Here is a 110,349-nt window from a genome sequence, read left to right as displayed (position 1 = left end):
AGTATAGTTGCTGCTGCAATAATTATTAAACTATGGAATCTTGTCCTTCTGTCTTCCTGCCACCAGAGGGCAGCATTTTCCAGTCTCTCAGTGAGGGAATCTCTGATATAAGAATTGTCTAACTTTTTTTTTGTTATGTAAATTGCACTTAATGCTTTAAGTAAAGTGATTAAAAACAAATGTTTCATTTTAAGGATTCAAATCACTAACGTTACAGTGGAAGGTATCCAGATTTGTAAGATAACATTTTACTGATCCATCAGGATTTAAATGTTTGATGTAACTCTCATGAGTGACTTGTAAGGTACCAGCTCTATTATCCATTACTCTGAGGCCTGGGGAAGCAGCTCGCTATTATAGGAAGATCAAAGTAACTAGGGAATGTCCCCACACACTGATAGACAGTTGCTTCCCAGCTTCACAACGTATGCCCATTCATTTGTTATTTGGACACGGTCTTTATTCCATCTCAGCGTTCCTTCATGATGAGACCAGTCAGGATAAATAATCATCCCAGCACTTCATCGAGGGAAGACGCCTCTGGCACACAAAACACTGCCATCGTCTGCCACCAGGACCGATGCTGATCTGTAATTGTGGGCCGGCGGGGGGGAACTTGTTGTTATTTCAAACAGCGGAGACCGGTGGGACTGTAAACACACTTAAACTGGGGGTCTTTTCAAGGATTTCTTGCATCATTGAGATACTAACAACATAAGTAACCGGACTGGGTCAAACGGCAACAAACACAACACACATGCAACACACCGCAAATAAAGCACCTAACATAAAGCATAACATATGAACATGAACATGTTGTGATGGAGATGCAGGGGATGTGAATTGTACATTTGTGAGACTCTAGTGACACCAAGAGGCCGGATTGACAAACAGTCATCAATTGATCATCACAGCATCTCTCAACCAATCAACTAAGAGCCATATCACTTTAGATTATAGCTGGAGCCCCAATCTGCTCTTATACCTTTAGTCCCTGTGGTGTGGAGATTATGATATTTTAAAGAAATGCTGTGTTTGTGTCCAACATTGCATGTTAGTATGTGTCAGTTGCTTAGGATGAAGGTATCTGCTTCACAACAAAAACAATAATATTCCTGTTTGCGTGTCAATGAGCTGCATTATCTACCTGATCTATCGGCCCCAGTGTAGTGATACGAATATATGTCATAAGTCACTCACTGGTGACATTTTGAGATCTCACTTTTCTCCATCTATGTTTCCTCAGACTGAGACCAGGGTCCTTCTGCGGTGGTAAATTACATTTTAAGACCTTCTTGAATCACAGGCTGAAATTAGGTGTGGAAATGGGAGTAACATATTTCAGGTAAACAATGTCTTTTCACGGGGGCGGTGGTGAGCACTGCTGCCCCCGGGACCTGGGTTTACCTCCGGCCTTGGGGGTCGGCCCGTGTGGGTTGGCATGTTCTCCCCGTGACCGTGTGGGTTTTCTCCGGGTTCTCAGGTTTCCACCCACATCCCAAGACATGCTGCTTTGGCGGATTGACGACGCTAAACTGCAGTGGGCTGGGCTGGGCTCCGGCTCGTGGTACTGCATCATACTGGATGAAGCAGTTATTGGTGATGGATGGGTGTCAATGATAATAATAAATTTTGGAATATTTAAAAAAATGGCAAATATGAAAACATCCCGATATAAAGGGCAGTGTTCGTCTGAACTAATCACATATACAAATCATGCAGGCCATTAAGAACATGAGAACATTAGAAAGTGTTCAATCAAGAGGAGGCCATTCAACCCATCATGCTCGTTTGGTGTCCATTAATAACTGAGTGATTCAAGGATCCTATCCAGTCTGTTTTTAAATGTTCCCAAATTTTTAGCTTCAACCTCTCTGTGTGAAGAAGTGTCTCCTGTTTTCTGTCTTGAATGCCTTGAAGCCCAATTTCCATTTGTGTCCCGGGTGCGTGTGTCCCTGCTAATCTGGAAAAGCTCCTCTGGTTTGATGTGGTCGATGCCTTTCATGATTTTGAAGACTTGGATCAAGTCCCCACGTAGTCTCCTCTGTTCCAGGGTGAAAAGGTTCAGTTCCTCAGTCTCTCAGTAGGACTTTCCCTTCAGACCTGGAATAAGTCTGGTTGCTCTCCTCTGAACTGCCTCTAGAGCAGCGATATCTTTCTTGAAGTGTGGAGCCCAGAACTGCACACAGTATCCAGATGAGCTCTAACTAGTGCATTGTACAGTCTGAACATCACTGCCCTTGTTCTCAATTCTACACTTTTGACAATATACCCTAACATCCTGTTTGCCTTTTTTATTGCTTCCAAAAAGATTCTCCTGCACAACAAACTGTGCTCAAAGGACAACTCAGAAGAAAATTAATTTCCACTAGTGAATATTTCTGCTTTTGATTGACAACTTTACAACAAGTAATTAAATAAATATAAATCATATAAATAATTGAGTGTTTAAATACTTAAATACTTTCACAGCAGGTGTTTATTTAACTGTGTGAGCTCAGAACTGAATGTTATTTCTTTCAACCACAACATTTATTTGCATTATTTTAACAAACACAGTGTCGTGCGTCCCTCTGAACAGTGTGGAATTGATGTGGCATCTGGGCATCTTAATACTGCTTTTGGAAACTCTCAGCTTCACTTTACTTTACTCCCCGATGTCCTGTTTCAAGCATTGATTCTTCTGAGAAACTGTCCTTTCATGTCTCAAGTACTAGAGAAATCCTCCTGGTTCGCCCCAAATAATATGCTCTGAACTATATCTTAGTCCTAATGTCCCTCATCAGTTCACAAAGCACCAATGCATGAACTAGCTGAGAAAAAGAATATATATCTTAGAAACAAAACACACATGTGCCGTGCCAGTTTTTTTATTTTAATAGTACGTTTCAAAGCTAGAACTAAAAAAACAAAGAGACAAATTAGACTTTTGTCTGTTTCTCTTTGTTCCAGGAGTGACAAAGCACTGGATGGAAGCCAGTAAGAACCGCAGAGAGAGACGATAATTGCAGTGTTTGGAATTCCTGGGAAGTGGTTATTTGCTGCACCTGCGGACAGTTATTTTTCAGCAGGAGCCTCCAAACAGGTTTTAGTCACACAAATATACACTTAATATCTTGGCAAGCTCTCTGATTAGCCAACCAGCAACATAACTGTCAAGAACGGCAAACTTGTACAAGCGCAGTTAGATACTTTTATATCTTTCAGGTTGGAGATACATGACTATATAGATTACACACATTTTTAGTGATGCAATTTTAATGGCAAACACAGCACTTCAATATAAAACACAAACAAACAATTAATTTTCTGTGCCTAATCTTCTATCATTCATTCATGTTTAAAAACACTTTGCCTTAACTCAGCATCTCCTGTTTGTGCTTTATTGCAATTTGAACAGAAGTGAGAATGAGATTAATATCTTCCGTTTAAAATGGGCAGCTTTTACACGCTTATGAAAATTCAAACTGGATTAATCTGGGCATGAAGGCCAAGCTATTGTGTTTAATGCCCGGTCACGGATTATCGTATTTTTACTCAGGAATCACTTTCTGAAATCCATTAGCTGTAAACTTTTGACTCTGCCCCCCTTGTCTCTACTTGTACGGCTTGCAAACTGGAGGAGACAGAGGAAGACTAAACAAAGCTTAAACAGCTGCCTCAAATTTGTTTTACAAGGCTAGTTTTAACTGAGCTACCTGCTGTGCACCATTGAGCAGGCGTTGCGAAATGGAAAGCAATAATGCAAGACTGTGATTTCATTTATTCAGAGCGATTAGACACACTTTGCATACCATATCATTTGCTTGTCACCTAATGACTGACTAGCTTGCCTGACTCATTAGTACTGCAGTCTAATGAAAGGAAGAATGCAAGGATAAAGAAGAGTTGACGGAAGTAAGATGCTGTTTTGCCTCAAAGAAATGTTGTGCAGAAACGCAGGCCCAGCTGCAGGTGTTCTTCTGACAATGTGGGAAGTGGTTAGGTTCCAATTTAGCAGAAAATTAAGTACAAAAAAACTGTTATTTGTGGGCGAAAGATACTCATCCCAGGCAATCATCCGTGGTTTAAATGTAGTAGATGAGCATTCAGCTGTCTTTAGCATGACTTAAAACAATTAGCATCTTGGGCTGCATTCAATTCCATTGTATACTAATTATCTCTAGTTTATTCTTTCCTTGGAAATCTTTTTTTTCCCCTCCTTGTGGTATTTATGGATAATTTACTCATTTAGATATAAATCCCTTCAGAATACATAATGCCATGTGAGAACTGTATACTGATAGATGTGAAGTGGAAAACGCCGGTTGGCAGCTCCAGTTGAGGGGGTTTGTAAATTCAAACTACCTACTGATACCGGTGATAGTCAGTCAACTGTTTACAGTAAATGCAAGGAAAAGGGGTGAGAACGTGATACATGTACAGTGCCTTACATATCAAATCTATGCAACCCCCGCCCCCAGACAGATTTGTATTTGGATAACACCTCTTTGGAAAGCTCTAAATCTTGAATGTTGTGTCTCGCTGCGTTTCTTGTCGCCGCAGCTGGTGTTGAGTCATTGGCACAAACACTGACAGCCTCTTGTGAGAAGCAGCTCGTCCTGCGAGGAGCAAACTCCCTTTGACGCCTACAGCACCGTTCCATACAGATCTGTGAATCGCAGTGTCTGTCACAGGTGGACAACATCTAATCTTTTTCATTTTCCCTGGAAGGATGAAACGGGCTGTGTTGTCGACAAAAAGGTTTAAAAAGTCTCTCTCTATATATATACACACACACACACACAAAGATCTACACTTGTTCACTTCAAAGTAATAATAATTAAGTTATGATGCATTAAATGGATCTACGTGTTTGTGTGTATGCAACTGCTCAAATGTTAAATGTGTAAACAGTCAAGGACCACAGTGTGGCCAGGTGTTGGTCTAATGTTCAGGCCCGACTGTGTGAAAAACCTGCAGATCGCCTGGGACTCTCAAACTATCAAAAACTCACTCAACCAACCGAATCCACTGGCATTTAGAAAATATGTTTATATACTAGGTCAGAATTGTCCTCTGTCTTATGTTAAATAAATATGGCTTTAATAGTGTCAACCAAAATGTGTTCCAGAACTAGGATTATTAAATATAAACATATTATATTTTATGCAAATGGTTCATAATAATAATTAATGGCGGGGAAAATGAAGGAAATGTTGTTTTCATAAAAAATCTGTTCCAAGAATGTAGGAGAGGAAATCGTCTGTTTTCTCTGTATCTTTTCCGCTCTTAAATTCTTGGAACCGATAAAAAAAAGAAAATAAATCCGTTGTTACAGGCTGGCAGCTCCAGCTACAGAAATAATAGACTTACGTGCAATTTAAAGATGGACCAGTAGGTGGCGCTCACATGCTTTGGAATATAACGACTGTTCTTTGAAGTTCTGCGCACAATTGAATCCTCTGCTTAATAAGACTGTAAATTCAAACAGACATATGTAAAAACGGGTTTAAAACATTTCAAATATATCATTTAAAAATGTGGTAATGTGGGTGTGCAAATGTGAAGGTTTCGCACTATGTAAGGATAAAAAAAAGATTTGAAGATTAAAACATGGTTTGAAGGGATAAATAAATAGATACACCAACAAACACACAAATAAATAAAAGGATGTGTAGGCTAGGGATGCAGCCGGTGCAGTTTTAATCTCATAAGAGCCTGTTTCTGAGGTCAGGAGGGGATTAAAAGTAAATGTTACCTTGTGGGCTGAGTCTGGAACCTTGACCTTGAAACCCCTTGTAATATTTCATAGAGGACTTGATAAATGTGCATTTTATTGATATAAATCATCTGCTTTAAGCTGATGTCTTGGGGATTTTAACCCACGGGCATGCACAATATTGGACTTACAAACCTATATGAATGTACAACAAGTAGTATCTCGATACTACATTACAGCACAGTGCTGTGTACTGGTAATTCAAGAGGTTGTTAAAAATATAACTGATGTTACATATTTATTTTACAGAAAAACAACAAAGCTCACTGCAGGGGAGTCTTCCTGTGATAAACCTGATACAGTCACATCTAACATCATATATTGTGCTGTTTACAGGACCAATATTGCTCATCATAGCTAATCAACTAAACAAACCTCAATATGAGAAAATACCAATATAAAACAATGGCCGAACCCTGGATTGCATTGGTCCTAAATGTATATATATTCTGCCAGAAAGCACACATTGGGGGAATCACAATATTTACCCTGTATTGTGGAAGCTTTCTTCAATTATCCACTTCAGTGTGTGCATTTAAAACGTTCTCCGACAGTGGGAATGCTGTCAAACCGAGTCGAGGCCAGTTGGTTTTACTGCGCAGTTCATTTCTATTCACTTCACATTCATTGCAGCTTTTTTTCTCCTTCTTTTATTATGGCAACAGCACTCACATATTAGCTGCACATTAAAAACATGAACATGCTTTTGATTTGATTGGGAACTTCACACTGTTTTTGCTGGCACCATATATACATTAATCTATGGCGAGGAACAGTTTTTTTTTAATCCAGCATGGCATGTAATTGAAGGTATCCTTGTACGCTATATTAAATGGGTTTCTCAAGCTGTGCTCTGCGTTTCACACCGGAGTGTATTAGTATTCAGCCGTACAAAAGGTCAATGTCAAACCTACCTCATTTAAAAGTCAATAGCAAATGTATACATGATCTCCGAGGAATTCCAATTGTGTCTCTTTTGCGACACACATTGTGTGTGATTCTATTAGCACACCTGACCTTATCTCCTTTTAATCTGAAACCTTTCTTAAAATATGCCCCCCCCACTCTGAGAACTACACAGACCCCCTTGCCCCTGGAATTAAAGGCATTTGTGCACTGTTTGAATGGGAGTAGGAGAGAATTAAGTAACAAAATGTGACACAATACTGTGCTACCCGTTATAAAAGGAAGAAAGGGAGTTTGGTGTTTTTTATGTAGGCCTCATACAAGCAATTACACATCTAATTTCTGGGTGGAAAATTGTCAGTAGAGCATAAGAATAAAATCTGAATAAACTCTGATTTGATTTGGTTATATATAACAGTTTAATATCTTTGTTAACATGTTTTAACCCTAGTTTTCTTTTTGAGATATCTTGGGGAACCTTCGTCCAGCTGTGGATCGATATGGCTGCTGGTCAAGGCTGATCCTCGGCCCAGGATTTCTCCTCTCATCCACAAAGTGCTCCTGCTCTGAATCAGTCACATGGTCCCAGTGTTGTGTGTGGCTCCAGAAAACAAATGTGTGTGTTTGTTTTCCACATCCGACCAACTATTTACTGATGTCTATAATGCATGTGTACGGGGCTAGGGTTTTTGTCCAGCACATCCCATGTAAATCGATTAATACAATTATAAGCATGTCTCTGCACATAACATTGTGACAATCAGGGTGTTTATAAATTATAATTACATGTATTTCTCTTGAATAGCTCTTCATTCTCCCTATCAGCTCATCTTAACATATACCAGATAAGTGAATGATCTGCCCCTATATCGGGCTTGTCCTCAAAAGCACCTGAAGGCACACAATCTGTGCCGACACCCACTGACACACAAACATGGTTGTAAAGATTTACCCGCGAAATTACAGAGGGGCGGATCCGGTCTGAACACGGACTGATCCATTCTAAACACATACGAGGGGGTGCTCGGTTATATATATTATTCCAGTGTAATGCACTGGGGTACGTTTGCATAGAGAAGTAGAAGTAATAATTAAATGCTAATTTTAAAATAGTACAATTGAGAACAAATATATAGATGTTGCAGATTATTCTCCTTACAAAGTAAATGGTACAAAGAGCAACCCCCGTGGCTGTTTGGTTTCCGGGTAGTCTGCCCCTATTGTGTTTCAAGTGATTCTTTGTTGTGGGCCGGTTCTTCTCGGGGTTGCTGTTGTTGTTGAGTTGGAAAGTTAAAATGCCGGTGTCGGTGAAGGTGAGTCGGTGAGACAGTCGGGTGAGAGAGCTGCCGATGTTTAAACTCGTCTGCGGGTCCGGGCTGACCGGGGGGCAGCGGCGCAGCTCGTGTTGGCGCGAAACCGCCACGTTGTGCAGCTCGCGCGGCGCGGCGCGGCACGAGCCTGTGTTAAACTTCAAGCGCCGCGCGGACTCGGCCGTGTGTTCGTGTGTAAACATGTGCATGACATACAACACGCGTGTGTGTATTGATGTAACTGAGCGACCATGCCGGTGTAGTTGAGTTAGACACAGACCGCACACGCCTGCGGGACAATGCGGTCTCTTCCAGCGCGTTTGCAGGTGGTGTCTGTAACAGTTGTGCATGGGGTTGTTGTGTATTGTGTGCATCGGACATGTTTGGTTTTGAACACGCTTACGTTTGCATACATCGTCGATTCACTTGTCTTTAATTTAGACGCTGCAGGCCTGTATAAAGCTATATCCTATAGAGAATTAAAATACACGATAAAACAAGAAACGTTGCGTAATAACTATAGTTATTCAGTATTACAGAACTGATTACGGCGAGACTGCAAAACTTTTTTTCTGTGACGATTACGTTGCATTAGCCCATCTCTATTTTTCTCTCCCACTTTTTCCCTCTTTCCCTCCCACTCTTCCCTTCTTTCTCATCTCTCTTCCCCTCCCCTTACTCTTCCTCCCCTTCTCTTTCTCTACCCCTCTACCCGCTTCCCCCCCCCCCTCTCTCTCTCTCTCTCTCTCTCTCTCTCTCTCTCCCACTCCCTCACTCCCCATCCCTCTTTCTTCTCGTGACAGACAAGGCAGTCTCTGGCTGAGATCTTCGAATCCCCAAGCGATGAAGAGGACTTCGATGGCTTCAGAGCCTCTCTCCCGATGGACACGTCCTCTGAAGACAGCAGAGACAGTCTTCAGTCCCTGGACCAGGAAAAAACAGTGAGTTCCTAAAAGCGACGCAATGCACCATGGGATTGCCGCTGGAGCAGAGGGGCTGGTTTAGCTCAAGGCAGCCAACACAACCACCTGCGTTGGTCAAGAAGGACTGGCACGAACTTGAGTACGGTATCCATGTATGCTTGCGTGTCATTTCCAGGACCCGTGCTTCCGGTCCAAGTACATCACGGAGGAACTGCTGAAGATCTTCACGGAGGACACGGACACGGAGGAGGAGGAGTTCGAGGGATTCACAGAGGCGGGGCTGGAGCTCAACGACTGGATGAAGTCCATGGTATGGTTCATTACGTCAAGATCAACCTGTGGCTGGTGTGATGCTCGTTGTGAGGGAAGACTTTGAAAATGTCAGCATACAAACAGCTGTACAGATCCTGCCTTCGTTTACAATAGTGTTTGTGTTGTTGTTGTGTTTGAATCTGTAAGTTTCTGCAGTTATAGTGTTTTCGGTGACGTTTAACATCACCGAAAACACTATAACTGCAGAAAGTTACAGATTCAACGCTTGAATCTGTGAGTTTGACTCCTTCCTGTGCTTGCACCTTGCAGTCCATGGACTCGGACGAGAGCAGCGAGGAGGACACGGGCTTCTGCTCGGACGGCGAGCCTGAGGCGCCGGTGCGGAGGAGGAGCTCGGGCCTGTGCGTCGCCTTCAGGTTCCCCACGAAGAAGAGCCAGCCGGCCAAGCAGCCCGAGAGGGAGAGGAAGCCGGAGTCCTCCAGGACCGACGGCCGGGGGCGGAGAGGAAAAGCACAGCAGGCCGATGCTTGGTCCGAGTCGGAGGAGGAACAAGGCCGTGGGGGCGGCCTGAGTGTTGCCCTGCAGAAAAGGGCCAATAACATCAAGGAGAACAAGGAAATGGTAATGTACCGTCAGACTTTTTTGTTTGTCTGTGCTTTTTTAAAGTATATTATAGTTTTAAGTGGCAGTTCAGAGGAGAGCAGCCAGACTTATTCCAGGTCTGAAGGGAATGTCCTACTGAGAGACTGAGGAACTGAACCTTTTCACCCTGGAACAGAGGAGACTACGTGGGGACTTGATCCAAGTCTTCAAAATCATGAAAGGCATCGACCACATCAAACCAGAGGAGCTTTTCCAGATCAGCAGGGACACACGCACCCGGGGACACAAATGGAAATTGGGCTTCAAGGCATTCAAGACAGAAAACAGGAGACACTTCTTCACACAGAGAGTTGTCACAATCTGAACAAACTCCCCAGCGATGTGGCTGAAGAGACAATTTGGGAACATTTAAAAACAGACTGGATAGGATCCTTGGATCACTTAGTTATTAATGGACACCAAACGAGCACAATGGGGCGAATGGCCTCCTCTCGTTTGTCAACATTAAACTGTAAAATGTTCTTCTCATGTTCTTGAGTGTTTTTTGGATGATTGACAGAATTATTTTGTTTTCTACAGCTTGCTAAATTGCTGGCGGAGTTCAATTCGATGCCTGAGCTGCTGCCCATGAAAACCCCAGCAGTAAGTACTTTCTCTGCTTTCAAGTTCATTTTACACACCCCCAACAATACCTGTGTCTGATTTGGGTCTGTGAGTTTTATCTTTTCCGTTTCTCTTTAAACCACCTAAAAGTTGTCTCCAACTTTTTCTACTCAGAAAAAGAAGAAATCCCCAAAGAAGCCGGTCTCCGAGGGGCAGAGTGGGCGCAGGAACCCCACCCGCAGCGCCCGGCCACCCGAGCACTTCGCCGTCGAGATCTCGCCCTCCAAGATCATGGAGCAGCTGCAGGGCATGCGCAAGAGGGCCAAGATCAGGAAGAGGCTGCTGCGGGTGAGGACGAGGGTTTTATCCTTCCCCTCCAAGGTAGAGGACCCCCAGTGCAGGTTCACTCGGTGACGGTGCTTGTTGTGTGCAGGTGAATGAAGATGTGGACGGCGGGGACCCCCCCAGGAGGAAGCACGCCAAACGCAGGGAGTCCCGCGCAGTGGAGGACATCACTGAGGACGATCTGGAGAACGTGGCCTACACCAGCAAAGACAAGATCTATGATAACGTTCACGTAAGCTCTCGCTTCACTTTCAGCTGCTTCATTAGAAAAGATTTAGACGCCTCCTGGTGTCACACGTCCCTGGAGAAGTGAGGTGTGTGTGGAATTGAAAATTGACTTGGTTGTGTTTCGGCCCACAGGGCAGCACGTGCCACCAGTGCAGACAGAAGACCATCGACACCAAGACAGAGTGCAGGAACCCCAACTGCTGGGGTGTGAGAGGCCAGTTCTGCGGGCCCTGCCTGCGCAATCGCTACGGGGAGGACGTGCGCGAGGCCCTCTTGGACCCTGTGAGTACCGGGCTGTGTGTTTCCAGCACAAGAGCTTTAACGTGTAGCTTTACCGTCCTGAAGCGTGATCTGGTCGGGTCTCGGCAGCTTTCATACAGTGTTAGGATGCAGTTTATTTTATAAACGCTGCGTGGTAATTCCGACCCAGATTAGCACTCGCCAATGACAAACCAACGGTATTTTGGGGGTGTAGTGCAGGATTAGTGCTGGTCTAGGTCTGCAATATGATGGTGACCAGATTAATGTACAGAGCACAATGCATTCCTCTGTGACACAAATGACGTGCGTTGCTGAAATGGAATTAAAATAGAGGTTTGTATACATCAGAGAGGTCCTGTCCAAAAAGCTTGGTCCTGACTTCTTAGGATGGGGACTTCAGCAGCAGACGAGTTATGGGGAGGTCTGGACAATGCTTGGCCGTCTGTCCTTTTTTTGTGTCATTGTGTGTTCATATGAGCCGTTGTGTTCTCAGATGTGGGTGTGCCCCCCGTGCCGAGGGATCTGCAACTGCAGCTTCTGCCGTAAGCGGGACGGCCACTGTGCCACGGGGATTCTGATCCACATGGCCAAATTCTACGGCCACGACAACGTCCGAGAGTACCTGGAGAGGTGAGCGAGCGATTGTGCAGCTTCACTGTTCATGCTTTGTTAAACAAGCTTACTGTGGATTATTTCTGCACCTGCTTTATTGGTGACGGGGTTAAAGGTGTGCTGATTTTATTTTATGTCTCCCCCCCCAGTCTTAAGAAACATCTTGGTGATGAAGACTGACAATGAACCGAGCTGCTTAAAGTGAAGCCTTCATTGGGAGTGAAGGAAACAACCTACAACTGATGGACATTCGAAAGCAAAGATTGAGCCTGGCCTTGGAGCTTCTTACGATGCTTTGGCACAAATAGTGAATCCTTTTAAGAGTGTTTTAGTACAATCACTTTTTTTTTTATGCAGTAGAAATAGGATTCTCACTTTGTTTTATCTTCCTAAAAGACCCATGGAGTCTATAAAGCCTCTTACTATTTTAGATTAGAGAAATGGACAAATGCTGTATTTTTCAAGGGCCTGCTGCACTTTTTCTTCTCATTTTAGCAAATGTTTTTACTTGCAACAATTCTTGCACTTTTTGTTTGTCGCAGAAATTCATAATGCTCACTTTTTTTTTGTGGCTAAAATTCTGCTTGAAGAATAATGAAGCAGCTGTTTTTTCTTTCAATAGGGAAGGTGAACTTAATTGTATGTGTGTGTATATAAAAATCTATATATAAGGAACAAGATAAATCCAAGGTTTTGTAAACTTCAGTTTTTCAATAAATCCACAATTTTCATAAAAAAAAAAAAAAAAATCTTTATTAAAAATCATTGTTACAAAAACTGTGATCCTGGTGCTAGGGGTGGGGTGGGGTGGGGTGGGGTGGGGTGGGGGGGATTGATCAGAATTCAATTAAGGAAATTAAACGGACAAGAGCAGCGCCACTCCTGCCAGCACCCACTTGGCCGGCTTCTCTTTGGTCTTGAGGTTGAAGGTCCAGATGTAGGTGGGTCCGCGGGCCTTGGTCTTGTAGACGGGACACTCGTACACGTTCTTCAGCTCCTGCCGGTCCAGGGGAATGGCTCGGAGGTACAGCACGGGCAGGGCGGGGGTGAGGTCTTTGAGCCGCGCCTCGGCGATCATGCCACTCTGCATGTCCCAGCGGGCGCCTGGCCGAGGAGACAGACCGAGACACTGTTTCTCAGATGCTATATTTACACCCCTTTATCACACGGTAACAATTAAACATTTTTCAGTACATTTTCAATACCGACCCTTTAGTTTTGAGTTAGTTTAAATGGGCGGGATCCTATTCTTTTCAGTTGGTATGATAGGTACTTTGCTTCTTACCCTCCATGAACAACCCATGAACGTAGGCTCCTTCTCGAGGCGGATGTCCGTAATCCTCCTTAGTTTTCTTGGTCACGTCCACCGTCAGACACATCTTGTCCAACGGCCATTCGTTCCGGCGCGCGATGCTCTGCATTATTGCTGTAAAACAGAAGACAGCTGAGAAGAGGGAACGGTTGGAAAAACCTCTTTGTCCGAGCAGATGTTGCGATGCCTCAGAGTCTAAACCTTATTCTGTGCTCAGGAATGTGACTCCCTGAATCGAGGCACGGCATCTCCTGTCCTCTAATGGTAAACAGCTATTGAAATAATAAGCCCTTTTAGGGACCACAGATAATGGTATAGTTCCAGGCAATTCCACAGTTAGACACCAGCCATGTCTCTGTAAGGTGTTGTGTGAACTGCAGTGTTGGACTCACCAGTCAGGAAGGACTGTGGGTTGAAGAAGCCAGGGAGCCAAACCACAGCAGGGAGGACCAGGTCCTGAGTCCAGGTGTCCAGCTCCCGACAGCGTGACAGCAGGTCATTGAACCTGCAGAAGACAGACAGACGGACACCCCTGGGCTCAGACCAATGCTTGCATCCGCTATCGATGAGTACTATCCGATGTATAAGCTCATGAGTTACCACTGTGCCAGTCCGTATGTTGACGGGTACGCCAGCCTGGTCCACGACTCGGGCACGTTGTCATAAAACAGCGCCGACTGCAGAGCTTCCATTTTAGAGGATATTGTCAGCTCTCCCTGAAACGAAAGAGAAAATACAATCACGAGGGTTATACACACTTAAATGAGAGGAATGCGTATTCGACAGGTCACAATGTGTGAGGATCACGTGGCATTTACTCTGATCTGACAGACATTGATTGATTTGTAACGTCTTGTTTTGGCTGATCAGCTACGTAACTTGGCTTCTGAAATGTCTGGACTGTCACCCCTTGCTGTGGCTGCTGTTTTAAACAATATTGTTATAGGGAAACTGACTAGCTGCAGCTCTGCTTGTTTCTTGATTGTCCTCCAATAAAAGTCACAAATAAAATAAAAGGTTTCAGTCCAAGAGTTGAAATATTATGAGGCAATCAACTGAACACAGAGGATTTATGTTCCTTGTTACCCCTAATGTATGCTGCCATAATCAGTGCAGTGTAAGCAATCCAGGCACTTACCGTCTAGCTGTCAGCAAATCTATACAATTTGTAGTCACACAAAAATGATACAACCCAGGGTTTGCCAGATTCCACCATTTCTTACAATGCACCAGCTCCACTACACCCACGTGCCGATCACTCACCTTCAGTCCCAGGTCCAGCTCTTTAAGCGATCTCCTGATCTCCTCAATCAGCAGATTCATGCGCTCGCACTCTTGGAAACACACGAGGATGTACGGACTGCGCTCGGCCGTCTTGTGCATGACCTCCTGCATGTTGAATTCCTCCGGGAGCTTCTCCAGAATGTCATCAAGAACAGTTTTAACCTTTAGAAGGAGAAACAAATGATGAATTCTGTTTGTGTAGAAAGAAAGACAGCGTGTCATTATAAATAATCAGTGTGACAATGAAAATCACCACATTTCTCTCTCCATGCATTTAGTAACAACACAACAGGAGAGTGTGGGCCAGTAATACTGAGCTGTGCATTTCAAATGGGATCCACACCAAGTAGGCAAGGTTTGTTATGTGGTTTGCGCCTTTTTAACACCAGCTATTCACACGTTCCTTCACCGAGACACGGGCTCCGAACTAGACCCTCCATGCTAGAAAGAGTCGGTGTGAGTGATGCGGTCTGACCTTCTCCTCGGCGCTCTCGGCCACCCCTTCCCCCGCAGAGGTGACCCGGGGCTGCAGCTCCAGCAGGGTCCGCAGCAGGCCGTCCGAGGTCACGGTCAGGAAGTCGATCTCGGCGTTGGGGTGTAGCCCGTACAGCACCGGGCTCTCGGAGGGCAGGGTGTCGTCCACGTACTGGTGGTATCCGGCGTAGTCCAGGTTGGGAGGGGCGAGGAAACCTGGGCAGAGGAACAGCTCCCCCTCCAGCTACAGAATCGATGCACAGAAACAGCATCCATTTTAAAATATCTTTTTCCAGACGGGCTTGATCTATAATATCTGCAAGAAAGTGCTGAACGATATTGCCAAAGGTGATTAGATTTTGTTTGAAATCTGTGTACCTGTGACTAATCAATATAAGAAATATTCAGAGATATGAGATTAATGCTGTTGTGCATCCTGAAACACATTGATTGATGGCTGATAGTCTGCACTCTCCATGAGATTCTCCATGAAACCCAGACAGCATACTTTAATATTTAAGGCCGGTCTGAAGAAGAGTTTGATATTTGAGCGGAATCTGAGTCCTGTAACTGATTTAAAAGAATCTAAATGTTCTGGTTTTTCAGTGTGGATTTTCATATCATAAGCAGGCTACATTTGAGCGCAAAACCCATTAATCTAGAATACTTTATAACAGAATTATGAGGGGAAAATGGGACATCGTAAGATGTGTCTAAGAAGTACCATTAAATCTTGAATTAAATAAAGTATTACATGTTTTTATCTGGAAGGTTAATGCATTATGGATAACCAAAATACAACCACGTTCTTTAATGCTCAATTAAATTACATTTCAGAAAAAAGTCCTGCAAAACACAACTGTGAATAATTACCACTGAAATTTTGCATATGAACGCAAGTTCTGAAAACAAAAGTGAATCTTCTCAGCAATATTTTGCAGGATACCAGAACTTTGCAGTAGAGGGTGCTGTAGGCCTTTAGGAAGAACCTCTGTACCGTTATTGAAGTGAAATATGGTCTTGGGGAAACGTTACCCTAAAAAATGATCTATCGACCAGACTGTGTCATATTGTTCTGTATAAGCTAGTTTTTCACACTCTGTATATATAACAGATTGAATGGATAGATGTTTTCGTTAGTCTGTTAAACATCAAAGGAAACAAAGGCTTCTTCTGCGTCTGTCCTGCCCAGGTCACCACTTGGAGAAGATGGTCAGTCAGTCCCCAGCAGGGCTGCTCTTAAAGTGACAGCAACGTTACCTGCTAAAGTCCAAAATCCATTCGCAGACACAACTGAAGGAAATATCAACACCCTTCTGTTTTAAATGTCTGTTGGTATGTTGTGGGCTCTCAAGATGCATTACATTCTTGGACATATGACATCCAGTACCAGCTGAAGCCATCAGCACAGAGGGACCAAATACCTTCTCTTATCATTATCAATAATCTGCAGAGGCCCGAGCAGATAGTTACCATGCTCGGGCGCATGTACTCTTCCAGGTAGCTGCGGCACAGTCTGCGGTCCCAGTCGTCGGTGATGTGTCCTCCGTACATGATCTCTCCAAACAGATAGCACAGATCCTCCCAGGGGACCTGCGGATGCGACAGGGACAGAGCTGATGAATGCCCTTCCGCAATATTCTCTCTGAATTCAAATGTGTTGTTTTTTTTGCTTTTATCAGCAAAATATTTTCCCCCGTAATAAAGTAGCAACCCCGTGTTCCAATCATACTCTGGAAGCGACTGAAATACAAATGCTTTTTTGCCATTAGTTATATCTATTATAGATGTTTCTTGATGTGCATTCTTATAGAAGTAAAACAATATATCCGACTCCAACTTTAATAAAATAAATAATGTCCACATATACACACGTAAGCAGAACTAATTTGCTCGACCTCAGCTGGCAATTTGACTTCCGCAGTGTACACATGCTATTAGACGCACATTGTCTCTGATATTGTTCCGTCGTCTTGTTCTGCTTGTACATCCACTGGAACAACCCGTCGCATTTCCATAATCTCAGATTGAAACTGATATGTGAAAGTCACAGCAAGGCAACGTCCCGCATTCATAACAATGACAAATCCGGGCAGCGCACAATCATTTGTACCTGTATTGTTCTGCAAATTGCTTCCATCATCAACGCTAATTGCAGTGATCATTTATGTGGTGTTATGAACTGTCACATTTGCTGCATGTAATTACATTTGAGCAAATGCTTCATTGCCTGCCTAATGAATTCTCTGTATATGCACATGCAAGTTACTGTTTTGTTAACATAATGAAGGGCATTTATTCTTAGAGGGAAAAAATACCAACAGGAAGTAATTGGTTGGGACTCGAGCTATATTGGTGCTTAGAGACGAGCACTGTGATACCTGCCGAATCACAGATTGGAAACCAGCTCTTCCCTTTCACTCTTTAGGGTACGAGGTACGGATAGGCCTGTTTATGATGTGTATAGAGCTGCACGCATTGGTGTAAATTAAAGTTCTGCAGCTACGTAAAGAAATGTTAGTTTCTTCGGTTGCTGGACCAGTTCGATGTAGCATTGTCTTTTGATTCTTATTTATCAAACAAATTGACAATGATAAATACTACTTACAGTTTGTTAGCTGTTATCCGTCTCAATCCACTCTCTCATCTCTCATTGGTGTTAATTCTGGGAGAGCTCGGTGTCTCATGCCTTACTTCATGCTTCGGGTTTTAGATCAATATGTGAAAAAACGATGGCCCCTAAGCTTATCCTAAATGGTCTAATTTTATTAAAATCTCCTGGTCTTATTAACTAATGGTCACTGCAGGAAATCATTAGAAGAGAATCTTTTTAACTTGACCTAATTAACTCTGACTACAGAGTAAGTCTGAAAAAACAACAACCCTGTACACTAAAACATCACAATTAACTCTGCAAGGCCCATTTGCTGTCCGGCATCTTTTCTGAAACTAGATAGATACTGGATATCAAGTCTGTTCAGGTAAATCCCAAAGCACCGAGAAGCCGAGGCCTGGCCACGAACACGGAGATATAGCTTATGTGACGGCAGTACCAGCAGAAAGACGGGACGAGAACGAGGCAGTCTTTTTGAGAGAGCAGAGAGTAAGTGCTTCTCAGAAACATTTACAACTCACTGCTGGAAATGGTTCACGTTTACGATGGGATTAGCAAGTATTCACATTCCAACATGTCTGGGAGTTAGAGACGTTAACAACTGATTGCACCAACTCTGTATATCTGGCTCTGCTTCTGTGATGAATAAACCGCTTGAATGCAGGCTACGTGACTTGGCTCGAGAACAGAACCGCTGCGATGTCGAGGAGCTCATACTTTGGTGTTGGCTTCCAGGTAGTTATAGAGCACGTTGACCGAGATGGTGAGGTCTCCCGTGTTGAAGGGGTAGCTGCGGTTCCAGCCTTGAGCCCCGAACTTGCGCCGCTCGGCTACGCAGGCGTGGAAGTAGCAGAGAGAGAACAGGATACTCTTGAACTCCTGCTCTCTGGCACACATCTCCAGCGTATCCTGCCAACAAGAGGACATCAGTCACCCTGACAAGTCCACCACCGAGGGAGTGAGAACACATTATCTCGTGTAGTAGAGGTTACTGCGCTTGCCATAACCTGCTGCAGTCTGATTAAGTAAGTAAAAGTAAATCTGATTATGGGATGGTGTAAAGTTGCATAAGACTGGTCCACAATAATCTGAAGGGCCAGTGCTATATATTCCTGAGCCAGTATGTGCTAACCTGTGCTTAATTAACATCAGGCAATAATAGCAATGTGGTTGTAGCTGATTAATGTCATTTCTGGCATTGGTACAGGTTTGTAGCACTATCAGATGAGTCCAAAAACTCTCTCTACACTAAACCACAGTGTGTCAACCTTATCCAGAGAGAGTTTATATCAGCCTTGTATGTATACACGCATACATGTATGCTTGCCTGTGATCTGTAGAGGAAAGAAGCTCATTTTAATCAAGTCACTTGCTAAAATATTGGAAATCAAAGTAATATGCTTCTCGGAATTGATACTAGCTTCAGAAAGTTTGCCGCGATGAAATAATGCTCTTCCTTCGCAATCCAAAATTGTTCTTCTGTTAATAAATAAATAAATAAATTAAAAGACTATTATGATCTGAAGTCTAATCTTTTAATTGTTCTCCATATCCACATGTGGTTTGGGAAGCTGCGGCCGAGTCATTCGTTCCTGTCATTTCTCTCTCACAGTAGGTCTCACCTGGTCAAAGTTGTACAGGGCAGCATGCAGGTTAGCCAGCATGCCGGTTGGTGGCTCATTGGTAATTTTGATGGAGTTCTCCAGGATGCCCTGAGGGATGATGTGCTCCTCTGGGCTTCCTGCAGGCTCCGCGCTGATGAACACCCTGTAGTCTGGGTGGCTGTTCTCACTGGAGCTCTCCAGTAACTTCTCCAGAGTGCCCAGCCACTTGGCCACCAAATGAATATTCTGTTCAGAAAAAGAAAGGAAAAAAGTAAACAACTTCTGGGTGACAAAGCCCTCCCCCAATCAACTTTAAACAGTCCTAAAACTATGATTATTACTTATGTTTTCAGATTGTTGTAAATAATGTAAAATGAACCCGTGACTCCTAAAAAAAAATCTATGGGAAAACAATATTTAATAATAAATATATCAACGTGAAATTGATTGTTTCCACACGAATACTGTGTGGTTCCTTTCATGGGACTGTTGGAATTCAGTAGAGATATTGGTCTTTATTGTGTTGTGGTTACTGTACTTAGTGAAAATGGCCTGTGTTGTACTCAATTGTAGTCGTATTTCAGAAATGATATTGGTCTATACTGTTATGCACTATAGCTCCATGTTACTCAGTAGGAAGTGGCTGGTACCTGCAGGATGACCCAGTGTCCTTCTGTTGATGCCTTCTCCAGGGCATCCTCTGCCACCACTTCCTGCCCTTGGCCCAGAGACACGTTGTGCAGCTTCCCCAGGTCAATAGTGAACCCCAACTTCTTACCTACGTGGAGGAAGCGCGCATTGTGTCATTGTGCAGCAGCATCCTCTTCTGATCCTATTCACCATCTCTGACATGTTTTACGGAGCAAAAACACACTTAACGTCAGGTAAAGCATCACAGCTTATAAATCTGTAGATAAGACACTGGCTACACACCAAGGGTCTCCACATCCATCAGAGGGTTGACTCCGGGGGACAAGATGAAGAACACGGGGGTGGCAGGACTGCTCTCCTCGTAGGACTTGTCGAAATCCATTCGCACCCCCTCCACGTACTTCGAGCCCATGCTTTCCTCCACATAGTTTCTATACAAACAGGTCACAGTCACAGTGTCATCTCTCTCGCTCTCTCAGATTTAATAGCCTCTCAGTGTGGAGAAATCAATGTCAAAAAGGGGCAAGTAACTGAAGCACTTAAGGGTTTTAATCAGTTTCAACTTACAGTATGAAAAAAAGGAAGAGATACACCTTTCATCCTCATAAAAACGAGGGCAGAACGAAAAGACGGAGTTCTAATTTGCCTGGGAGGAATGTGCGATGTCCTTTTCGAGCACCTTTTTAAAAACAGGGATTTATCTCTTTAATATAAAAAGGAAATATTGATTTTCTTCGTGGAGAATTTATGTTCTAATAATACTCAAAACAAACTGCAGCAGTCGAGTCAGCCCTGGTCTGACAGTGTTTTTCCTCCCAGCAGGAACAGGCAGTCACAAAGCAGCAGGCGGTGCATTTAGCTTTACAGCACACCGGCCGCCACGCTGGGCATCAATCCTGCGAGGGGCCGCGGCTGATTCAATCATCTCATTTCTCCACAAGTGACTGTGCCACTTTATTCAGCAATTTCTTTCTTTCCCTCCATGCTGGAGAAACTGGTAGTGACGCTACAACAGATTGGCTGACATGCTGGTATTTGCCAGCGGTGATTGTGATTTAAACACGGCTCAGCTGAAGAACACTTTGGGAAAGAGTCGCACTATTTATATACTGTTCCATTTACCACCAAGACTATTTGGTGTCACTGTGTGACAGAAGGCCCCCGTTTACCTGACTGCATATGTCATCCTGTCAGGACGCAGGGCCCGCAGCATGATGAGTTTCTGCAGAGAGCTCTTGTTTTTCCATTCCTGGGGAAACCTCTCCTTCTCCGGACACTCCGACTCCACCAGCTTCTTCCAGCGCTTGGCGGACCCTTCGATATCCCTGTCTAGCCCGCGGAACTCATCCATCATTGCCATGCTCTGCAACACATTGGTCACCTGTGCGTCAAAGGCTTTCCCTTCCCTGTCAAGCCTTCTGTTAGAGGCTTGGCTGGCACAGCTATTTCACTCTCTCTGCAATTGCTGTTCATGTTCACATCAGCACTGTCTCACTGGCAATCAGAGGCCTTTTCTATCTGACCTCTCTTCTCTATTTGCTGTAACGCATTTTCAGCATAAAGTGAACCTGGATTGCAAACAATCCATTGCAGCAATAATTGAACTTTCATTTGAATTCTCCTATGCCTACCCCACCCTTTCACAAGTACCTCAGACTTAACTGTTTTATTTCTGCACTTGAATTAGGAGGTATTCGTAGTACTGATTGTATTTACTGCACTTTCACTTTGAAATGCTTTGAAAAGGTTTCTTGTGGAAACTGTAAATCGCCCTCTGGGTAAGGGCATCTGCTAAGGAATAAATAATAATAACAGTAAAGTGTAATGAGTATATCTGTCAGGGTCCTACTATTGACATGGAAACAGTTAAGCACTGATGAACGTTGACAGGCTATAAAAAGCATAAAAGCCAGCCCAGCAGGTATAAGAACTCAGAAATGTGAGGAAATGGACATCAAAGTGTACAGACTCTAAAATAACTTGGAGATGAAATCACGACTTATTCCTGTTGCTTGAGTAATTCTTGAAACACCCCCCTTATTCCGAGGATCGTTTCTAATAACAAGTCAAGGAAACATTCATAATAGAGCATCTGTACTAATTAGACCACTTAAAGAACTGGTGTACTGAAGCCAAAATTATACAGTTTATACAGCTGTCAGGCTCAGGAAAGCGAACTGTCTGGCACATTGATCTGTGTTGCCAACAGGGATCACTGGTTCAAGCCCTTCAGATCTCATTCTTAGTATTTCCAATGATGTGAAAAAAACACAAACAGGAGGAAAACTCAGAGAGCCAGATCTATATTACATGAAAAACCGCGGAAAGCTATGGAGGTCAGGCGGTTTACCTTGATGGCTCCCCAGGACTGGGGGGACAGGAAGTCTAGTGGGCTCCGGCTGCTGTGCTCGATGGGGAACCTCAACAGGAAGTCCAGCTCGTGGGGATCGATCGACTTGTTCACCAGGAGGATCTTTCACAAGACAAATCAATGACATTACAATTCAATATAAATAAACAAACAAACACACCAATGAGTCAGGGAAACCCCAACAAAAACAAAGATTCTGCTTCCTTTTCTCATGCTCAATTATTTATTCAGGTACATTAAATCTTAAAAAGCCATTCAAGTCTTTATGTGGAATTTAACTAAGCTAAAAAAAACATTGTCACTCACATGGACAGTTAAGTAAATAATATTAGAATAGTGTAAATAGTGTAGTGTAGTGTATTAGCATTCTTCTTCTACGTCCGATTTGCATGAACATGAAGGACACTGTCGAATCTACGGCGAATGTTAAATCTGAGATACAAAAACATTATTAAAAGGAGGATAAACGAAGAACAATGTGTATTTAAATTATGTCATAAAGCCACACCTCCTCTCAACAGACATAACCTAAAAACTAATGGAAAATCTTTACTGAACAATAATCAATATAAGTGAATGGCAGCTCCTTTGATCAGTTTTAGCTGAAGTTAATACAGGACACAAAAGTGCAGTGATTGATGGTCCTGACAGAAATGAAGATGTCTTCTCACCTGGAAGGCGGTCTGAGACAGGAAGGTTAGTTTGTCTCGTTCGAAGAGTCCCCGGCTGGTGTAGAGGAATACTGAGTAGGTGATGCACTCCATCAGGGTGACAACTCTTTCCTTCACCTCCTCCGACTTCTCGGCACGCTCGATGGCTTTGTGGAAAACTATATTGAAGGTCTGACACAAGGCCCACCAAAGAAAGGGTTGTATAGTTAGTGCCGTTTTTGCCATGTTCTGTAGTTAATTAATAGCCACAGTAACTGGTCAGCTCAGAAGCAAATACAGAAAGCAGCAGGAGACCCAATTCAGGTCTTTGGTGTCATTGGTTTGGTTGTCAGTCTCTTTTGAAAGGACATGATTAATCCATTGCTCCCCAGAGTCCCATCTGTCCTTGTCCAGAAGACACCAATGGTGGCAATGGGTTATGAGGCGGTATGAGGGAAATAAGGGATCCTTAGTAAAGGAAAAGGTCTAGAAAAACACCAAGAGGCAGTGTAGAAGTGTTGTATCTGCTGCTAAACAAATTACGTCCTATGTTGTCGTCGTCGTCCCCCACCCTGTCGTCATACCTTGAGGGAGAACTGGTACATCGGGTTAATCTTGCTCAAGTCATTGATGATGAAGTACAGCACCGAGGCCCTCTCTGCGGCTGGTCGGTAGATTTCCCGAGCCTCGTTGATCTTCTTCTCGTTCTCTTTGGCTTCGACTACCTGCGTGAGGAACGTCGTCAACATGCATCAGAGCTTGATAAAAAAAAACAACGTGCCCCTGGTTTGAAGTGTGCAGACGTCAGCAAATGTCCCCACCTTGCTCTCGATCTCAGCGGCCGTCCGCTTGGTGCTCTCCAGCTTCTCCACCAGCACCGTGTCCCCCAGGAAGTTGCCCTCAGCGGCAGACAGCCGGGTGAGAAGCTCATCCTCCAGCCTCTTCAGCTCGATCTTGAAGTCATTCTGCTGTTTCGTCAGCTCAGACTTTGGCATAAAAGACACAATGAGAGCTGCTCACAAAGATCACTGGAGCGAAACCCAGATGCCCACCCACCCCGGCATTTAACTAAAAACTGACAAAGAATTGTTAGGAAAGGTTAAAAGGCCTGAATGCACTAAACATTTCCGGCACTATCTTATCATATCATATCATATCATATCATATCATATCATATCATATCATATCATAGCCTATCATATTCTACGCCAAACATTCACCGTACTTTACGTAAAAACATTCTGTAAAGAAAAATAATAAACTATGTGCCAGAAAATGTTTATTTTTCTTTTCCGGCGCTGTGAGGACGACCCTGCCTCACCTTGAGCTTCTCCAGGTCCGGTCTCTCGGTGCTGACCACCTCGGCCAGCAGCTGCTCCTCCAGGCCGCCGCGTGTCACGGTGAAGTTGATGAGGGTGGTCTGCGCCTGCAGCTCGGGCTTGTAGTGGGGGTTGGCCAGCTTGGTATGCAGGAGGAGACGGAAGCCACGGCTGTATTCGCACTCCTTGTCCCCGATCTTGATGTACCTTGAGGTTCAAAGGCAGAGAATGATGGCAGCCATTCACCACATTCCCTCCGCAAACCAGTTAATCTCTTGGAGCTCGGAAACTGGTGCCCAGGTGAGGCTCTGTACACAAGTGTTGTACGTCTCTACCAAGGGTGTTTGCATACAGACTGTATGAACTGTATCAAAACAACTGTTGTCAAAACTGTAGAATTGAGAACAAGGGCAGTAATGTTCAGACTGTACAATGCACTAGTTAGAGCTCATCTGGATACTGTGGACAGTTCTGGGCTCCACACTTCAAGAAAGATATCGCTGCTTTAGAGGCAGTTCAGAGGAGAGCAACCAGACTTATTCCAGGTCTGAAGGGAATGTCCTACTGAGAGACTGAGGAACTGAACCTTTTCACCTGAAACAGAGGAGACTACGTGGGGGCTTGATTCAAGTCTTCAAAATCATGAAAGGCATCAACTACATTAACCCAGAGGAGCTTTTCCAGATCAGCAGGGACACACAGACCCGGGGACACAAATGGAAATTGGGCTTCAAGGCATTCAAGACAGAAAACAGGAGACACTTCTTCACACAGAGAGGCGTCACAATCTGAACAAACTCCCCAGCGATGTGGCTGAAGAGACAATTTGGGAACATTTAAAAATAGACTGGATAGGATCCTTGGATCACTTAGTTATTAATGGACACCAAACGAGCACGATGGGTCGAATGGCCTCCTCTCGATTGGCCACTTTCTTCTTATGTTCTTAACGTCCTAAAGCATATGGGATTCTAGCTTTTGCATTTTGAGAGGCTCCTTAGGGATTGATCTACGCTTTTTATCTATTTCCACGAGAGGAGAAAACAAACAGCATATTGCGGTGGTGTCAAGAAGACAGGTGAAGCCCACACCACTCCCAGCATGTTGTGGTTTCAAGCTTAACTAAGAGCAAACGAACTAATGGCGCATTCGAAATAAAATAGTGGGAAATAATCTTCCCCAAGTCAATATCTAGTATATTCATTTCATTTAAATGAAGATTGCCTGAAGCCTGGTGATTTTAATTTTGGTTGTAATTACCCAGCAGCAGTCAGCAGATGCCCATTTTATGGCAGCGGTTGCTACAGCATGGGTCAGGTTCAACTCTATATCTTCACAACACAGAATTAATGTGCTATTGATAGAACCATTACTAGACCAAATTAAAGTCTGAGCTGATGGATTAGCCCAGGGGGTTCTGTCAGACATGAAAGGAATAATTAGTATTCATTACTTCACACTCTACAACATTCCAATTATTAATGAACTTCAGCTGTTGGGCTACACCATATCCATCACTAGCAACTTAGCAGGCTTTATTAATCAAAGGAAAAAACAAGGTACTAGGTCATCTACAAGGAATAAACTTATAATCAGATTTACCAGTAGGAATTGTCAAGGTTCGGGGACTATGACCGGTACAAATGCTCAATGAATGACTGCAGACATTTAATACTCTCACTCATGCATGTCTTTAAGGGGGCCAGCAACGACATATAATTTTTTTTTCTCCCCCCTTAACATGATGAATCACCCATACAAATTAGTTTTATGGAAAAGTGGAAGTCGTTGTATAACTGCAACTTCAAGTGAGGAAGAAAGAAGAAAAAAAAAGTAATTCTTAGCATTCTCAGAGTTAGTTATGATCTTCCGGCAAACATTTCCACTTCTTTTGACTTATTTATTACGCCTTTTGCAAGCAGCGCTAGGACTAACAAAGATTGAAAGGGAAGGTTCCTCCATCCAGTGAGCCCAGAAATATCTAGGTTAGGTTTTTTGGTCCAACTTCAACAGGTGAATTCTGAGAAGCATTTTAGCTCCGAAATGGAAGATCCCAGTTCAACACAAAGGTTTACCCCACAAGCTGAAGCTGCAATCCCCGTAAACTCGACAGACCAGCACTCGCTTCGATGACAGCGCCTGGAAATGCCGGAAACTCTCCGAGCATCCATCCTGTGGCGCAACAGCAACAGAAGGAGGGCGTAGCAGCTCAGCCCTCTTATTGAAAGAGGCTGAGAGGTGAGATGTGGCAGGGAATACTCCAGCCCTGTTCAAAGTCTGAGAGGGCTGTTAAATACACCCAAATGGCAGCCACACTTAGTGCCGCATTCATCACGGGCATCTGAAAATAAGATCAATAGCTCTGCCTCTCAGACTCAGCCCCAGTGCTATAAATTTCCTCACGATCTTCAAACCCTCCGATTGTAAACTCTTCAGTCAAGTGTTTCAACTCGACTGTTTCCAGTGGCTTATTCTCCTCAGCCCACACAACACTGATGCCCAGCCATCCCTGAACCGGTGACCTCGGCCAGGCTTGAATATTTTGGGAAACAGATTGGAACATGCCATATTAAATACAACTGCGTTACTAAGACAAGCCTTTTCAGTGTGGAATTGCAGTCAGGGTTCTGGACTCTGGAGCAGAGGGTTGTGGGTCCAGTCCCAGGTGGGGGACACTGCTGCTGTACCCTTGAGCAAGGAACTGTACCCAGAATGCTCCAGTAAAAACCCATCTATATAAATGGGTAATTGTACGTATAGTGTAACAATTGTAAGAAGAAATGGTCTATGAAGAAATATAACAATCTAAATGTGTTCAAGTACTCCAGAATTATAGTCATTCAATGTAATACTGCTCTCATCCTTAGATGACCTACTCACATATCAGTCACAATATGACTGATAATCCTTGTACTCAAAATGCATAATCTTCTATAAGGATTTCCATAAACTGACAAGACAGCCATCAACTACAGAGAGCTGATAAAAAAGTCTCAGCTTAAAAAATCATTGGATGATCTCTATATCATCTGCATATTTATTCCATTAGCCATTCAGCCATTGTTATTAATGTTTTCAATCAATAATAATAATAACAACAACAACAACAACCAAATAATCACATATATTGGTTTCTCAATTTTACCAAATTGTAAGGTCTATAATCTCCTCTCCTGTTATTCAAGGGACCTGAAAAAACTACTTAGCCAGAACTGTTATTGATTCTGAGACCATCTTCAGTCGGGCCTGAGAAGGAATAGAGAGGAGTTCAATGTCCTTTTGAGAAGCTCTGAAGCGGCACCATCGAATCATTGACAGAGTAAGTACACGACTGACTTCCACAGGGGGCGCTCCTGAGAGTCCGACACATTTCCTTACATCCATATAGGTTACTGTGGATCAGGCAAGACCACATCTCGGCTGATTCGATGTCTTCTGTAGGATCAGGGTGAGAAAGAAACTCACTCAAACTCAGATGCTCACAACTTACCTTCCCTTTTTAATAGTGTTTCTCCCCAGCAGTGGATCCAGAACGGGGTCCACGGTTTCCTCCAGGTTCTCAATCAGAACGGTCTCCCCACAGGCCAGCGCTCTCTCTAGGGTGTCTAGGTATCTGGAAATAACAACAGTGATTTCTATATACTCTCCCTGGTGAAGAACAGGGTATAAGCCTAATATTTTAGTAATCCTGAAGGTGTAAAAAATATTGCATGCTATCTCCTATATACAGATGGATGACAAATTAAAGGAAAAACCAACATAGCATCTCAGTAAGGTGTTGGGCACCACAAGCCGCCAGAACAGCTTCAATGCTCTTGGCACAGATTCTACGAGTCTCTGGACTCTACTGGAGGGATGAACACCATTTGGGGTTTTGATGATGGTGGTGGAGAGCGCTGTCGAACACGTTGGTCCACAATCTCCCATAGGTGTTCAATTGGGTTGAGATCTGACTGTGAAGGCCATAGCTAATGATTCACATCATTTTCATACTCATCACATCATTCAGTGACCCTCGTGCCCTGTGGATGGGGCATTGTCATCCTGGAAGAGACCACTCCCATCAGGATAGAAATGTGTCACCATAGGATAAAGGTGATCACTCAGAATAACTTTGTAATGATTTGCAGTGACCCTTCCGTCTAAGGGCACAAGTGGACACAAACCATGCCAAGAAAATGCCCCCCACAGCATAACAGAGCCTCCAGAACCCCTCACTACAGGGGTCAAGCAGGCAGGCCTGTATCGTTCTCTTGGTGTCGCCACACATGCACTCGCACACTTGTTGAGAACACAAGCCAGTTGAGCGTCTGTGTGACTGAAGCTCCGCCATTCATGCCCCAATAATGACCCCTCTTTCAAAGACTCTTAGATCCTTTCCTCTTGCCATCTTGATCCAAAATCGAGGTCAGCTGGGCCTGCTCAGCATTTGTATACATGCCACAGAGCATGATAGGATGTTAATTGCTTAATTGCATCATGCAGTACACCTGTTTGGAGGCATCTGCATTCGTTATGTTCCTCCACTAATTTATTCAGGTTTTTCCTTTAATTTGTCACCCATCTATATATAGATATTCTTTACTCTCTCTCTCTCTCTCTCTCTCTCTCTCTCTATCATTAGTTAAATTAAGGGTTCAGTGAAGAGCTCAGTTGGTTGGAAAGCCAGCAGACACGGACGAGCTCCAGGACCAGGGTCTTACCCTTTCTGGCCCAATCGCAGCACCCTCAGCTCAGGGCCGTATTTATTCCTGATCCACTTGATTCCCTGCTGCTGGGGGTCGATCATCAGAGGCCAGCGCTCACAGTTGGCCAGAATGGCCGCGTTCTCCGTCGACATCCTGTCACTCGGCAAGCCTTCGTTATTCCAGGCGGCCACTGTAGCGTCGTCTGTCAGCATTGCGATCGGATCTAGGCCCTCAGTTAAAGGGATAGGCACCTAAAACCGGAAGAGGCACACATCTATAGACAACTGGGAGGCAACCTTGGCCTGGATGGCTTGTATAGAGTTCCCTTTTGTTGGCCAAGGTTGTCCCGGTGGTTTTTGTTTATTTGGTATCTCAATTTTACATTCTTCTTGTATCTTCGACAGCTTTTTTCTCCAACACTAGATAAGTACAGAACCGAGGCACTCAATATATCAACGTCCACTCGCCTTCTGAGATTTCAAGAAAGGGATCCACATATTCTCCAGGAGATCCTGCCGATAGGGCCGGGTGAAGGAGCCGACGTAGGACACAAACGCGGCTGTCAGCAGGACGTCGCCGCAGACTGTTTTCTGTTGGTCTTCAAAGAGCTTCACTGCCTGGGCCCAGCGCACGTTTTCAGACTGCAGGACAAACGCAGAAAACAAAAAGATTAAGTGTGGTTCCCAATCGCCATCTGCTGAGGGACACAACTCTGTATACTTTGATGGTGTTTCCGTGAAAATGCTACATTCCTCATTACAGTTAAGGGTAAACAGGGTTCATTTCAAATTATGGATTTAAACTGACAATGGTTCAAATGGTATTAATTAACATAATACGCTACTGCTGCAGTAAAGATTCAATAGAAACTAGCATATTCAAAGACTGTAACACTTTGTTGTATATTATATTCTTGCAAATCGGAATTTATCAATTTGAACAATAAAAAACTAATATTTTTCCATTTACATGCTTATGCTGATCACTTGTCAGCCAGAAAATGCATTTGTACAAAATACATTTGATATCTGTCCTCCCTGACAATCTCTGGTTTATATGATATAAGCAATACAATATACAAATTCCCTAAAATACCTGTGAAACTTTAAGTAAAATTTCACTCAGCTTCAATTTAGCATTCATTTAAGTCTTCAATAATGTTAACATGACACCTCAACACAATAAATCACGAGTGACAGAGGCTTACAAGGGTTTAAGAGCCCGAACATGTAGCATAATAAATTTCAAGACAGTTAAAAATCACTATCATTTTATCCTAATGTGTTATAGATTGCCTGTAATATCATTCTGTCTGGGGTGAACCATTTTTAATTTTTAACAGCTGTTCAGGTTTTGGAGTAACTTAATGATTAAATATAAACTGTCTGATTTATTAGTCTAAACACCACTGCTTCCAGGTCAATGCCATATAGACAAAATCATTTGTCTTGATACATTTTAAAGCCCTACTTTAGCATCCCAAGCTTATTTATTCTGCAGGACGAGAAAGTCTAATATGTAAAATTGGATATCTAATAGAAAGAATGCAGTAATTTTATATTAAATTTTGTGGATCAATGGTAAACATTTTTGGAATCTTATGTAAATTCCACAGCAACTAAGAAAAAACATTAACATTAAGCCTTGTTTTTTTAATTTGATATTACAATAAATATGCAATTTCAATTTCAAATAGTCAAATAATGTATAATTTTCTTCACTGTTCCTTGCTATTTACTATAAATCTCTTTAAGATCAGTAACTTAAATACAGCAGAATATAAATAGAAAGATCAGCACTATGTGAAGAATATTCCTTGAGGTCATTTAAACTTGATTTCAATCTAAAAGGAGGCAAATATACTGCATTGCATATGATCTCTAAAAGGCATTTTTTGTATGTTTGTGTTTACATGTAATTGTTAGACTGTGTGAAACAACGACACAGATCTTGATTATCAACTGTGCACTTTTAATCCAATGCATGTGCAGTTCAAATCTGGTGAGGTTTCGACAGGGGTGAAAAACAGAATCATTTCAAGGAGGCAAATGTCAGGTTTATGTCGGCTATTGTCGAAATCCAAATCCCTGTGCTGTACAAAATACTGCCAATAAGAATCGCTATCAGTTTTGAAAGTTTTCCCCTCAATCACACCCCTGCCCACCTGCAGCCCAGTGACCAGCCGGTTGGCCAGCTCGATGGTGCGGTTTGTCCTGGTCACTTCCTCCTGGCAGCGCAGCTTCTCCGCAATGGCTTTCTCGAACCGAGACGTGAGGCGGGACAGGTTTGCATCCAAATCCTCCGCAGAAACAAAACAGAACAAACGCTTAATGCAGACAGACACGGACACAACACTATTTCTCCCGCCACTCAAATGTATTATTCTTTAAAGATCAGACACACTTGCCATGACAACCCTGCCACTAATATAATGTAAGATAGCTTTCAAGGAATAAACATTTTATAACATGAAGACCTATAAAGCGGTTGTTTCTCTAATAGCCGCTACCTGAACATATTTTATTTTCTACCCTGTCCATTCTGAATGCATGTAGCATTGTAAACCTGTAATGAGTCTCAGTAAATACTGAATTCCTGTTGTACTTTATTGATTGACAAAGGCACTGGAATCTCCTAATCCACTTAGTTAATTACCGCAGTACCAACTTTCATCAGCTTGGGAACAAGTAAATCAAAGGTGCTGGAGAGGCTTGGTTAATTAACAGTTGCCACAGAACACGGGTCACTTAGATGCGGCTTTAAATACATGAGCTGATTTCACAGGGATTTGAGGAGCTTTAGAAAATAAACATTGGCAAAGGTTAGAGCCCATCACAGATCATTAACAAGGATGACTAGTTCCTATTTTTTGGGGCAAATATGTGGTATTACTTCTAGTCAATGTTCTATACACCAAGGGCATAAGACCATGCTGTCTCCAGTGATCACTCTAGACCATCTTGACTGGCTCAGTGTGCTAATTACACAGACATCAGTCAGATTCTTACAACAAGTTTCTTCCTGATGCTTTCCAGCTTCCCCGTCGCCATTTCCAGCTCTGTGTTCGCCTGGGACAAGGCTTGCCTCTTCGGCTCCACGTCACAGAAGACCTGTTGACAATATGCATTAAAACGTTTATGATAACCCTGCAGAAATTACACATTAACCTCACCGTTCATTACATTCATTTCAGCAGTAAGCAACTGACAGTTAAACTTCAATTTGGCACAACAATAATATCTATAATGCAGTCAATTCAAGAGATTCATTTGTGTGTGAAAGTCTTCATCATCGTCAGATTGAGCGGCACCTCGTAGTACTTGACGATGTTGATGACCCAAGCGCACAGCCCAGCTGCTGCGAAGGACTTGGTCCGGACGAGATCGGGGTGGAAGTCTGGTTTGTTCAGGTACTCCTCCTTCGCCACCTTCAGGCAGTTCTCGTGAATGCGTTCCTTATCGTAGTTTATGAGCGCCTGGAGAAAATCATCCACCTTTGGAGGGGCGGGTGTTGGGAGAGGGGAAGAAAACAAATTGGCACGTATTTCCTTTAAACAAACAAATACAACAAAGTGCTAATTGGATTTTCTGCCTTTTTTTTTTAACCATGTGTTCAGTTAAGTTCAATGTCTTCTAAAAGTTTTCCCTGCTCTCAAAAGAGACGACATCACATTTGTCTGTACTTCAGACTGAGCATTTGGAGAGAGATGGGTGTACAGGGCCCAGGCTTCATCAGAGAGGACAGAAATGTGTGATGAGATTCCAGCGCTAGGTCACCTTTCCCATGAAAACTTTAGCTGCCTTCCAACTGCGGTCTTTGGGCACCCTGCCTCTGGGAGCCAGCAGCACCATCACGACGGCCACGACGTTGGTAACGGCGATCGGCGGGTTGGGAAACGTCTTCAGCTCAGTCAGGTTTACCTGAAAACAACAAAAATAATAGTTCGGCGTCTCAGACCCCCTCCAAACAAACAAAATATCATGAAGCAAAACTGAGATTCACAATGTATAAAATCCTGTCTATCCGTGAACAATGATAGTCGCAGGATGAGGAGTGATGATTGGGGGTGGGGGGGCATGAGTGCTTTTATGCAAAAAGTCTAATCATGTGACCTCCGCGGGGCACTCACAGCTCGAGCCATTGTACATTCTATCTTAGCAACCTGCAGGCGAAAGCAGACAATTTTCTTAAGGCGCATTCGATGACCTTTTCAATTACCAGTGCTGCTGAAACTCTGAAAGCTACTGATTAGACAGAGATTGAAAGCTCAATGTGTGGCAAACATTTCTCCGGAAAGCCGCGGCAGAGCGATTGCGATAAAAGCATGACTGAACACTTGTTTGGCTGGGCTTGTCCTGAGAATCCAGGGCAGCGACTTGACGCTCAGTATAATAGTAATTACTGACATGCTTCCAGGTTGTTCCACACGCCTCCACATACATTTGTGCACAAATTAATATTATTATTTTGTGCCTCAGCTCGTGTTGCTGCGGTACCTTGTTCAATGTGTTGAGCGCGGATGTGGCGGCCACAAGGGCTGGCTCAGCTTTGGCCAGGTCAGTCTCACAGTCCTTCTGCTTCACAGACACCTCAGCCTGGATGGCTGCAACCTGCCGACAAACGAGTAAACTGGATATGACTCATCACGTTGTCACTGTGTACAATGCAGTCATACGCATTGGCTAAAATAATATATAAATCAACAAGTAGAGGATAAAACAAGAACACTTCCAGTAATGAAATCTGTACGCATTATCTAAATGGGAGAGACATTACTATTCTCCTCTTTGTACGTTGTATTCTAGGGTTTCTTTTCTCGTGATCACTATCATATCAAGGGGTGAATTATACAGATGAGTGTTTCCGAGCTGGACAGTGCATTTCTAAATTAAGCGTATTGCATATTCAACTAAAAGCCGTCAGGGTTCCGTGTGTGAAAAGTCATGGGCGTTCACTGTAAACTTGCCTTCTGCTCCTCTTCGTCAGCCGTGTGCTTCTCGTGACTCACTCTCTCGGTCTGCAGCCCGATCTTGGCAATCAAGGCCTCGGCATCCTGGTTCTTCTGTGTTAGCTCGACCTCTTGAGAAGCGAGTTTGGCTTTGAGATCCTCGACCTGGAAGAGAAATGCTCAAGTTACCTGTAAGATGCTTACAAAGAAACCTCTGAGCAATGTAGGTGTTTCCATTCAATAATAATAATAATGTTTTGAATTATACTGTATAATATATAATATTATATACTGTATATATACTGTATAAATATTGTCGAGATGAATTGACAAGTTAGTAGTTAGTAGTTGGGCATGGTTTACTGTTGCGAATTAAACGAGGGGAGTAAATTAAAATAGTTACACCGAGTATTAAGGCTGGAAGGACCCAATGATGAATGCATCCAATAGCGTGAATTGAATCCGAGTGACCCAGGTCGAAGGTGACCCAGCACATTCGATATAACAATAATGAAGGCAAAGGTCGTGTCAGGAGTGTTTGATTGTGACAGGGCTGCTGTCAATACATTCAACCAGTTACTGAAAACCTGCAGATACAAACAGAGAGCTCTAAGATCATCGCTGGTTTCCACATTCTCTATATTGAGATCATGTTGATAGCTGTCGATGGCGCGTGAATCATGCCTGTAGGTGGTAGAATGCACTGGATATCGAATTTAACATTTAATATACATGAACGTTTCCTATTGAATGATTCTAGATACTTCTCCACAGTTCGGTGCCTCTATATATTATGCCGATACATGTATCTTGATTTAAAACAGTGTTATGCAATCAGTGGCCTGTAGGTGGCGCACAGTACTAAGCAAAAATGAGATTAAGCATAATGGTAAATAATAGCACCTTCAAGTCTGGATGGGCTTCCTTCTTTTTGTGTTTCTTTCTGAAATAAAACCGTCTGAAAACTACTAGTAAGACTGCAATGGGTTAAGACTCTTGCACAAACTAAATACATTGAGAAAATGTTTCCGGGTTTAATACTTGTACCAGGGATTTACAACGCGGAGCAGGAGCAATTTTTCAAAATGTTTCACGCCGAAAGCCTCAAATTAGATGGGAAATGTTGGGAAGCAAATTTTCTGATTGTCTAATTTGATCTGTCCACATTTTTAAAAATTTTAGGAGATTGTCCGTTTCTATGTTTTCTGACACAACACATTCCTTCCAGAATTAGAAAATTTTAGTTTATTACAAAATATGTATTTATTTTCTATTTGAGCATATTAGGTTTGGTCTTTAGACTAAATGGCTCTTTCAGTCTTTCTTGTTTCATGGCGTTCAATCGTTTGATGGACTTCTTGCAGGTGGAGAAAAGTCAGAATGATATTTCATCATATTATAAAATATAAATAATATTTTTTTTGCAAATCGGTGATATCCCTTTCTTTCAATAATTATTATACGGTTAATTTAATTTGAGCTGGACTTGGAGCAGTTAAAAACAATTGCTACTCCAAATCCCTGACTTGTTACACAACAAAGCACAAAGCATAACAGGAACGGATAGTGGTTGTGGCAGTTTTAGGATGTAAACCATTTTAATTAGAGGAAGAAATAAATACCTTATAACTGGAGGTTTATTCACATTCTACCGCTAAAATGAAAACCAGTGTCTTATAAACATAAATGCACTGAACCTGTGCTGCTGTTGTCTTTAACTTCTGGATGCCGTTGATGAGACGCTCCATCTTTTGGGAAAGTTCCTGATGTTTCTTCCGCAGCAGGTTTCTGTAGAGGGTGATTTGCTCCAGAAAGCTCTTGGGGGTGGTGTAATTGTGCCTCTTCTCATTCTGGCGGTATTTTTCACTCGTCTCGTTGACACTGGTGTGAACGTAGGCCATGAAAAGACTAATGGATTCCTGGACGCCCGGCTGTAAAAATCAGGAGCCAAGCACAGAGGCAGGATTAAGTAGAGTTTAACATTGGGAGCTTGATGGGCCTTGAAATATTATCTTCATAAATTCTGAATTCATCTACAAGTTTTGCCATTTTATTTGGATAGCCTCGACTTACTCAATCTGAAATTTAGGCCCTGCAACCAGAAATGATTATACTTTGACGCCACTGTGAAAATAATGTATTTTACCCATGACATGCAGATTGTAAAGCAGGGCGCTGTTTACATTATCCTCTATGTCCTCCAACTTTTTAAACTTCCCAAGCAGCAAGTTCCCCCCGCCTGCTAATGATTATTTATTGCGTGATGTTCGAGTGGAAGCCGGTTTAATTAATCACGAGCTGTTAGAGATCAATTATTAAAAAAACATGGACACCAAATGAGCTAACGAAACAGACAAACTTAATAATAACAATAATTCAGAAAAAAAAATGAAAAGAAAACGCTCTACGGTTCATACGCGAAAATCGTTACTACGATTTGACACAATAGTTCATGATTGTGATGCACGTGCACCCTGAAACACAACTATGGTGCTCACATAGATTTTTTGATTAAGACTCCAATTATTAATAACATGTTTGGAGTTTCATAATTAAACTGAAAGGCACGCATGGGATCTATACATTGATTTTTGTTTTCGTGTACGAGTCAAATTAAAATGAACTTTAACTGAAATACTGACAAAGCGTCTCATTAGCCACAGCCCCGCCGAAAAACGATAACTAACATCACGCAGATAGCAGTGACTTCATCGTTAAGTCCTGCCATTTGGCCCTTTTTTGGTACTTTGTGAGAGAAGCTGAAAGTGGCCTGAAAGACGCATCTCAGAGTGATAAAATAACTATTGTCACCCGGCACAGCATGGTGGAGGCACACTCCGGCAAAGAGCAGATGTCTGTAATTCAGTGTGCTTTCAGGCAACGCTGGGAGTCCTTTGATGAGTGGTCTCCCCATCACTCGCAATTTGTCACTTCTCTTATGAGAAGGTCAACAGTGACAGCACTGCGTGCAGTTCACGATGGCAGGGAACCGGCGGGCTCTGACCCGCAGAGTGCTGCCCACAGGGGAGAAACACAGCACAACCTGCCCCACAGGAAATAAGCACAGGGATTAGACACGATGCCTGCACACACACACACACACCATAGAGGCAACAAGTATGGGAGTCTGGGGGGCATCCTGACTCTCTCACTACATTTTCAATCAGCTCCAGTCCGTGACAGACGCATTCAGCTCAATAATTGGCTGGGTAAAGTGGAGACAACAACAACACATGGTAGGTAAACACGTAATTTGTGAAGCTGTCCTTTGCTGAAAGCCCGAGCATGTAAAATTAGTCTAGCAAAGCTGTACTGTACGTGGAAACACAAAATGCATCAATATGTTATACTTTAACATTCAATATTCTAGAATTTACAACATTTCTATTATTTGTATTCCTGACCTTGAGACTCAATGCTTTCTATGTGACAGATGAAGTCAGAGGCGCTCTGGCTAAAAGGATAAGCAGCTATAATTTGCTCGGCGCTCAATGGCATTTCTGCTGCCATCTGACCTGAGAGGCCACTTGAAAAAGGCCCGGCTGGCAAACCGGATTGTACAAAGGTCAGACCCCAGCGCCCAGAGACGGCCCCAGCGGACCCCCTGCCCCTGCCTGCCAGAGCATCGTTACTCTCTCACCCCCCCCCCCCTGTGCCGATTTCACAGTATTGTTCTCGGGGCCTGAAGAAGCTGTCCATTAGGGGTTACTGACGTGTGGTACCTCTGTCGTGTCATTTGTCACTTTAAAGTGCAAGGATCCTTTCTAGCGAACTAAAGAATTGTGTGTAGCGAAAATGGATGATTTCATGACCAGCTTTACACTGACCTAGTAAACATGTAGTCCTTCTGCTTTTAAATATGCCAATTAATTCATTCTCATTAGGGAATTGTTTCAATAATAAATACAAAAGTTTAATTTATAATTAACATATAAGTTGCTGAATGTTTGCTGTGTCTAAGCAATTCATAGGAAAAATGATAGTGTAGCACGTTTTATTTCTATAATTGTTGGATTAATATATATCTATGGAAAAAAAAGAATTGCCCATTCAATAGAGACTACATTGACATGCCTTGAACAGATAAACTGGCCGATGTCATTTTTGCCACAGTGGAACACAAGACTGGTCTGTGAAATCAGCTGTGAGTGATTTAAAAATCTCAAATTCATTTAGGGGCCCTAAATCCTAAGACGTTCAGGGTTTTCACTTGCGAACAGCAGCCCTCCGTCGCACTGCAGATCTTTCAGCTTCTTATTTCCTATATGAGGGAAACTCAATGGTCCTTCTGATAACTAGATGATTTAACTGTTATCCACTGTTTAGATGTAGGATAATCCTTTGCAAACCAAGGCCAAGAGATTGACAGTTTATGGCCTTATATGCAGAAAAAGTCAGAGATTAATTATTAATTTTTATTCGCTTACAATTAAAAACAAAACGTACAATAAGCAAATATATCAATCAAAAATATATGAGCATGAAACATCATAACAACACGGCAAGTTTGATCCCTTTTAAACTCCTGCAATGATTGGTGATTGCTAGATCGTTCATTAGCACTATCAATGCAGAGGACCTGATATATAATATATCAATAATTAGGACAGTCTCACCTTCAGCTGGCATCTCACTCTTTCGATGAAGAACCTCCAGCAGCTCTCCCTGCTGTCCAGCAGGCCCAGGCCGCGCACCTCATTCCTGATCCCGGCGACAATGGCGTCCACCTCCTCCTCGCTGAACAGCTCCGGGATTTCACCTGCACAGAAGATAGAAGGGTCCCAAGATAAGATCACGGATGTTGGGGAACCGGCTTCCAAAATGTGGCATTAGTGCTAAATCCCAAATTTGTTTTAATTGTATTTGCTTCCTGTTACAGAGAAATATGTATTGGAAACTGGTTATGTATACAGTAGAACATAGATTACAATTCAGGCCATAGTGGGGAAATTAGATGATTGGCGAGTTTGCTGAAGCTAAAATGACCAGTAGTATTTGGATTCAGAGTCCAGTTCCCGGCCTTTTGTTTCACGGAGGGGTCAGACTTGTCTGGTGAGCTGCACAAGCTTTTCTCCGGGTTGTGTTGCCAGGTTGCACCCGTACTGCCTCCCAGAAGAGGGAGCCCTACCCTGCACTCACCTGACGCCAGCAGGTCGTTAATGAGAACGAGGAAGCGTTCATCGGGAATCTGGGCATCTGTCAGCAGGAACACAGTGGGCAGGTTCTTGGCTCCCGTCTTGATGTACAAATTGGCCAGATCCACCTGAAGGGACAGAAGTTAACCGTTCCTGGCTTGTTCGAGAGTTAGCAAAGAAAAACAAAAGAATCACGCACAAATCATCACTATTAGTCAGCGCAGTCTGCGGCGATTATGAGGGATTAGAGCCGTGGACGATGCATTACGTTCGCCGCACTGCCTGTGGGAATTTGTGGAGCGACTGCGTTTATGGTATAAAAGGGACATTCCTTCATGGGGCATAATTAACCATCATTCTGACTTTTTCTACAACTGATGAGAAGTACAGGACCTGCCCGATCAGGCATGTATTGAAATAAGTTCTCGAGGGCTCTAATAACATGTGACAATTATTCTATCCACATCTGGTAATAGAGTAAACAGGACTGAATAAGATCTATAGCTTCTGAACAGTCAAGAAGCTATTGATTGGGTGGATGCTGTCTAAAAGGAACCCTGATCCATAATCATTAATCAGGAAGCCGATGATATGGACCTCAAAGGTGTTTAGTTGTTCGTATTACTGGATATATACATTTATTCTTTCATTGATTAACTGAAAGGATGGGAACATAATTTAATGTTTTACTCTACGGGTGTTAGTGGTTTTCTTTTGGTACCTTTCTAATGGTTGAATTGGAAATGAAACAACAACAGAAAAACTCCTGAATGGACAGGGTTAAATATACAGGGATTGCAATGGTACGAGAGAAAGCAGGTGTTACCCTCAAGTCCTGGATTGTGTATCCCTTCCGCAGGGAAATCTGAAACACGTACAGGGAGCTGATATAGGCCGCCAGTCGGGACAAGCTCTGTTTGCCGCTGCCCCCTACGCCGACCAGCAGAGCGTAGCCACGAGACGCCTCCAGGATGCGGCTGATTCGGCAGCTGACAACACAAGCGCCAACAGAAGAAGCCTTCAACAACCAAGACCATCAAGAATGGAAACAGCCCTTCGAACCAAAACAAATCTGTGGTTCTCCCTCCCTCACATGACCTGGGATTTTTAAGTTCTCAGGGGCACAGGGCAGGTCTGATATTAAGAGCAAGGGGGTAATTTTCGTGAGGAACAGTTTGGTTACAACAATCAACAAAAAATGCAAATGAACTGCTTCCAAGCTCCAAACCTTCTGCTCACACGTGGACCCAAAAATCACGTAACATCACGAAAAAGCTCCAGTACACCTACACATGTTGCATAGCGTCCTCAAACAACACGAGGTCCATGGCAGCGTTCATTTCGTTGTAGTTTTCCAGAGTCTCAGCGAGGATTTGCTTCAGCCTCTCCCATCCAGTGACAGGCAGGTAGCGGGGATCTCCGATGCCACCGGCGAAGTGGCAATAAATTAGAGGCCTCTGCACTAGGATGTGATCCTCCACACCCTTCCAAACAAAGACACACTCATTTTATAAACTGCTCATCCTGGGCGGCTAAGACTATCAGCCCTGCAGCTAAAAGGCAGTAAATCACGGGGCGCCAGAGCTGCCTGTACTGTACTTTCTGAGCTAGCAAAAAAACATATATGTTTATACGGTTTGAAAAAAAAAATAGTAGCCTTTTACTGCCTACAAGACTGGGATAAATCACAGGAAGACAGAATAAGACTGAGTTAATTATATATCTACGCATAATGGGGGTTATATTTCTCTTTTTTTTTAAATGCACTTGTTAATTGCACACATTCAAGTCCTCGTTATAAAGAAGAGACATCGGAGATAGCTCACACTTTTTGTTAAGGACTATTATTGGCAAATGAAAAAAAAATGTCAGTCTGGCTTTTAGACATTTTAATGGACTATTTCAGCACTGAAGCCCGCGACCAGGGAGTGCTTTTCGATGAAAGATGTGGACATTTTTTCTAGATGCACTAAGCACAGCACAAGACATTTTGTTCTTGGCATTCTTTCTGAATAACAAGGAGATTACGAAACAAAACTTATGCCCCAGAAGTCAACTGCAGAGAGTTTTGAGTCGAAAACTCTAAAATACACATTTCAGATCGCTGTGTGTGTCAGTGCTTACTTCAAAGTGCTTGTGTGCCGCGTCTAAAAGCATTTTGTGGAAGAGCTCAGAGTCCTTGCTCTCCACCAGCTTGTCTGCGTAGACTCTGGATGACTCATGCAGCCAGAGTCGGATGAGATCGGCGCTTTGCTTCAGACAGTCAGCGGAAGAAAACAAAATGCCCTGCAAACAAAACCCCACAAATCAATAAAATGCATCACAAATACATACCAAGAAATGCCAGAGGTGTCCTCTGGGGGTCCACTATTATATGCATAATGAAAATTCTGTCCTATTGAACAAGTTTATTTGTATCTTTGTCTTCGGTTACCTGAAAGATGTTGGAGAGATCCCGGAGGTTGAAGATGTAGTGGAACTTGACCGCGGTGGGCAGGAAGTTCTGAGCCATCCTGTGATGGAGCCAGATGGCAGCCTGGACCACCGCCGCGCCCGTCCTCACCACCGCCGGACTGAACGGGTGCTGCTGGAAGTGGAAGCCCAGGATCTGAGTGTAGATGGCATCAAGAGCGACCAGGGAGGGGAAATTCACAGCAAACACGGCGAAATGTCTCTGCAAGGAAACGGGGGCGCGTTTAGTGCCGAGGACTGGGTCGGGTACTGAAAATGCTTAATGGATATCATCATTCAGACAGAACCTGCAGTCGGGGATTGACGGTGAAGCTCCCAGCGGTCGGATTCATGCAGGCAACGTACTGGCAGTTGTGAATTTCTTTCAGGGTTAGTTTGTGTCGATCATACCTGAGAGGAAGAAGAAACATGAAATGCAAAGTCTGGGAAATTTATGTTTTTCTTTTACATACATCAATATATACAAACACACTCACTCACATACATACAGTGTTTGAAATGGTGACAAATGTCTTATAAAGGAGTAGTGAAACTCCCCAGTTATTTTATTTCTGACAGGTACTTTGTTTCCAATCATTTTCAAATGCTTATTCCTGAATTTCCTCTGATGCCAGCCAGGCATCACGCCCACCCGGCGTTCCCCCTCACCAGTGCCTGTAGTCTAGGTGCTGTCTGATGAGCGTGTGGGGCTGGACGGTGCCATAGGCGTCAACTGCCGGCATGTTGAGGTCGTCGATGAAATAAATCAGCCTTTTGTTTCCCGGAGGGCCGTAGTTGCGCCCCGCTTTCTTCTCCAGGGGATTCTCAAGGACCTCTTGAGTTCAAGAAGAAAAAAAAAGTGTCTCTGTCTCAATGTCCTTGGGGAGGATTGTAAACATTATTGAACTGCATTCACAGGGATTTTGGATTTGGATGTACAGTACATGGCCTTTAACAATGGCATCCTATAGCGTAGCCTACTTTGCAGCATGGCGGATGTGGTGTAGTAGTTGAACGGCACTTTGGAGACCATGTAGTCTTCGGACAGGCCGGACATGGTGTCTCCCACTAGGGCCGTCTTGCCCACGCCAGCGTTCCCCACCAGCATCACCGGCCGTCCCTGGTCCAGCAGCAGGTCCACGAAGAACCGCAGGCGCACGGTCTCTGAGGTGTGGACCAGCACCGCCTGAAAAACACACACAGCTCCTGTGAGCGCCAGGCCACATTGTATCACACTGTGGATTTACACACTTCCACCACCAGGGGGAGTCATGTATAAAGGAAAGAAAGTTCAGGGCCACTTTTAATGTTTGGTTTTATTTAAAAAAAACATGGCAGTTACTTTATACTTGTCTTTATTTATCATACAACCTTGTAGAATTTTTTTCCACCCATGAAGTTAAAATTAATAAAAACAAGATAATTTGGATTACACATGTTCCTTTTCTGTAGTTATTTTGGGAATATTATTTCTTCCTTTGATTAATAGGTGAGTACAGGACGTATCCAGGTCTGTGGATTGACCTGTGTTCAATATCAGACAAAATGTAGAAAAACAGCCAACATTAAAGAATAAAGTTTTAATATTTGATTGATTTTATTTACCTGCAAAGAGGTTTCTGGCTCCATCACAAACCTCGGGACTTTGTCACTCCAGGGTAAAAACTTCCTTGTCTCGAGGTCAAGATAATAGTCGAAAACTGTGCCCTGGGATGGGAACTTGACTGTCTTCATCTCTTTAATCCACCACTGACTGAATTCAGCCCTATAGTCAATGAGCTACAAAAGAAAAAGATAATATGATTATCTGGTGCCGATCCACAGTGTAAAATCCCTTCAGTCACATCATGCAGTTCCCTTCATTAGCCTTATGAATATGGTAAGTCTCTGGCATAACTAAATTATTTTGGCGAGACATATAAGCTTAAAACACCTCAGTCAATTGAGCTCCCACTAGACATAGCTTCTGGCAGTTGTGTTTCTCTACACAGTATTCATTCTTGTGTTTATTTCATTATGACATGTTTTTATTTTTATTTCAATGTCATAATGAGCTCCCTAAGTGAAGTACCTGGTCCTGATAAACGGCTCCACCAAACGCCCAGATGCTGGCGAAGACAAAGTAAATCTCGTATAGCTCTCGTGGTGAATCCGGGGGCACGTTCTTGGGTGTGAGGAGACAGTCCAACAGCGAGCACAGAGTCTATGGTAAAAAAAACTGCATTTTACTGCGTGAACACTCTCAGGTGGACCAGTCAGGGTTACAGTCTGATGGGGACATTTCAGTCATCAAACAGCAGATGAAAGCAGTGGATGTTTTAATGTACTGAACACAGGAACCCCAAGGGATCGATCCATCGTGACAGGAATAGCACTGGTAAATACTTAGTGAAGAAACGGTTTAATTACCTGCTTTGTCCCGATTTTTAAATTCATAGATTGATTTCATATCCTATCATAATATTTTGGTATTTTTGTGATTTCTGTTTGGCTGGTAATGTTCCATTTCCCCCCAGTGTTGTAGCGCATTGCTTCTGCATAGACCTTTAGGAGATGGAATAAAAAACTATCCACTGTGGAAAAAGGCTTCAGTCTAACATATTACTACAATGTGCTCCACAGCAACATGCCTCCCCCTCAAACTCCTCTTCACAGCCTGCTCCTTCACAAGCTTTTTCATTTTACTGGAATTACTTATACAAGACACTCATATGGCTTGGATATTAATCGAGGAAACGCAGAACACATACAAGAACTATGTGTTAAAGTGTTCAGGTGATTTTATTTGTATTATTCTTATTCTTTTTACAAAGGTCGGTAATGAAAATGAGTATCATCGCAAAAAGGCTTAGCGCAGTCTGGCTCTGGCAGCCGTCCCTTAACACCAACATTTACATTTGAAGTCCAGTCAGCGGCCGACTCCCGCGGGAGGCTGAGTACTCCACTGCGCTCAAAACGGGCATCAATCAAGTGACAGCGGCTCTCCGGCTCAGTCAGGCGGTGATTTATGAGAAGGCCGCGTACCTGAACCATGCTGTTCTCGGGAATCGGAGTGATCGTCTTGAACGCGCTCCTTAGCTGCTCCAGACACGGGGGCACATACTTGTCAAATAGGATTGTCAGATTCGCCTTCTCCGACTGCTGGGTTCTGGTGTCAATCCAGCTGGCCACATATCTGGTGGCCACAAAACAGCAGCATGAACACAATACAGCGCTGTGAGCACACACGTGGCAACACAATTGTCAGCTGGTACAAACCAGCGCTGAGAACAGATGTGGTAGCACAATCATCGGTTGGCATCATAAGAGCCATTTCTGCAACATAGCTTTGGCTAACCCTTGCTAATTTGCCATCTTAAACTCTTAATTACTGTTTTTTACCGGCACAATCCACCGATTTTTTGCAGTGTGTTGATTAATACATACTGGCACACACAAGGAACAAAATGCTATGTAGAAAAGCAAAGAATAATACAATATAACTCTACTTTTACATCGAATATGGCTTACATACATTCTTTTGGGCACAATTACTCATCATAACAATAGTTTTCTTTCATCTGTGATTGCCTGAGTCATTTATCTCCTGGATGTGTCAATTCTAATGGAAGAATAAAGTATTGGCCTCAAGGAGCAGGAAACACACAACTGATAACAAACCCAATCCATTGTGCCTCTGTGAATAACATCACCTTGTTAACAAACTTTGTAATTTATTATTTTTACTTACTTACTTAAGGGAATACCAGGGTGTGTAATTAACAAAAGAAAAGACATAAAAAATGACTATTTTACAGACAGATACAAATGGCGCTGGTTTGATTAATCACTTGACATGAACAATCCCCTCTGGCGGGCTGTTAATGTGTTTATTTTCTGTGATCTTTATGGGTAGAGCCCCCAGCCATTTATATGCTATTAGTGCTACTGTACCTCTGGGTTCAATTCTTCAAAGCTGCTAAAACATTCATTCTATGTTGGCCGTGTTAAAAGTGACTTTTCTATTTCATGAGTGTAATTCACTTTTGCCCCAAGAGCAGCAGACTGTCTCTTTGAAAACAGTTACGCTTTGCATCTGCCCACACTGGTCAAACATCGCTGCACCCTTAACACAGCATACGGAATATTTTCAGGTTAGTTATTCCCGTCCTAACTGATGTTTTGTGGGAAAGATTATTCTCCCTCGACTGAAGGAGATGGCATCAGTGTGAAATGACAATTATTGGATGAAATGTAACCTATAAAAGTGACTCACGGATTCCAGCCCAAGTCCTGGGGGTTCACGTAGAGGATGCCTGCCCTGGAAACCGTAGCCGGTGTGGCTGTCCTTAAATGGCTGATTTCAAAGACCAGTCTCATAGGAGGGGTGAGGGGCACACGTTCATTGCTGGCAAGGGTCAGGACCTGGGAGATAAAGTGGACCATCTATGACATTTAGACCAACGACTTGCATTTAGTTTCCTCGCAGTCGCACCATGAACACACCCGAAGAAGAAGATCGCGCTGCATCACTCAATCACCTTATTGTCGTCCATGACCGTGTTGAGTGACTCGATCCACATGGGGTCTATATCGCCGTCCAACACGATCCACTTTGGCCCGTCGTGTGCAATATTGGCCTGCTCACGCATCAGACACGACAAAAGCCCTGAAACACAGAACGTCATGAGAGACTCTGAAGCAACAAACGATTCGGTCCAGTATAATTCCCTACATCTTCAAAATAAGTATGTGGGGGAAAAAACAGCCTAACAATCTAGACTCAGTCCTCAGTCAGTTCACAATTGATCAGAACAAATCAGGGATGCCTCCCTGTGCGTTTTCACTTGCCATCTTTCCACTCCCTCGTGGCCGGATGTATGAAGCCGAACAGCTCGCCTGTGGTGACGGCCTTTGGGTTCAGATCGTTCCACACAGGCCGCCTCTTCAGATTCGAATACGTTTTGTTTAAGGTCTTTAAAATCTGCAAAAGAAGGAGGCGTTCTTGTTGGTATGGCATGGTATATATATGACAAAACCAATGACTGCTAAGACAGAACATTAAAACATCACAATCAAACTTAAAGCCGAAAGAGATTACAGTACAAAGACACTGTTTTTCCAGAGTGATTTAATTTTTCAATTGACCTACCTGGCTCTTTCCTGTTCCTGCATTTCCCACCACAAACACCGAATGACGAACCGCCAGGAGCTCCTCCAGCTGGACCACCTGGCAAACACACAAGCACCACTGAGACTCAGCTAACTTCCCTGGGTATGATGTTCAAGTGCCTGATTATGAATTAGCTGCTATATAACATATTAAAAGCAGTTAAACTCTTTATATTATATATCCAGAAATCCAAGTAATAATTTTATTAGCTCTCCTTTGATAAGTGCTGTGAAAGAAGCAAAGACCAAGACAAATTCACACCATAACATGAAGAGAAAATATTGCAATCAAATATGATGTTCAGGGTCGTATTAAATAAATGGCGGCTTATAACCCTGCTGTACATCTTTAAGAAGGGTGTAATAAAGCAAATAAACCCATCCAGGACCATCTCAAATCTCTGTCCATGTCAGGCCGAAGGGATTGTATGCAGGAATGAGCTTGGCTGCTGTAGGACTTAACGCGGCAGGAATGACATTGACTTGTTTAGATGCTGGCAATTCTCCTGTGTCTGTGGTCAGCCCCAGGCAAGTCTAAGTGGATTTGTAAAAGACACAAGCGTTGCCCATTAATAATCTTATCTCCTTAATGAATGAGATGGGTTTATTGTTGCCAGGGCAGTGGATTTAAAAAGTATAAATAAATATATAATTGATCTTTCTGAAACAGCACTGATCTTAATCATTAAAGGTTCATCAAATTGGTCGGGTAATTCAATTATTTGAATTATTTGAATCTAAAGTGCAGAGATGGTATTCGGAAACCAATTCAAAGAGGTTGTGAGGATTGAAAAGGGTATTTCACTCAAATATTTTCAGTGGTGAAGTTGTGTTAACGCTGACATTTGTCATTATTGCCACTGATCTGTACTTTAAAGAACAGGTGAATGTCAACGTGATTAAAGATGTGTAGAATTGCAAACGGAAAGCACCGGGTTCAGAGTTCACTGGCAGACAGAGATTATTTATTTTTTCACAGTTGTTTTTGTGGCTGCTGGTATCCACTGGAAAAAATGTTAATCGCCCAGACTCAAAGACAAGCCTTCAGGGCAGGAAACAATTTCTAAAGCATGGTGTCGTTCCCTTCAGCCTGACAAGTCTGTAATTAGCAGCGGCGGTTTTCTCAAGTGCCGCAATGTGATGGATCGTACTTTGAGGATGAAGCTCTCCTCTGGCTGCAGGCGGAGGTGCAGGGTGGATTGCTTCACCATCTGTTCAAACTCCGGGTCCCTCTTCCTCGGCACGTCCAAGGCAGGGAAGAGATCGCCGATCAGACCCATAAAGATGGGGACATCGTCTGTAACTATCTTGGGCAGATTGAAGTCCCTGAGAGCTCGCATCAGAACCTGGGAAAAGGCACAAAAAAGCTTCAAAAGTTACGGGGGAAGGAACTCAGCGACACCCCGCTCCTTCCCAGAGGCCTTTGCTGCACTCAAAACCCCGATTCGGCTGTTTACGTGTCAAGCCGAAGTGATTGTAATCAAAACATTTGGGCACTTGTGCTCGGTATGATGGATGCCCGCTGAGATAATGTGGCATATTTAATAGTGTATCAAAAGACAGCCTATTTTGGGCCAAGCATACTATGAAGCTTTCAATGACAGCAGTTTTATTTTGGCTGCAGATTTGTGGCAGACTACGCTGCAGCCCAGAGCCTTGTGGCTAATTTGTGTCAAAAAAACCTGTGGGATCTTTCACCTGATCTTCTGGTCTGTTTTTGTCTCCTCTTCTGAGGGAACCAGCAACAACCAGGACTGACTTGACCGCCCGCAGACCCCAGTCGTAATGGTCCTGAGAGAGAAAAAAGCACAGAAGCAAAAACACAAAATAAAAAACTAATCCACCACCGTGAAACACATGAGAAAAATGGCTCCTATAAGGTATGAGGAAGAAATTAATCAAGACTGTTTGCACTGTTTGGAGTTCTTCAGCAAATCATAAAGTCTTTGGTATTTGTCTTTCACTGTGAGTTTAAGTTAAATGTATGAATATGACATCCATTAAAAAGTGCAATTACTGACGTGACATCAGCATAAATGAATGACAACACTCTCCTGTCATTCCGTTGACTGATGGAAGGTTCAGTTCTTATGACCACACAGATATATACATGGAATCTATAGATATGTTCTAAAGAAAACCTCCTATTCACAAGGTTAATTGAGTTTAAACACCTATTGTGCTGACAATCATTATGTAATATCTTGAAACAGGCATACTTTGCATATAACTGGATAAGTCCCCAGTGCACAATATAGAAACAGACGCAGGCAGAACAATATGTTACTGCGTTCTGGTCCTGCCATCACCGCTACCTGTTTTGAGAGCAGTTCTTTACAGAGTGTGTACAAAGTGATGAATTTCCTGGCCAACAGCCTGGCGTCAAGGAAGCCTTCAGCAACAAGCATGATCTCACAGATGAGTTCGATGTCTGGGACCACCATGGCACATGGTCTGCCAAGAAAAGGGACGTGACTTTACTGCTGCTTTCCCACTTAACCAGAGCAAGAGACATGGAGTTCAGTCTTTATTAAACAACAACAACAGCAAACCAACTCTAGAGTGAGACATAAACCGGCAAGACAAGGAGAAACACACAAACCAATAGCTTCACAATTGTTTCAATGCGTTAATTCATAAGATCAACGTGTGACAGTATTATGTGACAACAAAAAAAAGAAACAGAGCCGGGTTCCTGTGGAAAACTGTGGCATTGCTCCTCTGAACGATACACACCTGAAGAGAGCTTTGAGATTCTCTGGGAGTTCAGTCCTCCCCGCGTAGCCAGGATTCATAGTGATGAAGATGCCTACAGATGCCTTCAGAGCAATGTCCTCCCCAAGAAACACAAACCTGTGGAAGACCGCAGGTTATAAACAAAGGAAACTCTCAATAATCTCATCCCACTACAGCGGATTCTGTTTGTATTTCGATCACACCCACCTCTTCCTCTTATTTCGAATCGCATCCTGGATGGTCTTCACTTGAACTGCGACGACCGACAGCACCTCCACGGAAATGCGGTTGAACTCATCGAAGCATCCCCAGGCACCGGTTTGAGCCAAGCCTTTGTAGATGTTCCCTATGGACTACAAAACAAGTTCAACTAGCTCACTGAAGTTGAAGAATAATTACTATAAGCTCTTTTGACGAGTTATACCTTATAGTCCATTTGCTCAGAGCAGTTAAACACGTACACCATAACTCCCAGCGCTCTGCCCAGGTCTTTGGTGGTCTCGGTCTTCCCCGTCCCGGCCGGGCCCGCTGGCGCCCCACTCATTGTCAGGTGCAGGGATTGGGTCAGCGTGATGTAGCACCTGATCATTTACAGCCAATAAATGCGCTTGAAGTCAACAACAGAATTCAGGAACTATCTGAAATCTTCATCTCTTTTGTAAGAGTTGTTAAAGGCTAATAACGACTCCTACGAAAGAGGACTCTCTGGGCACCCTGGGCACCTACCGGTCAGTTAGAGGTGTGATGACCAGACGGGGGGTGTTTCCTAGGTACTCGTAGGAATACAGGAACTGAGCGTCGCAGATGTTGGCAAAGCAGTGCCTCGTCTTGTCGTCCCAGCGGTGCCGCAGCTGAGACAGCCAGCCGAACGCCTGAGAGCTGGTGACCTGCGGGGAGACACGGGCGGTCACCTTGGTGCCCACTGTACACCCCTCACTGTGCCAACCTCACCACTCACATACTCTCTCTCTTCAGAGGTATTGGCCAGGCCTAACCACCTTTTTCTTACTCCGAGATGATTAGGTGAAAATAATGCAACTCCAATTTGTGTTTTGGGGACATTGCAACGCCTGTTTTTTTTAGAAATTTCGAATGCAAGGGTTCCGTCTCATTAATTAATTTCACCTTCTAGACAAGGTCACGGCCCATTAATTTGTGAGGATGAGCTTATAATGTGCGTCTGGATGCAGCGCAGTCTGGTAAAAAGCCAGTTCACCTTCTGAGCTATAAGCTTGGCGACCACGTCCCTGGCATGGACGTCGATGGTACAAATGGTCATGATCTTCTGCCGGTCTCCCGGGGTCAGCTCTCCCAGCAGCATGCTAATCAGGGCATTCAGCTGTGCGATCTAAACACAAAAACACATTAAGAAACAGACAACAAAACACCATCTACATTCAAAACATTTACAGCATGTTTGAAACTCAGAGATATCCTATGTTCACTGTTCCTCTTTTACATTTCACAGATGGCCTGTCCAATATTTCCTGGCTCTCTTTCCTTGTATTTACGTTTTGGGAAAATGTCTTTCTGATGCTCATGGTGTCTGGCTCATCCCTTTCCCCAACTGCCGTATACAGGCCTGTCGCTGCCAACTTCACATCTGACTGATCTGTGCATCGGGTATAGAGGCATCTGACCCCAGCGGTGTCCCGGGTGAACAAAGCGTTACATTTGCATATGGGAACAGATGAGGTCACGCATTCAGATCTGGCTCGAGGCAAAACAAGGATGCACTTCATTTATCAGTCTCCGTAATATGGGCTTACGTGTAAGTGTGTTAAGTAGGGGATGTGAACCCTTTTTCCTCCGGCATTGTGAACGAGATGTACTACCAAGATTCCATCTGCTCTACGGAGACTAAATTCTGAGCAGACCGCATCTGTCAAGAGGTGTCAGTCACTCATATAACCATAATAGTACCTCCATCATTAAATAATTTAAAGTTGTGCCACATGGCTGTATTTCACAGGGCACAGAAACTCTACAATCCTGACATTTCAGGTGTTAAGCCTTCCCCATTGTCTTCAGCTCACCTGCTTCTTGTTGTAATCCTTGAGGGCCGTTTCAAAGCCCTCCTCCAGCCGTTCGAACACTATCCCCACATCTGTGCTCCACCAGACCTGGGAGCTGGTCAGGGCCACCTGCGCTGGGTAGTCGAAGAGCCACTGCTCCCTGGGCTTCTCCTCATAAGCCGCCACGGCCTCGCTGATGTGGTGACGCACGGTGTCTCGCATCGTGTCCTCCAGGCGGTTCAGCCAGGCCTCCACCTTCCCATAATACAAACAACAGTCAGGATCCACAGAATTCTGCCGCACTGTCTTGCTTATGGATTAACAGATTATACTGGTAACCGTGCAATTATCTTGTTTATAACGACTGCGATGCAAATACGATCATTGCAAATCTGGCACACATTCACACACACACACACAGATATATGTGACTGTAAAAAGACAACACAGCCACATATCAAATCTTATAAAAGGGACACACTGGCTCCTGCAAAACTAAATTATGTTTTTCACCACTTATTTTTTCCTCTTACACCAGATGGTGCTGCACAACAGGGAGATTTCCACGGCAACAAGCCTTCGTCTGGTATGCGCAGTAATTACAGCTGCAACACCTGCATTTTGATTTAATCCTTTTCCGCTGTGAGAGTGAGAAGCCGAACCCGTACCTGACCGATGCAGTTGCAGGGTGCCTGGAAGGGAACGTGCTCTCTCTCTTTACTGAACATCCCGATGGCGAGGCTATCGGACTTCACTCCTTCGCTGCTGTCAAACTCTAAGTCGGCCATATTGTCAAACAATTTAGCAAGATGTCTCGTAACCTAAGAAATAAACAAGTCGTTATTTTTCTTCTTAACCAGAACAGGTTTTTATTATTCAAACTATTAGCCTACACATCAAATCTGTGTGGCAGGACAGAAACTGTACTGAGAAAGAAACATCAGCACCCACATCCCCTCCTCAATACAGTCCAACATCTCCCACACCTGATCTTCTCACACGGTTGTCCTACCTCCTTGGGCTGCGTCCCTTTGGACAGGATGTCCAGTAAGTCAGCGGATGAGACGAAGTAGAATCGGGGGAAAGCCAGCCTCTTGGTTTCTAGATACTCAGCCAATGTCTTTTCACACAGGGCCAGCCTGTAGCAAGGACAAAAACAGTGTGGTGAAGAGGAACGACTGAGGTTTGTGGTACCTGAGGTAAACTTCAGCAGTCGGGGCTGTTTAGACATTAGGTTTTCAGGTAACAAACCTCTTCTGAAGATCCTCTAGTCTTTCAAACAAGTTAGGCTTGTTGGTTGCTTCTATGACGTTCTTCGTTTGGGCACTTTCAGACATCAGCTCCTGTGAGAGACACAAATAAGAGGGAGAGCGTTGACTCAACACTGCACTGACCACCATTCGATGATGTAGCACTGGCATTACGTTGAGGTTAATAAAGAGAACCACGTTTGCTCGAAAGCTCAGTCTCGCTACCTTAAAGTCAGCATCGATGCTGTCAAACCTCTCGGCGTCTCCAGGAAGCTGCCGGCGGATGTCTGCGGAGCCGATGAAGATGCTCTCCAGGTGTGCCCAGGTGCGCTGGACCTCGAGCCAGATGAGGATGACAGAGTCTGCCACGGTCAGCTTACTCTGCCAGCAGGACACCTGGTCTATGAAGTACTCCACGTACTTACTCTGCAGAATGGCCTGCAGCTGGACCTGAGAGACATTGTGCATTATAAAAAAAGCAATGTATTCCTTGTGCATCTGGAGTTCTCCTCTCTGATTATGAATAGGTTTCATATTGTGCTCCTTGCTTCAGTCGCTAGGTCAGTCACTGCATCTCCAAGTCCTTCCATTGACCTATATTGAAATAAACTTCGTGCATTAAGAATATAGTACCTGATTGTCCTCCAGCGTTTCAATGAGTTCCTCGTCTGATTTCAGGAGTGGTGTTGAGGTTCGATAGTGGTTTTCATAGTTGAACTCCATGGTTGTCCACGTCTGGCTGATCTCCATGAGAACCTGTGATAAGACCTCCAATAAACCAACACTGGCAGACAAATGGCTGAGGGCTGAGGATTAGGATGCCAAATAAAGAGAGTTGTTCTTTAAAGAAATTTAACTTAAAATGTAAGAAATTAATATATCTTAAACAATGTTAAAATTATGCATTATCCACTAATATTAGTATTGAATAAATCAGTACAAATTAGAAGCACTAGATATTGCTAGATATTAAAACAGCACTACATACGCAATAATATGAAATACATTATACATTATATTCATATCTGAAATAAATGACTCCAATAGAAAAATAACAAAACCAACAGATCTTTTTCAAACAAAACATGAAACAGAAGATCAAACGAAATTTCGTTTGGGACTCTGCATTACATTGACATTGAATGTAATCTCAAAATGAGATTCACACACTTTCATTTGCATTCAATGTCTTTCGCAAAACAGAGAATCCCCTTTATACTGTCAGCAGGATTCAGGGCACGGATGACGTTTGTCAAAATTCCCCCGATGGGATTAGGTTGAATATGGAGACAATACGCTTCCAGGTAAACAGGCTGCTCGGACTGCAGACAGTGGTTCAGGTCAGAATCAAACTGCTTACTGCTTCAAGTAGCCCAGAAATAATCAGATCAAACCAGGTTGGGCCAAAAGAAAAAAGAAAAAAAGTAATACGACTGAAAGAGAACCTTCTCGATGCCCATTTCCTTCACTGCTTTGTCCACGATGTTCCTCACTTCCTCCTCCACCCTGTGCAGCTGGAGGGCTAAGAGTTCGGCCAGCGTGGTGTTGTTGGTCATCGTGAAGTCCACCTGGATCAGAGACAACAACCAGAACAATATTAGACAGCTTCACGCACACACGCAGCGTAAAGGATGTACTGAATCACAACCACAACACACAACGTGCTACTGTGTCCAGTCACTTTTAAGCTTTGCACGTGTGTTTGAGTAGAAACACCTCTGACTTCAATGAGAAGAAGTACGCAAGCCACAATGATCCAGTCAAAGAAATTAGGGAAACACATGTTTTGGGCTCACCCCCGTGGCGCTGATGAGCTGGGCCCAGTGGCGCTGGCGGATGGCCGGGTTCTGCAGCTCGTTGACGGACCGCAGAGAGCTCACCAGATTCTTCACCGTGGAGTCCAGGCCGCTGTACACATCCCAGCCTCGTACCTCCTTGTCCAACGCCCTCATTTCCTAAAGAAGCATGGGAGCACAGACAGAGAGGACATTCGACCGGCAGTAACAGGACTTCTCCGAGCATCTACGCTAATACTGGATATTAGGTTGTTTCCAGAGTTACAGCAGCCCAATTATAACTGTCACAGACGCAGTGCAAGAGAGGAACGGAATCTGATTACCTAATTACAAATGTTACATGTACCTCATGCAGTAAAATATCACGTTAACATTTGAATGCACCAATATATACCTTACGAATGATTTATATTTTGTTCATTCAGTATAATCTTTTATTATTAGAATTTAAAGTACAGCTCAGGTGCTAAAGTGCTTCCGAGGGAACACTTTTATTTAGATTGTGTTGTGCAGCCTCTCAGGGGACAGATACACATGTCTGACACAGCCTAAATATGCCGCAGTGAAGTGCGTATTGATTCAATGCCGTCTGTCAAACACGCAACGCACTGAATCAACTCAAACTACACAATGGCGGCAGCAGGCGGCGTCACTCCACTCGGAGCATTAGTCCAAATTATATGTCATGTTCCATGAGGAAAGTCGGAACTGCCTCCTTCTGTAAACAGTGAAAAGGCTTTCCGCTCTCTCAGGATTGACATTTGTGTCATTCAAGTGACTGGGGAAATTACTTTAGATGGGCTTTCAGCTCAGACTGACAGGAACAACGGGAACCGACTGTGCTCGCTGAGAAATGGTCCGTCACAATAATGTTTAGCTACATAATTACGACTAAGTGTTATGTGTGCTGCGCAGGACGGTGAGAGTTGAATCAGCTGTGAGCGATGACTTCCTCGGGCCGACAGTGTCACTCACCTTGGCAAACCTCCTGAGTTCCACGTCCATCTGTTCCACGTTTATCTCTCTCCACTGAGTTTCAGTCCATTCGTCTATGCTGCACTGCAAGTACAAAACCCCACAAATCAGGCTGGTATTCACAGGCACTGCTATGAATGTGTCAATCTCTTTTTCCTTTTGAAATCCTGGAATCCACACAAAACTCCAGTATCAACTGGACATTTTTTAAGCTGTTAGTGATATATATTGGCAAATGAAATAATACTGCAGTTAGACCTCAATGGCATCCAAATGAAGTGAAGCAAAAAACTGGAAACTCACCCATACAAATATAACAATATCCCACAGCTCTTTCAGGAGCACAACTTCTCGCCGGCAGAGTTTAAGTTGCCTGTAATCTGGAAAGCTCACTTCAAACAGGTTACTGGATTCCTGCATCTCAGCCATTTCTTCTTCCAGTATCTTAATTTCTGTGTTTGCCTGCAATAAACATTGGTCTTTTCATTGGCAAATAAAGGTGATGTGATCTGTGAAGTCATTCTAATGGTGTTCCCAAGGTTTATACTGTCTAACTCGGACTTTAAAAGCACATGTACAATATAAAAAGAAAAGATTACTTTTTCCAGAAGAAAGTAGGGTTCCTGAGAATCGTAGCTGAAAGGAGCTTCTAACCGAAATCTTTCCCGGAATTCACACTGCTTCACCTACGGGAGGAAAGGATAGAAATCAATCACGGGGAACACACTAATATTAATGATGGTTCCGTTAAATTAATTACTTACATCGAATGCCACACATTTCCTTCTAATTACTGACACCTCAGCTGTCTGGAGAGGAGCAACTTCATGCTTCACAGACACTGCAATTTTCTTGGTGTTGTTCCATTTCTCTGGCAGTTCCTAAAAGCACCGAAGCCAGAGAGACAGTGAGTCTGGAGAGGGAGCTCGGCAAAGAAGATTATAACTTTGTAAAATAATCTTAAAATCGTCTTGATGCTACCAAATCAAGATCAGTAGAGTATTCTAAATTAGGAATATGAGGAATAAAAACAAAGGGACAAATGTTTATTTTTGTGCCCTCTGCTGAGACTCATTAATTGCACAGATTACCAATTTCAAACTGAAAATAGGTGAGCCAGTATGGGTTTAAATTGCAAACCTAGCAGCTGTTTGTAACCATATTTGAGCTGTAAATTACAAGCAGACATTTGACTGTGTAAGACATAGGGCAAGTGTAATGTAACTAAATTTGGGCTTCTTCGCTATAAGAGCCCCAATGTATACAGTGAGGGGGAAAAAGTATTTGATCCCCTGCTGATTTTGTACGTTTGCCCACTGACAAAGAAATGATCAGTCTATAATTTTAATGGTAGGTGTATTTTAACAGTGAGAGACAGAATAACAGCAAAAAAATCCAGAAAAACGCATTTCACAAAAGTTATACATTGATTTGCATGTTAATGAGGGAAATAAGTATTTGATCCCCTATCAATCAGCAAGATTTCTGGCTCCCAGGTGTCTTTTATACAGGTAACAAACTGAGATTAGGAGCACTCTCTTAAAGGGAGTGCTCCTAATCTCAGCTCGTTACCTGTATAAAAGACACCTGTCCACAGAATCAATCAATCAATCAGATTCCAAACTCTACACCATGGCCAAGACCAAGGAGGAATCAGCCCAGAACTACACGGGAGGATCTTGTTAATGATCTCAAGGCAGCTGGGACCATAGTCACCAAGAAAACAATTGGTAACACACTACGCCGTGAAGGACTGAAATCCTGCAGCGCCCGCAAGGTCCCCCTGCTCAAGAAAGCACATGTACAGGCCCGTCTGAAGTTTGCCAATGAACATCTGAATGATTCAGAGGAGAACTGGGTGAAAGTGTTGTGGTCAGATGAGACCAAAATCGAGCTCTTTGGCATCATCTTAACTCGCCTTGTTTGGAGGAGGAGAAATGACCCCAAGAACACCATCCCCACCGTCAAACATGGAGGTGGAAACATTATGCTTTGGGGTGTTTTTCTGCTAAGGGGACAGGACAACTGCACCGCATCAAAGGGACGATGGACGGGGCCATGTACCGTCAAATCTTGGGTGAGAACCTCCTTCCCTCAGCCAGGGCATTGAAAATGGGTCGTGGATGGGTATTCCAGCATGACAATGACCCAAAACACACAGCCAAGGCAACAAAGGAGTGGCTCAAGAAGAAGCACATTAAGGTCCTGGAGTGGCCTAGCCAGTCTCCAGACCTTAATCCCATAGAAAATCTGTGGAGGGAGCTGAAGGTTCGAGTTGCCAAACGTCAGCCTCGAAACCTTAATGACTTGGAGAGGATCTGCAAAGAGGAGTGGGACAAAATCCCTCCTGAGATGTGTGCAAACCTGGTGGCCAACTACAAGAAACGTCTGACCTCTGTGATTGCCAACAAGGGTTTTGCCACCAAGTACTAAGTCGAAGGGGTCAAATACTTATTTCCCTCATTAACATGCAAATCAATTTATAACTTTTTTGAAATGCATTTTTCAGGATTTTTTTGTTGTTATTCTGTCTCTCACTGTTAAAATACACCTACCATTAAAATTATAGACTGATAATTTCTTTGTCAGTGGGCAAACGTACAAAATCAGCAGGGGATCACATACTTTTTTCCCCCACTGTATAGTGCTCAGTGCCTCCACTTTATAGTTTTTACCTCCAACTGATTGTAAATGTGGTCAGGCATCCTCTGCCCATAGCTTTCCAACAGAACAATCGTCTCCTTCAGCGGCTCAAAGAGCTCGTCTGTGGACACCTGGCGGTCCCTCACAGCCAGAAGGAAGCCCATAACCTCCACAAGGCCATTGAAGTCACCTTCATTTAATGTCTTTGTAAGACTTTTATCTGTTACTTTAATGAATTCTTCTAGTTCATTAAGGCTATAAAAAAACATAACATTAATTAAAATCAATGGTTAATGTTAATTTATTACACATCAATATAAATATATAATGAAAAATGAATTATATCTATCCTTTTTCATATTAAAAAAGATTGAAATGTTATTTAAGATTATGGTATCAAAGCAAAAAACACTAAACTAAACTGTGGTCAGTCGTTCATTGCACATCATTGCAATTGCAGATTAGTTTCCTAAACTATACCATGTGGTGACCAGTGTCTTGGCAATCATCGCCTCATTGACAGCCAATCAGTGGATCAGAATCCTCTGCATTAAAAAAAAAAGTTTACCTGTCAGTGACGTATGTTATTAGATGCTCTTTGAACATCCAGCTCCATTTTTTGACAGTATTTAAAAGACTGATTTTGAAGGACTTTATATCCACTTTGAACCAGCTCTCAAAAACTTTGGAGTCTTCAAACTTGCTGATGTGGGCGAACATGTTCTCATAGATGTCAATCTGTGAAGACATTTAAAACAAAAAAAATCACACACACATCACATTATTCCACACACTATCTCAAACTTCTCCTCCGTTTGCCAGTTGAGTTCAAGTGTTCCCACAGTTGTGTTCTTGGGTGTATTAAATCAGCGTGGTACGAGTCGGGATGATAAAAGCAGAGACGTCACCTGGTCTTGAAACTGATCAAGAGAGGGAGGGTTCTCGGGAAAAACATCGTCTCCGTACGCTTCTATCTCCTCGCTGTGGAGAACATGTCCATAGAGGAGAAACTGCTTCATGAACTCGGCCCTGTCATCCACCCAGAGGTGGGTGTAGATGTCAAGGGTCCTCCTGTAGTCCAGGGCTTTCTTTATGACATCATTTACTCTGTCCATGACCTCCTGCCTCAAGTCCAGCAGGTCAAGCATGTCGTCCATATCTTGCTGTTAAGACAACACAAGAGTTAGTTCATGTCATTGAGGTCTGAAGTTATTATGAAGACTATTCTCTACTGGGCTTCATTTTATCTTGCTATCCAAATTATTAAAAATAATCTGGACTGTTCTAGTGTGCAGAAAAAGCGGGGACAAATAAAACATAATTTGCCCTTAATAAATATAAAATAAAGCGTTAAATCTGGGGTTGATTCCACTAAACATGACCATGAATTCACCAGGGCCTTTACCCGGTAATCATCCATTCCCAAATGGCCAGCTAATCTCTTCATCTGCGCCGACATTTTAAAGGTGTCACTCAGCAGCTCCTCCATGGTGTCGTAGAAGCTGTCCCCGGCGTCCTTGTCCAGAGAGGGCCGGAAGGTGATCTCCGGGGCGCTCAGCATCATCTGCGCCTCGAACAGCGGGGCCTGTCTGAGGATCCCCTCCGTGTTCTCGATGAAGAAGTCCAGAGAGCACAGGATGGAGCTGAAGAAGCCTTCCACCACCATCTCGTCCACAAACTCCACGTAGGCCTTCCATGCGTCAGAGGAGGGGTCGGCACAGAAGAGAGAGCGGTTTTCCTAAAGCCACACATTCATGACAGACCGAAAAGGATGACAAATGTATGGGTGAACCAACAGACAGCGAGTAACACTAAGTTCTCTGTACATTAAAAACACAAAGGCTGAATGGTGCTTGAATATATTTTACCTCAACGAGCGTGTGGATGAGTTCTCCATCCCGTTGTATGGCGCTATACCTCTTTGCCAGTCTGTCCGCTCTGTCCTCCAGGTAGAGCAAAGCGTCTCTCTTGTTGTCCTTCCTAGAAAACAGCACCTGCTCACTCCAGCCCCTCATGGTGCTCCTCATGGTCTCCACATTGTCCTTTGCCCTTTGGACGCGGCGCTCCAGGCCGTGCACCGTGTCCTTCATGGTGCTGATGTACTCCCAGCAGCCGTGGTCCCTCCAGGTCAGCTCATCCTCAGCAACGCACAGTCTTTCGTCAATCACCTTCATCTCCTCCCAGATCAGGGGCAGCTCCACCTCCAGAACAGTGGTTTTCAGCTTGTTGTACCACTGAACCAGCAGCTCCAGGCTTCCCATGTACTTTGAGGAGAGATAAAAGAAAGGAGGACTGTTTTAGTAAGCTGTAAAATATCGGAGCATTGATAGGAAATAACACTAAGACCAAGCATCCTACTCGATCCAATTCGAGCGCATGAAATAAAACACATTTTTGTTCCATCTCGATTAAACTGGGACCGATGACCTACCTTCACGAACATGTCTCTATTTTCAAACATCACCAGTGCGGCCGCGGGAATATCTGTCTGGTGGAGTATCTGAAGGTATTGAACGTCTCTCAGAACAGCGACAAGCTGCAGCGAAGACAAAGCAGGTGCGGTAAGTCATTTGCCTTGTTTGCATTTGCATCGAGTTTGTGGCTTTATGAAGGTCACTCTCACTATCAGTCATAGGTTACAGGTCCAAGTCTAGAGGTTTGGTTGGAACACAAGGTCTTCTATCATTGGGATACTGCCAATAATTTTAACATGCATTCCTTTACTACTGTTTCTAACTGCTGGTGAAAAACAACTTGAAGACAATTCAGCGTGCACAGGAAATACAAATACAATCTCATGGTGTTTGCATTGCATGATTTGGTGTAGTATTTCTGGAGGTGCACTGCACACACTATACTATAGACATCATTTCCAGGAACATATTGAACTCAAAAGCCTCCTCAGCCATTCTTAATAGATGCAGCAAAGAAAGCCTCCACAACCACAGCCCACACTTATTTAAGAAATAAAGCAATATGTAAGACAAGTAACTCATGTGAAATAGTTCACTGGCACTTCCATTGTGGAGCATAAGAAGTGGACTATATAAGAACATAATAAAGTTTACAAATCGAGAGGAGGCCATTCGATCCATTGCGCTCGTCTGGTGTCCATTATTTGTTTCTCAAATTGTCTCTTCTACCACATCGCTGGGGAGTTTGTTCCAGATTGTGACACCTCTCTGTGTGAAGAAGCGTCTCCTGTTTTCTGTCTTTTCTGTTTATAACCTTAATCTCCAAGTTACCTTCGGATCAAAATTGACAGACAGCAGGCCGCTGGTTGAGGCACGTTTAATTATCGGCTGATCCAAGTTGAACTGGCAAATCTCATCGACTCCCCTTGTCCAGCTGGTGTAGACCTTGTCTTCATACTGTTCAAGTAGGGTCAACATCTCCTGGAACTTCTGATGGAGCTGGTCTGTTTCTGCTCCTTCAAGGCTTCTAACGGAAAATACAGACAAGCTCTATCAAAGACTAATCCCACTAGTGGCCTCTTTAGTGACCACTTAAACAGCAGCGTTGCAATATCACAGATGAGGTCACAGATTAGACCAGTAAACACTTACGGGTCATGAAAAAACTTCAGGTTAGTCCACGGTGTTTGAATCCTTTCCTTGAGCTGACTGGCCCACTTTAGTGATCCTGACATCAAAGGCATATTCTTGTTCACCAGCCCAGCCCCATTATCCATCTAGATAAAAGATACATATAGAAAAATACCTCCATTTCAAGCATGTATAAAATGCAATTTTTTAAGCAGCTTCTGAATCGAAATATAAACATATATGCGACTGAACGGAAGTCCCCATCATGGTCCTATTTACCTCAATGGCTCAGCTGAAAGATTACAAAACCCTTGTCCGAAAAACAAACTCACAAGCAAGAAACAGGGAATGCCCACTATTTGGACAGTTTGTTTGCCACACAAACAGGACTATACGATCATCTAACCATTGCTGGACTTTATTCATACCACATGTTTATTCAAAGAAGTTGCACAAAGCAAAACTCGCATTGGGTACGGAGTTAATTGTCATGGTTTCCTTTGCCTGCACTCTATAGCCGGCAATTTAAAATGTAAACATCCTGAGAAGACGAAAACCTACAGGACAGTAAAACTAGAATCATTTATGTTGTTCGACCACACAGGAGCAAGCCAATAAGCAAATGGAACAAATGCAACTTTACATTCCTGCTTTATTTAGTTTGACGTATGGCGATGCTGTTGTACAGTACATTTAATATAGAATAACCTTTGCATGGGCAATGTTTTAAAACAGACATTCAGGCTAGATCTCCTGTAATGCAATGCAATGAAGATGCCATTACCTGTTGAATGTGGGAGACGTAGAGCTGTTTACACATTTCAAGTTCCCGGGAGAAGAGCTGCAGCAATTGTGCAAAATTGGGACTAAAAATCTCCTTGATAACAGGTCTCTCCAGGAAGCAGCCGAACACAGCCAGCAGCTAAATCAGATCAGGATTTGAATACATTTTATTTTCATCATCTTTGAAGGAGAGGAAATCTTTCATACTTATAGATGTCAGTAGAGAGAGTATTTCAGGCAGAGAAGAAAAAACTATAGACCTGAAACAGTAAACTCTTTCCAGTTTCCAAACATAATGATCTCAAGTACGTTAATTTACGGGAGATGAAACAAGACAATGAAAGACATGCTTATATTGTGACAGGAACTCAAAAGTTTTATGGCTCTTTAAATAGATTAACCTTGAATGCCGATTCCAGCCCGGAGCAGTCCTTAAAGGCCAAGTACAGAATAGTGGCAAGGCGTCGGTCGAAATCCAGAACTTTCTCTTTAAAAAGGTCGTAATCTTGTTCAAATTCCTAAACAGAGAACACAGCTGGGTATGCAATTCAGCGGTTTGAAACAGCCATTAAAAATAATCAGGGAATCAAATGTGTGGAATAAAATGCAAAGCATAGTATCTGTGATTCTGTAACATCCCATTTATAGATTATAATTTAGGTTAGATACCAGTTTATGCTCCAGCTCTAATTTTAGCACAAATCAATATCCAGACCTGATGCATCAATAACCTGGCTATTTGACACCCATCCCTCTTTTTAAAGGCACTATATTTTCCACTCTGAAAACAGGAACATCAGATCGAAGGGCAAAACAACAAAGCTAAAGATGTAATCAAAGTTTGTCTTTTTATGACAAGATACACCACTTGGACCTGCCTGCATGGTTTGTTTTGTAACAGTAAGATAACAGGTTGGCTACTGTTTACAAGCTGGTGTGTTTTTCGAACCGATGCTCCCAGCGCCGATAATTCAATAGTTACCTACAACAAAGATAAGCTGCGATTGGGAAGCGGCCTGTCACAGTGCAAACCACAATCTCTACTCGAATCAGTATATACGCAGATCTCATAGCCTGATATCTTTCTCACAGCTCACCGCCCCTAGCTTGGGGACTCCATCTCTGTAGGCGGTTCTTAGAAAAAGGAGAAGGAAGCCGCTAATGAAAAAAACAAAAAAAACATACCAGGCCAAAGCTGAATGTGAATCTCACAGTTTTTCAAGCATCCTATTGATGATAATGATAATGCAGGGATTTGTGCCCCACCATGACCCTAACTCATACTATAGTCAAATTGAAACCATTTGGCTTCACACAATAATAATAAAGTATTAGAGGAAGTAGAGGAAGCTGATTTAAACTTGATTAAGAAAAGCCTCTCTAACCCTGATTAATGTGAACGAAAGCACTTTAATATTTAAGCTGGTGCACCTTTAAATCTGTTTTTGTTTTAGTTGTTAATTTTGAATAACACCAACTATCTGACTAACCTGGACCCCGGCCCAGCCCTATCCTGTGGTACTGAAACCTCACTGAAATGGTTAGGATTTAATTGCCCATGAACAGTGTAAAACTCTGTTAATGTAGAGGTTATATTTCTACCGTCTAAATATAGACCAGATGAGTGGCTGTGTAGGCGTAGCTTCATAGTGTTTTCAAAGTAATATAATAAAATGTACAGCACCATTGTTTTCAAAAGCATCAGTACGAGTATGACTTACTCGAACAGTATTAAAATAAGAGAAAGTTTCCCAAAGGTGTCCAAATTAAAAAAGTATTGGGTTTAGCTACCTACTGAAAGGCACAGCACCTATAAACCTTTCAGGACTGGAGCTGCACAACCCTGCTATAAGACATAATCATGGCCTTGATTAGATATAGAGATCTGACAACCCTGTTGATTCCTCCCATTCACGTTCTGATCACTGAAAGACCTAGATAAGCGAATGCAAAAGCAACGTCAATGCAGTGTGGACGTCTCCAGCGTAGCCCTGACAAAAAGAATGCTGTCAACAGTGGACAGTAGCATGACTCACTGAAGCTTGACGGTAAAGCAGATATGTGCAGGGTGTATATTTTATACACACTCAAACAATCCTGGTCAGCAGGCAAGTTTGGACAAGTCCTAATCACTGCGATAACAACTGAAGTCATTTGAAGGAACAATTTATCGCCTCACTATTTTGACTACTGTCATGCCTGTATTTGAAATTATTCTACAGTCTGATACACATACATCGGCTACCATTCACAAAGAAGTTAACGCATATTGATGGACTTTTTACACCTTTGTAGACGGAGAGAAAATAAAGCACAAACGCTTTACTGCGTATTGGGAGGTTGTGCAAACAACCAGGGAGTCAAAGTCTGTTACTGACCCTGTGCGTTTGCAGCGCTATCAGAATCAGTCAAAAGCATAAAATTAAGTTACTATGCTACTGTTGATACAGAGGAAAGGATCTGTTTATGTGCATTGTGTGAACAATTAGGTTTTTATTTTTGTATAGTTCATTCAACAGCTAGACGATTTTCCTTTTCAGCAAAATCACCGGAACGCAACAGTGAACAACTCTAGTTTTCAAAGGAACCTTAAAAAATACATTCTGAGGTTCACCTACATTTCCTCATTAGTATTCATATCTGACAACAACAACGACAACAGTAAAAATGATTTAAAATTACCTGACATTTATACTCCAAAGGGTTGTAGTCGCTGTCCTTAAACACTCTGCAACCGTCAAGGAATTCCTCATGCATCTCGCAGACCTGCTCACTGAGCAGCTTCCCTTTGATGCCTCCAAACTCCAGCTTCTCCAGCTTCTGGAAATCCAGCATCGTGGTGAACAGGTCCTTCATCCACACAGACAACACAGGATTTGAAGTACAGTGTTCGTATAACGTCATGACTGTATTGAGTGTTTTGAACGCACGGCATCCTCTACCTACTCTCAGATCTGAGCCGTGCGTTGAAGATTCAAGTGACGTTACCTGCACTTGCAGAAGGCGAGAGAGAAACCGGTCGAACCGTGCAAACACCATCTGGGAGGGGAAGTCCCAGGACCGGGCCTCCTGTCCGCTACTGTGTCCTGCCAGCTTCTCCCTGTAGCTCACAAAAGTGTCCCTGAAACATCTGAGCACCTTCACAGCCACCTGGACTTGCTCCAGGGACTCCTCTGTTTCTCCTTTCAAGAGGTCTTCCGGCAACAGGTAAACTGTGGCCTGAAATATAAAGACCACATCGAAAAGGCCTTCACTTTCAGACAGCCATCCAGTACATTTAACACTGCACTCCCAGTGTGAAACTTGCAATTCATCTACTTTTTTTACACTGAATTCAGACACCTACTCCAACGGTGACCTAAAATTTAGCTTGTCTAGATGTTATTCTGATGCAAACACCAATCAGGGATGGGTTAAATGTCTTCTGTTCAATGGAAATGGTTTGCAAATATATTTAAAACAATCTTTTTTAAGATGTTTAAACCCATGGCTGGGCTACCTGGTCAATGAGAAGATTGCAGAACTCCTGCAGGAGGACGACGATGCGCGGCGGAGTGCCGTAAAACCGGGAGTGGGTCCAGATGAGGGAGAGGGTGTGAAAGAGAGGCAGGATGAGGGGCCCGACCCGAGGAAACTCCTCATCCTGTATCAAGGATAGCTGCCTGTGCAGGGGCCTCAGGTGTAGCTCCACATCCTGGGCCTCCACCAGCGCTGCAAACACACAACAAACCCCCCCCCCATCATCTTCATCCTTCCTCTAACAATACCATACTTTGAGTAGCTCCCCAGAATATAAACCACAGTGTCACTTCAGACACATTGTACCGCAGCTGTTTAGTGAGTTAAACACAGACAGTTATGGGTGTGATGTCTACTTCCTGTGGACAGTGTGTTTTTAAAGTAACGTGGGAGCTGTCTTACTCTGCAGGGTGCAAAATAAAGAGACATACGAGGCCTTACCATCAGATACGTTCTTCACAGTGGTTTTGAATGTGGGATAATAGCTGCTCTGGGTCAGTTTCAAAATCTTCCCCATCTTTTGGACAACAGGGCTTTGAAGCTAAAAGCAAATGGAGGAGATAAAATTCAGGGGACCAAAACACTAATAAAAATTCAAAATCCACTAGTATTTGACTCATAACAGATTGGCCTATGTCTTATAAGAGACGTTTTCTCCAGTAAACTTGGCATTGCACACCTGCTCATGTATATTGTGCAGGTTCTCCCTTCGCGAGTGCCAGAAGTCCAGCTCAGTTCTGGGACCTGGGTCCAAACCCTTCAGCAGAGGGGCAGCGGAGTCCTCCTTCAGCACATCTCTGACCTGGTGGGTCCACTTGATCACCATGGACTCGATGGTGTGAACCAGCGTCCTGTCATGGCAATCTTGCCTGCAGTGAAAAGGGGAAAATACAATTATTTTTGTGATTTTTGGTTAGGTCAAAGTTTTGATTTGGTCGAGGCTTTTGGTTTAGTTTTACCACCAATTTGTCTCTCTCCTCTGGATCCGACAAGACCGATCACTTTCATCATTATTATTATTAATAACCTTCTCATATGGTCTATGATACCTGTCATACATACACAGGAATTAAACATTTTACAATGACACTGCAACACCGATCCGTTTTCCATACATGTTGATGTTGTCCCGCGGTGCGTCTCCAATGGTGGCCGTCACCGTTGGAATAGGAAGGATTGTGCGTCCAAAAACCTGCCCCTTCACAACCGACACCTTGTTCTTTAAATTCTCCACATGGCGAGACACATCTTGGGAAATGAAATAGGGCCACGCCTCGTGGTTCCTTTTGTTGGACAGTACTGGAACAAAAATCTAGACAAAACATGGAAATGTAAATCTGTAGGGATTTTATTTCAGTCCATTGCATATTCCTCCCTTTTTTTAATTATGGAGAAATATTCCCAACTACTGGCTGCACTAATGGATTTCATAATCTCATTTCTAGTATTGATATTCTTATATATATATATATATATAAATGGGCCTGGATTATGTTGCCTTACTTATCAATCACAAATCTGGAACCTGCTGCTGACATGTGTTGCCCTTTTTGCATACCAGAGATTTCTGGTTTTCATACACAGCAAAATGCATTATTTACAAGGGCTGCTATAACACATTTGGCTTCTGTGTAAATACTCCTTGGTTTTGTCCCTCTAGACCCTGAAAGCCACTTGATTGATTAGACAAATACCAAAGTGCTGCTGAGAATCATAAATCTGCTTTGATGGTGCCAGCAGCGGAGAGTTGACTCATTGTTGCTGTTCTTCCATGGCAATACGCACACAAAGAGGACTGCTGTGAAAACGTGTCATAAATGATGTTGTGTGTTTGTTGTTGTTGTTGTCATCATTATGCTAATGTGTTCCATTCTTGAAAGACTGTTAACAAATCTTTAACACAAAAAAAAGCCACCGTTGAAATGTTTTATCTTAGCAAAGTCAGCAAAGTAAAAGTCTTAACACAAAACCAATTTCAATGGAACAAAATGAAACTTTCTGAATCACACTGGTTCCAGTTACCTTTTCCACAGAGGTGGACACCTGCTCTAACAGCGCCGGAGACATCATCCCAAAGAGAAGAGCCTTTCTGTAGTCGTGCAGCACTGCGCCTGCTCCCTTCTTGAGAACATACACTGCTCTGTGCTTAAAATCAGCAGACACCTGAACAGCCACACAAATGGGTTACACACATCATGAGCTGTCAGAGTTGTAATACTGATGTTAATTATATTTAAAAAATACAAATTACAATCAATTTATGATTAATTACATTTTCATAATTTTAATCTAACTATATTCCAAGTATTTGATCAGCATCTTAACCGCACATTCGCCTCCTGTGCAGCAGCCTGAAGACCTGCCGAGGAGATATAAAACAGCAGCATCTTCCCGGCGTCCTGCTCCAGGAAATCCTGCAGCAACTTCTGATGCTCCTCCAGCGCGATGTATTTGTCCCATTTCTCGGATTGAATTTTGAAGCACTGGCAGATTCGGTGGGCGACGAACTTCACTCGGTCGTCCTCTGCAAAACGGGGCACCTCTTCCTCTCCCTCTTCCGTCATTTCGGGCGGTTTTTAAGTTGGGGCCGGGGCGCACAGCTGTTTGCGCAGTTACTCGTGTGCCGCCCCGGGCTGTGCTGTTGCAATCTGTGCAATGGCCGAAACTGCAGTTTTGATGAATATCTAAAGGTTTCGTCTCCCTTAGGTAGTAACGGGGCTGCCGTGCTGGGTGGGAGGTCTGGGCAGACACAGTGCGCAGGGCGGAGGGAGGCGGGGTTGGCGGTGTAGCGTCTGGTTTCCTTGGAGATGAGATTGTAACTCTTACAGCCTTATCTCAGCACGAGCAGGACACAGCACACACACATACAACACACTACACACTACACTACACACATACAACATACAACACACTACACACATACAACACACACACTACACTACACACATACAACATACAACACACTACACACATACAACACACACACTACACTACACACATACAACACACTACACACATACTACACACACTACACTACACACATACAACACACTACACACTACACACATACAACACACACAATACACTACACACATAACACACTACACTACACACATACAACACACTACACTACACACATACAACACACACAATACACTACACACATACAACACACACTACACACATACAACACACACTACACTACACACATACACTACACACATACAACACACACTACACTACACACATACAACACACTACACTACACACATACAACACACTACACACATACAACACACAAACTACACTACACACATACAACACACTACACACTACACTACACACATACAACACACACACTACACTACACACATACAACACACACTACACTACACACATACAACACACTACACACTACACATACTACACACATACAACACACACTACACACACTACACACACTACACACATACAACAAACACTACACTACACACATACAACACACTACACTACACACATACAACACACACACTACACTACACACATACAATACACACACTACACTACACACATACAACACACTACACACTACACTACACACATACAACACACACTACACACACACAACACACACAACACATACTACACACACTACAAAAACTATACACACTACACACACACAACATACATCACACACACACACCACACAACACTACACACACAACACACACCATACATCACACACACAACACAACACAACACAACACAACACAACACACCCCCTGCTCTCAGCACAGCAATCCATTAGGGGGGATTTACAAACGTTGGAAGCAGCCAAAGGTCGGCACGTCTGTAGTGATTTATGTGTGGTGCTTTTCTCTTTCTTTGTAATGAAATGTATCCATGTTTGCGCTACAGTACTTCACAGTGTGTCGATTTTAAATAGACATGCATGTTCAATAAGAATAACCACGTATGTAAAATGCATGGTTACGTCAACTGATGGAAGGATGGCAAAGCACAACAACTACAAACAGATAGATTTAAACGGGTTTTATTAGGTCACTTGCAAATATTATGCAGGCAACTTTTTTCTTTTTTTTTTTCTTTTTCTATTTTCTTTCACAAAACACTTTTGTACAAATTGGTTTTAAAAATGTCAATAAACAGAAGCCTTTAAGGCTCACCTGGCAAAAGTCATTATTAAACGTCATGGTGACACAAACAAAAGTTTTAGAAAAAGATTTACAAATGAGATGCTGCTAGAAAATATTAAGGAAAATCATTTGTCACACAAAATATTACCCAACATTTCAATTGTTTGGTATCAATTATTCTGTTTTAAACAGTTTTTTGTGTTACACATAATTGTGTAGGAAAAGAGCGAGTTAAATTAAGATGCTATAGTTACATATATAAAAAACCACAAAGTTAAAAATTATATATCATTATATAAACTGAAATAAAACATGCTGCACATAATTTCCTGAATAGGTAGCTTACAATACACTATAGCTTTTTTTTCAATTTGCAAAGGCAAATAATAAAATAAGGATAAATAATAAAATCGGCAGAACAGCGTCATCTAATGCTGCCAATATAGGACTATAACTGAAATAAGTTCTCCATAAACTAACACCTACAACAACACTGGAACGATTTATTAGAACATCATAATAGCTAGATGGGCCTGCGCTAGGACGAAGCAAGACAGTGGCATCAACATTGCGACAGGAAAAGGAATGGGGGAACAAAACATAAACGGTCATTTCGATCGACATTATTGCACACCTGTGCCCAAGTCTTCCCTAATCACGGCAGCTGCTTTTTCTTGATGAATCGGGCACTGCCTTACATCCCTTTAAAGACACAGTAGTGGACTCTGAACGCTACCTCACAACCAACATCAGATTCCTCACAGGCGAACCAAACTGGGCGTCTGAAACCCCCTCGGTCTCAGAGATTCGGTATCTTGCGTATTTATATTAAGGCAATGTAGTTCATACTGTGTTACTGAATCGGTTTGAACAAATAGAAAAACAAAAGCTCTCGTGCTCTCGCCCTCGCTGGAAAACGAGAAAATAGCGGTTTTCTTTGTTAATTTTTTTTTCTTCCATCCATAGCACAAAACACAACGTATATTTTTATTCCACTGATGTAAACATGATTTCAAAAGATTGTCTTAATAGTTGCTCTTCCTCTAAAAGTATCAAGTAGCAAGATTGTTTCTTTAAAAAAAAAAAAAGTACATATAGTATTTAAAAAGAAAAACCACTTTCAATAATCACTACCGAGTTTTCTAGAGACGAATGCGTCGTTTATAAATCTGACAATTTCATGTGCTATTTTTTTTTGTGTTTGGACTAAACACTAGACCATAACTGTCACACGCCCCTAGTGTGTGATCTTCTCTACACCAGTGATGTCATCAGGGGACAGACTATACACTTAATTTCTCTGCTGTTATATTTTGAAATAACCTCGCCTGCCTGTCTCTACTTGTGCCACTCAGTCGTAAGAGTGAGGTCCATTTTGACACAGCCCCCTGTACATTAAAACAACCTATGAGATCCCAACTAGATATTTTACTTTTTTTTGTGCATAGAAACAGATTTTCATCCAAAATGACATAGTGGCATAAACTCTACACAATCCCCCCGATCGTTGTGCTTATCCGACCCACACGTATAGACATCTCTCTCTCCTGTAGGATTTTCTCTAGACTTTCTGAATACATACTTTATATCTTAAACTCTTATAAAACAAATTCTGATGTGCATGTGTTTTTTTTTTCTTTTTCAGTCCACTTTCAGATCTTGAAAGGCGTGCGGCCCGAGCGGCGTGGCGCTAGAACTCCTCCATGGCGCTGGCGGCCGAGGGCGTGGCGGGGCTGGAGTCCTGCGAGAGCGAGGCCACGGTGACGATGCGCGGCGAGCCCAGCACCTCGTTCACCGTGGCCTCCATGTCCTCCGTGGTGACGATGGCCAGTGCCGCGCCCGCCTTTTTGTTCTGGTGGGTCTTGATGTGCTTGGACAGGTGGTCGCTGCGCATGAACCGCTTCGAGCATTCAGGGCACTCAAACCGCTTCTCACCTGCGCACAGGGGGACAGAGCAGCGGCTTGGATTGTTTGGTTTTGAGCAAAGTGTTCAGTTTGTGTGCAGTATTGTGCAAGGTGTGTGCATAAGGGCAGTATTGTGCAGTAGAGCAGGGAGTGTGCAGTATTGTGCAGTGTGTGTGCAGTAGTGCAGTATTGTGCAGTGTGTATGCAATAGTGCAGTATTGTATAGTGTGTGCAGTAGGACAGTCAGTGCAGTGTGTGCAGTAGAGCAGGGCATGTGCAGTAGAGCAGTCTGTGCTCTCACCAGTGTTTGCAGGGTGTGTGCAGTGTGTTGTGCAGTGTGTACAGTACAGCAGTATTGTGCAATGTGTGTAGTGTGTTGTGCAGGGTGTGTGCACTACTGTGCAGTGTGTGCGCAGTATTGTGCAGTGTGTGTGCAGTACAGCCCTGTCAGCGCTCTCACCATTGTGTGTGCAGTGTGTTGTGCAGGGTGTGTGCAGTAGTGCAGTATTGTGCAGTGTGTTGTGCAGTATTGCGCAGGGCGTGTGCAGTACAGCACTGCAGTGTCGTGCAGTATTGTGCAGGACGTGTGCAGTACAGCACTGTCCGCGCTCTCACCAGTGTGTGTCCGGCGGTGTCTCTGCAGCTCGTCGCTCCGGGTGAACCTCTTCCCACAGAAGATCCAGTTGCAGACAAAGGGCCTCTCTCCCGTGTGCCAGCGCAGGTGCGCACGCAAGTGGGACGTCTTGCCGTAGACCTTCCCGCAGCCCTCTATGTGGCAGATGTGCTGCTTTTTCTTCCCCGGCTCACTGTTGTTCCTGCGAGGAATCACTGGTTTTAGTGTTTTAAATCACGCAGAGAAACTTACAGTTAAACATCTATTTAACCCTCTATACACTATCACTGAGCTCTCCACACTAGGGACATGTTTCAGAGGCGAATCGGGGAAATCAACATCAGATCCTGTAAAAAGGTTTTCTGCTGAACTCGTGTGTGTTCAGAGCGGAATGCAAAATCAAAAGCAACAATAATCCAAATGAAACGTATTGTTGTTTGACCCCAAGACGGCTCTACAACCACAGCTCTGCAGCGTCACCAAACTCAGACGAAGCAGATGGATCCCACGTTGGTTTCAATCGACTGCGACACTGCTGGGGCGAGTTGTAAATATTCCAGCAGTTGTTTTATTTAGTTTTTTCGATGAAAAAACATATTCACTGACTGCGTTTACATGCAGCCTAATATTCTGTTAATAATCTGAATAAAGTCCATTCTAAATAAAATTCCCTCATATAAACACCTCAGTCGGAATAGAATAACCCAAACGGAGCCGCTCTGAATGAAATGTAATTCAAGTGTCGACAAGCGTCTCCCCAACACACCCTTGTCCTCTTCAACGATGACCAGCAAAAACACTAGCACACCAGCCCGTGTCCAAAGCAACCCGCCAGCACTGACCCAGGCAGGGATACTTGCCTCCCCTCCCCGTCTCTGCAGTTGGGACAGGAACACGCCACCCTCCGCAGCCGCTTGCTGGGCTGGCCCTCCTGGTCCGAAGCGGGCTGGTTCTGCTGGATCTGCACCTGTGTGATCTGGTCTGGGCTCACCGCCCCCAGGCCCGCACTGGCAAGGTTACCCACAGCCACCGTCACGGGCGCCGGCTGCAGCTTGGCCCCCTCCTGAGTCTGCTGCTGGCCTGGGGGGGAAACAAGCAAGATGTTCACCATCCCCTACAGACCTATAAATACATACATGAAACAGTCATGCATGTGTACAGTCTCTGATTCGATCAAAATTGGCCGCCCTTGTAGAAACTGAATGGGATGAATGCAAAAAGTAAAAATAACATAACACTGTACACTAAACATGAGATTACCATATTTACATGATATCATCAAAATCACACATCCTGCCATCCAGAGTTAAACTCACTCTCCAGCATCCGTCCGCAGACGACTAGACTGGCTACTAAATTACAACACAAGGAAAAGAAAAGCCCAATCACACCCGTTTGTAACCCGTTTTGTCATCGTGTGTTCTTAACAAATGCAAAAAGACTGATAAACAAAACAGCATTCAGTCATCCATGGATTTCTTGAACTTTTCAGAAACTTAGTACCCGAAACCTTCTGAATGTGAGTCTGGAGAATATCACATTACAACTGAACAAAATGGAACTAGTTAACATAATTTAATACAGAATTGTTACAGACCAGTTCTAAATTAAGTACTTAAATCGTCTTAAAACACTCTTTAAAGCAATTTTGTTCTTCACACATTAATAGCAAGGATGTTGCTACAGCTACAGGGATTGACCAGATACAAGTCTTCTCTTTCAATAGAGAGTCAGTTTGACATAATGACACCTGGACATGAACATGTAGCATTCGCACAAAATGCAACTAACAAGGCTTCACTATTTATAGTTTGAATGGGCAGAACCGTCAGGATGTGATGTTGGGTACTTTTCTAATTTTTGACAACTTCCTGTTAAAAAAAACAAAAAAACTATTTTGTCTCAGAAAATGTCAGCCTACGTGGACCAACTGTCAAAAAGAGGAAAGACTAAACTCTGAGCTTCTGCCAGTGCTTGAAAGTATCGAGGGAGCTTCAACTCTGATACATATTGCTTCAACATGTTTCCTCTTTCACTTTACACTGTGTCACGTACACAGTTTCACCCCAGCCCAAATCTGTGGTACTGACTTCAAAGCCACAGGCGCGAGAACACAGCACAAACGTCACGTGTTTTGAGAGGGAGAGCAGTGTTTTTTTCCCTCCCGATTTCATATTTTCGTTAGACAGGATACCAGATGTACTGAAATCAACAGCTAGAGGGGATATTCTTTTTATATTTAACCCACTTAACTTACTTTTCTGACACAAAATAGCACCTATAATGTGTAAAGGCAGCCTCAGGGTATTCTCATCTCTCTGTGAACACCTTACCTCCACTATTCTACTGCTTACATCATGAAGGATGCTCTCAAATGTAGAAAAGGGGCAAATTCAGATATGGCATGTTTGGGATATTGTGCCCTATAGTACATTTTCTGTCTGTACAAGGAATCCATTTATTCTATCACAAGCAGGTTGTTATACATTAACATTTTCAGCACAGTGAGTCTACAGAGCACAAACTGGATACCAAAAGTTTGCTAAGAGAGGATGAGTCAGCTTTCACACCTGAAAAAACAAGGCCAGACACAACAGCACACACACACGCATGACACTAACAAAGCGCATTTCAAAAGAGCACACAGTGAGGAGTAGCTCTTGAATGCCCATCCTGTCCTTTGTATTCACTCGAATTCACTCAAAGTGCCCAGCTTTGTAAACTTTCAAACTCTGGGATTCCAACACAAAGACTGTCTGCCCATATTTTATAATGTTCATATGTTATAAATGTCTCCACTGTAGATAACTGACATTCAAACTACTGGTGAAAGTCACAGTGCACGGTCAATGGAAAACAAATGTCCTCAGGTGAATTGGACATGAACTGAAATATGTCTACCTCAGAAGACATGATTGCATGAACTTACAATAACAAAGGATACTTCCATTGAAGTATCTTCTCCCCATAGACATTGTGTCCTATTTTGTCCATAAGCTGACAAAGGTGTACATTTAGCATGGAGGCACCCACATTTCAATGAAGAGAAACTGTGGTGAATAAACACAGGATCCTACATTGACCAATTAAGTGAAAGTTTACCTGTTAATACTTTATTTCAGGCTTATTCTTGATAACTCAGGGAAGACACCAGCCAAACACCTATGATTGTTAGCCCCCAGAAGAAGCACAATAAAAAAGTTTCTATAATCCAAATACACATGTGCTTGAATTTTTGAAACGTTAAATAAATTACAATTATTTACACACTTAATATCTAGTTTCCAAGTATTCAACTGTATAAGTATGTATAGAAAAACGTTTATATTATATTTATATATATATATATATATATATACACACACATAGTATTTATAGCATGCACTTATAGTTGTAGTAAAGGCAAAGTTTGTTCAATTCTTGAGCTACTTAGTCATGCTAAACGTGCCTTATATCTACTTGGGATGTGGGCAGTTGTTGAAAGCAGTTAGCAGGGCAGTATAAGGAGACAGAGAGCTCACCTTGCACACCTGTGATGGTGACGGGCACCCCCTGCACCTGCACCCCCGCGCCCAGGTTGGCGATGTTCACCGTCTGGATGTTGGGCATGGAGCTGAGCTGCGCGGCGTTCAGCGTGATCGGCGTCCCGCCCAGCGTCAGGGGGGTGATCTGCGCGAAGGTGCCGCCGGCGTTGGAAGTGACGGGCGTCAGGGTGAGCTGCTGCGGCAGGCCGGCGTTCTGCACCTGCAGGTTCTGCAGGCTCTGGATGTTCTGCACCTGCACGGTCTGCCAGCTGATCTGTCCGGAGGGCGTCATGGTCGGCGCCCGGATCAGCACCTGCGTGGGGCTCTGCATGGCCTGCAGCTGCACGTTCTGCATGGGCTGCTGCTGGATCGTCTGGATGGTCTGCCCGGGCTGCAGCTGGATCGCCTGCTGGGACAGACCCTGCAGGAGCTGCTGCTGGGGCTGGTGGATCTGGATCTGCTGCAGCATCGGCTGTCCCACGATCTGCACCTGCTGGATCTGATTGGACTGGTCCTGCACCGTCTGGATCCCGTTCGCCTGGACCTGACCCGAACTCGGCGGGTCGGACTCGCCCGGCTGGACATTCTGCGGGTCGTGCTCACCTGCGCCCTCCCCGGCGGAGGGGCCACCGGCGAACTGCCCCCCGTCTGCCGAGGTGACGATCAGCCCGTCGCCGGTGGAGAGGGCGGCGGTGGTGGTGCAGGTGGAAGTGGCGGGGGATTCCTGCATGGTGCTGACAGCGGTGGAGATAGGCGTGGACACCAGCTGGCTCCCATTGGAGACCCCACCGTCAGTAGGCTGGACCAGCTGGACAGACCCTCCTCCCGCGGCCACATTGTTTATCACCGGCAAAGCCAGAGTCATTCCGCCGATGTTGATGGGCAGAGTGGTCACGACTTGCGTCTGGGCGCCGGGGATGGTCTGCAGCTGCAGCGGGAAAGACATCCCCGGGCGGATCTGGAAGGGGATGCCCTGGCTGGACACATTCTGGGCGACGAGGTTAGCCGAGGACGCCCGGTTCGGCGTGGTGAGGATGGCCTGGTTGTTTCCGGCAGGGATGAACTGGATCTGATCCCCGGGGTTCGCCGAGCTGATCTGGATCTGCTGCCCATCCACCGTCTGGATCTGCGGGATCACTTGATACTGAATGCTGCCCGCTGGATTCTGCATATTCTGCACTTGTATGACTTGAAGCTGCTGCTGCTGCCCCGCCGCGGCATTGTTCGAGCTGACCGCTTTAACCTTCCTGCCGGACGGGCTGTCATTGCTGCCGGCCGCGGTGCTAACCCCCGCCGGGGCGACGCTGTCCTTGGTCGTGGAGGGCGACGCGGCCACGATCTGCCAGCCGTTCCCGGCGAGCTGGGTGGTGACCAGCTCCAGCTGCTGGGGCTGGTTCTGCAGCTGGAGGAGCCCCTGACTCGGGTCGATGAGGATCTGCTGCTGCTGCTGCTGCCCCCCAGCCTGGTTCTCGCCGGGGGTACCTCCGATCTTGCTGCAGGTGGCTGCCAGGAGAGCCAAGGGAGAGGGCTGCGCGTCCTGCCACACAGGGGGAAGAGAGACACAGATGTGGGCGGGTTTACAGGGTGCGAGTGGGTGTGAATATATATTTCTCCGTGGAGAGAGAAAAAATACAACTGGAAAAAAACAACAACAACAACAACAACATGCTGTTAAAATAACTGGGGGGTGCAAAATATTAGTCAGCGGATACAGTATGTGTGCTGCCAATAAATATGCATTTCACATTGAAACGGTTGCTTTACAATAAATAACCAGATAACGGTCCTCTCTCTCCCCCTCCCTCTCTCTATAGCTGTATATAAAGGACCCAGAACTGAGCTGAAATGATTTTACACCATCCTTGCAAACACATTTCTATTGTCACCCACACAAGACAGTCACTATCGTGCTATATTGCACACACTGAGCATGCAGCGGCACAACAAAGGCACAATATTGACTGCTGTCCGTGACAATCAGAACAGGAAGTGGCTTTTATTAATTGCAAGAAAGACGCAAACAGTTGGCTGCAATGGTGACGAACCCCACTAATCTCATTACCTGGGATCCAGAAGTTTTGCCTTTATTACCATAATCGCCACCAGATGATTTCCCTCCCTCTGTCGCCATCGTTTCCTTCTTTTGATCTGCACAAATAACAACACATGTTAAGAAATAAAGAGTAACGTCCCAACAGAACGACAACTTTCCAATTAATCAATCATCACGGTCACTCAGATGCCAGGGTGCACGGAAAGACAAAAAAAAAATGCATGGAGAGAGAAAAAAAAGAAAAAAAAAATGTGGTTCGAAACCCGACCCAATGGATATAAAGTAACACCCAAAAAGAGGTTGTCTCTTCCCAAAAAAAAATAAAAGCGCACGGGTCCGGGCGAAGCAGCGGGTAAAACAGTAAACAGATGAAAAAAGCGGTTTACAAAAGAGCGATGAGGGGATTGCGAGAAAGAGGGAGGGGTGAAGGAGGGGAGGAGGGGAACGCACCGCTCATCCCGCATGAATAAAAACACAGAGAGGAGTTGTTTAGGAAAGAAGGCCGGACGCTGTGGACTCAGAGGCAGGCTGAAGCCCGGAGGAGGACGGCCTATCTCTCCACGAATGGCTGCGGCGGGGCTGTGGCGTCGCTCCTCCGGCCGCTGTCAGCAGCTTCCTCTTTCAGGGACCCTCCCGTCAGGAAGGGCGGTACTAACCCGCTCGGGGAGAAGGGGGGAGACGCACACCGATAACGGGGGGACACAGATGCGGCTCTCCCCCGCGACGCTGCACCCCGGCCCGGACGCGTCTCCTCTCCGGACCCCTTAATCGGCTTTAATCGCGTTTAATTGATATTTGCTGGGGCCGCTCGCACGTTTGCAGCAGTTTGCACTTAGACCCGCCCACTCTCATTTCCCCAAACACGGCGCAACCTAACGTGATGCCGCAGGCGACGCCCGCCCCCTTTGCAAAGTTGTCCCCTTCACGCCACACGCCGCCAGACAAACCCGCACTTTGTCCCCCGCACAGGCCGACTTAGCGCCTTTCTAGGACACCGCTAGTCGCAGATGTCGAGAAATTCACGCAAGGTTTCAAACACAAAACGCATCCTTGGCTGTAGTAGGCGGGCGTCCCTCCCCCATATTCATATGAGTGCGAACAGCCTCGGTGGGCCTGGGAGATGTAGTTTCTGCGGTTCGGACACGCAACGCGTTTAAAGGACACGGACTACAGTTCCCGGCAGCCCCAGCGGGAGAAAGGTGGTACGTGGTGAGGAAGCTCGGTTGAGAGCACACGGAAGGGCGGTATCTGTGTTTATTGTGGGGGTTGGGCGAGGAGAAAGGGGAGTGGGAAGGGTGTATGTTTGTCTCCCATCCTTTGGCTGCTCTGGAGGGTGGCGGTGTGTTGGATGTGTGCGGTACCTGCTGCTAGTGGCCCAGTGTGTGTTTGTTTGCTCCGAGGCATGCAATCTTGGATGACGTTTAGAAGACATTTGTGCCGAACAAGACAAAGGAATCTCGGTTGTGGGTTTTAAAAATAACTGCAAATTGCAACCATTCCATGCAACTTCTTGAAAAGAGATGCACTGGAAAATGTAACATTGTTTTAGGGTTTAAGACATAAAATATCTCAGTGACAGACAAGTGTATCAGGCCACATAAAGCTACATCAATTAATGATAATTCAATCCTCTTCAGATTCTCAAATCCTGGCTTCTCCAATATAGCATATACATTAAATCTATAGGGTTATTTATGTATACATAAATAATATAAATACAGTTTACAACATAATGCAATTAAAATGCACTAGTATAGCAGACCTGAACAAATGAAAGACAAATGACTTCGGTGTCAAGTGTGAAACAGCACTTTACTGGTTTATATGTTGCAAGTTGAGAGATGGAGTACATTAGCAGGTGTATTTTAACCTTAATTTAGATTCAGTCTGTCTGGGTTATCAGGGTCTGTAGCAATACTGAAAAAACAAACAATCTTCATCCTCCAGTCGCTTTCCTGAATGTTTTTCACAACCCTTTAGAATGAAATTATGCGATACTGCATCTGCTTTTCGTGCACCAATAAAATAACCCTGGACCTTCACATTAGCGCTTTCATGTTTTACTGTAAGCACTATAAAGTATTCTTCACAATCCACTACCAGCTTTATCTCTCAGAGAAGGTAAAAAATAAAAGTTTCCCATACTGTTTGAGACTTTATCTTTTTTGACCTACAATGCTCCCCATCTAAATCTGTCCTGAACTACAGAAACATATTCAGTTACAAGCTGGTTAACAAATCACTGGTGTCACCAAATCTGGTGCAGGTCCAGCAGGAACCCTCAGAGATCTCTGCCAAGTGAACTGTCGCTTCGATATGGGAACATGTGCTGTGTAATGGAAAACAGCAGCATCCCGAGTGCTGTTTAGGACAGTCACGCTGGGATTTCAGATAATCAGGCGGCCTTTTCTTCAAGTTGTTTTCCTTCCTCTGCCCCGTCCACTTCCCTTCGATTGGGTTCTGCTGTATCTGTCAGTCAGCGTCTCTACTTCATGAAGTAAAACATACAGTTTTCGTGCAATATTGCCTATGAGTAACTATGGATACACAAGCATATCTTATCTCCCGCTGTGCCGTGGGAATTCCGAATTCAATCTCACAAGGCTTAGCAGTGTCATGGGAATTATCTGTCATTGAATGCTGCTAAAACTTCCAGTTCTATTTTGTTGTTGACATGGATAATACCCTATTGCAGTGACCTATGGCTGATGTCGTTTTCCTTTCCTGTTCCTGATGAACAAATGAACCCACGATTGTAATGTATGTGTGCATGGATGTACAGTGAGGGAAAAAAGTATTTGATCCCCTGCTGATATTGTACGTTTGCCCACTGACAAAGAAATGATCAGTCTATAATTTTAATGGTAGGTGTATTTTAACAGTGAGAGACAGAATAACAACAAAAAAATCCAGAAAAACGCATTTAAAAAAATGTATATATTGATTTGCATGTTAATGAGGGAAATAAGTATTTGACCCCTTCGACTTAGTACTTGGTGGCAAAACCCTTGTTGGCAATCACAGAGGTCAGACGTTTCTTGTAGTTGGCCACCAGGTTTGCACACATCTCAGGAGGGATTTTGTCCCACTCCTCTTTGCAGATCCTCTCCAAGTCATTAAGGTTTCGAGGCTGACGTTTGGCAACTCGAACCTTCAGCTCCCTCCACAGATTTTCTATGGGATTAAGGTCTGGAGACTGGCTAGGCCACTCCAGGACCTTAATGTGCTTCTTCATGAGCCACTCCTTTGTTGCCTTGGCTGTGTGTTTTGGGTCATTGTCATGCTGGAATACCCATCCACGACCCATTTTCAATGCCCTGGCTGATGGAAGCAGGTTCTCACCCAAGATTTGACGGTACATGGCCCCATCCATCGTCCCTTTGATGTGGTGCAGTTGTCCTGTCCCCTTAGCAGAAAAACACCCCCAAAGCATAATGTTTCCAGGGGATCAAATACTTTTTTCCCTCACTGTATGTACTGTATGTTTATATGAGGCCGACACAAATAAAAAAGCAACAACAAAACTGGTAACAATACATTGGCAAAATCTCAGTAATGGAGCACCACAAACCAATCACTACGCACCATTACAGGGCTGAGAGGTGGTGCTTAGCAGTGTTAATAAACAACAAAAAAAACGAATGAAAATATGATGAAAAAAACTGAATTTTGAACGCTTACATTCTTTTATTTTCTCAGCTACTCACATTGTAGACTGATGCATTGTCCTGCTGAATTACGGCAATTATCCTGTTAGCAACGGATGTACAGCTCAGTTTACATTTTCATTATGTTCAGGTTCAACTTTTAAAACAGTCTGACAGTTTCCATCGGATTATGGGGCCATATGGTAACTCTATATGAGCTGATTCTCTCTAATCTAAAGAAGGCACTAAAAATGTACTTATTTTACACCTTCTGAGAAGTGCTTGAGTTGTTGACAGTTTTTTTCCTTTCAAAGGAATGTATAGAGAGAATTTGATCTTGTCAATCCTGGTTGGCCCACTCCAAACCACAGAGTCTGCACACCCTGCTAAGTGCAGGTGTGACAATAAGTGGAATGTCTTTTTGTCATAATTTTAGGTATCCATAGATGCGTTTTTGGTGTCCAGTCCAGGGTGTGCCATTCAGCTCTCTGAGGAGTCAGTGCCTTTGGTTGAGTCTGCTGTATAACCTTTGAGGACCCCAAAAATATGCCTTGTGCCCAGAGTCTGCTGGGTTGGGGTACTGGATGAAGCGATAATTGAATATGGATGGATGGACAGAAGTATTTCTATAAAAATCTGTACATCTAAAAGATTGCCTGGAAATTATTATCTCTGACTTAGAAATGTTTACTTTTTTAATATAAAGTATTAATTTATCTGAGATATTTTACATAATAATTACATAAGAACATAAGAAAGTGTCCAATCGAGAGGAGGCCATTCGCCCCATCGTGCTCGCTTGGTGTCCATTAATAACTAAGTGATCCTAGGATCCTATCCAGTCTATTTTTGAATGTTCACAAATTGTCTCTTCAGCCACATCGCTGGGGAGTTTGTTCAGATTGTGACGCCTCTCTGTGTGAAGAAGTGTCTCCTGTTTTCTGTCTTGAATGCCTTGAAGCCCAATTTCCATTTGTGTCCCCGGGTGCGTGTGTCCCTGCTGATCTGGAAAAGCTCCTCTGGTTTGATGTGGTCGATGCCTTTCATGATTTTGAAGACTTGGATCAAGTCCCCACGTAGTCTCCTCTGTTCCAGGGTGAAAAGGTTCAGTTCCTCAGTCTCTCAGTAGGACATTCCCTTCAGACCTGGAATAAGTCTGGTTGCTCTTCTCTGAACTGCCTCTAGAGCAGCGATATCTTGTGTTGCACTATTGCGGTCATGAACTTGTTGTGTCTGATTAATTGTTTCTTTGTGTTTATACAAAGTTATAAGACATGATATTGTTTATCACTCAGTTGTTCAGATGATATATGTGTCTGCATGCATCATGAGTATCATGAGTGATACCTGACTATATAAACATTTTATTTACAATTGTTGTTGTGTGTTTGTGTAATTTAATCTTAACAATAATTAGTTCCTGTTTCACTATTGACTCTATATTATGAATTGTGTTTTACACCTGACACTAAGAAATGCATCTAAAGTCATATGGAAAATTACCCCAGTGAATTTGCATGGTAATTTGGTCTTTTTCCACAGCTATTCTTTGCTTTGCCGCCATTCTCCCTCGAACCCCACACAAATAGCCAGCATATTATTTGTAGCTTACCAACTCCAGAAGCTGATATATACTTTTCTTATAGCAAGTGATGTATCCAATTGAAAACCTGACAGCCATTGTTACAGAGAAGGAAAAACAATTTTGAACAGATTATGCTCTGTATTTCCTTTGGATTTTGTATATAATTTGGGTTATTTTACTGATTCCCATAATTTACCTCTTTACCCATGTATCAGGTTCATAAATGGCAGTGCAATCGCAGCCGATTTTCATACCGGCCAATTGGTTTTCTGGATACTACTGCCTCTGAGGACTGCAGGATCAAGTGATTACTGAGTGAGCGGCATCTGTGTAGTTTTCTGAGAGCTGGGCCCGTCTTCTGTCAGTGTAACGGAGGTGAAATGCAGGCGATACAAAGTGTAAATGCATGACCTAGAAAGAATAGAAAAATAAAACACACACACACAGAAGAGAGCGTGCAGGATGTATTATTTTAATTCAGGTATCCATTGTCCAATCCATTTTTGGATTACAGTAATTATGTATCTGGATTGTAATTGCAGTGTGTAGTGAATAATAAGGTATTTATATGTCATGCACAACAGGCTGAATTAAATGTAGACAATTGAATTAGAATGTGCAACTGGTCAACTGATTCGAAATCACTGTCTTTTATTATGATTAAATGCCATTGCTTGCCTGTTCATATAAATAGATTGCATTAATAGACACGATACTGTACACAATAATATAATGCTGGTATGGATTTCAGAGAAACAGTGCTTGGCATCTGTATAATAAAACTAAAAAGCTTCTCAGTTTTAAATGTAATGGTGTCACTTGGGAAGAGTATCCATCCCTTCAATTTGAAAGAAGAAACATGAAAGAAAGCATCAGACTTATTCTTGTTTTAATGCAAGACTTAACCTTCTATTCTAAATAACCTCTCGACAGACATGAACCCATGTTTCATTAGATTTATTTCTTATTTGTATTGTATATCTGCAGGAAAGTTAAAGCCTAGTTTATCTGAATCTTACAGTAGAGATCCCTCAGATGGGGATTTTTTTTTCTGGGGGTTTTCCCTTCGCAACCATGTAGAGACGTTGACTTCAGTCTCACGCCCCCTGAGTCAGGGTGATTGAGTTTCGAGGCTGGGCAGAGAATGTATAAGCACTGTGCTAACGTGGTGGAGCGGCGGCTGTTATTATTGACTTCAGCAGTTCAGTTCTTAGGTAGCTGCCTGATGAAAAAGACGTTCTACTGAGAGCGAGAGTTGCTATTCGGTGGAGAGTGCCAGTGGTTTAGGACATCAGGAATTATAGATAGGCTGCTGATTGCCATACCTATCCCTCTGCCACACCCTTCATTTTCCCACCCTTTCTCCATTTCCCTCCTGCTGACCGGCTCACATGGTTCACATCCGACTTTGCTTCCTTCTGTCTCCTCTCTTCTCTTACCTGCGTGTTGGGCTCTTCTCCCGCTCTTTCTTGTGTCATGATTTCTGCCCAGGAGCCTTGGATCGCTTCTGCTCTCATTTCTTCCAGGCTGCTGCGCCTGGTCTCAACAGTTTCACACCTTGTGTCACCTCTGATCCAAAGAAACTTCCTACTGACTTGTATTCCCACCCAAACTATTGTCTTATCACTCCCTTTCCTCTGTAATAGCCTGGACAGAGAGCTTCAACACCAGTTCTTCACATTCCTCCCTCTCTCCCTTCCCTCCCTGGTCTTGCTTCTGTCTGGCACTTATCTTCTCTCCTCTCTCACTGATTCTCTCCTTTCTCTCAGCCTCTCTCAGCTTTGTCTTCACTTTCCTTCACCTCTGTGCCACCTCTGACCCAGCTGAACCCTCCTCTCTGCTCTCCCTTGTCTCTCCCTTGTCTCTCCCTTGTCTCTCTAGCCTGGGATGTTCAGGCCCCGCTCTTGCCTGGGTGTCGTTGCCTCATATCGGGCTCATATTAATTTCAGTTCGGCTCGATTCCCCCTGCGGACTTGCGCCTCTCGAAAGCCCATTCCTCACGTGAACAGGGGTGACTTGTGATCTGTGAGTGTACAACATAATCATCATCTGGGCTCATCCCCCTTTCCCCCGGTGTCCCTACTCGGGGGGTGTTGCTAGGCAACCCCGTCTCTCCGACAGCCTGTTCGGAACGAAGGGATGGAGGGAGGATGGTGAGGGAGGGTAGCCGGCTCTCTTCTTTCCCACCCCGATCTGCTGGCACGCCGACGGAAACACAACACCCCCAGCAGGAGAAATCACTGTAGGAACCAGAGACAAGTTATGCAACATGATATGAACAAAACAGCAACTTCACTGAACCCATTTGTGTCTGAATACTATTTAAAGCAGACGTCCATCCGTCAGTGTGGAGGCAGGCCTGACACGCCAACGCCACGTGAGGACGTGCCGACGAAATCAGAGATTGATCGCTCTCTGATCCCGCCCTGTTGACCTTGTCTTCCAACGATACCAATCTGAGATAAACAGGAGTGTGTGGCACCAGTGAAAGGACGCCTAGATAAGTCTAATCACTGTTTGTGAAGCAGCTTGGGATCCACACGATATCGACCCGACAGTCTCACTCCCAGAACAGAACAGGCCTCCGTCCGCGGCACGTGAAGAGTTAACCAGTTCCGCAGGTTAAATTAAACCGTAGGGGACCGGTATCAATTAATACACGGGAGCTGATGTTGGGCCTGATAGTAAAATCAATCATCAACCAAATCACAATGACAGAGGAGGTTTTGTTCGATTCATAAAGGACCTTGAAGGTAAAACTAACACAGACAAACAAACACACACACCCTTGATGAACCACTTATTAATTAAAGGCATGTTGGTTAAAAAGTATTGTCAACAGATGCGGAAATGCCGGCGTCGCCCTACGTCGTCTGTGTATCACTGCGGCGCGGCTGTTAATTCTCCGAAGGCCTTGTTGTGACAGCTTGTTATAATCTTGTTTTGTCTGCCTGTATAGGAAATAAAACAATAGCATTTTTCCTAAACAATGTGCTTGCCTACAGGGACACTAACCAGCTGTCCCTCAGCTCTCTTTTATTTCTCTAAAGAAATGATTGCCAGGCAGGTAAGATTCTGGTCATTAAAAATACATTTTCCATACAGCGCTACCGGCAGGTTCGGTCTCTTCGCTGAAGATTGTCAGGCATCGAAACAGGACAGAATTCAACAGAGAAGTCATTCAATATGCTTTGATCATTAAAAAACATACTCATTTCAAAGGCACATTTTATAACAATACATCCCTCTTTCTCAAACTTTAAAATAGAATTAAAGGCACATGTTTAATACAAGATTGAAAATTACATTTAGACTTTGAAATAATAAAATAATTATTTAGTATGAATTAATCATGATATAAGAATTGTATGGAAACATTTTATAATATGTGTTCGAAATTCAAGTCCAATTAATGCGATTTTATTTTAATTGAAATTGAATTCATATGAAATAAGCATATATTCATAACACACTCAGACACTTATAAAACAAATTGTATTTAAAGAGTTTGAATGTAATTATTTTGAGGCTTGAACCCGTATGTTCAGATAGTTTAGTTACCTTGAATAGATGTTGGCGCTACACGTCCGCCCTCTACTGGTCAGAGGAGAGAGGTGCACTGGGCCCGGTTTAAATCCAGAAACTCTTTCCGTACTTTAACATTTGATATAAAGTAGCTTATTTACTGTACGTGCACCCGGTTGAATTATTTATTAACATAGTTAACATAACATAATTTCTTCCAGCTCTGCAGATGTTTTTGCACATTCTGGTGAAAGAAAAAACTTTAGATAAAAACAATCAAACACACAAACAAAACAACTAGGCTAGTATTTAAAATGACTTATGCTCCGTTAATAATGTTATATTGTGAAAATACAACGATATTTTAAATGTTTCATATAAAATTTCGTATGGAAGTGATTAGCTGTAATTTGCTGATCTATATCCCAACACTGTATGTTTATTTGATTGGACTTTCCTTTATTTGGGGACTTCCAGACAAGTTGAGTCAACATGATTCTGAAATTAAATCACTAAATTACTAATGCAACCTTAACCATGTTTTTTTTTGTTTTGTTTTTTGTCTTAATCTCATGATCATAAGCTCTGATAGTTGCTATATATATATATTTCAATACAGAGGCTACATACATATGCTAACCACAAATAAACCCACAAAAAAAAAACATGAATATAATTAATAATCCCTTCCCTAATGCTTTTATAAACAAATGTTTGTAACAACAACAACAACAATAATAATAATTGTAATGAAGGCGAGGTTCTGGGAATAAACAGCACACTCACAAAGGGCCACAAATCCCGAGGCTCCGGGTGGGTCTGTATGTGTGACAGGCAGTGCAGGCGGGGGCCACAGCGGCTGTCACGGCTCCTGAGTTACTGCGCTGCTGCTTATTAAGCTGACTATTTCTCCAGGCTTACCGGAAGGTAATCCGATGGGAATACTAATAGAGGGGCTCGCCATCTTCTTTAAGGAGATTCAAAGTCACGATAAGTCCCCGGTCCGCTCCTAGGTTTTGTCTGCAGCCCGTTGTGTTCCTGTGGATCCTGTGTCATAATTAGACACCCAGGAACAGGTGCATCATGAGAGACTCATCAAAGCAGTCGTTTTAAAATGAAGCGTTAATCAATATAGTACAGTCCGGTTATTCACACTAAATGCAAAGCATACACACATACACTCTTTCCCTCCCTCTCTCTGTCTCTCTCTCTCTCTCTCTCTCTCTCTCTCTCTCTCTCTCTCTCTCTCACACACACACACACACACACATTATAATATGTAAACTATATAAATGTGTAGATAAACTCATACACATCCAGCGATAAAGACGCACATTATACTATAGATTATACGTCCAAGCATTAGTGCTTAATATGTAATTACACTATATTATTATTATTATTATTATTATTATTATTAGTAGTAGTAGTAGTAGTAGTAGTAGTAGTAGAATGTAATAAGTAGAGGACAGTGGAAAGATACTTGTAAGGCAATTTAAAACATTAGGCTACTTTTAAAAGCTTGTCTGGTAGTTTGGGCGCAGACCTGCAGGGGGCGCTCCGCTGTTTCTGTGCGGGACTGCTGTTCTCTCGCACCGCAGCGCTGGATCATAAGGCCCGGCTCTCATCCAGAACACGCTTCACATCACCTGGGCCGGGCGGGTCTGTACTGGACCTCTGATTCCTTTACAATATACACATCTGTGAGAAAAGTTAGTGAAGTAGTTACTTAGACTCGTTCAGAATATAATTAAAGTGCAGCACAACAGCAACAATAACAATATTAATGCCAAACAAAATGAATTTATATATATATATATATATATATATATATATATATATATATAAATTATTATTATTATTACAAATATTACAGATACATTATTAGGCTTGTAATAATATCAACAGCATTGTGATCTTAAGTGTATTTGCTATTATTGAATAATAATTATATTCATAAACAGGTTTGTAGCTTAACAATGCATTTATTTATTAAACAGCAGTCGATTGATTTATTTAAAATGTGTTTATTTATTTACCAGTCTATATATATATATATATATATATATATATATATATATATATATTGTTTAGACCTTATTTTCAGCGTTGCGAACTGTTGTGTGAATTAAGGGGAAATAAGAATATCAATGACATTCTTCCATAATTTTTAAATCTCAATTATGTTGTACACTTGTGAGACAATACAACATATTCCCAACAAATGCGGACACCAGTAAGAAATAATATGAGATCTGTAATAACTTGCGTTTCGTGGCGTTGGGCATTAATGGTCACTTATGGTTATAATTAGTGTTAAATTTGACTTACAGGAACATAATATTAATCTCTTACACAATTTTGTAATTGAACACAGGACTGTCATATATATATATATATATATACACACACACACACACAATTGTGTAATTACAACATATATATGTTACGCACAATTAAACATATACATACAAATACAAATAAATGTAACATGAAAATTGACTATAATGTATAAACGGGATAAAAGGTAAATAATATGCACAATTGCATAAAGACCTATATAGTTTGAAAGAATGATGAAATATAAACAGATGAAAAGTGTCAGTTTACTAGATGCGATTCACACAGTCGCTGATATGCGCGCAGTGACGCAGAGCCCCGAGTCCGCGGATGTGGCGCACGAAGCCCGCAGGCTCCCGCGGTGTTATGTAAGATACACAGAGAACAAATTTGTTATCACCCCCCCAGGCATTTGGTGACGGATCTGCGCTCCTGGGGGGCCGCACAAGGCTCTCACGTTAGCAGGCTGTGGCTTTCTGGGTGCATCAGGAATTTACACTGAATCCATAATATCTAAATGAAAATATACTGCCATCCCAGTTCTTTTTGTCAATATCAGCTTTTTAAAGCACCGTGCATTTAGTTAGATTTTTTTTTTCAAATGAAAGGAACTTCTGCCTGCCCTTACATTTTCATTAAAAACGACCACTTATTAATCATGTCCAAACTTTGAACATACAATATTCAATATACAGATTCAGCTAAAATGGGTCTAGATGAAAAATGATGTATCCGTTGTCCAAAGTGTGTCTAGGCTTTTTTTTTTTTTTTTAAAGTATAAACATCTTATTTACTTTTTTTTACTTTGCTAAACACAGATATGTATTAATTATTTTTCAGACATTGAATTATGCATTGCAGTGCTCAGGAATAAACAAAATAGCTGGATATAATAATTATTCAAATTAAGAAAGTTAGAATCTGAACTCTTTAAAAAAAAAAATATATATATATATATATATATATATATATATATATATATATATATATATATAACTTTCTTACTTACAATGCAGCTCCCTCTAAATAATCATGCAATTAAAACATTTTTGCACAGCCCTTATTTGGATTGGTAAACCTGTTACTATCAGTTATCTTAATTGACCATTTTATGAGCAGCCTAATTCATTTAAACACTTCACCTTTAATATTCTGTGCTTTAATTTGGCCTCTTGGCACAATGTGCACCATATTTTCTGAATAAAATAAAAGTCACATGCATGGGCAAAACACTGATAGTTTGAATAAGATGAAACAGGTACTTTATTTAAAACACTGATGGACATGATTAAGCTGAGAGCCCCGGGATGGTGACTGTGTCTGTCCACATGGGATGTGTCTGTGATGAAACGTATCACCGCGAGACACACACAGCCTCCTGCAGGATTTTCAAAACATCTCTCCTGCATAGCTTCAGTGTGAGGCCCCAGCAGACACCGCGACCTGCCCGGGGATCTTCATTTAGAGACTGAGCTGACGGTTCAGACCACGGCCTTCCGTTTCCAAAGTGGCCACTCAAAGCCTTCAACCGCCCCCCCACCCACTGAACGGAATAAAAACGTCTCTATGAAAAAATTATTTCATTCACACATGCAGCAGAAAGATACCAAACCAAGTGGCACATTCACACTGCGGCCATTGTGTCATGGTGGGGGTTTGTGCCCAGCTGAGTCTGAGAGGCTAGACTGGGCCCTAAAGGAGATCCCTGGGGGCCAGCTGGCCACTTGTTTCTGAAGGGCAGGTTAATCCCACTTAATAAATGTCCATAGAGACTGGTACCACTCTGTCGGCCTTAATGCTTCTGGCTACAAAGTATAAAGACTACACCTCTGCTAAATGAAGTTCAGTGAAAATCCGGCATAATACCTCTGTCAATCAGCCTTAACCTAGCGTTGCTGTCCCAGTATTTGATATTTTTAAAACTCTGAAATAAATCAGCACTTTTCATATCTTTTTTTTTTAATTAAACAATGGCTTTAATTATTTAATTTGTATTTTATTTTATTTCCCACCGATTCTTATCTGGTCTCTTTTAAAGACAAGCATAAACACACTAACACTTGCAAACAGGATTCATCGACATAAAAAAAGTGTAATACGCAAAGACATGGAAATAAACACTCCTGACAAGATTTAGCGCAGTTTCATATGTTTAATCTTCTGCATCTGTATATATTCAATGAAATTCCTTGCTGGATCTGCAGGAACTATGGCTTGTCTGGAGAAATGTGTGGGGCTGGTTTACACTTCACATACAAATGACTGCATAAAGCAGATGCAGTTGATCTGCTGAGCGGCTTGTGTTACTGTCGGGCTCTGTGCAATGTTTGTCCGTTGGCACGTTGGCCTTTTGATTGCTAATCCCGGCACAAACCGTGGAATACTGGCCTCAATGAGACATTCTGCTCACAAACATTGATTTATGTTCTTGTGGTTTTCAGTTCAATGTTACAAACATCACAGGTGTTTTCAAGCACAGTGAGCAGTTTTAACATGCACACCCCATAGTGTTAATCTCGGACAGGGTGTGTGTGTGTGTGTGTGTGGATTAGGGACCTTTAAAACTGGGGGATGGGTCAATAACTGTGTAAAGTGTAATGTGTTATAATTAAAATAGGACATCAATGGTGGGATAGGACTTCAATATTGTTCTTTCACATCTTATTCATTTTAATCTCTCTCCCTATTTCTGCTTTTCTTCCATGACATCACAATAACAGTTGCATGTCAGAGAGAAATTATAAATAATTTCCTTTTTCCTTTTTTTTTATTAAAGTTAATATATATAAGTGTATGATATACAATATAATAAGATAAGTAGAGTGTATGAATATTTGTTACTTTAAAAAAAAAATGGAAATTTTGCCAGAAAAATGAAAAAAGAACAGTGTGAATTAGTTACATTTACACCATTTGCATCAGTCTGTGCCATTTTATTATCTTTTTACGCAAATATAATTTATAATTTAATGATTAACCATGTTCTGGCCTCACATTATTATTTAAATGCTACTTCCATAAAGGATTGTGAAATCATTATTTATTGCTTGGCACAGTCTTACAAAAAAATAAGAAAATAAAGTACAGCTGAAAATAGAATAAACAAATTAAACCGAAGTTGATGTCTTATGTTTATGGTGTGAATCACTGAATATGTTATATCTCAGACCAAGCTGTGTTGTGATTGTGATGATTGTTTGTGTACGTGTGATTTAGGACTGAGAGTCCCCAGAGACGCACAAACACACACAAACACAGCAGCACAGAAACACAACAAAGTTCAGTTTTTGAGTAGAGAGTTAATGCCAAGCAAATATACATATACAGTGAGGGAAAAAAGTATTTGATCCCCTGCTGATTTTGTACGTTTGCCCACTGACAAAGAAATGATCAGTCTATAATTTTAATGGTAGGTGTATTTTAACAGTGAGAGACAGAATAACAACAAAAAAATCCAGAAAAAAACACATTTCAAAAAAGTTATAAATTGATTTGCATGTTAATGAGGGAAATAAGTATTTGACCCCTTCGACTTAGTACTTGGTGGCAAAACCCTTGTTGGCAATCACAGAGGTCAGACGTTTTTTGTAGTTGGCCACCAGGTTTGCACACATCTCAGGAGGGATTTTGTCCCACTCCTCTTTGCAGATCCTCTCCAAGTCATTAAGGTTTCGAGGCTGACGTTTGGCAACTCGAACCTTCAGAAAAACACCCCCAAAGCATAATGTTTCCACCTCCATGTTTGACGGTGGGGATGGTGTTCTTGGGGTCATTCCTCCTCCTCCTAACACGGCGAGTTGAGTTGATGCCAAAGAGCTCGATTTTGGTCTCATCTGACCACAACACTTTCACCCAGTCCTCCTCTGAATCATTCAGATGTTCATTGGCAAACTTCAGACGGGCCTGTACATGTGCTTTCTTGAGCAGGGGGACCTTGCGGGCGCTGCAGGATTTCAGTCCTTCACGGCGTAGTGTGTTACCAATTGTTTTCTTGGTGACTATGGTCCCAGCTGCCTTGAGATCATTAAGAAGATCCTCCCGTGTAGTTCTGGGCTGATTCCTCACCGTTCTCATGATCATTGAAACTCCACAAGGTGAGATCTTGCATGGAGCCCCAGACCGAGGGAGACTGACAGTTATTTTGTGTTTCTTCCATTTGCGAATAATCACACCAACTGTTGTCACCTTCTCACCAAGCTGCTTGGTGATGGTCTTGTAGCCCATTCCAGCCTTGTGCAGGTCTACAGTCTTGTCCCTGACATCCTTGGACAGCTCTTTGGTCTTGGCCATGGTGGAGAGTTTGGAATCTGATTGATTAATTGCTTCTGTGGACAGGTGTCTTTTATACAGGTAACGAGCTGAGATTAGGAGCACTCCCTTTAAGAGAGTGCTCCTAATCTCAGCTCGTTACCCGTATAAAAGACACCTGGGAGCCAGAAATCTTGCTGTTTGATAGGGGATTAAATACTTATTTCCCTCATTAACATGCAAATCAATTTATAACTTTTTTGAAATGCGTTTTTCTGGATTTTTTTGTTGTTATTCTGTCTCTCACTGTTAAAATACACCTACCATTAAAATTAAAATTATAGACTGATCATTTCTTTGTCAGTGGGCAAACGTACAAAATCAGCAGGGGATCAAATACTTTTTCCCTCACTGTAGCAAGTCATGATTTGAAAGCTCTGTCTGTATATCCTGTGACACCATGCAAAATATGTTTCAGGACGAGGTGCCTCCCCAGGCTGATGGTATTACACACGCATTACACAGAAAAAAAACACCACAATCCCCTCTGGACCAGCCGATACCGGTGGCCACAGCGCTGTCTCATCCCAGCACAGCTCTCTGAGGACGTCAACAGTGCCATGAGATCACAGAGGCCCTCAGGGAGACACGTGGAGCCCCTACTCTATACATTAAAGGCTCAGGTATTTGTTGCATACCATTCATAAACATTGCCATACAGTTTAGTCCATTCATTTCACTATTAAGACCCTCGTTTTATACAAGATCCGCAAAGCCTTCCGGAAAGGTGAGAATGTCAACCAAGCCATACATGGGACCTGGAGAAATACTACACCCGTGCTCAGAGGTCAGAGTCTCCGTAAATTTAATTCCTGAATTCACAGTGCAGAGTGGGCCAAGTTCTTCTGAAGGAACAAAAAGTGAAGTTAAAAGTTTTATCCATTTAATCCCTTTATCCCCACTTAGCAGGCTGTGGTCTAAACCGAAGTGGTTTTTTTTTTCGGACGAGTCAATGAGACGTTGGCCGCCAGAAACATCACCTTGTCTCACATGTGAAGTGCATCAGTCTACCACTCATGCCTCACACTTTTAATGAATTCAGGTACAGCAACCCTTTTATTTGGAGAGATTTTTACTTAAAATGTTATGTGCTCTAAAAAAAAAAAGGATGGCTTACTGATGGCATTTATTGACGGTTTAAAGGGAAACACATTTGTGATGCATGTCTTTTCCTGGGTCTTACTTTCCACTAGACCTTACAGAAAAAACTGTAATTTCCATTCACTGTTCACAGCTTCAAACTGACACATTTATACATATCATAGTCATTCAAAATAAAACTGCTGATTTGAAACTAGAACAATATTAAATCAGGATTAAAATGATTATAAGATTACATTTATACCTTCAAGTCTCTTTCATATTTTTTTGTCTGTTCTAAATCATTACAGAATTAGGTTTGTTTGTCCACCAGTTTAACAGAAAACAAAACGTTTCAAACAAGCTGACAAACTACGCCTGAAGTATGTCAGAGCCGTGTTACTTCAGCACATGGTATTTGGATGTGAAACAGCTTGACATTGCATTACAAAGTGCCCAGAAACATGTTGTGTCAGGTTTAAGCTGCAACTGATGGTTGACTCACTTTGAATACCATCGAAATGGGACTGTGTTACAGCACCATTTGGTTACACGGTTGAGCAAACACTCAAACTGTTGGGTCCAGAGCGATACTCTTCACTCAGACTTTAAAAGACATTTCTACAGCACCTATGCCTCGTTTTAACCAGCACTAATCTACATGACTGCAAAATGTTTATTGGTGGCAAACACACCCTTCCGTACAAGATGATGCACAATGTTGTACCATTTTAATTTTCTATTGAGCGTTCCCCAGCACTGGTTTATTTCACTTTGATGAGGGCTTGCTTTCTACAGAGTGAGGTGGCTGAAGAATATAAATCCCATTGTGAATATTTCTTGTTTTTGTTATAATTTAAAGTATTTTTATATTAAATATGTTATTTACACATTAGAATTGTCTATACTGGGGGTTGGTCCCCAATCTTAAAGCTTAAAACATCGATAGTTCATACAGTTAGAACCAGAAGGACTATCAATATATATACTATGTTGAGTGACTCCCTTATTTAGATTTTTAATAACTGGAAATCCTGTTTGAAATGAGGGGGGAACGGCTATAAATAATACATTAAGAAGAAACTTTCAAGGTTCAAGATTTTAATAAACGTCAGCATTATAAATATATAAATAAGTCTATGAAAATGTTTCCCTCTGTGGTCATGTGGCTTTTCTCTGCCTGCTCTCCTCCAATCCCGCTCTACTCTTAACAGGTCGTTTGGCAGAAGCTCCTGTTATTTCAAATGCCTTTCAGAAATCCAGGTAAACAGCACCCAACAGAATATGTACATTAAGCTCTAACCTGCATTTCTGTACAGTGGAATAAAGGGGCATTGTGCTGTCACAGCGCGCTTTGTTGTCAGATTTACTGCTTTAATCGGGACAAAGCAGATGAATACTTTGGCAGCTGATGGCATTTTTCATAAAGCGAGTGTGTGAATGAAATGGAGAGGCCTGTATTTGAACAGAAATATGATCACCGCGGTCTCGTTAACCCCCCCCTCGCCAACACCGGCAGGCTAGGAACGTCCTCGTAGGTTAAAAGTGTCCATTATGGAAGAGGGTTTCATATAGATGCCACAGAGGGAGAAGCGACTGAAACCAACTTTAATAATGCACGGGAAATATTTAGTACTTATTAGCAATGGGATGCACTGGCTGTTGGAGGCCATTGATCCGTCACTCAAGACCAGAACATGATTTTTTTTTTCTTCTTCTTCCTAGCATAGGTTTGTAGTGCTGCTTCAGAGTGTCAGGGCTCGAGACAAGTGCTCTTCTCTTGAGTCAAACCGGAATCCAATTTGTGATGAAAAGAAAACACCCAGGCTTAAAGGCTTGGTGGCCCCAAATGTGAATGATACAAAACTGCGCTGTTTTCAGTCGATGCGTAGCTGACACATCACACATGGTGTTCAGATTCAGTAAGAGATTACTTTACATTGTGAGCCAAAGAAATATATGATTGCCTTGAGAAATCACATAGCATGTTTTAAGTGCAAATGTACACTGTTGTATAGTGTTACTAAAGTATACAGTTACTCAAGCTTTCATTGTACAATGCAATGCAGAACATGATAAAGAAGTGATGTAAACACTCTGCTATGTTCCCCCAATTCCTTCCCATATTCCATGTGTCACTTATGTCTTTTTTGTGTATATTTATGACATTTAAAAAGTATTGCTTTTGGGCAGAGCTGTAATCTAGGCTCACAGCTAAAACAGTGTTAAAAGATGGGGCTGGAGGCATCCCACTGGAATGTGCAGATTTGATTTATCTGTGAATTATTCCCATGGAACACAAACCGACAGCATCACACACACAAACACACAATCACGCACACACATGCTCCCTACTGTAACGACAAAATCTGAAAGTTAGCAGCACCAGTTCAGTTTTATTGCCTGTTTGTTTTAACCACGATTAAAATGCTGTAACGGTCTCTTGTATTCTCACTTTATGAAACTAGATTCTTGTATTGAGATCAAGAAAGCTGGCACTAGAAGCCTCCAGGCCTGATCTCAATATAGAACATGTTTTATTTGATTAAACATATTAAACATCTTCTATAGCCCAAAAGCTTTGTTGATTTCCTTTAAAAAAAAAACGTTTTATTAAAGGATTCTGGAATCATCAGCTCAATAAAAATACATGTGTATGTTCTGGTTCAGTATATCTCGCTCTCTGTCTCATTGCTGTCTATTGCTGTAGACCTCAACACAGACTCAACATACTAGACTTCTGTTAAAAGCAAAGAATAAGAGGTCAACAGGCTTTGGATCTTTTAGTAATATATATAAATAAATGCATACACGTAGACCTCTTCCCCCCACCCACATTCTTACATTACCTTAATTGGTAGAAAAGGCATTATAGTGCAGCACATACAACAGAAGACGACACACACTGAACATCACATGCCATTATATACTGTCGGCTATTTTTATACAAACCAATCATTTTTACATTATTAATAAAGGAGAATTATTAACAATTATTCCACCACGGCTTTTAAGAACCACAAGCATGACAGAGCAGATCTTCGGAGCAGGTGTGTAATTAATACACACACAGTAATTAAATAAAAGACACATAATGGTTTGTTGTTGAATACAGATTTGTAACAGCTGACTGCGTTATGAAAGGCAAGGTCAGAGCCGAGGTAATTTTCCTGTCACCACTTATGGATGCTAAAGAAAACCCTTTGTGCAGAACAGACCTACAAGCACTCTGTTATTTCGTTAAGGTCTCTATCTTATATTTATAGATTCGTGTCCCAGCTGAAGCACACAGGCATCAAAAACAAATTATAAAATCAAATTACGTAAGCAATAAAAAACAAGTTCCAAGATTTTTAAATTCACCAGGAATTAAAACAACAATTAAACCAAACCCGTGTGACTTGATTGTCGGCACGTGTAGCAGACCTTGAATCCTAAGATGAGTCTTGCCTTCCAAAATAACTGAACAAAACCAATAAACATCTAAAGAATGTGTTTCAGCTACTGTTAGACATATTATCAATTTACAGCAAGTTAAATATATATTCTTTTATCACTAAGTGAAATACTTGAGATGGAACTGTACCAAACTGTGTCAAGTTAGATTATTGGAAACACAACAAGAAAATTATGATACTTTTTCATGTGCTCCCTACATGAAAGTTGACACCAGGTGACTGCTTGACCTCCATCCCAGAGGTTAGACACACACGGACAGGAGACCACAGATCCACAACTGAAATCAGAGAAAGTGAATTAGACAATACGGAACTGCAAAGAACTGCAATAATAATGATATAATAAAACCAATTAAACAAGGATCGACAACATTACAACGGAAACGCACTGACCTGAGTTTTCTGCTGCAGACGATACTCGCCCCGTCATGATTTCTGCCCTTGGCTGCTCTTCAAGGGGCACTCAGCGTTTTTCGAGAGAGGTGATGAAAATCCTCCAGAGTTTGATTGTTCCTAACCCCAGACCTGGACAATAAGAAGCTCTCCACCACCAGCATCGACATTAGAGCTCAATTCTTTACTTTTTTCTTTTTTACTTTTCCTCTTAAATAAAACAAAAGGTCTACCTCGACCCCAACAAGGTACAGTTTATCATTTTTCTATTCCTAAAAAGAATACTCAAAACACACCATAAAACGGCAGGTAAACATCTTCAAAATGACTCTGGTAGCAATTCTAATAATCAATCTTGCAATTTAAACATTGCCAATGGAGATGGAGATATGTCTGTGCCTTATAAGCTAGAATAAGGACAGAGTGCTTTGTCTTCCAGCCTTTATCCAATGTTCTTTTATTTACCTGTTCTTTCCCTCTGTAGCTAGCCTTCAAATACATGAATCTCTCTATTATATAGTGGCTGGGCCAGGCATTGTCTTGGATTTCTGTCCTTGAAAGGGTCATGAGTTATAGCAATCGCTCAACTGTGTTGGCTTATTCTGCTGTGTAGTACAGAACAGGTGAAGCCAGCCAATACAGAATAGTGCAGCATAACAATAATAATGAAATTGTATTATTCCAACTCAGACAACCTCTCAGACTAACAGCAAATATATGACTAGTATTTGCAAAGAGGGAGTTCATATTTAAAGCGATCCACTCTTCAAGAAACCAGGAATGTAACGGTTGTCGTTCAGAGAGTTCGGGGCGAGTTTATCACGAGAAGGGAGTCGCTCTTCACACACCTTGCAGTGAGGCAATAAAGGATGACAGCGGCGCGGGGGGAAATAAAACAGTGAACAGCTGGAAATCACTGGAGTGACAGTTCCTGCTTCATTTGATAGGAATTTAATTGAAAGAATAACCCGAGCCACATTCACACCTTTGCAGCGATCTAACAGAAACGATCCTGCCTTAAAAAAAAAAAAAAAAAAAAAAAAAAAAAAAGGACGACTCTCACTGATCCCAACAAATCTTCCATCTTAGCCGGGCTGAGAGATTGCTGCAAACTGCATCAATTTACTGCTCCCCAACTGTCTGATAATGGACACTTTGCGGTGCACTCTCGCTTCATTATGGCAGGGGTCAGCGCTGTCGAGAACAGCTCTTGGCTCTTATGACAGATAGTTAGTTACTTGTTGTTGGGAAGAATGGCTCTGACCACATGACCACTTAAACTTATCATTTTCTTCTTTTCAGCCCCCCCAAAGGATATTCTTTTTTTTTAGCAAAGCCTCAGTTAACTCTTTATGTCAGCTTCTCACTTTTAATACAGTCTGTGCCTTAGATTAAATTGCCTGTTCCTGATACAAAAATCTCCAAAACGGGTCTGGAGCCCAATGTGTCAGCCTCTATAGATTTGTTTGTACTTTTAAAGACATTGCATATATTGTGATAATTATATTTTTTGTAGAAATAAACACAATAAAAACACAACACGTTTGCCAGGCTGCTCTCTGGAATTTTCAGGAACTTTCCAGAACAATAGCTGTAATTGCAATAATGAATGTCTATCCCTTAACAACCCCCTGTGCCAGGATCTGAGAGGTCACAGGTGTTTCTCAGGGTATCTCCTCCATGGCTTTTATTACACCGTTTAAGTCAATATCTTTTCTTCTGGAGACAACAAAACTGACCTGTTTGATTCTTTGTGAGAAATATGATCTAGTTTTAAAGAAGGAGGGAAATACAAAATCACATTTGGGGTTTTAAGGATTAAGCGACCTGTGCCTCAGTCTCAAACCTCTCGCATTTACCATCTTCAGCATCGTGCAATGTACCCAGCAAGACGATCAGTGAGTGAAGGGTTTGTCATCATCAGGAAGAGGGCTGTGACGCTGGTCTCGCCCGTCCGCTGACCTTCACTCCATCGAAATGTTATGAGATGATCTTGACAGTAAAAAAAAAAGAGAAGCGGAAGAAGAAAAAGAAACAGAACACAACCAGGAGGTGATCAGGATCCCAGATGACAAGGAAAGATTGTGATATCCTGTTCAGGCTGGGTGACAGCGTACACAGATTATGTGTATATTTTTGTCTTTGAGGCGTCGTAATTGTGACCCAAAGTGTATATCTAGGGAGTCTCAGATGCCAGGATGTTAATTACAATTCCTACCAAATCATTAATTTGTGCGCCGGGGTCTGCGGAGAGCTGCGCACGTATCTGGCGCCCCAATCCAAACACACTTCCATCTTGGTATACCGTGGCATTACTGAGTAAGACATACTGTTAAGCATGGTTGAAGGTTAAATTACAGTGTTTTAATTTTTCTATTATGTCATCCATGGTGCCTTAAACATGGAGTCAAATTAGGCAGACACTACTGTTATTGCAATTATGTGGCGCTCTTAATTCAATTTGCCTTGTGAAATTAAATGAGTACTAAACTTCCCCATTAAACCTAATTGCTGTTCATTCATTTCCATAAACTGGGGAATTGTCTGGGGAAATCCTGATCATAAATTTTGCCGTTTTAATAATGGCGGTGGCGGCTTGGCTGTTATCCTCTCTCATTAGAATAAGGAGCTCAACCTTACAGAAGGATAAAAAAATAAAGGGGAAAGAAGATATTAATACAGACAGACAGAAAGACTAAGAGGTGGTAGATATATAGACAGGTAGGTAAAGGTATGGCCAACCTTTCTTTCTCAATCTTTCTGTTGTACTGTAGAGCTCAAGAAGGCTAAGAGAGATTTTGATCCTGTATGATTAGAAACATATATTTGCCAACCAAGGCAAGTACCCAAATAAAGGCTTTGATTTTGAATGCTTCTCCATGCAGAATTATGCCAAAATGGAGAGTCCTAATGACACAACCAAGGGGGAAATGTTGTTAACATCTGGCAGCTGGTGAGACCAGAATATCAGTCTCAAAACTAAAACTTGATATTCATCTGTCTGATAATTAGTTAGGCATATTCTGGCTGTGTGTTTAAGATCATTAACAGGTTGAAAAGTAAGATGTATCAATATTGTCGCTGAAACTAGAACATTTAAGTTCCCATTCCCTGACGCTTATTCTTCAATATGGAGGACTGAGTGTCGATGGACTGGTAACACACTGGAAACACCTTCGCCTAAACAGTCATCAGCGCCTTTGACAAAAAAACACCTCCAGGAGTTATGACACTTGAAATAAAGTGAGAACCTCAGTTCTGAAAACATTTGAATTCATAGTTCGCCTCCTTCTCTCAAGGAAAAATATGATGATTTTCTAAGGAAAAGTTTGCAAAAAAAATAATATTTTGACCATAAAGCCCTTTCAATTCCCAACCGTAGTCTCCCTTCGTCTCCCTGCCATTCAAATCAAAATCCCGCCAGCCCGCGTCGGTAGCACAATCTACTCCGCTCATTTAAAAGCTTTCTGTTCCTGCTTGGAAATCAAAATTTCATCCCGCTGCAATTCGATTCTTATTATGCTGTTAGTAAATTTCTACTCCCCACAATCAAAAAGCACTACCCTTTATTGCTGCTGTGCTTACCTTTTGCATCAAGCACCGCGCTTTTTTTCCCATGTCCATTAGACCTTACAGTCTAATCGAGCAGCACCAATTGCTCCCATGGTGAGATCATTAAGTAAATTATTTTAAGATCAAACAGCCAGCAGTGACAATGAAGTCCCATGTAAGGTAAATGCTTCAAAAGGTCCCCCCTTTCAAATTAAATCTCCACAGGCCATTCATCACCTCTCGGGTGGTTGCCCCGCCATTAGTTGGCTTTTAGCTGCAGGCTAAGGTAGCACCACTAATTGGCCTTTGTAACAAAACTGACCTGTGGGCAGGATAAAACTTGCATGGAGCTTAAAAGAACAAAAATTATTTCAGGTTAAAAACACACCAATGCCACCGGCACGTCATCACAAGAAAAGACGGAATGAATTTCTTCCTCCTTGCTTCCCGCTATTTGAAAATGCAGCTGCCTCGTTTGTGCCCCGCTAAACAGAAGCTCCTTCAGCCAGCGAGGGTTGGGGTAATCTGGCGCTCGACTCGGGGACACGGCGCTCTGTCCTTGCCCATCTTTCTTCCTGGTTCCACACATGGCCGGCCTTTGATCTCCTTCAGTGTCGTCTACAGGTGCTGCAGATTCTGTGCCACTGGTTCGTGGCTCATTCGTTTTTTTTTCTCCCTCTAAGCCATTAGATGTGTGCATACAAATGGACCCCCACACAATTAAGGCCGACGGAGTAGAAGCACGATTCACAACAATAGGCAGGTCACACCTACATGAATGGCACACATGCTGTAGTTGCTGTATGAAATGCAGAGGAAAGTGTTTGAAATCCCTGCTGTGAGTTTTTAAAGTTACAGAAAGGCAGTGCCACCAGCACAGGGGGACACGGGGGCTTTTGAAAGCAGCACACGGCTTGAAGCTCTTCCCCTCAATGATGTGCATCATCCTCCTATATTTAAATGCTAATGCTTGCTAATGTGCTGCTGCCTGAGGCCTACATTTTATTATATAAATCTCCATCTATCAATCTATCAATCCATCAATCAATCTATCTATATTTATCTATACACACACACACATGCACACAGTTTATTAGTATCCACATGGGTTCATATTATTTGTTTACAGCTGAGGTACACACATTCAAGATACATACTTTGATTTTCATTCCGTAAGGGACATAAAGACCTACATTATGTATTGTTTATGATCTTTTTAATGAGCAGAATTCGAATGTCTGAGGGTTGACATCTGCGTTACCATATACTACTAGAATAAGATAATGCCATCCTTATTTTTATATTTGAAAAATGTCACAAGCTCAAGACAAATTAATGCACCTTACAAAGAAAACTCCAAGACACACCAAGATACCCCAGTGTGCATAATTTGTTCGCTTAGATTTTAATTGTTGAATATCAGTCTGTTTTTTTCAAATATGCACATGTGTAGTTATTCCCCTCGCTATTCGAATGACTAACAGCTTTCTCTCCCCCCACAGTAAGTCTGCAGTCCGCTTTGATGTCCGTGAGTTTGAAGAAACACTAAAACATCCTTGTAATTAATAAGAAAATGCTCCAGGTACAGCGCACTAACTCTTGTGGTCTCTGTACCGTCAGGTCAGTCCACAAGTCATTAGTCAGTGATTACACAGTGCTGTCTCCTCCGGCCAGACTCTTTGATAGTGTGTCTTGTCTGCTACAGGTCACGAGTGCAATAAGGTGACACATAATGACAGTACTGAGATCAAATGGATCATACTGTGACATGTAGAAAACTGATTTTTGATGTGTTTTGATTTCCATTTGTGGATTGTGATAGCATAACAAGAACTCCAAGAACCATCGTGGTCACAGATTTGCATGTGGATCTGTTGGACTTTGGATCAAGTTTGAGCTTCTTGACAGAGGATGTATTTTTCTTTTGCGCTACAATTTTCAGCATCCATTCATCCATCAGTCCTAGCCAGCGCAACAGGACTTGTGGAGGCAAAACGGTAGCATATAAAACAGCCGCCTACATGTTTCAGATGACCTTCTCAACATGAGCTTCACCATTTCTGTGAATATTTCAAATATACTGCTGGTGTAAATTACATGCATGTAGTTTGCAGAGGTAGTAAAACTGCAGTCACAGAAAAGAAAAATTTAAGTAAATGAATATGCACTTCTGATACATTTAAACAGTATAAATTATATTTTTTGCAGAACATTTACAGCAAAAGGCATTCATCAGCATACATATACTCTCTATATATAGTTTTTCCTCGGGGGGGTTGGGGGGGAGTAACTATCAGAAAAAACTGTCCCACTGCTTTGAGGAAAAAACAAAGCTAAAACAATTTAACAAAGTCTTTTATTTTTCTGCACTGAAACTTTAACTCATCAAATTGGGCAGTTGAGCGAATGGCACAATGTAGTGGCTACTGCAGGAAAGTAAAGAATTTGATTTATTCTCCCCTTGCGCTCTGCAGCGATGTCATCAATCACATGGTTTTAATTACTGATGGCTGCCCTTTGTGGGTGAGAAGTGTGCATGTAATTCAATTTAAGGCTTTTTGCACCATGAAAAAAATGTTAAGCGAATTTTTGCCAACTTGATGTAAAGTCTTGTACAATTTTAAGGGTGGCAAAGGCTTCAATAGATTGGTTCTGCATATTCTTCATTATTGTATTAAAATCATACCTGTTTATATGAGTTATGAAATAAATCTGCTAGCCTTAATGTCAAGTGAACAACTACAAAACAATGTATTTGTTTCAATTTTTTTAACAGGCTGTTCACCAATGTGTTTCAGATAACTGGCACATTTTATACACTACAAAGTAAATCAGTAAAGTAAATAGCTATTTATCTAGCATGTTCTAATATATATTTATTTTTTAAAAGAGAGTTAAGTTCAAAACCGGTTGCTTTACAGAAAGAGTGGAATTCGTCCTTCACACTTATTCATATATTTAAGTAATCTTCTGCTTTGTGTATTCCTTGGTATATTAATTGAATTTTGACAAGCATTAAGAATCCCCCATGTTGCTTTGGTCATTTTCAGAAATAAGACTTAGCTTGTGATGTATTGTAATGCAGCACCTCCCAAAGAATAACAAAGGAGGGGAAAGAGGGAACTTCCAACAAAAACACAAAGTTCTGGATTCAATGCAAATCTGTGTATTTGTGTATTCGAACACACAAAAAGTCATTATAGTTGACCTAAAACTGATTTGACCTGAAATTAGTGACCGTATTTAGAAAAGGTCTAAGACCAACCGATTGTGAAACTATCAGGGGCAACTGACATTGGAAATGTGTATTCGTACCCCATACCCCAAATCATGCCTTTTTTGATTGGTCAAGAAATTATCCACTAGCCACTGTACAGTTATACATCTCTATGATGATTTTAGTTGGATTTCAGTGCTAAATGGCTCTCCCCTCCTTGTGATTTACTTTTAAAATATTGTCTTCATATGGACACACACATTTGTGACAAATGCTCAACACATTTCTAGTTTTCAGCAAATTATCTGAGAATGTACAATCACCAGAAGGACAATTTGCCATCAATTGAAATACCCAAAACAAAACAAACCAACAAGATAACCAATCGTACCACAAAACAAAGCATTTGCAAACACAAAATCGAAATAAACGAGTCTGCAGATTAACCTATTGAGTCATGATTTGGGTTCAGCATCATCCCAGCTTTATCTGTGTGTTTGAGAAACCAATTGAAATAATAATATTGTGATAAAATACCTATAGTCTTCCACAGTACAAAGGAAAGGCTTCTGCCTCCTAATTTATATTTTGTGCCTCTGATTCCCCCTTCAGTGTAGCTTAGACTGATGTTAAGAATATAAGCACGGGCAGTAATGCAAAACAATGGAAGCTTTCAAAGTTAAGTGCCCATTCAAATGCTAAAAAAGCAGTAGCTAATTATATAGTATTCACCAGACAAAAAGTCTTTTATCTGAATCACTCAAATGCAAAAAAAGCCAAACTGTGATGTTATTTATTTCACAGTGGTCATCTGTTTCAGTAGAAAAAACAACAACAACAAAAAATCATTCTAGGCTCAATTTAACATTTACTGTATGACAGGGTGTGAACTGCATTTCTTACTTTTGCACACAGTATATAAATAGGTTTCTAATTTATTTTCTAATCTTAAAAATCATTTTTTTTTAGAGGAAAGCAAATAAATGCTTTCCAAAAGTGATGTGGCTGTTGCTTTATTTTAATTACAGTGCTATGCAATTGAGCTTTGAAATAAGTTAATTCATATTAATTTACCATAGGAAAAACTGTGTACATATATTATATTATTTTATATTTTCACTTTTATTAGAATACAATATTCTATATTATATATAGTATAAATGTGTGAGTTTGGGGCATGCTGCAATTCACATCATTGACTGACCTTAATGTATTGGCAATTCATTGAAATAATTTAGAATGTAGTGTATAACTACAATAAAGCATTCATCACTTTCCTCAAAGAATGTAGTGTATAACTACAATAAAGCATTCATCACTTTCCTCAAAGTTCTGTATCAATTGTTGATCATCAGTAAGATAATCTAACACCTCAAACCTCAGCGTTTTATTTGTTCTTCTATATGGGGCTGTTTTATGCCTTTTGAACCTGATACTATTTAAAAAATATTTCACCAAAAGCTGTCGATATTAGAAAAATGTTAGGACTCAAAACCATGTGTACCTACATACATGTGTCTAACACAACACACATTTGAACACAAAAGTGTTACTCAGTGGGGCTAAGCATGTGTGGAGTTGTGCATTATTTATTTGAATGACAACTTATGTTGCCAAAATAACTGAAAAGAATCACAGATACAGATATTAAATTATTTCAATCATTATAAAGTATGTCCTGCAATGATTCAAAACAAGAACAGGAACGGCTTAATAAAGGTGATAAATCTTCATTGGTATTCCCCCTGACGGAGATTTCACCAGAAGTAACAGCCATGTTTGAACAAGCCTAAATTATACAAATTAAGGAAAACTTACGATCAGAGGTGAAGGGAGTTCTTAGGTTCTGTTCTGCACAGGTCGTAAATCACGTAATTACACCAAATTGTCTTCTATTTTCTAGAGATTATTTCCAAAACTAGTGGCATCTGCAGGTTCATTATATTTCATTTTCTATTTCAATTGTGTTATTACAACAATATACACAAAATACACCGTATGCTGTCAAACACACACACACACACACACACACACACACACACACACACACACACACACACACACACACACACAGATATACGATATGAATGCATTCCAGAAATGTAACAGTAACTTTCATTCATATCAGAGTTATCGTCTGCTTTCACAAGTCTGTACCAAGCAAGACCTTTTCTACTGGGCGACAGAAGTTAAACTGGGAGTAACTGCATTATGTAGAAATGTGCTTCATGGAGAAAATAAAATGTGTCGTAAATGGACATCTGTACATCTGCATCCTACTCGCGCTGTCGTTTGTTTGCCTATTTGCTTTGACTATATCTGTGACACTATCAGGTAATTTCAGGTCATATCAGGTAATTTCCGTGATTCCTGTTCGGTTCGTCCCAGTTCTTCCCAGGATTCCGCTGTGAGTACAGGATCATGTCCCTTACTGACAATGTCACACAGTCACAAACGAGCTCAGGTGACGTAGGGTACTAAAAGTCTCTTTGTATCTGCTTTATTGGACTCCAGGTCAGCAGGGAACTTCATACACAGCGTCACCATAGAACATCTTGGGATCCCCCTCATTCCCTGTCTCCGTTCTTTCCATATCACCGGTGTGAACCATCAACCCATTGGCACTGGTAACATCACCCGAAGAACAGTTCCCATCACCCTGCAGATCGGACTCCTTCACACAGAGAACTCTCTCTGTTCATCATTGACTCTCCCGGCGTTGACGTCATCCTTGGGCTTCTCTGGCTTTCCCATCATGAGCCAACTATATCCTGGAGGGACAGTGATATTCTCTCATGGGGTCCACAGTGCTTTTCACGATGTCTCTCCCTGCCATGTCAAGCTACGCACGTAGAGAGCCCTCTACTTTCCACCACACCAGAGACCCCACTGGAATACACAGACCTGTCGGCGATATTCAATAAAAGCTGGGCCTCCTGCCTGCCTCTGCATCGCCCAGGGAATTGTGCCATTGAGCTGCTCTCTGGTACATCGCCTCCCAGGGGACATGTCTATCCCCTTTCCATTCCCGAGTCCCAGGCTATGGAGACGTACATACAGGAGGCTTTGGAGCTCAGGATCATTCATCCATCAACTTCCCCTGCTGCTGCCAGTTTCTTTTTCATGACTAAAAAGGATGGAGGACTTCAGCCATGTATTGACTATCTGGGGCTAAATGAGATCACAGTCAAATACCGCTATCCTTTGCCGTTAGTGCCTGCGGCACTGGAGCAAGTTCAAGGAGCTCGCTTCTTCACCAAACTCGACCTCCGCAGCGCATACATTTTGATCCAGATTAGGGAGGGAGATGAGTGGAAGACAGCTTTCATTACCAACAGTGGTCACTACGAGTCTCTGGTTATGCCCTTCGGTCTGGCTAATGCCCCTTCCATTCCATTCCAGTCCTTTGTGAACGATGCTCTGAAAGACTATAGCTTTGCTATCGCATGCAACCACTCACATTTCCCATGTCCACCAGGTCCTGAGAAACTTGCTGACGAATGGCCTCTTTGTCAAGGCGGAGAAGTGTGAATTTCAGTTTTGTTTCATGCTGACTTACTGGATCCAAGAATGTAAAGGCAGACGCCCTGTCCCGACAGTTCGATCAACTTTCAGTTCACATCTCAACTGATCCCATCCTGTCTCCCTCCTGTGTTGTGGCTCCCATCAGATGGGATATTATGGCAAGGATTTGAGAAGCCCATAACACTGATCCAGCTCCGACCGCCTGTCCTACCTGGCGCACTTATGTACCCGCTGCACTCTGACCTCAATTGTTACATTGGCTCCATTCCTCTCCAAGGGTACAACGTACCATCTCTATCGTACAGAGAGAGTTCTGGTTGCCTTCCATGTCTGAGGATATCACCTGCTTCATTGCACCCTGCCCAACTTGTGCACAAGCAAAGACACCACGTCAACTCCTGGAAGGTTTACTGATGCAGCTCCCCATCCCTCTCAGGCCATGGTGTCACTCCATTGATTTTATCACGGATCTCCCCAAGTCACAGAGCAACACCACCATCCTCGTGGCAGTGGACCGATTTTACAAAGCGTGCAGACTGATGTGTTTGTGTTTACAGAATGCCGGAGGATATATTGTCCGATCGAGGTCCGCAGTTCACGAGTATGGACAGCATTCATGAAAGCTCTCAACATACACATCAGCCTCACCTCCGGTTACCACCCACAGTTGAACGGCCAGATGGAGCAACTGAACCAGGAGATTTTATGTTTTTTGCGGATATATTTCAGCACATCCCAATCTGAGTGGAGCCGGTTCCTGCTGTGGATGAATATGTGCAAAACTCCCTCATCAGCTCTTCCACAGGTCTCACCCCCTTTCAGTGCGTCCTCGATTACCAACCTCCTCTGTTTCCCTGTTCTGACGAGCGCTCCGAGGTGCTGGCAGTGGACAACTGGTTCAGGCGCAGTGATGAGGTTTGGCAGGCAGCCCATGTCCATCTCCAGCAAGCCATCAGACATGACCGGGCGCAAGCTAATCGCTGCCGCTGGCCGGCACCTCAGAATCTTCCTGGACAAAAGGTATGGTTGTCCACGAGGGACATTCGTCTCAGGCTTCCCTGCAGAAAGCTCAGCCCTCGCTTCATCGGACCCTTCACCATCCTCCACCAAATCAACCCAGTTGTGTACCGCTTGCAATTGCCTTCCCAGTACAGGATCTCAACCACATTTCATGTCTCCCTGTTGAATCCAGTGTGGTCTGATTCCTGCTCAGTCTCTGGCTCTAGCTCCATTGCCTACTCCACCTCACTTGGACCTCGACGACAGTCTGGCATATATCGTTTGCTCCCTGCTTCAGTCTCGCTGCCTGCAGGGCAGAATTCAGTACCTGGTGGACTGGGAAGGATATGGCCCTGAAGAATGGTCTTGGGTGCTGTCGGCTGATATCCCGGACCCTTCCTTGATCAGCGATTTTCACTGGGATTATCCTTCCACTCCAGCCCTCCATCAGAGGTCACCATCAACTGAGTTTTAATCAGTCACTCTACATTCCTTTACACTCCATGCACCTGCTTTTCACTCACTGCTATCATTCGTCACTCACCTCAGCCACAGTTACCTGCTTGACTATTTAAACCCCTTGGTCACTTCCTTCTACGCTGTGGCTTGCAGTCCCTTGGTTTCATTTCAAAGCACTACTTCTTCTGTCTTCCTATTACTGATCTCTTCTTTGTCTCTACGACCACCGTCTCCTGTATTTTCTGAGTTGTCTTGTTTGCCCCGTGATTG

The 110,349-nt window shown here is 42.7% G+C and overlaps 3 protein-coding genes and 1 long non-coding RNA gene across 5 annotated transcripts; 1 reads left to right on the top strand and 3 right to left on the bottom strand.

The window, feature by feature from the left end:
- The first annotated feature begins 7,861 nt into the window (after window positions 1-7,861).
- Window positions 7,862-12,566, top strand: cdca7b (cell division cycle associated 7b). Its single transcript, XM_066715573.1, has 10 exons — window positions 7,862-7,980; window positions 8,781-8,918; window positions 9,076-9,210; window positions 9,483-9,794; window positions 10,356-10,418; window positions 10,554-10,727; window positions 10,813-10,956; window positions 11,085-11,234; window positions 11,707-11,843; window positions 11,975-12,566. The coding sequence occupies exons 1-10, from the start codon at window positions 7,963-7,965 to the stop codon at window positions 12,003-12,005; spliced, it is 1,302 nt and encodes a 433-aa protein (XP_066571670.1). The 5' UTR covers window positions 7,862-7,962; the 3' UTR covers window positions 12,006-12,566.
- Window positions 12,567-12,647: 81 nt separating this feature from the next.
- LOC136759558 (dynein axonemal heavy chain 11) lies at window positions 12,648-68,415 on the bottom strand. The gene is made up of 83 exons (XM_066714563.1): window positions 68,070-68,415; window positions 67,762-67,902; window positions 66,855-67,051; window positions 66,419-66,608; window positions 66,181-66,280; window positions 65,720-65,931; window positions 65,209-65,439; window positions 64,903-65,070; window positions 62,622-62,738; window positions 62,222-62,359; window positions 61,459-61,583; window positions 61,138-61,333; window positions 60,324-60,428; window positions 59,761-60,156; window positions 59,298-59,630; window positions 58,801-59,055; window positions 58,461-58,630; window positions 57,925-58,147; window positions 56,014-56,130; window positions 55,849-55,935; window positions 55,553-55,711; window positions 55,250-55,333; window positions 54,275-54,433; window positions 53,924-54,046; window positions 53,112-53,234; window positions 52,704-52,928; window positions 52,480-52,571; window positions 52,241-52,367; window positions 51,897-52,049; window positions 51,250-51,483; window positions 50,430-50,561; window positions 49,940-50,100; window positions 49,638-49,794; window positions 49,421-49,566; window positions 49,214-49,330; window positions 48,793-48,931; window positions 48,176-48,268; window positions 47,629-47,823; window positions 46,458-46,535; window positions 46,157-46,289; window positions 45,847-45,974; window positions 45,582-45,730; window positions 44,351-44,501; window positions 43,398-43,529; window positions 42,932-43,105; window positions 42,308-42,512; window positions 41,996-42,161; window positions 41,635-41,737; window positions 41,310-41,549; window positions 41,000-41,161; window positions 40,166-40,359; window positions 39,702-39,864; window positions 38,880-39,003; window positions 38,357-38,499; window positions 36,699-36,783; window positions 36,552-36,595; window positions 35,438-35,671; window positions 33,759-33,905; window positions 33,289-33,402; window positions 32,569-32,712; window positions 32,103-32,285; window positions 31,801-31,902; window positions 30,957-31,091; window positions 29,260-29,433; window positions 28,808-29,043; window positions 27,595-27,717; window positions 24,107-24,311; window positions 23,607-23,771; window positions 23,370-23,510; window positions 22,807-22,977; window positions 22,115-22,237; window positions 20,934-21,127; window positions 20,047-20,195; window positions 19,764-19,891; window positions 19,132-19,359; window positions 18,227-18,418; window positions 16,369-16,488; window positions 14,897-15,139; window positions 14,401-14,583; window positions 13,738-13,853; window positions 13,530-13,642; window positions 13,111-13,251; window positions 12,648-12,929 (listed from the first exon to the last, which is right to left on the bottom strand). Exons 1-83 carry the CDS (start codon window positions 68,301-68,303, stop codon window positions 12,682-12,684), a joined length of 13,380 nt encoding a protein of 4,459 aa, XP_066570660.1. The 5' UTR covers window positions 68,304-68,415; the 3' UTR covers window positions 12,648-12,681.
- A 1,362-nt stretch (window positions 68,416-69,777) lies between these two features.
- sp4 (sp4 transcription factor) lies at window positions 69,778-79,052 on the bottom strand. Of its 2 annotated transcripts, none has more exons than XM_066715572.1 (6): window positions 78,442-79,052; window positions 78,001-78,086; window positions 75,945-77,475; window positions 73,275-73,494; window positions 72,417-72,616; window positions 69,778-71,831 (listed from the first exon to the last, which is right to left on the bottom strand). In XM_066715572.1, the coding sequence occupies exons 1-6, from the start codon at window positions 78,446-78,448 to the stop codon at window positions 71,587-71,589; spliced, it is 2,289 nt and encodes a 762-aa protein (XP_066571669.1). In that variant the 5' UTR covers window positions 78,449-79,052; the 3' UTR covers window positions 69,778-71,586. The 2 variants fall into 2 exon arrangements, with proteins under 2 accessions (XP_066571669.1, XP_066571668.1); XM_066715571.1 differs by having other exon boundaries at window positions 75,936-77,475; window positions 78,442-79,051.
- Window positions 79,053-98,134: 19,082 nt separating this feature from the next.
- LOC136759620 (uncharacterized) lies at window positions 98,135-100,285 on the bottom strand. Its single transcript, XR_010820075.1, has 3 exons — window positions 100,187-100,285; window positions 98,328-98,476; window positions 98,135-98,212 (listed from the first exon to the last, which is right to left on the bottom strand). It is a non-coding gene; the product is annotated as an uncharacterized LOC136759620 (long non-coding RNA).
- Between the last annotated feature and the right edge of the window lie 10,064 nt (window positions 100,286-110,349).

This window comes from Amia ocellicauda, chromosome 10, assembly GCF_036373705.1.
Source record: "Amia ocellicauda isolate fAmiCal2 chromosome 10, fAmiCal2.hap1, whole genome shotgun sequence".
In the NCBI taxonomy this organism is placed as follows: Eukaryota; Metazoa; Chordata; class Actinopteri; order Amiiformes; family Amiidae; genus Amia; species Amia ocellicauda.
Note: the sequence above shows the minus strand (reverse complement) of the source record. Positions and strands in the feature narration are given on the sequence as shown.

What these genes read in the sequence shown, in the direction of transcription:
- cdca7b (XM_066715573.1), top strand. An exon ending in AGATCTATGATAACGTTCAC is followed by an intron (nt 10,957 to 11,084) that starts GTAAGCTCTCGC and finishes TTCGGCCCACAG; the next exon opens with GGCAGCACGTGCCACCAGTG. An exon ending in GCGAGGCCCTCTTGGACCCT is followed by an intron (nt 11,235 to 11,706) that starts GTGAGTACCGGG and finishes TTGTGTTCTCAG; the next exon opens with ATGTGGGTGTGCCCCCCGTG.
- sp4 (XM_066715571.1), bottom strand. An exon ending in GCAAAACTTCTGGATCCCAG is followed by an intron (nt 77,476 to 78,000) that starts GTAATGAGATTA and finishes CCTGTGTGGCAG; the next exon opens with GACGCGCAGCCCTCTCCCTT. An exon ending in CACCATCACAGGTGTGCAAG is followed by an intron (nt 73,495 to 75,935) that starts GTGAGCTCTCTG and finishes TTTCCCCCCCAG; the next exon opens with GCCAGCAGCAGACTCAGGAG.
- LOC136759558 (XM_066714563.1), bottom strand. Translation starts at nt 68,303, where the DNA reads ATGACGGAAGAGGGAGAGGAAGAGGTGCCCCGTTTTGCAGAGGACGAC. An exon ending in CTGAAGTTTTTTCATGACCC is followed by an intron (nt 61,334 to 61,458) that starts GTAAGTGTTTAC and finishes ATTTTCCGTTAG; the next exon opens with AAGCCTTGAAGGAGCAGAAA. An exon ending in AGTACATGCGCCCGAGCATG is followed by an intron (nt 15,140 to 16,368) that starts GTAACTATCTGC and finishes TCGATTCTGTAG; the next exon opens with CTGGAGGGGGAGCTGTTCCT.